The sequence below is a fragment of the Rhamphochromis longiceps genome, linkage group LG15 (genome assembly GCF_057381845.1).
Source record: "Rhamphochromis longiceps isolate RC_006_pf linkage group LG15, R_longiceps_female_GT1.1, whole genome shotgun sequence".
Lineage (NCBI taxonomy): Eukaryota > Metazoa > Chordata > Actinopteri > Cichliformes > Cichlidae > Rhamphochromis > Rhamphochromis longiceps.
The window spans coordinates 3,678,260-3,807,915 of NC_140571.1; the positions used below are offsets into that span (position 1 = coordinate 3,678,260).

The window sequence follows — 129,656 nt, forward strand, 5'->3', positions numbered from 1 at the left end:
TAACATCTCTGCCCTATTTCACGTTTCAGCATTAGTATATTATTCAAGGAAACTGCTGAGGGGTTTAAAGCAGCAATACATTTTAATATAACTATTTCCAACGCAGCGTTTTATTATTTATGTGACACATTTAAACGTTCTCTTTTTTGCTCTTAAAACGAGACAAACTTAACCCCTCTGACACCCAGATGTCTATTTATAAAGCTGGATCACCCTCCCACCCATCACTCTTACCGGTCCGGCATTACGTCATTGGGACACACAGTTTGTGTGCACACTGGGAAATTTGAGGCGAATCATGCGTCTGCAGGAAACACCGGTCAGACTGCCTTTTGTCTGTATATGATCCGCTTTTGGTTTATAGCCTCTAAACACATAAAAGCAGCAGAGGGGCAAAAACACACAGCAGGCTGATAGGCGGGACTTCCTCCTGGCATAACTCAGCTAGTCGGGCTGTTTATCTCGTCGTGCAGCGCAGGGATCGAGCCAGTGCAGGATCTGATAACAAGGTAAGCCCGTTGACAGCAGCGGGGTTTGGCGTGTTTCTCAGTTTGTGCATGTAGTCTGCCTCGTTGTCGCTCCATCCGCTGCACTCGTGTAAATTGCACTCGTTGCTGTGCGTGGTTATTGTTGCAATCAGAACTGCGCGTTTTTTTTTAGCTGTTAGCAATGCAGCACAAAGGCTAAAACACGGGATCTGTTATAATGTAGCGGACTGTCGGGAGGTTCACTTTAATTCGTCTGGATGTGAGTGTCTCTCTGATGTGTCGCCGTTGTGATATCCTCAGCTCGCCACATTTCCAATGACATCTTTGCTGTCATGAACTGAAATATCTAAATGTCGTTTTTATTATTATTTTATCATTTACGTTGTTATTTAAATCAATTTTCTCAATTAATTTCTGCATTGTTTTCATAACCAGCTTAGTGTAATGTATACATATATTTTTTATAATTTGTTTAATTAAGCCATTAGTTTTATTATTATTAATTAGTGATGCAAGTTCCAAGGAGGCATTTTCAGCTGTTTGTTTGATTCGGCCAAAAGTTCAAAACCCAGAGATCTGTTATTATGTAGAACAGCCCTCACATGTGCAAATGTGTGTTTCTTTTGCGTGATTGATTTCCTAACTTTACTCTACTAATATTTTAATATATAAATCTGGGTAATCAGTAAATGTTGCCTTTGCATTCGTAAACTTTACGGGGCTCAGCCCCTTAAGGGTTAGGGTAATTATCATAATGTCATGCATAGAGTGCGTTGCAGTTAATATTAATGTCACCGTTCAACCCATGTTCATTGACATGAATCCTGTTAAATGCTGATATTTATATCAATTAATATGTTCTATTTAGAATGTGAAATTGTGGACAAAGCAGAAGTTACCTCAGCTTTGTAACTTTTCTTGACTTGCCTTCATGTCCACTCTAACCTGTTTTATTTTGCTCTCTGCTGTCTTCATCCAACGCTTTCTCCTTCTCACCTTCCCCATCCACCTCTCAGTCTTTGTGTTGTCACCAAAAAGTAAATGGAACAGTGAAGCTGAATTTATCATCCAATAAAAAGCTGATTTACGTCACGTTACAACAATATTCTAATTAAATACTTGCTGCCACTGGCTGTTGACAGTCAACACTCTTCTGACGAGCTCTCTGGAGCTCTGCTGTACTGTAAACAAACAATGAGACTCAATTCAACCAGAACAGGAAACTAATAAAGCAGATCAGCTACGTGGTTGGCAAATAGCGGCTTATTGCTTAGAAAGCTGAAATTAGTTAATAAATCAGGTGGTCTAGCCTCCAGTAGCTAATGTTTTTGATGCTGTTTAGAGAAGAAATATGCATAGGCAAACAATTTTCACATCACAGCAGTGACCCTTCATTACTGGAACAATTTGAACTTTCCCTTGTTAATGTTTCATTTGCATATGAAATTACATCTTTGCCTTCTTTCAGCTGCAGCAACGCAAAATCTTAATTGTTAACAAAAAGCGACGCTGCAGCACCTCTGTGTGCGAACACTGGGCATTTAAACTGTTTTTAATGGTCACCTGTACTGTCTCCAATAGACAAGTTGAGAGGAAAAAATAAAATGCATACAGTCATTAAGGAAGGTAAAATGATGCCCTCAATGTTTTTGAACATTTTCACAAACTAGCTCACAGCTTCTTGTAAAAAAACAAATGTCTGTGTAGGCTTGTATCAGAAAACCTATAATGGAATATGGATGTGTCTGTGATTGGTTAGTATCCAATCTAATCTGTCAGGCTTTAGTTGAAACCACACGTAGTTCCTCCAAAACTAGATTAGCAGACGGTACTTTTATATTGATGAGGAAGTGCACTAGATGAATAAAACAGTAAGTGCAGCTGATCAGATAATGTTGGAAGTTGGGTCTGCATTATCATACGATTTTCTAACTTTGTATGGATTAAATAATTTATCTATGATTTCAGTAAAAACCATAGATAATCATAGATTAATAACAGGTTATAGACTTAGAGGGGTTAAATGCTGGCTGTAGTCATTAATGTGTTGTTTTTTCGTAGGCTGTTTCGTCAGACTGCACACTATGCTCTGCTACTTGTTGCGAAGAGGCCACAGTCCTCTGCTCTGCCTCTGGGCCCTGCTTCTGCCTCTGGCATCCCTCGATCGCCCAAGCCACCGTGGAAGTAGGGACTACCTTGTAACGGAGCGGCCCAAGCTGCTGCTCGTGTCCTTTGACGGCTTCCGTTGGGACTACATTGACCGTGTTCCAACGCCTAACTTCCGCAGCATCATGGACACAGGGGTGAAAGTGGAGTTTGTGGAGAATGCTTACATCACCAAAACCTTCACTAATCATTACAGCTTAGTGACGGGGCTTTATGCCGAGACGCATGGCATTGTGGCTAATGAGATGTACGACCCTGTTCTGAACCGGTCCTTCTCCATGGAGACGGACAGTGTTTATGATTCACGGTGGTGGGAGGAGGCTGTGCCCATCTGGGTGACCATCCAGAAAGCTGGAGGACGGAGCGGGGCAGCGATGTGGCCCGGGTCTGATGTCAAAATCCACAACATGTACCCTACTCAGTACCTCCCCTACAACGCCTCAGTCTCCTTTGAAACCAGAGTGGAACGGATTATTGAGTGGTTCTCTGCACCAGAAGCTGAGGCGGTGGACTTTGGAGTTCTGTACTGGGAGGAGCCTGACGAGAGCGGGCACAACCTTGGACCTCAGAGTTCCTTAATGGACGTAGTCATCGCGTGGATTGATGAGAAGCTCGGCTTCCTTATAAACAAGCTAAAGGAGGCAGGGTTGTATGACAGAGTGAACCTCATAGTGACCAGTGACCATGGGATGGCTCAGCTTTCTCCTGAGAAGATCATAGAACTGGATGAGTACGTGAGCAGAGACCTGTACACCTGGGTGGATAAGAGTCCAGTGGTGGGAATCCTGCCCAACGAAGGTATAAACCGTAATGTTTTTGGAAATTCATTCACTTTCCTCTTCACCACCATCATGCTTGTATATTAAATATGAAGCTGCAGCTGTAAATGAACTTTATCTGGCCAAAAAAGGGAAAGTGGATGTGCAGGACTGACCTAAACATTATCAGTTTAGTTAACAGTTCATACCACAGACAATCCTCCATGATGACCAAGGTTTACATCACAAACTTAATTTTTATTAAATTTGATCCAAAACCAGTGACTGAGCCATTTTCCCCCATAGACTTCTACAGGACCGGAAGTGATCGCCATCTGGTGGCCTTCATATAGAATGGAGGCTTAAGGCATTTCTGCACTTGCTCAATTTTTCTGACCTAGAAACTATAGTCATCTTATATTCATCCTGTCTGTAACTGTAGGGTATGTCCATCTTTTATATACAGTTGCTGCTTTTCAGTTAATCTCTAAAGTATTGAACTTTTGTTCCTCATGAGCCGCCGTTCATAAATCAGAATTTGCAGCCTCTATAAAGATTTTCTGCTACCGCTCGTTATGTGTCCTTCAGGGAAACTCGACGAGGTGTATAATCTGCTGGTGGATGCAAACCCGAACATGGTGGTGTACAAGAAGGAGGAGATTCCCCAGCACTACCATTATCAGCACAACACAAGGATCATGCCCATCGTCATAGAGGCCAAAGAAGGCTGGACCATCATGCAGAACAGGACCGGACCCTTCATGCGTACGTTTTCGCACATCACAAAGCTCTGCTGAGTCGTTACTGTGCACATTAAACAGGTTTTGTCAGTTTGTTTTAGCAGCAGCCTTTTTTCTGCTCTAATAATAGCTTCACAGAAGGTTTATTTCAGTCACTGAACCAGCGCTTGGTTTAGAGCAGCTGTAATTAACAAAGAAAGCTGGATATGCTTTCCCTTAGGACCAGCAAGAGTGTGTTTGAGTTAAAAAGTGTGTGTGTGTGTGTGTGTATGGATGGGTTTGGAGGCTTTTATTGCATTAACTCTAAGTGCAATCATTTTTTCCTAATACAAAACCTACTGAGCATCACCTCCTCAGATTAGAGCGTTCAGACCCATGTGTCATGGAGGCAGAGTGTCTTTTCACCAGCTAATGTCACTGCTTAATTCCTCCTCGCTGCTTGAAGGCTTGTTAATGAGTGAAATGACCAGGTGGAGCCTGCGGCTGGAAAGAAAACTAGCAGACTTTCAGTCTTCAGGGACAAAGCGATGTGAGACTGCTTAGATACACATGTGTGTATTATGATGCTTTCCTGCTATAACAAAGTTTTTGAGAGGGAGCGATATGCATTCATGACTAAAACATGTCTCTTCCCGTGCAGCAGTGGCCCCTTCTGTTTCTCAGTGCATCACAGAGCGCTGCGGAGTAATGCAATACAAATAACACTGCAGCTCCACAAACCCAGTCATTCTTCTTTGTTTACATCAATTGAAAGAAAATGTGCTCTGCGTTTCTTGGTATTCCATTATATGTCTGTCTCTATTTATTTGGCATTTGCCTTTATTAGATACTGCAGCGGGAGACATTTTATACATCCATATTTAGTTGCTAGCAGCATTCCGCCGGCTGATTGCTGCACTTCTGTGCTCATTCCTTGCGACATCGATCAGTGGAATGGGATTACAGCACTGGTAGAATTGCTAATGTTCTTGCATGCGCGCGCACGTGTGTGTAGTTGTGCATGTTTACAAAACAAAAATATAGAGGAAAGAAATGTCGACCAGGCAACGTTGGGGATCGGAAATCTCCGCGGGGTATCTTTAAGGTAAGATTTATGGCAGACCCTGGACCTGCTCGAATGGCCGTTAAACCCTCTGAAGCTGCCGTCGCAGCAGCGCTGATAGAGTGTATTGATTTTTACTCACAGCGCGCTGAGAGAATCACGTCAGATCTTCTGGATGTAATAGCACTGATAAATTTGAGGAGCGGCTGTTAGCCTGTCTAAGCTTTCATGTAAGGTCTTTGTGTTTTGTGATTTCATTTTCAGTTTTTGTTTGGGCTGCGCTGTGATTGATTTAGCCTTATCCCGTCTGCTGAGGCAAGTCGTTTTGGCAGTAAATCATCAGGTAGAGCTGCGGCGCCAGGTCCCATAAATCTGGAAACAAAACGAGCGGTCTGTGATTTATGGGATGTGAAAACCAGATATAGATGTATAAAAGGTCTATTAGCAACAGAATAATAATTTACATCAAAGATTTCCACCTTCTTATGCAAATGTTTTTGTCTTTTTTTTCATCTCCAGTGGGAAACCATGGCTATAACAACAGCTTACGTAGCATGCAGCCTGTGTTCGTGGCTCGTGGGCCGGCCTTTCGTGAGAATTACGTCAAATCCTCCATGCGCTCCGTTGACCTTTACCCTCTCATGTGCCACATCCTGTCCATCCGCCCTATGCCGAACAACGGCTCCCTCTCGAATGTTCAGGACCTCCTGTCCATAGAGCCCACTGTGACCACGCCGGTCCCGCCTCACCCTCCCGTTCCCCCTCCGGGCACCGGGTACTCCTGCGCCCCCATCGTGGGCTCGTTCCTCGGTGTGGTTTTGGTGCTGGGCTTCCTAGTGGTCTACGTCATACTAGTGACACTCAAACAGCGGCCCTCGAGAAAACACAGGAGCTGGGAGATGTCGCAGCCTTTACTGCAAGAGGATTTGCACCTGTAGCTTGAGAGTGGAAAGAGAGGCAGACGTAAAAGAAGAGGAGGTATTCCTCCTCCCAAGGTACTCCCACATCCAGAAGCATCCCCTGAATGCCTCCCTTACATCACTAAATGCCGTTGTGCTGCTCTTGTTATTCACTGAAGATCAAGGAAATGTACCCTCCCACTCGTGCGTAGGGGTACGTCTGGTGTAAGGGAAACGTCCCGGGCGTGCTTCTGGTTTGGGTTTATTCAGAATAATTGGTTTCTTAGTGGCTTTGCTTTGATTGTGAATTCTACCTAATAGCGTCTAACATTTTCATTGTCACTTTATGAGTAAAGATGCAAAAGTATACGTGAAGTTTGAGCCTGTGATTGTAAAAGGGTGAGCTTTTGGTGGCCAAGCCTGTGACACGGATGATATCGAGGTATCAGTATGCTCAAATCCCACTAAAGCTGTTCTTTTCCAAGGTGGGGTGTAAAAATCTTGTAATGGTGCGTACCTTCAGACAATCTTACCTTGTTGGAATTTATAATGTAACACTCATTAGCTTGTTGGGAAGCTGTGCCATGAGCACAGAAGGTCAAACGAGTAACTTTTTGGAAAGCCTACTGACACCTTTCTCATCCTGACAGTGAGAGTCGTCTTCAGTCCGTTTGCTTTGACATTTTCAAATCTATGCAAAACAGATTTGTATGTCATAAAGTGAAAAAGGGATCTGGTGAGATTTTTTTTTTTTTTTTTTTTTTCCGTCACCACCTGTTCTTCTTGTGGTCTGAGCACTGAATAAGATGTTACTTTGAACTACAAATGCTGTGATTAATCTAAAGTATTCCAAACTGTTCGTTTTAAGCACTTGACTGTGGTCAGTGTTACTTCTGAATGTTAACTGGAACCACTAAAGTCTCACTCTTCGTGCCAAGCTACTGCTCATACGTGTAGGTCATTCCATGAGCTAATCACTTCAGTAGTCAGTTACCATTTGCCTTTGAACTTAACCGAGAACATCTCTCGAACGTGTGCAGTTGTTTGTGCGTCTGTCCTTTTTTTGTGTGTGTCAGGAGGGCTTTTTTTTTCTTCCAGTGTAAGATGATTGTGTAGTGCCCTTCCATTCATATGTCTGCTGTCATTACCATGGTCATTTGTTGGTGAAATGTGAAGTGCAATTGCTATTGGTCAGTATTTGTGTTAGGAGTTTTAAGGGTTCTGTTTGGTTGAGAAGACTATTTCGAGCATGACTTGCGAGAGCTGTTCCCATAATTTGCACTACAGGATTGAAATGAAACTGAATGAAGGGGCAGTAGCTGGAAGCTTCTAGGTCATGTATAATTTGCACTTCTAGTTTGTAGTTGCTGTTTGAAATGACGAAAAAAGATAGGTGCCTCTTGCTTAAAAGCTTTTTAAGTAGCATAATCGGAGAGAGAGGTAGAAGACTAGAATTATAATCTGCAGATTAAATACTATCATTTTTTTCCAGCGTCTTTTAAGAAAGAATTGGTTCAATTTCAATTTTCTCCTTTTTGCTTTTCGACGCACTGACTTTACCCGTGCCCGAAAATGACAGACATCACTGTGATATATACTTTTTACAAAATTTAAATTCATAAATTGAGAGCATTTATATGAAATTGTTAATTTTCTGAGAATTGTGTTGTTTTATGACGGAAAAGTGTTGTCTGATAATTTTCCCCTAACTTGTTGACAGAGAAGTGAAATGTATCCTTGCTATATTCCAAAAACGATTTATTTGAAGTTTTTAAGAAAAGAAAGAATATTAGATGAAGCTGATCTCAGTTTGTTACTACCTTGGATTAAAATCGTGGATATTTAATATCATTTACAAATTAACTATCTTTGCCATATTGAAGCAAATAATGAGTCTTCTGGAAATAAAGGGACTAATGTGAAAATAACTGTGTTTGTTGATTATTATTATTATTATTATTATTATTATTATTATTATTATTATTATTATTATTATTTTTAACCCTTGTGTTCGAGGCCCAGATCTTTACATTTTTTCTCTTAGTCCACAAAAATTTAAATTTTGTAGTAATCTGTCATTCTTCAGAAATGCAGCTAAATATTGTAAAGTGTGATGCATTTAAGGAACAAAAAAATAAATAAGAGCAGCACGGTGGTTAGCACTGTTGCCGCACAGCAAGAGTTCAATTCCACCATCAGGCCGGGGTCTTTCTGTGTGGAGTTTGCATGTTCTCCCCGTGTTTGCGTGGGTTCCTTCCGGGTATTCTGGCTTCCTCCCACCGTCCAAAGACATGCAGCTTGTGGGGACAGGTTAATTGATTAATCCAAATTGCCCATAGGTGTGAATGTGAGCGTGAATGGTTGTCTGTCCCTGCGACAGACTGGCGACCTGTCCAGGGTGTACCCCGCCTCTCACCCTATGACAGCTGGGATCGGCTCCAGCGCCCCCTGCAACCCTGAAAAGGATAAGAGGAAGCGAATGGATTGGAAAATAAATGGGAAAAAAAAAAAAATCAGTCACTTAGTTGAACCATAAGATTCCCCTTTTTCAGACTGGAGTATAACTGTGCATGCAATCATGCCTACCTTTTCCATTTCTTTGAAAAAAATAGTGATGAGGACGGTTTTGTAATTTTAATAATTTGGAATTAAAAAAATATTCTCACCCTGCAAAGAACATCCACCAAAGGAAGCTCAGCAGTATCGTGATACCATCTTTTAACCTTTTAAAGTTGGGTTTTATTGTTCATCAATAACACAGATTCACCTCAGTAAGTAACACAGACTCTTTGCCTTAACAAAACTTCCTTCCTGTATTTTCCAATGGGTGAAGATAACATCTAATAGATGTCAAACTCATTTTATATCAAGGGGCACATACAGCACACTTTAATCCTAAGTGGGTAACCGGTGGAACTCCCCTTTCTGTCAGTATAAAGAGGTTTAATTACACATTTAATCCCTGAATGTAATAAAAAGACGACAGTATGTCTCAGTCATTCCACATGACAAAGAAATGCTGGTGCAGTAAATGAAAGACACGTGTCAGCATCACCGTTTGAGCTGAAACTGCAAGAAATAAATACAGAAAAACTGGAAAACTCATTAAAATACATTTGACTGTCTGAAATTTTAAGCCCTCTTTTCTGCACCCATCCAGTGGATGTGTGTTTCTAAGTTACTGGCCACAAACAAAGCTTGCACCTCTGTCATCTTATAATCATTACAGTACCCACTATCCCCCTCTTTTCTATCTTACTGTCAGCCGCAGGGTGGAGGAAACCTGGCAAGGTGCATTTACACAGATTTTACGTAAGCAAGTCTAGAAAATGCACAAGGGCTCTACAGCTTATCAACCTTGCAAAGGTCCCAGAAGATTAAGTCATCGTGTTCTGATTTAAAGTTCTGAAAGGTTTTCGGTGTTTATGTGCTGCTCTCTGTCCTTGCAAGCCATCACATTTAAAACCGGAATATCCGTGAAGGGGCACAGTCCTCCGCTTTTACGCTATCCACTCGTTAACTTGCAGGATCAAAGGTCTTTTATAAGTTATCACTGGAATTTGCTCAGTGCGCTCAGTCAGTGAGTCAGAGGCAGGCACACGGTGTGAAAACACTGACCACTCCAGCACTACTCCTCCACTTTCAACTTCAAGGTCTGCTGCCAGACATGGACAACATCTACGAAACACTAGATCACGAAGATGTGCCCGCAGGACGCGATCGCGTCGAGCCCAAATATGAGAACTCGGGTGAGGCGAGGGAGCAGCTGTACAGCGAGGTGCTGGTCCACAGGCCGTCTCAGGAGGAAGACCGCAGCTCCCCGGATTACATGGAGATCAGGGAAGGGGGCAAACACAGCGACTCCTCTTCTTCATCCAGCGACGACGAGGACGCTAAAGCGAGAAAGGAAAAAGTGGAGCCCCAGCCTGCGGTGGAAGTGGAGGCACAGGTGCAGGAGGTGAGCGGTGAGGCGCACAACGGATCCAGGCGCTCATCCTCCTCCTCAGATTCATCCGCCTCACCCGGAGATCCTTGCGACGACCCGCCGTTTCAGAGGAAGATCCAGGAAGAGGATAACGCCGAGGATGGGATGATGATGGCCTACAGCCGCCCTAAAACTGACCCCGAGCCGCAGGAGTCTGTCGACTACACGCTTAAAACTCTGGAAAGTGTCTCTTTGGATGAAAGCAGCTCTGCGCCAGCTGATCCCAACCAGCCTAACATCGCCCTGTACATTAAGGTGAGACATATGTTATACTATATAAAAAGAGCTCTGCAGGGTTGATCCAGGCATCAACAATACACAGCCTCAGGGTTCAGCATGAGCCTTCAGGCGCGTGGAATTTCACTTCCTTGCACAAAAGAAGGCTCTGAGGCCAAGTAGAGCATCCTTTTGAAGAGACTCTCATCATTTGCTCCTGTGCATATTATATTATATTATATTAAATTATAGAAATGATAATTCACCTCATTAGACGTCCATGTGGTTACTAGTTAAGTCTAAATAGTTATATTTAAATATAAGTGTTACTAAGCTGTGTATATTTAGAACAATGCATGTTTAAAAGAATAGTGCATAAGCAGTGATTTCTTTGTATCCAAATCTTTGTGTGTGACTTTAATCACTCTGCTGTAATAATTAACTTGTTCGCGTTAAGGTCACAGGAACCAGGGGTGAACTCTACGCTTGAGCAAATCCGTCTGTGTGTTTTGTTGCTTTTTGGTGATACCTGCTCTGGTGAGTGTACTATCAGTTAATGCAGGGGTCACTTTGCTGATTAGGCTGCTGGCATCAAGTCAGTGAAAGTCATGAAATGGGTAATGGCAACAGGCTGTTTTGTTTTTTTATTTTATTTTAAAATTGCCTTGTCTCCCTGTAGCGTGAAGCATTGTTGGGTGAGACGGTGAATGAGTTTGATTCCAGCTGTGTTACATGTCATAATCTTCCTCGCCCACACGTTTCCTGTTTCCCTGTTTACTCCACCATAAAACCAAAAAGGTGATTATGACAAGGAGAATAGAAAACACCAGACAGCTTTTCAAGAATAATAATGTTTTGTCTTTAAAAAAAAAAACACATTTCAAGAACCCTACAAAAAAAATTGCATCTAGTTCAGAGTGCACAGTTTTTGTCTGAGCTGCTCCTTCTTCCTCGGTGAGCTGGAACGACATTGGCAGGATCTGAAAGCTCATCGCAGTCTACACACTTAACACACTCAGTGTACAAAACTACATTATATCACAATTATGATAAATATGCAGGATAGTTCACCCCCGAAGACCGTAGGAGACGACAGACGTGATAACATCCTCAGCCCCTTCAAGAAAAACACCCCACCCTCTATCCTTTATGTGTCTTTCCGTGGGTGCGTTTCCCAACAGTTTAATCATCAACAATGGCCATAAACTTAACACGAGCTCCATCATAAAAGTAGGAAGGTGAGTTATGAGGTCACGTCTCTGAGGGGAAAATTTAAAATGAAACCTCCACAGTCAGATAAAGTGGGCTGTCCTAGGCTATCAACAGTATCGCTAACATGCACTTTTACTGGCTCTGTCACTGTTTTTGTGCGATAAGACCTTTTCACATAACTGCAACTGTCCAAGACTCTTCAGCAGTTCTGGCTCGTGCGTATACGCTGTTCACACACTCCCTGTCACCTCAGTTCCGGAAAGAGACAATTCTCTGTAGCCGTTTGATGTTTATGGTGAATGATTAGCCCAGCGAGTCACTGATTTGAACTTCCCTTTGTTTCAAAGGGATCGAAACGCCAAGGCCATATCTTAGAAACCACTAATGGTCCCATTATTATTGATTTAAATTACTGATTTAGAAATCCATGACAAGAAAAGAAGACATTCTGGTCGATACTTTTACTCGAGTTAGATTAAAAACTGTACAGTTTCTGTGACTGCACACTAAATGTAAGGCTGGAAAAAAGGGGAAACCGTTAGTGTGATTCAGCACTAACCTCCTTTGTCCATGTTTAAGTCCATTTGTTGAAAGAATTACAAGCTACAGGTGATAAGAGTCTTGGTGGTGGAAATTTGAAAAAATCTTCTCATCTAGACTTTATTATTATTATTATTCTTTTTTAAAATGAATATAAATCCAGTTGTGACATATTTTTGGTATCCTCAGCTCGTTATTATGGATAGTCCTCCCTCATTTTGGTGCTGTTCACTCAGTAACTTTGCAAATAAACTAACTAAGACCTAAAATAACACATTCAGACACTGTTCAAGATTTTCCATCCTGAACTCTGATAATGAGCACCTTCTTCCTCTGCAGCTCCCTTTTAATTGGTTTGTGCTGCAAGTTGGTACACCAGCCAGGAGAGGGAGCTGCTCTATAAATAGAAACAGTTAAAACGTTTCTCTCCAGCTGAGCCATCTGTCTCCTCTTTGCTGTTTTCATCAAACTTTCTTTCTCGGATCTATCTCTCATAAGCCACACACACACACAAACACACACACTACTCAGTTTCCATGTGTCAAATGTACCTGCTTTTTTTAAAATTATTTTTGTGGCCTCTTTCTGCAAACAAATGCAAATTTTTGCCTTAAAACCGCAGCCGTGCATCAATAATTTAGAGAGGAATCTTCTCTAGTCTGCTGCTGGTGATCAAATATAACCTGCCAGAGTCAAACACATGTGAACATGAATTAAATATAAATGCTGCTGCACAACTACTCGGTAAGTGATGGACTGACAGCCTCAGAAACTCAAAGTGACGCAAATAGTGTCCCATTTTTGGCAATGTTGTCAGATGGGGAGAATATATTATTGATGGTTTGGGTGTTCAGGAAGTGTTTCATCAGTTTGGCAAAAAATAATACAATAAAACATTTAATAGTGGAAAATATTGAAAAATAAGAATGTGTCAGCTGTGGGGCAGAGAGATAAGGGAGTAAGTGCTGCCTGTGATGCGATTTTGATGTCAGGTTTGGTTGCAGTGGTGGGAAGAGAGACACGGGGCTCCACCCCCTCTGCTATAGACTGACACCTGTTTTCCACTTTGTGTCAGTGACATCTAATGCTGCCCTCCATCTGTGTCTAAATCAGAGCACAGGGCTGTGACTATCACCTGGACCGACTTTCAGCCTCACCCAGGAGACACAAACGGAGCAGAAAACTGCCTTTACAGCTGCAAACGGTGGTGAAGGTGAAGGGAACAGAACTTCCTTAGGTGTGAGAGAGGATAACCTCAGAGAAGATAAAAGTTTCTCCTCCTTTTTTTTTTGTCTTTCCAGAAGATGTAGAGCTCCAAGGATAAAAAAAGGACACATAGTTTAAAAAAAGTAAAAGAAAAAGGAATCATGTCTGATGAAGACAGAGACCCTGATATTGAACTTTTTGTAAAGGTAAGATAGACACAAAACTATGGCTGCAGTGAAGGTTTTGATAACATTTGAGGGACCAAGTATTGCCTGAATTTCTCAAATGAGCATCGCTGCGTGTTATGGAGCAGTTGCGTAACCCAATAGCGGAGGTAGAGTTACAGCAGCACCAGCAAGCACCCCGACCCAGGATGGTTGTGACAGTGATACCGAAGCTGCTTGTTGATGGTGAGAAGCTCACATCAGGCCATGCAGTGGTACTGTTACTTCAGTCCACACTTTTTCAGGGAGGACTGTGCTATGCAATCAGTCTCAAGAATCTGTCTAATGTCTCAGATGTAAAACAGACATTGCATTCCTGAGTTGAAATCTGCAGTATTCAGCAGCAGCAAAGATGTTGGTAGAAACATGACTTCCAGGGGATGAACAACTTTTATGATCTTTGTTTTTTGGGGGCAAACTTTTAAAGTACCTTATAATGCTATACCTGAAGTTTCTATGTTCCAGTAACAAATGAAAATGAACGTTAATGCAGACAACTACCCAAATACATCTCTGGAAGAATTTCAAGTGGTGAGGCTTGCTTGTTCAAGGACCTTTCAAAAAGATGTTTTATATAAGATAGCATGTAGGGTGGAAACTTTGAAACAGGTAATAATAAAGTGGAAAAAAAATGACAACAGTTTGAAGGTGGTACCATCAGTGGACACAGCAGTGGTGTTTTGTTCTCTATAAAAAGCTTTACTTCAGGTCCGCTGAGGAATCACACAGGCAGATGGATACACCTGAGGCAGGTGGAAAAGCTAACGTGCTGCCTGGATGCACAGTTCTAATTAGCTGGTGAGAAGTCTGACTTTCTGCAGGCACTTCGGAGGTCAACTAATTAACTTTTAGGCCTTTATCTTTGATTTAGTTTCTAAACTGTCATTTTCTTCCAATAAATCCTAATTAAACACAAACTGTATTAATATATATAGAGAGTGACTACAATCCTAATATAATAATTTATTCATCGTGCTACGATCTACATGGATCTGATGGCTGGAGAACTATCATGCTCCACCCCACATACAGGAATTAGCCTATAAACGGTGACTATCGGGGGTTATAGGAGTCTTACGTGCACCAGAGGGATCAATCTTAGCAGTTTTAATCTTCGTATGCCTTTTAGAAATTACAGTATTATTCTGTGAATGACTGTAGTATCAATGTTTTCAGTTAATATGTCAGAACCCCATTTATGAATTCTTTGTTAAAAAGCAGGCTTAGGCAAACTAAGGACGCCAAAACCCAGTTATAGTTATAGCATAACACAGCATGTGATGGATCGTATGACGTGAGAGCCCCCAACAGTCATCATCTGATCACTCAGCAGCTCCATGCTCTCACGTTCCTCGGGCCTAGTGGTCTAGCTGTGTGTGGCAGCTTTTGTGCTCTGTGTTCTAGATGTTGATTGGCGATTATTTGAGGCCAGTGTATTGTGTTACCACCATGCGACTGAGCCTGGCCATAACAATACACAGACAGCACTGAGAGCATCAATGGCTGGCGTCCATACAGTTGGCTCAGCTACTTTGAGCCTGACGGCCCTTTTATTTCTGGTCTTTGCTAGGAGCTGTTTACTGATGATGGACGTCTGTGGTGAATGTCAAAATATTTTTTAACGTCGTTGCAGTAACTTCTTTTTTTGAAGGGATTGTTTGTGTGTCCAATTATTTGTTATACTGGCCATTCAAAGGTTTTAGTGACATAAATAGTGAAATAGCATGCAATGAAGTTCATCTGCCGTTCTAATAACTTTAATGTGGTCAATGGTCACACTTGTCATGTAATGACCGGGACGTCATTGCACTCACATATTTGTTATGTGTTGTGGGCTTGTGTGCGTCTGCAGGTCTGCAGGTCGAACGCTGCTCTCTGTGCCCCAGGGGCCAATGAACCTGCTTATCAGAATCACCATGTATAATTCAGAAGGTTCACTGGATCAGATGTCACCGTTTGTGCTCCTCTGAGTATCCGTGCATGCCGACACATAATATCAGTGCATGTACACAAGCATATGATAGGAAGGAAGTGATTCTGTGTAGCTTTGTCTTCATCAGAAAATAAATAAATAAAAATACAACGTTTAAAGAGAAAAGCAGTGAACAGGTGAATCAAATCAAACCCGTTACCTGATTTAAATGTGGCCTAGCTCATGTTCGACAGCACATTCTCTCCCATATCAGGACAATGTGCCCTGCTACTTTTTAGATCTTTCGGTGGATGTCCTCTTGCATTCGTGTCTCTACTATGCACGTTGTGGTGGTGCGTTAGGACCACATAAACCTCCTGCATTTCTCTGTACGGGTAGATGATGGAACCCTGGCACATTATGCCCATTTTAACTCGTTCATTCAGTATCATCTTCTCATACACATCTGTGCTGCTGCAATCTGCATGGCTGCTATTTCTAGATTACTATGCAGAAGTTTTCGTCAGGCTCCACTTGCACTTGTGCCTCAGCAGTGCACATTGAATCTCCTCTAGTGTGTCGAAACAGTGATTATTCAGCTTGATCTTTATTTACAGGAAGTGAGCAAAGCGGTAGGTATCTCAGTCTAGTGTGTCGTCCAGGTAGTGAAGAAAATTGTGTTGGAGCAGACAGAAAATTTCCTGTGCTGTCTGTGCACTCTGAGCAGGCATGAGACAACTTGCTGACAAGCACCGCAGTTCATCCTCCAAACATGTTTTGCGCCAGTTTGAGACAGAAGTTGATTTGAGGTCTGTGGTGAAACTGCAGAGCACACAGTTTAAGTGGTCAGAAGGGGACTTCCAGGGAGCAAACTAAAAATAGCACACGTGGCTGAGAACATGACCTTGAACGTGAGAATGGCCAAGAGTAAATCAGGCCAGGTTTTTAACTTTTAAGGACCTTCTCTCAGAGCTTTTTGATCAAAGCACAAACGTACTGTCAAAAATCAACAACCTTGGGCACTGTTGATACACTGCTCACAGGCACTCGTATGGTCAGCATCTGCAAAATAACAGCTACTTTAAATTCATCCAGTTCATTCAATTAATTTGTCATGAATAGTGGCCATCTCAAGACCCTATCATTAAAAATATTAGGGTGTGAAACAGCAATCCCCTGTGAGCAAACACCCACTGACAGTGGGGAGGAAGAAACCTCTGACTTAACCAGACTGAAGGAGGTGCCTGGAGCCACGCGGCACGAGTGGGTGGGTTACGGTTGGGAACAACACAACAGACAATCCAGAGAGAAATACTAAGTGCAAAAGTGCAGCTTCAGAAAACAGAGACGTGTGCAGAAAGGTACAGGGAGACAAAAACATAGACGACAGCACAGAGAAGACACGGTGTTAATGGCCTGTAATAAATGCATATACAGGAAGAGAGGAAAGGAGATCCAGTAAGTGTATACTGCACTGACTGTGTAAATACTGACGTTATCGAACCTACTGTAAAAGTTTAAGTATTGTTACTTAAACTTAAGTGCACTGGTAATAATTAGCCAGTCATGTCTTACATAATTATTGAAATTATCACTGGTTATTTTTCTTCTAAGTGTTCAAAGTGGTTATATCTGATAGCTGTTATGTATTAATATAATAAAAAAGAAACAGGATGTTTCCTTCACCGTGCTCGTCCACTTGGGAAAGTAAATATGTTGGGCATTTTTTTGGCCTTCAGACAATAATTCTGATTGCTACAAGTATGCAGTTCACATCAGATAATAACACGTGCACAGACGGTAGGTTTAGTTTGACTCTGTCCTTATCACGAATCTGTCACAATGACCTATTTATGTGTGCTTATGTAATGTTATATGTTACTTATTGGAACAACTATATCAGGTAAAGAGTGAGTTAACACTTATCGCTTAAGATAACAGGAGACTTATCCCTGTTAGTAGCAAGGTTGTTACATTGTTACCAAAGGGTCATGTACTTGCTTCCCACAGCTGAATTAGAGAAACAAGATGTAAGTCTTTTCATCCTTTGTCTGCTTCCAGGCGGGCAGCGATGGAGAAAGCATCGGCAACTGTCCCTTCTCTCAGCGCCTCTTCATGATCCTCTGGCTCAAAGGAGTCATGTTCAACGTCACGACCGTCGACCTCAAGAGGTGAGGTTACAAAAAGCCAAGTTTGCAAACATGAAAACAAAACGTGCTAACGTCGCCCCTCACGACATTCTGCTTTCTCCGCGTGTGTCTTCTGCAGGAAGCCGGCAGATCTGCACAACCTGGCTCCAGGGACGCACCCTCCTTTCCTGACCTTCGAAGGAGAGGTCAAGACAGACGTCAACAAGATTGAAGAGTTTCTTGAGGAGACACTCTGTCCTCCAAAGTAATTCAACTAGAGGGTTTTTCATAACAGAGTATCAGATTATACCACCAACTACACACATCCTGGTTTGGCTGGATTTATTTCACTTCAGCAGCATTGCTGAAAGAACAGGAAACTCTTTAGTCCAGTAAAAGAGTGCTGGATCTGATGAAGGCTGACGTTAACAGAGATTACTGTTTATAGCTGCTGCAAATCTATTTTGAGTTGATATACAGTATAATGTAAGTGTCCCAGGTATGTGTTTTTGCACTTTTAATTCCTAAATGCAAAATCTTTAACACTCTACATCCAAAGCTTTATTGACAAAATCTGATTGGGGTAATTTTAGTAAAAGAGCCTAAGAGGGTTCTTGTTGTTGTTATTCCAGTAAAAATGACCAGAGTCAGCGTGTGAGCGTTTGCAGAGAAAAATGTCAGATTAACTAAATCTTTATTTTATTGCCTGTAAAGTTTTTTACATTATAAACCGACCTCAGTGTGAGAAGCTCAAGGGGCGAGTAGCCAGCTTGGTGAGAGTGTGTAACATGTTTGGAGTGTGAGCTGAGTTTCAGCCCAGGTGTTAATGCTATCCAGATGGTTTGGTCTGACTGGGTCTCTGCCTCTCCTGCCCCTGTCCCCCCATCCACTCAGGTATCCCAGACTGGCTGCCAAGCACAGAGAGTCCAATACAGCTGGAAACGACATCTTTGCCAAGTTCTCAGCCTACATCAAGAACACCAAACCAGAAGCCAACGCTGGTGGGCTGCTTATTTCATGCCATTTACATTCACACATGTACATGTGCAACGGAACAAGATGAAATCATGCGGGAGTGATTCATCAAATCCTCCACTAGGTGGTAGCAGAGTCCACTTTTTAGGCATGAGCTCATGCCGTTTGCTTTGCTGCCACCTAGTGAGGTTAGCGCCACACGTGTTCCGTCACCTTTTAAAGGTGTTGTATCTGTGCGTTTTAGCTCTAGAGAAAGGTTTAACCAAAGCCCTGAAGAAGCTGGATGACTACCTTAACAACCCATTGCCAGATGAGATCGATGCAAACAGCATGGAGGAGGAGAAGGGCTCCAACCGATGCTTCCTGGATGGGAACGAGTTCACTCTGGCAGACTGCAACCTCCTGCCCAAACTCTACATAGTGAAGGTAAAGAAATATGGCATGAGAGGAAAATTATTGAGGGGCAGTAATTAGTGGTGGTGATTCTACAGCTGCGTTGCCCTTCAACAATCATTCTCTACCGGCCCCTTATTATTCTCAGATGAGATTTTCATATCGGTACTTTGAGCAATCCAGATCCTATTATCTGTTAAAGTTAGACGTGTGTTTTTCCAAGTAACCTTTAAAGCACACACCAGTTTATCCAAGTTCAAACCACCTTATGAGGTCGGTTTCTGCAATATTGGACTTTGTTAAAAAGTTTCATACATTTTCACGGGCTAAACAAGTTTTCCAGTCTACAGTAAGGTTCACAGAAGTTGTCATATCAAGCTGTTCCTCTATTAAAGCCGGTGATAAATAAACACTTTGATATATCAAAACCAGATTTAGTACATGGATTTTGAACTCCATTTTGATAATGAATTCAGTGTTTTGCTGCATTTGAGTAATAAAGGCTGTGGTAATAAACCTAATATGTGCTTGATGATGATGATGATGATGTGTTTGCCTTAAATTGGTGTCTGGTAACACCCGGGGAGGTCCCAAGCAGTATTACAGTTAACTAAAACGAAATGTCAACGTACATTATAGTTTAAGTTATAACAGAAACTAGAGACTATAAATAAATGAAAATTAACTGAAACAATGTGTATTTAAAAAGAAAGAAAGAATTGAAGTCAAATAAAACTATGCAGTCAAAAATCATCAACAATATGGTCAAATCTGTCAACAGCCTGCCTGAGGGTGTCTACATGACTGCGAGCCAACTCCCTCCACAAATGTTGCATTTGTATTCAATTTTGTGCCACAGGAATACATGAATGATTTAAAAAAAAGACTAAAACTAACACTGGAACTAATAAAAACTAAACTAAAACAAGTAAATCTATTCTGGAAACCAGCAGGATCTGAAAAGAAAGTAAAAAGGAAAAAAGGAAAAGACTGAAAATGTCAAGCAACTCTGCCCCCAAGGTGTGTTTAAGTTAGGTTTGCTCTTGACTTTGTCTTCCACAGCCACAATTTTTAAAAATTAGATTTTTAGATTTAAAAAAATAGTTTTCTATTTTCTTAATTAAGGGGAAAAAAACTATCTTGAATTTGTTATTTGGGGCATTTAGTATCCATATGTCAAATTATTAGTAGCTAAAGGTTATACTGCTAAATCCCATTTTTAGTCCAGGAGGACACAACAAAATGTAAGAACACAAATTCCCTTTAAAAGTTTTTTGTTTTAAACTAAAACTACAATTTTTAACAAGAGCAGGTCCTTTCTACGGTGGGTTAATATATCAGGCAGATAAGCATTCACCACTGGAAGAAAGTATCTAATGAATCTAACCGGCATGTCCTGCTCCTGCAGAGCTGACTTACTTAATGCTTCATTGGTTTTGCAGTGGAAGTGGTTCTGACTTACCTTTTGGATGCAGAGCACAGACGATATACAGAGTATTGCTGAAAGGCATTAATTCTTACATTCACGAGCTAAAAAAAAAGCATAAATGTTATTAGTTTTGTTTCAAAATGGCAAACTGGAACACCTCATCCAAAAAACATACCTCCTGGAAGGTGCTGAAGATATCAGCTCGAGTCTGAATGAACGGGGTAGTTTAGTTATCGCCTTGCATTCTCTCCTAGGTTGTTGCTAAGAAATACCGCAACTACGACATCCCAGCGGAAATGTCGGGGGTGTGGCGCTACCTGAACAACGCCTCCACGCGTGACGAGTTCACCAACACCTGTGCTGCTGACACTGAGATCGAGACCGCCTACAAAGACGTGGCGAGGAGACTGGCCAAGTAGCCTGACCTGAGCGCAAGGAAAAATAAACCGGCAACACACATCATAAAGAAAACATCCCCCATGAACGTAACACGCGACTGTCCTTTGTGAGATCCTCGTCTGTCATAATAAACAAGTCCGATGTCTTTGTTTCAGCTCCAGATGTGGATGGACTTTAGCTACTCGGTGCACAGTGTGTATGGTATTTCAATCACCTCGGCAGAGACACGGCAAAGCAGAAGTGGAGCAGAAGATAAATCAAACACATTTAACGTGATTCGCATTTCAAAGCCAGGTTCCAACGTTGCTGCTGTGAGACTTCTGACATAACTCTTTTCGCTCAAATGTGATTGTGTCTGTCTGTATTTATTCCTCATAACACAAAGCTCCCTTTCATACCTACTCTACCGCACGGCCAAACATTTTACTAGCTGCTGATGTCGAGGTCGTTCACTTTATTTATTCCCGAGCCCACATAAGTCTAGTCTGACTCCAGTGTTTATTATCGGGCTCTGGCTCCTGGGGAGACACCTTGATTCATCTATGATTGATGATTGATGCTAATTGTTTGCTGAATATGACTGTTCCACTCTGCAGTTTCATTTTCAGTTCATTACTGTGGGTGTTGCTGTAGTTTCTTTTTCTTTTCTAATGCTTCTGAAAATTTGATGTAAAGGCAAAAAAAAAATATATTATTCAAATATATGCTCGACAAAAAGAACAAATGTACCTAATATGGGCATTAAAAGTTTAGAACGAGGCTTGTTTCTGAACTGCTTGCATGCGTGAATGTCTTTCAAACCAATTCGGAGCCTTCGGAAATATGAAAACTCCACAGATACGTGGCTTTATTTGGAAGTATGAGAAATCCATGCCAATGTCACTGATGGATTCATTCTGAAAAATGTATTGCAGCCAGAGCTGGGACGTTTGTTTTGCCTCAAGCTATTAGTGTTCAGTCTCGAGTATTGATTTTGTCTTAAGTTACGCATGATATTATAAATGGAGAGAGTATTTATTTAGCAGCCCCAATCAGGCCTGATTAGCCAGAGCCATTAGTGCTGCGATGAAAAGCGTCTTCCAGGCCAGGTCCGCGATGGTCAGGAGCCCTGCCCTCCAGCCCTTCATCAGAAAGACATTTCCTCCTCTCTGAGGACTTCATCAACATCCGCAGCCTAAAAGTTAAAGTTCAAAAGTTTCATTGTCTAGCAGAGAACAGAGAAATTTGTCTCGGGGCTTATCGTCTTTGGCTTGCTGTCGGGCTTGCAACTATAGCGCGACTTCCTTGAAGAACCATAAGGCTCTTGTGTGGTTTGGACAAACACATGATATGAAACTGGAGCATGATGACTGAAAGGCTTTCTCATTGCAAAGCTCTACAAATAAAATAATATTTTCACAGATCTGCTTCTGCCTTTTCTTTTCTTTTCCAGCTAAGGTAATCAATCAACATCCACGCTCGCAGGTTGTCAGGAAGGGGAAGGCTGAGCAAGTCTCTCTGGGTGATAGTGAAGGTGCTGGAGGGGAGACTGGATCCTGGTTCTGAAAAAGGGTTAAAGTGTGCAGTACTGAGTTGATCAAATCCAGTGGTGCAGGTCTGTTTCTCTATCCATAACAGAGAAAGAAAGAAGGGGGGAGAGAGAGTGATGACCGTTGACAGGCTTAAATAGAGGCTTCCATGCCAGGGATCAAACGCCATCCCTCTTCTCCACTCTCTCATTAAGACGGAAAACCCGAGCGCCGCCATCCGATCTGTCTCCATTTTTCCTCAAAGGAGTCTAACTTGAAAGATCTGCGCCTGTCGGATTTACAATGGTGGGCGAGTGGTGTTTACTGAGACGCGGCCTTGCCAGAAACAACAGTCAAAGAAAATAAATGGAGCCTGCCTAGTGTTTCCACAGGAGTAAGGAAATATGGAGCGAGACTTGTGCCTTGCTGTTTGGTAATTAGTACCTAAACATCCCTGTCCTTGGATCCCATCGCTCACATCCAACATTTCTGCAAGCTGGATAATATACAGTGGAGCATTAGCGTCAAACACGTCTGGTCATGGGGCCTGGCACGCCACATTAATCTGTTATTACATTCCCAGTGGATCTACCAGTCGCTGGCCTTGGCTTGGCCACCATAGCGCAGGGAGACCATATAGGCTGACAGGGGACTCACACAGTGCACTTTTATAGCCAGGTTTAGTAAACCTTTTCAGCTCAGGCATAAATTTTGTAAATTGAGTCTTGCTTTGAGACCTGAGCTGATTAAAACAAACGGGTGTGCTTGACGTGTGAGGACCTACCAGAAACAGACCTGTGATCCAATTAAGGGCCAGACCCATAGTTTAAGAAATACTGCCATATAGGCCCCTGTGCAAGAACACGTCAAATTTAGCTGCTGCTAAAGACATTGCACCTGGGAGACAGACATATATGTTTCAGGCTGAGGTTAAGTTTAGTTTTTCCTTCTCCTGTCCTGTTTTTGTTATAATACATTTGTTGCTGCTGTGTTATCTTCAACAATTTTGCTTCTTCTTATTTTTTTTTAAGTTTTATATTTCCAAATTTGGTGGAATTGGTCAACTGCCATGTTATTGTTTGTTTTTTGAGACAAAAGTGGCATATTTCGGCAAGAGTGCGCAATATCTTAAGTAACATTAGCTGGTTTCATTAGCAAGTTTGCTAATTAATGCTAAGTGACATGAAAATAAAATACCAGAATTTCACTCACCAAAACTGGCACGCAGGCTTCTGGAATGGTCTGTTAGAACAATCACAGTGCACCGAGTAATATTCACTGTCAGATAAATGTTTTAAAAATGCTACAAAAGGGAAAATGCTCCAGCAGAGGTCCAGTTCAGAGACTGGATATTAGCACAAGTGAAGAGGAAACGCTAGCTAGCAACCACAGGCTGTATCCGCCACAGGCATTACAAAAGATAGACGTCGCCCATTTGTTTCTGAAATTCAGTTTTTAAGCCTCAAGATGAGTGTTGCAGTCATCTTGGCTACCCCCCTCTCCAAAAAACCAAAACATGATAATGAACATGCTAATAGTAATAGGCAGCTCGATAGCTAATTTCTTACCGGAGACAATATACGACTTTGAAACGTGGCATGACCAAGATTTACAAAATAGACTTAGTTTTTAAAATTCAGTTTAACCCAAAACGAGTAACTGAGTCCATAAATTAAGAAGGAAGGTATTTAGATAGGTCAGTGATTAAAGCAACCAAACCTTTAACAGCTGAGTCTATTTTTAAGCCTAAACGTTTTTATTTTTGTTAAGTTGGGGATTTTAACCTGGGAGCCTGTGAGGATTGACTCATATTTGGAGCCTGCTGTAAGTAACTGTTTGAGTATGGAAGAAATATAGTATCATCAGAATTCAAGTATTTTTAGACATTGAATTTATGACACTGAATTTTTATCCTCCAAATTTCCCTGCAAAAATATTCACCTGCAAAAATTCACCTGCAAAAAATTCACCTGCAAAAATTCACCTGAAAAAAATTCACCTGCAAAAAATTCACCTGCAAAAATTCACCTGAAAAAAATTCACCTGCAAAAAATTCACCTGCAAAAATTCAACTGCAAAAGTGATGAACTTTAATGACCCAAGCCAGAGCAATCAGCACCAGATCGAGTCGAGTGGCTCTCAGCCAATTAAATTACGCTGTTTGATCACATGACACCGTTAGCCAGCAGTTTGTCTCCTAAAAGAGAGCTATTTAGAGGTGAGTGATTAAGTTTTTCTCCTAAATAGAGATCATTACAGAACGCCTAGTCCTACTTAAAATCCCATTTATTTTTATTTTATCATCTACTCGAACTAAGGAAAACGTTTGACTAACTCAAAGACAATTTCCACGCCTCCCCTGCCTGACTGCAGAGGCAGTTTTGAATTTAGGAGCAGCAAGATGGAAGCGGCAAACCCTGGCGATTCTCCGGTAAGTATATTGTTTTTTATCTTCAAGTTTGTCTTTTGAAACGTTAATTTTATTTAAATCCGTTGCTCACGTATAAAGTACACAGACGGGGTCTTTGCTCAACTCGTCTGAGGCGTGTCTCACTAAGCGCTACATGCTAGCATCCTGCTAACCGAGCTACCCTTTACATGCTGTGCTTTAGAAAATAGGATAATCGTTAAAAAATACTCCGCAGATATTGATAGATAGACGAACACTGCAAATATAATGTTGTAAACGAAAACGGCCTTTGGTGAAGTGGTAAAATACACCATGAATAAAGCCATAGATTGAATGGCTGCCATGGTTGCAGAACGGCCTGATTTAATGACAAGAATGGGGAAGAGTGAGGCGAAGTGAACCAAAGCCACAAAACACGGTCAGACAAGGCGGCAAAAGGGCAGTGATCTGTCCGTCAGTATGAAGTTGGTGTGTGCTTTGGTGAACAAAAACTCGAGACCGGTAGCAGGAAGATGGGAGACTCGTGTTTCACTGGAATAGTGGTGAATTAAAACATCCTTTGTTGGGGACATTTCGGTGTAAATGCATCCATACAGGCAAGACAGAGGCAGACCAGACAGTGAAGAAAACAAGGCAAACATTAGAAATATTAAAACGGAAATATAGGATTAATATAACATACAATTGGGGAAAATGTAAGGAACACAATGTAAATGATATTGTAAAGTCATTAAAACAGCATACTCTGATTAAAAGAAACAGATAATTGGGTAGGATGATGATGATAATAATAATAATGTTAAAGAACATGTACAAGATGGGTATGTATACTTGTAGCCAGAACTTAACTACAAAGTTGTAGCATGCCAGACCATCTTGATTGAATGTAACTTCGCTCCACACAAGTTTTATGGTAGACATATTCATATTGGTATCTAATAAATGATTAATTCTTAGATTTTATCAAACGTTAATTTATAAATTGTTTCTGTCTTTATGTGTTTGTTTCAGATTATGCAAGATGTAATTATTCAGTCAGCAAGACACTTGCTGCAGTTACTGACATCATCCAACTGAACTGCTGCTGTGATGAATCAGAATACAAGGTTTACTTTAGCAAGACCTATGAGTTAATGCTACATTTAACTAAATTGTTATATATTTTGTGTCCAATATTGTCTCCATATGATTTTGTTTTTTGCAACATCTTGCAGAGAACAGAGTCAAGGTACCAGCTTGGTCAACCCTAAAAGACCATCTGTTCATCAAGAAATGACCAGGTGAAAAAGTCATAAAATAAACACTCTGCATGAATTTAGGATGCAACTTTATATCTTACCTGCTCTACACTCAGGGCTTGAATTACAACAACAGTCAATCACATAAAAAAAAAAAATATACTTTTGGTAGTTCTGTGTCTCTCTCTCTCCTCCAAACCCAGATGGCTGCTGGTACTGAACCGGGTTCTGGTTCTGCTGGAGGTTTCTTCTTGTTAAAGGGGAGTTTTTCCTCTGCACTGTCACTTCATGCTGCTCAGTGTGAGGGATTGTTGAGGTTGAGTCCATATGTCCTGCGAACAACTGCTGGGCAATGACACCATGCAATCTTCTGGGATTCCTTGGATAGAAAACCTGTGAGCTGCACTTGTCCTTGGTCTTCACAGCTCACCTTTTTACTGTTTATTGAATCAAAATTCTCCAGTGACATGGATTCTACATTGTAACTGATGTGATGTTCTATAAAGTGGTTTTAATAAAAAAAAGGCAAAAATTAGTTTGTTTCTTTATTCAATTTTTGAACAGTGATACTCATTCAGTAAATGCAAATTATTTACACGGCAGTGCACTATAGGCATAAATCTAGACCCCTAGATAAAACATGATGGCATTATAGCAGTGACAACTCCTCCACAGTAGCAGGTGGGATTTTTCTTTTTTGAGGACGGCTCCTTTTACCTGTCACTACAGATGGTCTGTTTGTTCTGATCAAGAACCTTTTTTTGGGCAGCTGAAGAGGAGAAGTCTATCTTATGGCCAACCTCTGGCTGTATCTTGGTCATATTACCCAGCAAAACCCAGTATGCAGGTTCATCTGTAACAGTCCTTGTGCCACAGATCACTGTTGCTTCTACATTAAACAGAAGAGCAGTGACGTGGGTGCAGGTCTCCGTGACTCCGGCCTTACAGCTGCAGTGGGCGGCTTCAACCTTCCCTGTGATGCTCACAGTGACCCATGGCTGCAATGCTGGTTCATTCAGTCTTTGAGAGTGCAGGACCTGAAACACACACAAAGTTCTTGTCTTTAAATGAACTATGAGCCAAGGCTGACATAAATGTTTTATCTACTTAATCATTAATGTAACAGTGTTTAGAAAGTTAGCACATACATGTAATTTTTCATTTCTTTATGTGTCCATCTATAGAACGCTGCATGTTATAGTGTAAATCTGCCTGTTCTCTGTCAGAAACCTGCCTGCAGAAAATGAACCTAAAGGATGTAATGCAAGGATGTCATCACTTTCAAGATGGAGAAAGCATAAAGTGACAATTATGAATCACTTAATATGATAAGGAGATTCTGCAGGTCATTAATCAATGTATAAAATTAAATAAAATTATTTTTAGTGACACAAGATACAAATATGGAAGGAAGATGTATAATCGCTCAGTTTGGGGAAATTGTGGGTAGCCTGCAAGGGCCTCAACTTCTCCATACCCACAATGTGCAACAAATGGGCACAGCTGATCTTCAACAGTGGAACATCGGCCAGTTACTTCCAACTTTAACGCAGCTTGTAGTCTTGGAGAGCAGCACACCACAACTTCTGCTAACAGTGGAAACAGATTAAGAAATCCATGCAAACAGATTCATAAACCGAAAGAATATTATTTTACAGGATTAATGATCATATCAGCCGCTGGCTGATCACAAACCCTGAGGGTGTATACGAGAAGCAGAAGAAGCAGAGGGGATATCCAGTTTAAGTTTAGATAGTATTTGTAAAGATATTGACCATATCCTTTTCTGAAAGTGTGGATATAATGGATGGGGTAAGGTACTGACATGCTACAACTTTATAGTTGTTAAGTTCTGGCTACAAGTATACATACCCATCTTGTACATTTTTTTATTTTATTATTATTATTATTATTATTATTATTATTATTATTATTATTATCATTATTATTATTATCATCATCATCATCATCCTCCTACCCAATTATCTGTTTCTTTTAATCAGAGTATGCTGTTTTAATGACTTTACAATATCATTTACATTGTGTTCCTTACATTTTCCCCAATTGTATGTTATATTAATCCTATATTTCCGTTTTAATATTTCTAATGTTTGCCTTGTTTTCTTCACTGTCTAGTCTGCCTCTGTCTCACCTGTATGGATGCATTTACACCTAAATGTCCCCAACAAAGGATGTTTTAATTCACCACTATTCCAGTGAAACACGAGTCTCGCACCTTCCTGCTACCAGTCTGGAGTTTTTGTTCACCAAAGCACACACCAACTTCATACTGACGGACAGATCACTGCCCTTTTGCCGCCTTGTCTGACCGTGTTTTGTGGCTTTGGTTCACTTCGCCTCACTCTTCCCCATTCTTGTCATTAAATCAGGCTGTTCTGCAACCATGGCAGCCATTCAATCTATGGCTTTATTCATGGTGTATTTTACCACTTCACCAAAGGCCGTTTTCGTTTACAACATTATATTTGCAGTGTTCGTCTATCTATCAATATCTGCGGAGTATTTTTTAACGATTATCCTATTTTCTAAAGCACAGCATGTAAAGGGTAGCTCGGTTAGCAGGATGCTAGCATGTAGCGCTTAGTGAGACACGCCTCAGACGAGTTGAGCAAAGACCCCGTCTGTGTACTTTATACGTGAGCAACGGATTTAAATAAAATTAACGTTTCAAAAGACAAACTTGAAGATAAAAAACAATATACTTACCGGAGAATCGCCAGGGTTTGCCGCTTCCATCTTGCTGCTCCTAAATTCAAAACTGCCTCTGCAGTCAGGCAGGGGAGGCGTGGAAATTGTCTTTGAGTTAGTCAAACGTTTTCCTTAGTTCGAGTAGATGATAAAATAAAAATAAATGGGATTTTAAGTAGGACTAGGCGTTCTGTAATGATCTCTATTTAGGAGAAAAACTTAATCACTCACCTCTAAACAGCTCTCTTTTAGGAGACAAACTGCTGGCTAACGGTGTCATGTGATCAAACAGCATAATTTAATTGGCCGAGAGCCACTCGACTCGATCTGGTGCTGATTGCTCTGGCTTGGGTCATTAAAGTTCATCACTTTTGCAGTTGAATTTTTGCAGGTGAATTTTTGCAGGTGAATTTTTTGCAGGTGAATTTTTTTCAGGTGAATTTTTTGCAGGTGAATTTTTTTCAGGTGAATTTTTTGCAGGTGAATTTTTGGCAGGTGAATTTTTTGCAGGTGAATTTTTTTCAGGTGAATTTTTTTCAGGTGAATTTTTTGCAGGTGAATTTTTGCAGGTGAATATTTTTGCAGGGAAATTTGGAGGATAACAATTCAGTGTCATAAATTCAATGTCTAAAAATACTTGAATTCTGATGATACTATATTTCTTCCATATTTGAGGAACTGCTGTTTTTAAAAAAATTATTTTATATTTGGCTCATGGCACTATGGTTTGTTATTAACTTCAAGCCACAGGGCTAAGCGTCCATGTTTCTGAAAAGTAAATATGTAAAACTTGAAATAAAGCCACAAACCAAAGTTTGTCCAACATGTATATATGTATATATATATATATATATATATATATATATATATATATATATATATTAATTATATGAACTGTTTTAATATACACACACACACACACACACACACACACACATATATATATATATATATATACACATACATATACACACACACACATACACATATATATATATATATATATGTATATATATATATATATATATATATATGTATATGTATGTATGTATATATATATGTATATGTATGTATATATATATATATATATATATATATATATATATGTATATGTGAACTGTTTTAAAATTGAACCCTTGACTTGTGGTTGTGCCTTCAGACCAGAGTAGTAAGTTTTGTTAAATGTCTTTCGGATATTTATTTTTGAGGGATACAGATGCTGAGCTCTGTGATTGGAGTGATGACACAGAAAGGCATGAATTAGACAGTCTGTTTTTTCATAGCTAATTTTGCGAGGAGCAGAATCAATGTTTTTTTGTTCGTTTTTTCCACCTTTGTTTTCTTACATTAAGTCGAATCGTAAAGGTCTGAAGTATGACGTCTGCATCAGCCCGTTTAGAAGGTGAGGGCTGAGAAGGAAGTTTCTAATCAGAGCGCAGGAACAAGTCATAACAGGAGATCCTGTTTTAAAAAAGAAAGAAAAAAAAAAGAGCAACATGGCTGCTGAAAACGACTCATCGCTTCCATCCACTCTGAGACAGGGAGCATCTTAGAGAGTATCAAATTCTCAGCAGGTCCCCCAAACCTCCTCTCCTGGCCTGCCCTCAGAGCTTTGACTGACTTGTGGTGAAGGTTGATGGGGATTATTGATCTGCCTGGCGCGCGCCTGTGGTTACGGCACAAGACTGACGACCTCACCAGAGGGATTTTTTGGCGTTCACGGGCTCCTGTCTTACATCAGTTGCTGGGACAAGGCTGCCATGGCTTCCACTGTGGACTGTTTGAGCTTGGAGCCAGGTGATCAAGACATTTTTCTATGTATTTAAATAATCAGACCCAAATTTAGGCAGAAGATAACAATAAACATATCTGATTGGCTTTTTGGAGAGGAGCCGTCGAAGTGAGTAACCATGTCTGCAGACAGCAGAGCCTGGGGGTATTTATGATCTTGGTTAAATTCTCTGGTTAGGGTTTCTGTTCCAGTTGCGAACCACATGAAATAATCCTTGGTTACTGGAGGAGAAGGATGTGGACACTGTGCTAATTATGTGAGATGATGATGTCAGGTAGTGATACCTACTACTGAGACACAACTTTTCCCTCTGCGCTGTGTTCCAACGTATATAACCACACTGCGGTGACCACACTCGCAATACGACCACACTCGCATCCACATGTCGGACATGTCTGGATCCTCAGCAGCCCTCACACATCCACACACTGTCAGACGGGCGCTCACTTTATCATTCATACTTATAAATCATCACTTCGCCTGCAGGAAGCGCGGGGCATTTTATTTTCCAGTCATAAACCATAAAACCCGCCTCTAACACGAGTTATGATCCTTGGAGACAGAGAGGATGAATGTCTAAAGCAGAACCAGACACGATGGCGGGCATCCTTCGTCCCCCACTTTTCCCCTGGCACGCCTCACGCGGCCATGGTCGTACGGAAGATTTTCCGTTAAAAAAAAAAAAAAAAGGCCTCCGCATGATCTAAATGTCACCAGGGCTGTATGTCATTCAGCAGCGAGCTGGATTACCGTGACTGCTCCGAATTACCAGTCCATTAGCTCTCAATTAACACTTGCCTGATAAAGTTTTAACAACCCTTCATCTGACACGAAGAACGCACAGGGCTCCTTCATGCTTGGTTTCAGGCAATAGATGGGGCCCGGGCCCAAATTTTTAAAATTTTATTGCCTGGCTGAAACCTATGGAAAAACGCCTGTTTTACATGAATATTTGGCACAGAGTTTATCCTGTCTTATGTTCTGTGCATTCGGTTGTGCTGCACCAGTTTGCCATTTTTCTGACAGTCGAGATGGTGTATAATTTGAAACACTGACATGAAGCAAAGGCATGGGACAAAGAGGGCTTTTGTTTGCATGTTTGGTCGCTCTCCATGGTACTGACACTCACATTTTCACAGTAATTCCCGCTTCTTCTTCTTTCTTTTTTTTCAGGCAGTGTGGCCAGTATCAAATTGCATAATCTGAACTAGCAGTGCTCATTAAATGTAGGCATTTTAGGTTTCATAAGTGCACTCTCTTTGAGCTTCACTTAGCAGCAAATGGTTTCATGGAATCAAATGTTTCCAAAGCAAGCTAAAGACACAGGCATGCTTTAATCTAGTGATGAATGGATTCTGGTGCAGGATGTCAAGGCTGCCTTACAACCCTACCATGTCTGTGAGGTTCTGGGCTGCTGCCTGGATGCGGCTCGCCTGCCAGCTGATCATTTCTTTTATTACAGGTCAGAAGACAAGTTGTCTTTTACGGTCCCCTCTCTGTGAGGGTGAACAGCTTTTCAGATCTGGCATTCATTTATGGAGGAAAAGCTCTTGTGCAGGCTCGACTCCACAGAGGCAAGATGTGGGGTGTTTGGAGGCTGTGCAATAGTTCCACTAACATAATAAGTGCTAGTTTGGCTATATGGAACGCTGTATAGGTGGGCCCCCTCCCTGCGGTCCCCATGGTTAAATTAAGGAGCCACTAGAGTGCGCCAAAGTACACAGTTATGGTTGTCACAGTTTGAAAATCTCAAGGATCAAGCAGTGGGTGGGTGTCGGTGGAGAGGTGTCAGTTACCATCACATCAAATTACTGACAGTTTTTATATATTTTATGGTGGGAGTGGGCTGAAGTCGGAGAAGGTGGTCATCCTCTGAGACGTGACGGTGGTCGCTCCAAAACACTGAAGCCCAGATGACATCAGGTAACAGCGGTTCAGGGAGGTCAAAGGCTTCACGCTGGTTCTACAGCCCACACTGGAGAGCCCGTCAGCCTCAGTTTATCTTGGGACTAAATGAGAAATCAAGATGCACGCACACACACACACACACGCACACACATACAAACACACTCAACCCACAGCTCTGTTAGTGGAGACGGAAACATAGGAAGATATATACAGCTCTGAGTGGTATGAGGCCCTTGAGGATCACTTCCCGCCTGAGCTGCTCCTCTGAAACGTTTGTAGAGGTCACGTAAACAGTTTGTATTGGGCTGTCAGTTGTGTGTGTGTGTGTGTATATCTGTGTGTGCACAGTCCTTTGAGTGGAGTGGTTTTGTCTCCTCATAAACTCTTGTTTGTATTCCTGTCAGTTGATTGCATAATATAAGGAAGAAAATACAGTCTGAGCTGTGCTACTGCAAAACTACTTACAACCTGGTATAAAAATCAAGCGCACATCATCGCTGGCATCATGTTCAACCACCAAAATTTAACAGGGACAAAAAGCTCTATTCCAACCCCTCTTTAAACGAGTCTGCCTCGGCGCTGCTGTCTCTCCCGTGCATGGAGGACATTATGCTAATTTCCCTGGGTGTCTGGGTCCCGCTGCTCCTCCAGAGTTCATTATGATAATTGCTAGACATGGATGAGAACGCTGAGAATGTGAACCTGAAACCAGCAGGAGCTTTTTCCACGCAATCTATATTCAGGGAAATCCCGAGAATGTTCCCCAATCTGGATCATAAAAAAAACACATGGGGATGCTGTAGATCTCCGTCTCTGTTTCTTGTGTACGTGCACGCTTGGATTGGCTCTATTATGTCTTGGAATAATATAAAACAGCTTCCCCTGGTTCTCCCTGTCTCCATCTCTTGGGGTTTTCGCTTCACCTTTGAAATGCAGCCATGTCAGTTGTGCGCCGGCTGAGCGTGCAGTTAGGGACGGAGGTTCGACACCGCCTCAGGCCCGCGTCCAAAGACAATGTTGGTGCAGACGGAGCGGCAGACAAGAGATGACACGACCAACACGCTGCAGAGATCAGCGTGTTTCAGGGAGAGATCGAACCAGCAATGACTGCTAAGTGTGCACAGGCGATTAAGAGTAGACAGAGTGATGGCTTTTATTTTGAAATAGGTAGAGGAAACTGAATCTTAACTTAAAGATCCTGTATAAGGAAATGCAATTACCTGGCTATGTTTTCTCACTCCAAGTTTCCTCATCACACGGCTGTAATTTTGTAACAGCAGTGGTTTCTAAAGTAAATGTGTGTATCTCAGAATCAGATAAGCACAGGGAAGTCTTCTGGGGTCCCCATTGCACATAAACTGCATTATTATTATTACTATTAAGGTGAAAGAAAAACTGATTTTGGTGGAGAAACAAGATTCTGATGGGTGGGGGGGGGAAGTAAGTTACAAAATTCCTATTTTATTCTTAAAATAAACAAAAATGTACAATCACAATGCCAATTTCACTCACTGTTGTCAGGTCTGTGTTTCCCTTAAAAAACAAAACAAAACAAACAATCGAAAAAAAATTATGATCTTTATGAAACGTACCAGCAAAGTCTAACAGTCTCCATTAGATTGAGTTTCCTGACAAGTGTTCATGAGAAGGAGCATAACAATAGAAATAACAAGTAAACTTTACATAAGAGCAGGTACAATTCCTGGATATCATACATGTTGATCAATGAATAATACAAGTTTTTTTTTTTAATGACAGTTTGTACGCAACATTAAAATTTTTTTTTAAAAAAAAATGAACCTTTGTATTTTGAGGAACAGCAAAAAAACCCAAACAGAAGCAGATGAGGACAGGTTAGGGTGTCAGTGCTGCGTTTAGGTGTAAACAGTTTTTAAAAGATTTGTGAAGCAGATTAAATAAATTCCAACAGATGTGCATAGTATTTGGGAAAATGCTATAAAATCACAGCAATCTAAAAGGTTTTTGAATTTGTTTATTTATGTTATGCTCTAACAGCAAAAGTACTTTTCGTGCTGGGCTGAAGCTGCTGGAGAAATGTGTGTGTGTGTGTGTGTGTGTGTGTGAGTTGAGAAGATCCTCTGCAGAGTGTGCGTGCAAATCTTAAATGAAAAGCTTGAAGTCTGATCCTTGGACAGGGCCATGTTTTTCTCAGCTTTTAAAAATTGGGTTATTATATTACCTTCATGCACTCAGTATCATACTGTATGAAAGCAAGAAAAGAAATGCTTTTTTTATTTTAAACAAATGCCAACTGCCTTGTGAAATCAGATTAAACTCCAATATAAATGGCTTGTTTGGCCAAGTGTTATCCATTCTGTGTGTGTGTGTGAGACTCCAGTGGCGTTACATCTCGACTGAGGACCAAAACCACGAGCCCTGCTGGCAGCCCGCCGCAAGTGCTGCTAGAAATAAAACAAGAAATAAGTGCTTTATGAAACAAACATACACAAGTCTCCCATATTTTTTGGTTACCAGTTTGCTGCCAGCAGCTGAATCCAATCACCACTTTGTTGTTTTGTGTTTTTTGGTTGTTGTTTTGCACTTTTTCCCCTTAAACTTTAACACATTTTAAAATCTCGCACGGTAATTTTTAAACCCAGACCTCCCCTCATATCGAGCCCACAGAGAGATTTTAGATTTAGACCCTTATTGTTGACATTAGCCAATAAAGAGGGTAAAAATCAATTCGGTAAACCCAGAGTAAAAATTGGAAAATAAATAAAAGCCGAAAGGATCACCAGAGTCTCTTTTGTTTCTCTGCGATTTCCTTTTTAACCCAAAAGACAGAAAGCAAGAAAAAAAAAATACAAACCTGTGTGTGTGTGTGTGTGTGTGTGTCACACACTAAGACAGACTTTTTCAAAGCTATCTTTTACATAGGATATGAAAGCTATAATAGACTTGGCATGTCAGAGCTATAATCTTGACCGTGCTTTCAGCCAGGCTGGGTATGAAAAAAAAGAAATGCAGATATAGCAAATCTGTGGGATCAACCAAGGATTCTTCCAGTCCTGAGGAGTTCATGTATCACAAAATAAGTGATCCTTAAAGTCTGACCTGCCTCTTTTAAAGTGGGCCATTAGGCACAGTACCCACTGCAATCATCTTTGGGCTGGACGTCAATTCGTGTCTAAATGCACCATTTCTTATTTGGAAGAGAAAATGCATAAGTATCTGTGTGCATGTCAGACTAGACAGAGCAAAGAAATCAAGCAGAATTTCCCCAAACGGATAATTATTTTCCCCCATTGAAACTCTCTTTAATGGTATGTTGCCAAGAGGCACAATACGAGTTATTGCTCAATAAATACCAAAGGTTTAATTCCGAGCCAAATGTGTGTCAACGCCTCGCAAGGATGTGGGGCTCTGGATGTGTAGAGCAGTTAAACTGAAAGTTACACCAGAAAAAAAAAATGTTGCAATACTCTTTGGAAATTACATTTCATATTCAACACGATTTTAAATCTTTGGGTGCTACCAGAAAAACAAAAACAAAACGTACTTTCTTAAATTACCTATCAAAAAAAAAAAAAAAAAAAATCATTTTAACTTAGTCATATAGATGCATCAAAAATATTCAGATTACCTTTCTTTGACTCAAGTTTCAAATACAATACATAATTTATGGCTTTATAAGTTAAAACGAAGAAAACGCCTCAATCTACATCGTTTCACCCACAATATACAAGTTAAATTAATCGGTTTAAAGCAAAATTTACTGTCCACACCACTTAAAGTAACATATGCGTTACTCTTATTACTTGCTACTCAGTGCTTAACTTGCATCTTGATATTGTCGTAGTACAAAAAAAAAAAACAACACAAAAAAACATGCTCTGCAAAAAAAGCCTTAAAGAAATACAAACACTGTACAAAAGAGGCAGTCTTTAACAAATATCGTCGAAGCATCCCTTTAGCTTTGTGGAATAGAATAAAACTGAAATAATGTCTCATCCACTTGGGCCTAGTAAACCAAAACTGTCTTTTTCATTATTGCTTTGAAACTGACTCCCTTTGTAGCGCCACGGTCTAAACACATTCCAGGAGGACAAGTCCACACACGTTTGGTCTCTCTTGCTCTCTCCCTCTTTTTTAATCTCAACCTTAATTTCCAAAGGTAGAGACAGCTGATGTAAGCTCAAAAATCCCCTTTTTATTTAAAAAAAGAAAGAAAGAAAAGGTTTTGTGCTTTCAAACCATGACATCAGTTGACTTCTTATCTCTCTGCCTTCTTCAATATGGCCTCCAGACTGCTTCATCCATGCGGCCTCCGGGGTTGAGTACAGTTGGGGAGTTACTGTGGCTTCCGTCGCCGTCCACCCCTCCCTCTGTCTGGCTGGGCAGGTTAGGGTTCACCAGGGATGTGCCCGTGGAGGCGCTAGTGCAAGGCGGGATCATCCGGGACGGCGAGCGGTCCCCGCCGGGAACCATGGAGAACTGGTACGTGTTGGAGGACGTCCCGTAGTACAGATAGGGCGTGCTGCTGGTCTGGAAGGGTCCGCTCTGACTCTGGGTGGAGCCCGGGTACGGAGGGGGAAGGTAGGTGTGGTAGTGGGCGCTGCCCAGCGACATGGCTGAGGTGACGGGCGGGGTGTAGGTGAAGGTTGCCGGGTAGTGCATCCGAGGGCTGGAGAAACGGCTCTCTGTGAGGGAGGAGAGGCTCGGGAACTGGCGCTCGAACTGACCGGGGAATGGGCTCAGGTCAGAGGAACCTGAAAGGTGAAAACACAAAACGCACAAACACGTGAATTTCGTCTGTGTTTTATGACGTCGACAGGAAGGATTTATTACGGAACCTAAATAATCACACATCAGCTTGTCAGTTGTGATTGCGCTGAATGTGGTTTGGACTATTAAACCATTTAGCACTTTGTCTTGTAGAGTAATTGAATTTAACGAATACGTCTCTTGAGAAATTAAACAGCAGTAAACTGAATTGTCTATGAACCAATCTGAAGAAGCTAATAGATTTTGCGGGCACTGCTGCGGAGCAGCCTTCATCTATCAATATTAATAATGATATATCGATGAACTTCAGTCAGATTTTTTTCCAGCTGCTGCTATTCGGTTTCCATGAAGTTACCAAACGCACATCAGCAAAGTCGCGTGCAAGCATGTTTACACCTTTGCATATTTATGTTCCTGTGAGTGTGTTGGTGCATGTTTATGTGCATCTGTGCAACTGTTTATGCATGCAAATATATCTGTGCGTGCATGTGGGGGTGGTGGGGGGAGCTGTATGTGTGTGAATACTGTATGCACATAAAAAAAAGAAGCAGTTGGGATGAATCAGGAGCTGCACATGTGGAAACACTTTGAGCAGAAACAGTTTCCATGAGATCCATAATGAGGCAGGGCTGAGCTCTGATGTGGCTCCTCTCCTCGCCTCCCATCGGCTCCAGCCTGTGTGTGTATGTATCCGTGTGAGTGTGCGTCCGTGCAAGCGCGCGCGGGAGGAGTGTGTGTGTGTGTGTGAGGAGGGGGGGATGAGAAGGAGCTGCTCCATCTCACCCTTCGTTCCTCTTTTCGCTTCATCCCTTTAAAAAATACCCAAAAAACCACTAACTGGCTGCGGCGAGCTTTGCGCTGGGCGAAGAGTTTAAGGAGAATAGGAGGTCCTCCCCTCCCCTCTCTCCCCGTCTCCCTCTCAGCGGTTTAGTCCAGCCATGGCGCTCTTATCATAAATCACCAGGCGTCTTCTGTGTCACCATGTCTGCTGCGAGAGGACAGGGGGTGGTGGGGAAGAGGAGGGGAGGTGGGCGCAGTGTTTATGTGCAGGGAGGGATTGCGAAGCCGGGTTTGTCGCTGCAGCGTCAGATAGCATATGCTGCTAATTAAGGCCTTTAAACTTCCTCTTTCCCCCCCGAGATCCGTTTGATTCTAATAGAAATAGTAGGCGATTGTCTCTCTGTTGCAGAGGGGCAGTGTGATCTCAGACGTGACCGGCGCTGTTCAATAAAACCCCTGCTTTTAACTTCAGGACCTATTTTTGTGCTCAAAGAGGCCCTGTGATGATGGGCCAGATCGAACTTTATCAGCCTAAATAAAACCAGAGTGTAAACGTCTGAATGTTTGGAAGGATGTTACAAAACTCGGGGGCGTTGCTTCCGAATGAGGTGTTTGACTTGACTGATGAACTTTTTTTGCGATCGCTTCTGAGCAAATGTAACATTTTGACACACGAGCCGGACCGCTTAAGGGAGGGCGGAACCCCGATACAGCATCCATATCAGCTTCTGCTCGTGCTCGTCGGTATGTTCTGCGGCTGGATACGGTTACACAGCCGCCTGGCGAGGTGTCAACATGATCTCTGGAGATCTGAGAGCCTTAGTCACATCGCTTAGGAGGCATTAAGCGCTTGAGGTGTGCGACTGGGTAAAAGTGGGGAGGCGAGTTTTTGCCCCCGTGTTGGTGCTCGCGCTTTGAGAACAAAGACCAACGCTCGCTAGATGAAAGCTGAAGTGAGCGACCAAACTAATCAAAGTTGACAGGGCAGCTGGCGGGATTTTAAACCCTTTCTAATGCAGAGTCACATGGCTGCATCGCTTAATCACTCACCCTCGCTCGGGGCACACACACACACACACATGCACACAGAGGAGGGTGTAGTATGTTAGCACAAGGAAACAGAAACAAAAAGTAGTGTAGAAAAAAACTGGTGGCAGTGAGTCAAACAGGTGTACAGGGCAGAAACTCGTCTGGCGGCGTGCAGGGATTTTAAAGGAGCTCTTACATTGGGGGAAAAACGGGGACAAATTGGAACACAGATGCTGCCGTTACTGCAAACAGACTGGCTAATGCAATTACCCAGAATGCCTTGAGAGAGTGGCACATCGCTGTAAAGACACTTTATTTGTCAGTCACGAGCCTGTTATTATCCCTGGGCCTGTTATTACCCATGCTCCTCTGGGATCAAAGGCTCTGAGCTTGGAAAAAAAAGAAAAAAGGAAACAATAGTTGTTTTTTTCCCTCGACTGTTTGAAAAACATCAAGCAAAGCGCTCTCTGGAGAGATGGTTGGACAATATGGCCTCATTCCTCACGTTCGCCTGAGAATGAGCTTGCTTTGCTGAATTATTCTCTCTTAAATAGTAGCTCATAGTTTTTTCTCCCCTCTTTGTATACGTTTCTGCTTTTCACAGTGTGAAAGTGCGTGTGTGCCTGTCTCTCCACCCCTACCCCCTCTTTCTCGCTGTAAGAAAAATGCTGCAAACTTGTTGTAAAATGTTGTAAACTAAATTACTTGTAGCAGATTAAATGACCCTGACAGTACCTGGCAATCGTCTAGGCACGTCACTGATGGCAGGCAGACCTGTGGCTCGGCTGGAGGAGAGGGGGGTGGTGGAGTGGACCGAGGGGGACGCCATGGGACTCAGGTAGGACGGATACGTCTGTTCGTACGACCAGGGAGGAGAGGACTGGGACTGACGAGGGTCTGAAGGGGAGAAACGGAGGGAGAGAGGACAGAAATGGAAGTGGGAAAGAGGGGGGGAAGATTACAGAAAGACGTATAAAGAAAACACAAGACAGGAAAAGAAAGGAAGAACGAAAGAATTACCACTGGCCCACAAGCTTGTTCAAATATTCAGATTTCTTTTGGAAGGGGGGGGGCAGGAAGGTTGGCAACAATAACACAACGAGCTGTGGACTTGATCCGTCGCTATGCTTCTCCGCGCCTGTGTTTAGGGTTAAATATCACTCGGGCATGTTATGCAACATTTTTTAATAATAAGACTTCTAATGTTTACCTTTTAGAGAGAAGATCTTCCTGTTTGCCTTGTAAAACTGTGTGCTCGCAGCTGAGGCACAGAGAGCCTCGCTGGCACTCAGCCACGGTGTAAACACACCGGCAGACAACCACAACACTTTATCATTGTGTCTGTGCGGCAACAAGGACTCAGAATGGAAGCTGATTGAGACAGAAAGTATATGTGTGCGCGTGTTTATGTGTGCATGACAAAACTAAACTATTTGATTGTTCACTTTCAAGTGATTTCTTTCACTGTTTTTGTCAGATCACAGAAGGTGAGGAGGCATGCCAAAAAACCCAAAGAAACCAAACAATCTTATCAATCAAGCAGCACCTGTTTGGCAGTTAGCTCACGTGGTACTTTCAGTCCAGTGTACAATTGTCACCCCCGCACTGCTTTGCTGCGAAACCGTGCCCTCAACGATCCATCGAGTCGCAACACAAAACCGTGACAGAGATTAACTAAGAGCTAAATGACGACGTGTGACGTGCCTCCAGAGATTTGGGTGATCGGGTAGCAGCCATCCCAAACCGTGAGAGATTTTGTTACCTTCTAAGATTGATAGAGTGATGGAGCAGAGAAAGACAGATGATCTCAGAGGCACCGTGCTTGGTGTTTTGTGGCTCAGGATGTGTCTGAGGCTCCAATTGGGGTTTAATATTTCACCTTACATACAGTAAACGGTGCTCGGTTTGTGACTCAGCCCACCTGTCCAGAAAAAGCATGGCACGTGTTGGACACGCGCCTATTCCATGCGTCAACTTGGTTATACTTTCTTGGAAGGGAAGCGATGTGAAAAACGTCAAATTTTAAAAATAAAAATGCCCGCTAACTCCTTTAAAACCTTCCTTTCCTTGTGTGCATCCACAGTTCAAAGCATGTATGTCTGTGTGAGGATTTCTTCCCACGTGAAAATAAGAAGACTCGTTTTTAAAATACAATATGGAATTTTGGCAACTCAATTTTGCAGGATGACAGCAGAGTATGATCATATCATGTTCAGCACAAGGAGGCTTTTGGTATCCTAGATGACACATACACACACAAAGCTTGGGCAACAGCAAAATATTTGTATTTGAAACTTATAACAAGGAACTATAAAATCGCAGAGGTTTAAGATCAGATACGGAACAGCATGCTAAGAGATTCTGTGCATGCACACTTCCTGGACGCTTCCAGCACCTGGATTCTCCATCAACACCAGGAGGTTTGTATAAGCTGTCCTTGGCGGCTCACCTGTTATCTGCGTCTGTCCCTGTGGGTTGAAGGAGTTGGCCGCCGTGTTGAGAGCTGGCCGGGGAGCTTGTGTCGGAACCGCGACCCTCACCCTCATCCTCTCTAGCTCGCTGAGGCGGTCGGAGAACAGACCAGTTTTGGGAGGATCCTCGAGCTTCTGACGATGCCCTGCAGACACAGAAAAACAAAACAAAGCACTGTTATATTGACGGGACGCAGGCAGTAGCGAAACACCCATTTAAACACTGACTGTAAGTGCTCCGATGTTGCCAGCAAAGAATATTTTTATCACTGTGAAAGAAAAGTTCTGGGCAACGTTCAACTCTTAGGTTGTTTGCTGCTCCTGAACCTTAGAGGCTCACTTCCCGATAAACACAGTTTGTACCCCAAACGAGGAGGAGGTGCAGGCGCATCTGGGAATGGTGTCCCAGACCCTGATAAGTAACAAAGTCATGGGAATAAAAAGAGATGTTCTGATGTATGTTAATTTTTAACCTGAGGCTTCTTCCACTAGTAAACACAAGCTCTCACGCCATTGCCCCATTATCCCCACAGGAGTCATAACCTATGCCAAATATATTATGCATTTTCTCTTCCTGCATTCCTTTACCAATAATTTTACACCCTTTATATCCCCGATTCTATTCCACTCTCTCAGCCTGGTAACTCTACACTCCTCCAACATACAAACACATATCCACGCAAGATGATGTCTGAGCCTGTCTTAGCAGTCCGTTTGGCCTTGTAGTGGGAACCAGTGCAAAACCTGCCCAGGGCCCACAGGTGTAGATTATAGTTTAGTAAAGGTGGGGTAGAAAGAGAGGCCTGGACGCACGCACGCACGCACGCACACACACACACAGAGTTCTCTTTAACACCGACACAGTCCTGTGTCAGTGTGTCTGTCTGGTCTTGCACTAGTTCTCCTGTAAAGGCGGTAAAGTAAATATCAAACAGAGTAGAAACTCCTGCTGTGCTTGGCAGGGCTCCAGCTGGCTCAGGCAGAAACAGCGCGCTACTTCAGAATCCTGCCTAACCTGACTGCTGCCTGAGCTGGGAACAAAGGCCTGCCAATACTCTTATAACACCGGGTGGGTGCACAGGAGAGGGCGAACAAAAAAGAGCTTTAAAAAGAATCATCACTAAGGCATCATTAGAGAGATCAAAGAAAAATTCCAGCCTAACTATGTGTACCGATGACATCCCAGCTGAGGGGCTCCGCTGCATGTCGTATCCATCTTTCCTGTTTGTGCTGATTATCTAAGTTTGTCGTTTTGTATTTATTCAACTAAGACAGAAATTCTTTTAGAAACCGCCCATAACAGTCGAACATTTTTCCACTACTGCAACAAAGCATTATTTCAGCCTCAGTTATGCTGCTACAAACCATGTGACTCTCTCACAACAAATTAATTTACTCTGGAACAACTGCTTGGAACTTTAATACCAAACAGTGGTGCAATGAAATTGAGACTCGAGAATGGCGGCAGAGAAAAAAAGAAGGCAGCCAGTGACAGTCAGACAGACCATGATTTTTATTACAATGACGTTACCGGACTGGCATCATCCAGCTCAAAATAAATAGACAATCTCATCATCGGTCTCCTCTAGCTGCTCTGGAAAGGAGAATAATAGCGGCTACTAAAGACCTCAGCTTATTGAAGACTTTATAATATAATTCAAGCCCATATTTCATTAATAATATTTCCCCATCGTTCCTGCAGATAATTTGTGCCTCTCGCTGGCATTCCTCGTCTCTCTGTGCAAGCTGCGCCCAGTCAATCATAGCGTTTCCATTTTCAACAGACCCAGTTTCTATTCTAAAAAAGCCTCGGGACACAGAGCAGGCTTTGTGCACAGCCTGTTTCCTAGTGATGGGAATAAATAGCAATGGGAGACCATAGGGGGATGATGGGAGACAGAGGGGGACAGGCGCGAGCAGGGAGGCAACGCCGGTGAGGGAGAGACCCTGATGACCAGTAAATTAAGAGCTCTGGGCTGGTTAGGCGACGCAGGTTCTGTGAGGAGTGCTGAATGGTGAAACAGTTAGGGAGACTTTAGGATTTCAACATATTTGTCGACGATCCTAAAATATAGACAGATGTTTAAGAAGATAAAAATTATACTGACACGACATACAACAAGCTAACTTCACTTCTGTTACAGTTTCATTCAGCTTCCATCCTCAGCCACCGTAAATGTCAACAAATCTATGGATGACACTCCGTTTTAAAGGAAGCCTTTGTATTTTTTCCTCCTATAGGAATGCTGCATGTCAACCACCACATTAAGGTCCAATTTACACTCCAACCAGCCAGACCTCAAGTCCATTAGTTTAGCAGGCCTTGACAGTAAATACAGTTTTTCATGAGTTAATTACACCTTTTAGAGGACAACTGTTGCCAAACACAAGATGTCTCAGCTGTTTTATCGGAACCCTAGCAGGGCGGAGGAATGAGCCGGGGGTATTTAAAGGAGCGGGAAAGGCGGATGATTTCACTGCCGTAGGGAAAGTCCCTGAGATTCCCATCATCCCTGTGAAAACAGCGGAGATTTTCGATAGCGCCTGCCACTTCCCTGCCCAGCCAGCGCCCGGAAACATGGACAGATTCAGACCAGATGTGAACAACTCGCACACACACGGAAACACCAGAAACGCAGAAAAAACAAAAGGATGTATGGATACACACTCCTACTGCATGCGCAATCATGCGTGTTTGCACTCAGCCACTACACACTTAGTCACACACACAAACTAAGATTTAGAATGATTAGATAACACCTCTATAGATAGTATCTCAACTCGCACGGTTGCACGCTGATCCTAGGATAGTATTATTTCAGCCGTTCCAGAGAAATAAGTCTGGATCCAGCTCACCCCTGCTGATCTGATAACAGTTAGTAAGAGCAAGTAGGCAAACACAATATAAGTCTTCCATAATTAATGGCAGCATTAGATTGAATCTGAGCCTGAGCACAGAGATCTTTGACTAATGGTTGGCTGTTATGTCCTGGCTGGGAATATCCCTCAAATACCGTATACATTTCTTTTAGCCGGATAGTGGTTTGTGTAGGGATTTTGCATCGTGTGGTGTATCAATGTCCTTTTAAAAAAGCTTCAGGAGCTTCAATAGTTAAAATATTAGAAATGTTTGAAGAATTTTGTGCCTTTTTTATGAATTTTTATAGCAAATGTATGTACACATGAAATTACAGGCAGACAACAAAGCTTATCAAACACAGGACACTGGTGAAACAGCTATGCTAGGCTAAGCTAAGCTAAGCTAGGCTGCGTGCAGTGTTAACGAATTTTGTACGGATTAAAAAACAAGATATAATATAATAATTAGTGCATGCAGGAGGTGGTGACAGTCACAGGTCTTTATGCTTATCTTAGATAATGTCTCCAAGCTAGAGACAGATTTTATTGATGTGCCAGTTCAGTCTCTGCTAATTAGCGCACCCCAGCTCTTCTCATATCTGGCTGGCGTTATGGCCGGGTTGCTATTAGACAGCCCTCGATATGATTCAGCTACTCTTCATCGCATCCTCAGATGTGGGTGGCTCCGTCTGACAGGATGACAGGAGGCCCAATCTAAACAGAACCAGCAGATCTGCTCTGCTGCAATGGTAAACTCACCGACGCAGCAAAGCAGAACAAAGACTACCTACAGTAGCTGCAGTCTAAACAGGGGACCTGGTGTTTTCCCCCCCATAAATTAAAACATTTGACAGCAAAGAATCTTAACTAAATCTAATTCCATGGTGTAATCTGTAAAAAAAAATAAGTGTGGGAGATGTTATTGTTTTCCCCCCCATAAAAACAATCTAGTAACCATTGTGGTCCTATATACTTTAAAGCCTGTTAGAGCAGGCTGGTTATTGAGTTATTGCTTTCACTGTAATGTTTGCAGAATAATTATAAACCTTAGCCAAACAAGTTCAGAGCTTAGACATATTACCACAGCATTAACAAGAATACTGTAACAGATTACTGTTATGAACTTTTGGATTTGAGAGTTAATAAAAATGTGAAAATGACTTGACTAGAGCTTCAGGTTCTAACCTGTGAATGATGCAATCAATGACGGCCAGGTTAGGACCCCTGCTGAATAGTTAGTAGGCCACAACCGCTACACCAAAGCCATCAAATTGTGCGCTTAACATAACTGTCGCAGACAGCAGCTCAAGTACAATTCAACAAGTCAAAAGAAGAAGCTGCAGGACACACCTTTGTAGGGAATTCAGATGTCAGCAATCAGGCAAATATTTGACACGTAGTAGGAGTATTTCAAGGATGTTTCTGCGAGTCACCGGACTCTCTGAATCAAGTTCACTTCTCTTTTGTTTAGATAATTGTAGTTTTCACTCTGGAAACAGTGGTGGTTTCTGGCTTTATGAAAAGTAGAAACTGAACTGACCTGGGTCATCCTTCAACAATCATATCTGGATAAAATTCTTTCCCTAGCAGCGGCAGGGTCATATAGACCAGAGGGGGGAGGATCCTCCCATCCTCCCAGCTTAAATCTGTTGGAAACACTGAGAATAGTTGGAAAATAAGAGTCTACAAGTGAGTCAGGTGTGAGTCTGCAATGAGTTGATATTATTGCGTAATGCACAGCTGTCTGAAAAACTTGCTAGCACCGTTTGAAGTAATTGATAAGCAAAGAGGCATGCAATTTCAATGGACTGGACATTTTGAACTGATCCCAGATTACCATCATTACTCCTGGCTATAGCCTACGCCCGAGGCTGGAATCGACTGTCATTGCCTATCAAGAAGTGTATTTTTAGAACGCTGATCTGTTCATTTAAAGCTCCTCCTCCTCCTCGAACTTATCAAGTTTCAAGTGTCACCACAGAAACATCAGTGGGAAATTCTCCTACCTCAAGCCTGACTAAGTAAAATCTGAGGAAAATGCAGAGCAACAGAAAATCCTGAATAAATGGAATAATTTATATATTTGGTGTCACATCGTGCCCTCTAAGCCCTTCAGTCTGGTTTATGATCACCAGGAGAGCCTGGATGAATGTATCACTGGGGCTGATTCAGACCCCCCACCTCTCCCCCAATACTCATGGAGCCTGGGTTGAATCAGCCCGTCTGTGTTTGTGTGTGTCAGTCATCTCACGGTGGAACAGTAAACTGGATGAATGAATACGCTGGTTCCATATTTCACTTTTTTATTTGGAGCTTTCACAGTGGCCATGTTGTTTTTGTGAGTGGTCAGAAACAATGAATTATTTCACGTTGCAATCTGAAGCTGGCAAAGCGTGGCTTAGTGGGTGACAGCCAAACGCACGTCTACCATGGGGGTCTGGTATAAAGGGAGACGAGGTGGGGAGAAGAGAAAAAGAAGAGAGCAGAGAATAAAAACAGAACTGAAGGGGGGAAAAGAGGGAAACGATGATGAGGTGAAAAAAGAGAGGAGAGAGGAGGTGTAGGAGACGAGGCAGCGAGCAAAGGAGTGAAGGAGAAAGAGGGAAAGGGGGAGCCAGGCTGTCGTGGAGCGCTGCCAGCCGTCTGTGTGGTCCATGCGTTCCAGCCCGGAGGAAGCTAGCCAGGCAAGGGAAGGGCACACACACACACGCGCACACACAAAATTCCCAAAGGCGATACATTTATTGAATGCAAACACACTTTATACACATTTGTACAATACTGTACAAAGTTTAAAGAGCACCAGCGCGCACACACACGCCACCCACCAAACGCACACACACACACACAGAGTTTAGCTCATGTGTGGCTTTCAGACAGGCTCCTTCTGCACCTCTCTGCTCGCATTAACGTCTTTTGATTCAGAACAGGGGAGAACAAATCCATCTGAGATGTTTTTGTCGCATCTCGGGGCCAAACAAACCCAGACTCTGTCTCGTTATCTTTATATCTCCTTATGATTCACTTCTGCCTCCCTTTCTCGCTCTCCATTCTTCTGTTGTCTTCTTTGTCTCTCCCTCCCACTGGATTATTTTGTTCTTTAGACGCCTTGGCACGTCTTCAAGGGACTTCATAAGACATTCAAGTGACTGGCCGCCTCTAGAAAAGCCTGAAGTATTTCTTTTCTTTTTTCCCTCTGCCCTTTTCCCCACCTTCCTACTCTGTTCATCGTTCATTTCATTGCCTTTTTTTCCCTCCTGATGTTTGGATGACTTTTATTTGTTCAGCTACCATTGTAAAAGCTGTTTCAAGTGTGGCTGTAGCCGATAGGTGAATCTTCTGAAATCCTCTTTAATTACTTGGATGATGAACAAAAGAACACTGCTTCAGTTACTGCTTAAGGCAGTAACTGAAAGGGTACAATAATCCAGACACGTAGAGGGCTTCATTCCTGAACATAATTCAAGGATATTAAATGGTATCTGTCTGACATCATTTGAATTTAACGGTTTAATGCAAATGGCACTTTAGCACTTACTGTACAAGCCCCTGCAATGGCATTTGTAGGTGTGTAATATATAAATGTTTGGAGGCATTTTTTTGTATCATTATATCCAACAGTAGGCACTACATTTTGCGTATTAACCCAGCTGAGAGTGTGCCAGACAAGAACCAATCACAGAGAAGCTCACAACACAGCAATATTGACACAAGCTGCCCACAGGAATCACAATAAGGTGATAAAGAAAAGAAACCACTAAAAATGAAAGAGCAGCAAATCTGTGTCAGAGTGTGTCTGCGATCGCTTTATTTTCAGTTTTAATAAAGTGTCAGTTCATTTTATTACAAAATAGCAACTCTTTTGTTGGCTGTTATTTTCTCCGTGTTCTTTACTGTAAATTAAGTATCACTCATTCAGTTTAAACTCATTAATTTAATAAGCTCCACAACAAAATCTCACCAAGTAGTAACACTGCAAATTAAGTGACATGTTTTTGTCATCTTGGAAATGTCTGTGGAATCAGTGCAGGCTTCAAAATGTCTGTTCTAGAACACCATCTAGGTGCTCGGGGCTGTCCACTGCAGGTATTTGTGGGTGATAAAAAAGTGTTTCTACATACTAATAAACATCATGGCTTCTTTATTTTGCATGCAAATTTCAAACACTTTGCTTGTACTGTTACATTCGGTCTGTGAGATAACATACATTTCTCCCCTGTAACATCCCATAATATCCTAACAGAGATAACAGGCAGTCTGGTCAGTAATCGGATTAATGAAGCAATCTGGCAATCAGTATTAATTAACCAAATGAGCCTATCAATCATGCACCACTCCTAATGCCAAAGTCCTGAGTCATCTTTTTCCAGCTAAACTGAAACGTACGAGGTTTTAATGAAGATTATCTTGTCCAAGAGAAATAATCAAATTATATATATTAGAGTAAGCAGCTTTTTATTCTGGATATTCCTAATCCAGATTTGTGAAAACAATGATGGAACTTTTGCCGTGAGGACTCCCCAGCTTTGGAATTCCTGGTTAGGAAAGCCAGCGTTGATTTTCCTGTTTTGGGGGTATATTTATAAAAATGTTTTTTAAAATCATTTATTTCATAATATTATTGAAAATATGCACACACTCTTGTCTTCAGTTTTACTCTGCAAAGCACCAAGTAGCTGCAAGTTAAGTTATTATCATCAAGTACATAGAGAAGCATAACTCCATATGGAAGTATTGTGCATCTAAGTGTGTGTGAGAGTGTGTGTGTGTTGCACGAGTTTGGCTTGGCAGACAGGTCTCCTGAACCACTAATATTGTCTGCAGGCTTGTAAGTACCATGGCTTCTTCACCAGACTTGTTAACACCCTGACCAAACCTGAACCAAAACACGACCCCGTCCCCATGCCCAGAACCCCCGAGACCATACGGCTTCAAACCCCATAGTGCAGAGACGGGCCTGACCGCTAACCTCCACTGCTGACACACAACATTCGCGCACACACACCAAGTTATGAGAAATAACCACCGTGTTACGCCACAGCAAGACACAGTATGTGTAATGCCACAATGGTTTTTGTCACCCTCTGTGCTTGTCTGTCATCAATTAACTATAATGAGAATAGTGGGTTTGGACAGAAAGGCTTGTATATTGCGTTAATACGGCTCGGCTATTATCACTCAGGAAGTTTGTCTCAGCTGGCCACAGCCACCGTCAGGAGCAGCTGAAAGGAGACAGAACCACCTATAAAAGCATATTGGTTTAAACAACCACTCCCTGTCTATTAGCTCAAAATGACATTTAATGAGACCTATTAGCTCTGCTCCAAATCAGCACTGTGGCTACACTAGACTAATGACACCAATAACACACATTCTGCAAACCATGTCATGTGGGGGCACACCAGCAGACACAGGCGCTGCGAGAAACGCACGTGAGCAAACGGATACGCACATCTGCATGTGAGAGCACACACGGGCGCATGTATACACACAGTCGATGAGTCGTCTGTGCGGTGGCAAACCACAGGTTAACCAAGAGCTGTCAAGCGATTAAGCACAATACGAGCCACAAAAACCAAGTTAGCCTCCCGCTAATGACACAGTGGCCAGAGGGACCTGACTAACCACTTACCATACACACACACACACACACACACACACACACACACACACACACACACACACACACACACACACACACACACTGTAAACCTCTGAGGAAAATTATACCACAGATCTTTATACTTGGGCCTCGCTGATTTTCGTCACCGACCACGCAATTAATTAACTAAGGCTCGGGTCCACAGTTCAGAGATGTGTGCCTTACTGAGTCACAGGGGTGGTCCTACTGATATTAGACAAGGGAGCGCTGGGAAAATGACATCCCTCAGGAACACTCATATGGCTACCATAAGGAGCATCAAACAAGTTAACACAAAATCTACTTCCTGAATGAGACACCCACAACCAGGCAAGCAATTATACGGTTAGAAAAAAAGTTAACAGAAGCATAAAGAATATTTGGACATTTGAACTTTTATGTCAGGAACCGGCTGAAATCTTCTGCTATTGTCAACTTATTTTCCAGGAGGAAAACAAACAAACAAAAAATGCCCCACAGTGTTTTCAAAGAGGAGGGCCACAAAGGGCTAGTGTATGTCAACTTTAAGATAGCCTACTGTTCCATCTCTGAGTGCAACCCTCCCTGGTGGGGCCTGGCTATACCACAGGCCTCCTAATTATCCACTCGTTTAACACAAAATAGAGCCGTAATGGCCAACAAAGCCCCCCCATACCCCCTCCCAGCGTCTCAATGAAGCGTTCACAGATAGAATCACAGTTTTGGAGACAGTCACTGCTCTCAGCTCAGAGTCTCTGCGCTGAAAACCTGGAGGAGGGGGAGGCTCTGTGGAGAGGGCACATGTGTGTTTTGCCACCCTCCGACCTCGACTTAATGACCCCTGAGAGGGAGACGTGTTCTGGCTGTAGTTTCTGGGTAAATTACACCACCACTGTAATTCTGACCACTTAGCAGCAAAGGAAAGAAGTTCAGGGGTTATGCATGATGACATAGTCTTTATTGCTTAAATTACTGTCCTGAGACTGAAGTTGGAACATGCAAACTCTAGCTTTATGTTTTTTTACTCAGGCTAAATAGAAGAAAAAACAATGCCTGTGAGAGTGAAGTCTTGTGCCAGTGTACCCTCACCTGATCAGGTCTCTAGCTTAAAGACTCGCTTCTCGTGTGTTCAGGCTTCTGGACACAAATCTAAGACGGCAGCTCTGCTGAGGCCGCACCGAGCTTTTCTAAACAAATTCACTTCCGACTCCCATCTGCTCGCCACCAAATAACAGGACTTGTTTGAAAGTCATCTGGGGGGGTGGGACAGCAGATGCACAGGAAATGCTTTTGATCAAACAAGATGGCTCGAGAGCGAGAACGGATGGTGGGGAAAAGTGGGAGTGAGCGTGAGTACATGTGCGTTTGAGGACAAGCATATGCCTTTGTTTCAGGGCGCATGTTGATGAGCGCTGAATGTCGAGTGTGTGAGGCATTTTTTGGCACCACAGGCAGGTTTCCTACAACGAGAGACTGATGGTGGTACTAATCCTAGTGTCTCCTGGCTCCTCTGTGTCTCTGTGTGTCCTGGTGCCATATGTGACAGGACAGGCGGGGTGAGTTGTTTGCGATGTGATATTGTTCATTGAGACGCCATGAGATGAGAATATGCTTTTTTTTTTATGAATAGGGAGGAGGGTTGTGGAAACAGCTGCATGCCAGACCAGTTGGCACTGTTGGCTATAGTAAAGTTTTTTTTTCCCTCCTCAGTTGTTTTTATATGGCCCATTAAAATGAGCTGATGCTAGCACTCTGCTACCCCGCGTACCCTCTGAGGAATACGTTGCCTCACATTTTATTTCTCTTCTGTCTCTCAAAGTGTCACATGGGAGGCTAGACTGCTTTGTGAGAAGTCTTTAAGTGATTGCTAATTAACACAATTTAGAACCTTTTCCTGTAAACCTTTTCTTTTTTGTTAATTTCCTCGTTTTATTAGTGTCATCATTTAAGCCGGACGTTCGACTCTGTTTGCTGGCTGGACACATAGCTCAGTTAAAGGGCACTCCACTGAGTTTGCATATCAAGAATAGGTGAAGAACTATGTAAAAGTTGAGAAGTATTTTCCACAGTTAGCTCCCTGATATTATCATCATCACATATATGAGCTAGAATCTGATCCCACATAACACGATGGGATTCTACTTATTCTAATGAAAAAGTAGAATCCCATATTTGAAAGCTTGCAAATTGGCAAATTGAAAGAAGACTTAGGATGCTTCCTTGTGTGTGTGCACTTATTTTCATACTGTACTGCTTGTGCGTGCATTGGTACTCACTCCTGGGCTCACGAGGTCCGTCCACGGTGACCTTTATGGCTCGGTGGTAAGTGGCCACTTGTGGCGGGTTGGTGAATACTGTGATTGTCAGAGTGAAGCTCTTGCCTGTAGTGACATCAAGCAACATCAAATGACAATTGAGACAATGGCTAGTATTCATCTCTACAACATCCCCAAGTCACAAGTGTGGTTGTGATCACATAATAGCCAATACAAACTGGGGAAGAAACGACTTCGAGAGGATTAACAACAGACAACATTGGCTGTTTGAGAGGGTCTATTTAGGTCCTTTGGCAGAGTCTAAATGGAAGACTGACTGCAGGAGCCAGTATCGTGTTATCCAGAATTTCTAATGCTTTGTGAGTGGGCGAGAGGCATTTTAATAGTCACTTCCTTTCTCGATAATCCCCAGCAGTTGCTGCCTTGGGGTTGAGTGTTTGTCTGTGCAAGTGTATGCGTCCCTATGTGCATGGATGAGGAATGCTATGAATCAGAGTCCAACAGCCAAGTCAGCAGGAACAGTAATATCTGAGGTATGCAGATGCAATGAGTAACCATGGCTACACGTTGGAAACAGGAAGCGGGGGTAGCAACTCATCCGAGCCCCTGTCTATTCATCCATACACCTGTGTGTGCCATCCCCTCTTCCATTCTGAGCCCCAGCTAAGTGTAAACATGCTTTTCAAAGATCAGATAGCAGTCAGACAGAGGAGATGCAACAGGCGTCCCTCATACCCGTTTCAAGGTGCATGTGGGTGTTCCCGACCAAGAACCCCAGAGGGTTACTTCAACGATATCAGGTGTGGTATTTGGAAAGATTAGCTCTATGATTGCAATCAATTAATGACTTAAGTGGTTGTGAACAGTTTCAACATAAAAATTGACCACAATTCATGGATAAACTGTAGAAAATAGCAACTAAAAGGAATTTCTAAATAACTGGAACACATAAACTAATGCTAGCTAGGGTTAAGAGTTGAAATTATTAGCTGACAGTAAGGATAAACAAATGATATCACTAGCTCAACACAGTGGATACTAAGGATGCACCGGTACATCACCAAAATACTGGTACGGACCTTTGACTTTGTTGATATATTGTTACATATTATAAATAAAGTGACACATACTGATGATCTATGATACAGTGGGGCATCTTGTGCATTGTGTTCCTGCTTCACTGCTGTTAAAGCTGCTGTCATCTCTTAATTGTGATCCTGTTTGTGCTTCCTGTCAAGGTAAGGTTGTACGCTATGACGCTATTAATTTTAATGATGTTATCAGCGATATCTGAGACCTCTGAACTAGCCGTCCTGTGCATCTGTGCTATCATCATACAGAGGCACCACGTCAGCCCTGTAACCATCAATCCTTGTGCATCTTTGTTCTCTCTCTCTTATTCTCCCGTGCATGACTTTCAGCTATCTAACATCCTATCAGTTCACTTCGCTTGTACTTATCTGTCATTGCAGGGTATTCATTTCAGACACCTCGTAGTCTGATCTCCCCTGGCTCCTATGTCACTTCCTGTTACTAGATTCTTTGTTACAGCAAAGGGACGCACGCAAGGTCTCTGTGGCAACAGGTCAAACCCAAATGCCTCGTTGTCTCCTCTTAAAACTCTGTCACTCCTCGGCCCTCCTGACTGCTCTGCTTCCTCCCCTTTTTGACAGCTACAACAGAGAAGGAAACCGGGAGGAAAAGTTGCTGGTGGAGCTGCTGACAGCACTTATCACCATCAACTTACGACAGGCGACTTTTTTTCTGTGAGATTTGTACAAAAAATAAAATAGTTACAGAAAGCACGGCGAGTGCAAGAGCACATCAGGAGACCCAAACGTACATGATTTACCGACATGACAGTAAATGATGCAAATAGTCACTTTCGTGATGCCAAACATTTGAAGAATGCCATTGGACTTAATAGGCGCGCTTCTCTGCCTGACAGCGTGAAGATATGCGCAGAGAGTGATCAGCCGTAGAGCTGCAGCACCACCCAACATGTTTATGAGCCTGAACTGAGCTGGGTCATATCAGGTGAAAAGGAAGAAAAAAAAAAAAGCCTGTGAGTTTGATAAGTATTTCTTGTTATCAGATTCTCGCTTTTTAATGTGGCTGACACTGGAGAGCTGCGCATTTCTATCTTTGCACAGTTTGTTTCTCAATCTAAAAATCACAAGTACGAAAAAGCAACTCGTCTGGATTAAAGGATAGAAAAACATATCGAGAAGTATCGTTTCAAGGGAAAGAAAGGGGGGAGCAACACGCTTCACCACTCGGGCTCTGCGAGATGGGTGGTGGGATTTGAGTCTGGAGTCAGAGAGATCATTATGTGGTTGCCACGTAGTGAATGTGGCCACTAATCCACACCACTGAACCTAATAGCTACTACTGTGTTGTAGTGAAAGGAGCACAGAGAAAGTTCCAGGCCTCACCTCTGCCGCTGCGGCCCACAAAACGGAGGTCATTGAAACGTGCTACTTGGTTCTTCATCACACCTGAGGCGTTCCGCAGCTCAGCGGAGTAGTTCTCATCGTTGCCCGCCATTACGGTGACAACGGTCCCATCAGGTATATCTCCCAGGGCTACCACCTGTTAGAAGCACAAAAGTTCTCCTTTCAAAATTTCAATCTGACGTAAGCTACATTATATTCCACTGCTCCTGTGGGGGGAAAGATTTTACTTTAAATATCAGAAGCTGTGGGAAAACAAAAACATTATCGTCTTCTCAGTTTTGACTATTCAAAGCTTGTCTAGACTCATCATTTTACATCCTGCCATCCTCCTACAAATTAGGTTGATAAATGGATTTAATTTTAATGCCTCGAAGCAGCCTGATATCATGATGAATGTCCTCAGTTGAATCATGTAAAATGCAGTCTTTCAAAACAAAAGCGCCAAGGCCTCGTGTTATCATTTAGATTCTTGGATGCAGATGAAAGAGGATAAGTAAGGCCACAGAAGTGGAATAATTACAGAGCTGTAGTTATAAGAACGGTTAAATAACACTTATATTTAAAAAGTGTCACATTTGATTTGGCTGTAGCTACAAATTTCCACTTGAGAGTGTCTTTGATCTGCCGTTTAAATAATACCTGTCAAGTAATTAACAGAGGCTTTTCTTTGCAATATCATGCAAGCCAAAAACAAAGAGAAAAAAAGGAACAAAAATAGGCCAAATACACAAAAGCATTATTCTTTGGAGCATTAGAAATATATTTTTCTGATTCGGAGTATTAAAAGCTTGAGGAAAATGAAAATGTACAGACTAACTAAATGTAGACAACATGCTGTAATGTTTATTAAATAATTTTCACATTTGATGCAAATTGTCAAAAAAGAGAAATATCCAATACAATGAAGTCTTTGTTGCTTATTTCACTGGATGGGAAGTTGCTTTAAAAGGCTTGTATATTGTATTAAACTAATTCACAACATTTTCTGATTCTCGGAAATAAATATTATAATGATTTATTTTAAACGCAAGATGAAAACAATATGCACATGTGGCTCCTTTCTTCCAGACGCTGACTCATTTTCCTACAATTAAAACCGTCAGACTAATGCCCTTAAACTTCAATAATATTATTTTTTTATGCATTTCCTGACTATAATTTATTTTTAATGTCACAGTAATAACTTCCGGATTCTGCATGTTTACATTAATAGCCATTAAGGCTTGGAAACTCAAAGAAAAAGCTTAAGAGATAAAGAGGTAAATAATCGAGTGAGAGAAGGTTTTTAAAAATCTGAACTTCTCCTCATCTAACGTTGTTAAAATGTCTTCAGAGAAAGATGACGCGTTTATTGTTGTTCAAAATCAGCTTTGGGCTTCATTTGGTAGTTTTTTTTCTAGCAGTGAGCCATGATAGCCATCAAAAGTCGCTTTATTCGTTCAGCAGCGCAGCGCTGAGTCGGGACTCACCTTAAAAGCGACGGGTAGAGTCTTGTTGCACCGCCAGTGGGAGGGCAGGACCGAGCAGAGAAAGTTGGGGCTGTCGGTCCTCACTAGCTCGGCCGGGTGGTCCGCGATGATCTCGGCCATACTGCGGTTTTCGTGGGGGCGCAGTCTTGGCACCGCCGCCGCTGCGTCCGGCTGCCCGGCTGGAGAGCTCACATCGTTCATCTTTCCTGGGACCGGCTGGAGGCTACTGGACGGCGGACTGAACCTCCGACTGGCGCTGGGATCTACGGGAATTCGCATCACAACAGCGTGGATTATCAGAAAAGGCACCAAAGGCTCTCCGGCTGCTCTCTTTCTTTCTCTCTCTCACACAGGGAGAAACTCAGGAGCGTGCGCCGCTGCTCGCTGAACCTCAGCGCGCCTGCCAATGGAAAATGGGACTCGAGTGAGCGCACACCGCGTTTCAAAACCCTCTCCACTACAAACTTTAGTGGTCGCCTTCAAACGACATAAAATAGACTTCTCCAGCAAGAAAAACAACCCTTAAAAAAGTTGATGATGCTTTAAATGACAAGTTCTTTTTTTTCTTTCTTTCTTTTTCAAACTCCTCGGTGGAAGAGTCCATGTGCCATAACGCTGGCGTAGTTGCTCATGTGCGGATATAAATAACATCAAATAAATGTCCGAGCTCGTAATAGGCTATACAATTACAAAAAAAGCACGTCTAAAATGGAACAGCAGACCCAGATGCTCAAAAAACGAAAAGTTTTTTGTCTGTCTCCCTTTAGTGAAAAGTCAAAGCGCAGCTCCAGGTGCGTCATTGAAGTCTTTGTGCCAAACTGAAAGGCTTTCTGAAAGTCCGCAGGCTATGTACACACAAAAAAACCTTTCAAAGTCAAAGGGATAAGCTTTAACAATACTTTACAGGGTTATTTACAATCCCGCGACGCCTGCAAATTCAACATATTTTTCTGTTAAGTCTTCCGGCCGTGCCGCTGATTTTGTGTAGGGTTTAAAAAAAAAGGTTTAAAGACGTTTGAAGAGAAAAAAAACTATCGCCGGTGAGATGAAGGAGGCGGAAAAACGAATCCCGGTTTTGTAGCCGTAAATGCGGTTAGTGTTTGGAGGCCGGGGTTTCCCGTGCTCAGGCTTTTTGTGGTTTATATAGCTCGAGCGCCCAGCAATTATTGCGCTGATGCGACTCCAACACGTGGTGTCTGGAGTCAGATGCATTCCCTCCGCCATAATCTATCACGCCTATATAGACTGCCGGACAGATCTCCCTGTAAATGGCCATAACTTCATGAAAGACACGTGGAGCTGCGTTTCACGCCTGTCTCTTACCTACATTTCAAAGTTTGCTCACAGCCTATACCGTACGTACCGACATGTTACCGCTCCCCTGGACCATCAGCGCGCTCCTAACAGCGGAGGTGCTCATTTTCAGTCAGCAACGCGCACATCAGTCCATCAGACCGTGTAGTGTTACCGCCGTGTCCTGACCGTAAACGGCTCACAGACGCGTTCAGAGAGAGCCGAGCCGCGGCGAGAAGCGAGTTACACTCCATAAGGTATAGGAGTGAGTGAGTCACCGGAGAGCGGTGAGTCAGGTAGAGGCGCAGGGGTAGAGTTTCACTCGGTCACAGGGGAGAGCTGTTGTGCAGGTGTACAGGTATTCTACTTTACAGGGGCTTTAATTTATGTTTATCCATCCACGTGGCCGCCCTGTGAACCGACTGCGCGTTTGGGAAAGGCATTTATGGAAAATCCAACTTCAACAGTTTCTGTGCCTCATACAACTTGTTAAATCTATTACACGGTCGTTTTATTACACATAGACCGAAAATAAACGATCTATCTATATAAGCAGCACCAAAATGAGACTCCTTGCGTAATTACGCACAACTTAAAATGTATTTGCATATTTCAAAACGAGATCACATACCGAGTAGTCCATTTGACGCAGCTTTTATTTCCTACTTTGACACACTTATTGTACTTTACTACAACACTACATTATTTAACCCGTTTTCTTATTTAATTGCAGAATGTGTGAGACACAAAAACGCCGAACGGCTGTAAATTTAGCCAACAGTGTATCAAATTGTAAAAACCAGCTCAATGTCAGCCAACAGCAAAACACTGCTTACACATGTATGCATCCTTAAAGATAACCCGGTAATTTACAACAGAGGAACTCTCACAGGAGCCACTTTTCAGCTTTAGAAATGCTGAAACCTTCAGTTGATTTTTCGGCACTTGCGGTTTTTATTTCCGCAGCTGCTGTTTTTTGAAACTCAGAAAATGAATGAAAATAATTCTCAAGAATATTTAACACAACAAAAATAGTAGATCTGCAACTCATGACATAAAAATCATGCATTTTTTAAAAGCCTTATTTTTTTTAAAAAACAAAACAAAAAGTGCTACATACATCCTTACATCATAACAAAACAGAACAAATAAATTAAAATAAATAAAAATCACACTTTAACTTTTATGGCTGACATACTCTTTATGCCTGCTGCACTGAAAACAGTGAGAGGGCCTACTTAGCTTGTCCCTCTTGTGTCTACTGTAGAGGGCATCATTTACCCTCTGTGAGCCTCTATATCTCAGCCGGCACTCATCACCCACCCCACCCTCAGCCCTGATTACCCATCGGTCTCCCAATGAGACTTTTCTGGATGCCACATCACACATCAGCATGTGTACTGCCACTCTGTGTTCCATTTCCATTGCTCCCAAACAGGCTTTTATTGCAGTGAGTCTTTAAGACAAAGAGCTTTGATACTCCAGGCCTGTTTCAAAATAAATGGGACAAGTGGGAGGCACAGCTGTTGGGTTATTTGGATCCAGTCAGAGCCTTTGTAGCTTGTTTTTATGTTGTAAAGTTAGATGCAGTTTTATATACTTTGCTAAAGATTGCAGTGTTGTAAGAGAAATAATGTAATTCACCGTACACTACAGCCCGAGCGCTTGAAATAAGTCAAGTTCTTAAGTTTCACAAGCAAGTATGTGTGCACATATACATGTCTATTAAGTTGTGTGTGAGTGTGAGGATGTGGGAGGAATATATATATATAATGTCTGAAAGCACTGACACGCATCTGGCACCTCGTCATGTGGACGGAGGAGGGGGGGGCGAGTGATTGAGTTACGCTTCCCTTCTGTGTGCCCCAAACACCAGAAATATGGTTCACATTGTCCAACATTCTCAAAGATCATGTAACAATTCATGGATGGATAAATGTGAATAGTAGTAATTAAATCTGTAATAGTGATAAACATGGACTTGCAGGAACCATGGAGCCGGTTATCCCAACAGAGTTAAGTTTCAGCTCTGATAATATCGCTTTTTTATCGTTGAGTAAATGTAGAGTAATGTGGAAAACACCCTTAATGTTGTAGTGGAATCTAGTTTAGGAAATTTAAAGGAGGGGGGCCAATTTCATGCCATCAGCCAAATCAGCCTTATTACTTTAAATCCTGACTTAAATTTGAAGTGGAACTGTCAATGTGCACGTTCTATGAATAACAGACCCTTTAATGAGAACATTACACAAACTCACCAACTTTTCTAAGTCAAACTAATCATGCCTAAATTTAGATTTGCTGCACTCTGTTATTGTCCCATCAGAGGCAACGTAATTTTCCCGGCCCAACCCCAGGGCCCCAAACAGCCCCCCCCCTCCCTACCTAGCCGTGCTTTAAACTCTGACAAGCTCAGCTCATCAAAGAGTGTTTGTCCCATCTGACTCCGCTTTGCTTCTCCGCTGCACATCCAGCATCTGTCTTCCAGCTCCCTACAGGATACGGTCCACACTCATACAGCGCGAGGGCTTTTTACCGTCTGGCTCTCTGTCATTCAGAGGTATTGGGCAAAATCTGCACAAGTTCAAAACGTTTGATGTTCCAGAGATGTGACGGAAAGATGGCGTTAATGTGCCAGAATAATCCGTTCAATAAAAAAAGAACATACCATGCCTACCAAAATAACATTTTAGGAACCCGACAACTTTTGATTAAATGCGAATGCTGGAAGGTTTCGGGCAGAATTGGCCTTTTAAGGATACTCCGCTGATCCTCCTCAGCATAAACTGATTTCATATGATGTAGTAATGAATCTAGCATAAAGCCGTTTAGCTTTTCAGTGGTTCTGCTGCTTGCCTGGTGCACAGCTGGATCGTCTCTCTCAGCTCTGGTATTATTCATCTACTGTGTTACACTGGCTTGGAGTCACTGCACAGTAGGAGAAGTCACTAACAGTGAGGAACCACAGTATAGCACATCGAGCAGGATGTGCGTTTTATGATTTATGGTAATATTGTATTTCGGCAGCTCAGTTTCAATTATTTGTTTTCAATAAAAATCAAACTTAGCTGACATTCTCTTGACTAATTTTCCTGTCGAGATATCAAGCGAGTAATAAAAGTTTCTGTTCTCGTTCCCACTTGGAATGACAAAGAGTGTGTGAACCGCTAATATGTGCACACATCCACCGCCTATAATGTTGTCAGCAAACGAACTGCGCAAAAGCTTCTCCCGGCGCGTCTGTGACCTTCACATCTCCCTCGCTGTTTGACATTCAAAGGGACGCATTCAGACACGTACTTACGAGGCGCGCGTATCCTCGCTGTGAACAACACCTCATTAAGGAAGATGACAAGACACAGGGCTCAGTGTTTCAGCTAGAAATGTGTGTAAACTTTCCAGTTTAAGCAGGAAACAACCAACTATGAAAATACGCTCACTTTTAGCTTTCTTAGAAAAATAATTTGTAACATTACGGTCATATAGCCTCACTCTTTCGCTTCTTCATAAGCATATACTGTACTCTCATCCAAGAGGAAAAGCACAGCCACTTAAGACTCGGGATTAAGACTCCATTTCACAGTGCTGCATTTTTCAAGACACTTAATTATAGCCTTCTAGAGGAGCGCAGTGACGAGGCCCAGGCTTTTTCAGCTCTAACGGGATGTTTCCATGTTTGGCAGGCCACCAGCCAAATGGCCTGCCAGCAAGCCAATCAGAGAGCCCACCAGGCTCTGCAACAAAGCAGCCAGAGATCCAGCACACGATCCAATCGACCAAACCGACCCGGAGAACAGGCATGTAGCTGCAGAACCAACTAAACTAGTGGGCCGGTTAGTTAGCCAGCAGAGGAGGATGACGACGGACAGAAACTTTGTTCCTTGTGACCTCATCGACACAACCTCAGCGACTCACATCCCAGCGCTGATCCCAGATCATAGCTAAGCCCTTAATGACTGTTTGTGATCGAGGCCGTGACATCACTGTAAACTGTTAGGACGAGGACAGCACGTTCTGTGGTGTGTGAGTGTGTGTTTGTGCGTGTCTCTATGCAACTGCCTTCACAGAGAGCAAACCCAAAATACATTAAACTCTGAGAAAGCCGGACCGGCGATTGCGCCCTCGAAGTCTTACATATGTATACATGCGCTTCGCTGAGGGGTACAGAAAGTTGTCTGATATTTTTGCTCAGTTTTTGAAATGGCACGGAGCAGCGTGGAAAGAGATGGAGACACGGAGGGGGCGGCTGCTCACTGCTTGTGGCAGGAGGGTAAAGAGGGAGGGAGGGTGGGAGGGGTATAAAGACAATTTCCTCTCTGCTCTTATTGCTCTGACTGTCTGCCGCCTACTGCCTTCACGGAGGTCCCTAATTGAGATCACTTGTACTTAAAAATAGGAACAAAAAAGGAACTTCTGTGGGCTGGAAGATGGAGAGGAGAAAATAAAGCAGCAATATGTGACGAAGGCTGCCATTAAAGAGTCCCAATGATAGATCTGAGTGGGGCGCAGAGCTGAGAACTCTTTCTGCGTCTGCCAGGGAACCTTCAGATGTTGACGTGTCACACACCACCTGCTGTCACTTCGCTTAAACCGTGCATGTGGAAGAGTGTATTTGTAGGTTTTCTGTATGTGCGTGTGTGTGGGTGGGTGTTTGGCTCTTTGATGGGGTAGGGTGACAGTGCCTGTGGCTGAAGCCAAAAACATGCCAAAAAGGGGTACTTCAGTTTTTCCACTTTTACATGCAAGTGTTTGTAGGCATTTCACAGTTTGTCTTTACATTGCTTGCAAAAGAACACTCTCAAAGCCATCAAGCATATCTGGGCAACCCCTCGCCATGCAGCTTGTGTATCATTAGCTATGCTATTATTAGTCTTTCACTTTAATTCAGCCGTTTCACCAATCAAACTCTAGCTGGAGCAGCTTTTCCCAGACTTGGTCCCAGAATGTCCTTAAAGCTGTGCTGGTTTCCCCTTTAAACCGTCTATCACTCAATCAGGTCTGATCCTGCTATTAATCAAACAATGAGCCCCTCTCCTTGGAGACCAGTTTGACAGATTGGCTTGAAGGCAACGCAGCGTATCCAGGAGTGGTACTGGACCACTGCTGGGAACAGGAACCCTGTAAAGAGCGTTTTTCTTGGACCGGGACCTTCTGTAGGTGCTAAAGACAATACAGACACTCGGGCTAGGCCAACATTCCACTTTACACTTTTCCCTTCCTCTGTGTATTTCACTGGTCTACTTCCCCTCTGCAAACTAGCCGGCTAGTATCAAAATATTTATAGTACATCTGCAAGACATGCTGTTCTCATGTATCCAGGCCGTTTAGCCCTGTGTTCATTATGCGAGGTAAAACTAATACCAGATTTACAGGGGGAGATTTCTCTCTGTTCTCCCCGTCTGTGTAGCACGATTGAGGATGATTTATGTGAGGTATGGACGCACAGGCGAGATAGATAGAGTGACTTCATGGCAAGAGGCAAACAGCCTGCAGCCCAGACTAGCACTCGCAGGGGGGGTATTGGCTATCACTTGCCCATTTCCACCCTTTCAGCTGAGTGTAGAGGAAGGTAAGGATGGAAAGGCAGTGGCTGGAAACAGGGGAGGAAAAGGAAGGAGACAGGAGGATGTATGCATGTATGTATATACACAGAGGTGGGGTGGAGGAATGTCCAAGGGAACTGGGTCCAAATTGAGGTACGGGGGTGTAGAAGAGGTCCAGATGGAGGGGGGAAAATTCTGTCATGGATGCTCAATTGCACACAGACATAAACATCTAGCCATAGATCGAGTAAGCCCACGCCTGGATATGTCCCATATACATTTCTTGTTTGGGAGCTTTAGAATTTGTATTAAATATACCGTTTATTTTGCTTGGCTGTCATGGATGGACTTTTAAAGCTCGTGTAGAAAAGCTTAGGACGAAGTTCTGGCATCAATTCGCTTCCTCCTTTTTGGGAGATAATCGACATCAAAACTGTCAGTCAAGTGAATATGTCCAGTGCCAAGACAATAGCCAATCAGATAAAGAGAAAATGAAAACAACAGTAATGGGCAGGCAGCGCGAGCAAGCCACTGCAGTCGGTGTGCGTCGAGAGTGTTTGGATCTCGCTTTTTTTTCCTGATCTCTTCCTGATCGCAGTCCAGCTCGGAGCAGCTCCAAAACACTGAGTCTGAACTCCACAACCTGGAGCAGTACACACCAGTTTAAATTCCAAACCATTCAGATGTCAAAATGGCCCCGGGACGCCTTGGCTTTTGACGTGTAGGATGAGATGTTGCTAAATGACTTAAAGAGTTAAGTTGAATCTGTCACGGCTGATGCAGCTCACTCAGAGATTGGCTTTTGCCTAAAACCTTAGCCTATAATTACACCGAGACTATTAGGCTACTGGTCAGAAATGAGTCACAGAGAGGTGGGGGTGCGGAGAAAAAGAGCCGGGTGGATGGAGTTCACTTTCATAGCTTCCAGCCTGAGATGTCCTTAGACAAAATCAATTCCAGTCATCTTCGGAAAAAAGGGTTCAGCGAAAGAAAGCATCATCAAAGCAAAGGGAAATTTACCAGAAGATAAACGACTATTGTCTGATTATTCGACCTGTGACCCTGTATTTTCCACATACACTCAGAAACGTTGCCTGTTATTCCAGGACGAGGACTTCTCTTCCCCAAGCTGAGACTCTGATGACGCCAGCCTTATAGCGCCTAACTCGAGTCCTAAACAGAGTCTCATCAACTGCTGGGTCCCACAGGGAGCATCAATCACATTGTGAAACACTGTCCTTCAAACACAATCTATTCTGCGGTGTTGCATTATGGCAAAGCTGAGAATGTGAACGTCACACACTTATAAAAAAAATCTCTCTCTGGCAACGGGGCTGCTGGGATGTGGTTTCGAACTGACAATTAAATTGTCCGCTCGGAATACGCTGTCACTCTGGAAACACGAGATTTACGGCGAATAATTTTGAGAGAACTGATCAGCTTAAATATTTGAACCGGATTTTATGGCACCATAGATCACCCTGATACACTCTTGCATCCTCAAGAGGCTTAAAACTGTCCCCAGTAGTTGCAGAACTCATTTACAGGCAATTAAAGAAGCTCCTCTCACTCAGATACGTTTTATGGAAGCCTATCACAAATGAAACCCTGTTTTTGCACTGCTCCTACTAAGAAGGCAAACGTATACATTCACATCGAATATCTACAAAACACAGGGCCTTATCATAAGGCTCCTCGAAGCATACTTCAGGTTACACAAACCAACTTGCAGAAGGAAAGAAAACCTTAGAATCATAAAAGTGATACACAGGGTTAGAAGCTGTAAACATTAAGCCTGTGTTTACATTGCAAGGGATTCTTTTTCATCAGTAATAGCCTCACACTGTGAGCCTGATGATTGGGTAATATTTATTATGAGCCCTTAGGGTGTGCTTCCCTTTCAGCCTCTCTTATGTCTATAAAACCTTTTACCCTTAGCTCAACTGTAGCACAGACAAGCTCCCATTAGAACCTGATTGTATATGGGCTTTAAAGTGTGCTTCTATAATGCCTTTAGTGTGCATAGGTCATGTGCACATGTGCTCATGTGCATGTGTGTGTACCTTATGCGTGCATGTGTGTAGCAGTAAACGGGCTGGCTCGGAGACTCTGGTTAACCAGACTATAATTTGGAGGCCCAGTGAAGACTCCCAGCAGCCTCTCACTGTTTGTTTACCAGAGAGACCAACTCTACTGTTTCTGCTGCATCTGCAGGGTCCTGCAGGAAAAGGGCGTATCTGTCTGGTGGTGTGTGCATAAAAAAAGTGTGGAGGTGTAATTCTGTGCGTAATGAAGAATTCATGTGAAAGTGACAAGAATAGGTCCGTGAACAGGTCGTGTGTGAGCGTTATAAATGCTATGTGAATGATCAGTTTCCTCAAAATTCCCACTGTGCTTATTTTTCAAAGAACCAGGGCCCCGACTAAGCTGAAGAACTTTCAACAACCCTCCCTGTCCTTTCTTCCTCGTGCATCTTAAAGCTACAGTAAATCAATGCAAGAATATACATTCACTACTCCTTCTATTCTGAAATGGCAGCTTTGTCATAAATAAGAAAACAAAAAAAGAGCCAAACTTTGCTAAAAAAGCACCCTTGCATTAAAAAGGGTTTGTCAGCAAAAAATGACTGCTATTTTTGTTTGTGCTGAGGGTAATTCTCCTGAGACTAAACTGCTCGCTTTGTGTCCCATTTGGGCTTTTTTCACCCCCACCAACCCTCCTCCAAAGCAGGAACAAAAAGAAAACAATGCAATTCAAAAGACCAGAGCTCCCAGCCTGTCATTTAGCTGTAACTTTGAATTGTCTTTGCTCCCTGTGTGAGCTGTTTTCTTTCACACGCATGCACACACACACACACACACACACTCTAATATCACTCTAATAAAATATTCCAGCTCCTCTGGGATCCTCCTTTGCTCGTTCAGCATCAGGAGAAGTGAAGTGGAAAAGGCCTGTTATTGGTCTGTTTCCTTTGGGGAAAGACACCAAACGGGCTGAACAGAGCAACAGCTGAAGGAAAACTTTTAACTGCGACAACAAAATGAACTACAGACGACTGTAAGGGAGCAGCTGTCTGGGTGAGTGACAGGATTCGAGCCTGCTCCGGTGAGGATCAGACACCATGTATGTATATAGACTTTGATCAGACGCCGCTGCTTGTCGGAGCGCCGTGATCGGATTGAATGTGTGTAAACTGGAACAGCTCAGGGATCAACGTAAACACAGCAGCTATGTTCTCAAAAAGATGTCACAGGAAAGTCCTTTGAAACAACCTGAAATGTAACGTAGGGGATTTCTGCACTGCTGTTCCAGCAGAAATTGTTCGAAACTTTCCCACCTTTGCTTTTTTTCCACAAGCAAGAGTCACGCAGACTTTAGAAAGTCTGAGAAACTATAAGACAGAAAACCTGAGTAATTCCACTTTATCATTTTTAGCATTTATGAGACAAAGATTAAAATGTAATAAGTGATCATACACTTATGATATATGATTATGAGATCTTGCACTTAGTAATAAATATCATTAGACAGAGACTTGGATCTGAGACTTAATTTATTTCTCTTATCTCTTACTTCTAAATACAACTTACAAACTCTGTGAATTGCTGAATGCCCAGCTGAAATGTAGTAATTATACATGATTTTGGTTTGGACCTTTAAATCATTTAATTATTTATAAATCAAATATATACACACCGCGTACTTCTACACAGGTCATCGCTGTTCCAAGGGGAAAACTGGTAATTGTGGAAAAAAAAAAAAGTCACTTTTTGTCACTTGTAACCAGAACAAAAATTAAACAATTTGCAATCTCGATCTCATGCACAAAACAAGCGACGCCAGTGAGTTTCTAGCAACAGCCACCTGGTAACATCGATTTCGAACGCCACGCTCGCTGCTCCTTGTGCAAGTTCGTGTACTGATGTAACTAAACGCTGTGGAAACTCTTTGAAAACTGGTTCGTTTAACGGAGGTGGAACCCGTGGGTTTTAACTTGGTAATCAGCATATATTAGCAGAATGCGGAAAAAAAATATTGGCAAAATTCAGTATTGTAACGTCTTAATCAGGCATTAAACTGACTTTAAATGTAAATGTATTTATAAAAACTTTAATCCAATTGGAGCTTTTTGGTTTAAAAGCAGGTGTATATATATTTTGGCTTCATTTGTTCTAGTCAGTTGAGGACACTCTCGCGAGCGCCCTCTAACTACGGTCAGTTTCTGCATAATGGCGCTGACGCTCCATGAGTACTGAAAGCAGTCGGTTGCGATGCGGCGACCAAAGAATCGAACGTGAAGCGACTTTGGGCGAAAAACCCCCCACAGGTGCTGGAAGGTGGGCAGGACCCAAGCTAAACTTTTCTCAACTTCCAGGTGACTACCAGTAAAAGTGAAGAATACCATTGAATAACATATACATATACATTAAACGGTCACCTAGGCAACTGCCGCCTGCAATGTCCACGAGCGACCAGTCATCAGTTTCAAAGCGATGTGTGACGAGCAAATAGCTTCCAACGTGCACGCAGATTAACAGGAAGTGAACAGGTACTTCATAGGTTGCCTTAGGCGTAAGTATATTATCTATACTACACTCCTAATAAATCCTAGCAGTGGGGGTGGGGGAGCTGAGGAGTATTTTTTTTCCTCTCTTTCTCTCTGGAGGCCACTTTACAAATGAGAGCTACCTTTTTCTAGCTTCCCTCGTCTCCCCCCGGGGACTTGTCAATATCAGCTACACACACTACTCGAAGTTCAAAGGCTTGCAGCCCACTGCACACACCTACACACACTCTCCGGGCCTCCTTTTGTGTCTCGGGGGGATATTTAATTTCAGTGTCTCTGCACACATCTGAATAAGTCTCCATGCCAGCTTGTGTGTGCCACAGGTGGTACGGTGCTGGTGACTCTGATTACTGTGGTGACCAAAGCATCGCCGCCCATCACGTTTGTCATCAACCTTTTCCTGAAAGCGTGGGTGGGAGGGGAAGGATAAAGGGACGACTTAAGGAGAAGCAGAAGGAGGAAGGGATGAAGGTAAATGAGGGTAAATAGCCGCCCCCACAGTGCCATATGGGAGGTGGTTTGTACGAGTCAATTTTGTACTTGCCTCTTGAGTGCAAACTGATCCTTCCTTTTGTATCATATCCCAGTCTCATTTACTCTTTTTCTTCCTCCGAATGTCTTCTTCTTTCTCTCTAATTTTCTCACTTTTTACTCCCTTCTGAAACGTGAAAGAGTAAACATTTGACCCTTCTCTTCCACGCACAGGCACCGAGAGTTGTCAGGCCACCTTAAAAGCCTCGCGTGGGCGTCGCTGAGTGGGTGGGCTCTCTGATTTTCAGGTGTATTTGATCTGTTGTATTCACACCTCAGCACTGGCAGAGGGGGCCCACTGTGTGGGCAGGTAATTTGAGCAAATTAGGAGATGGGGCCTGTGCACTATTAATGACACCCTTATACCCTCCAATGCACGTCCGTCTATTGTTCCCTCCTCTGCACACCTTTCTTTTCTTCCGCTCCAAGTCCCCCGGTCCCATCTGCGCCTCCAGCTCAACGCCCACCCTCAGTCCCTCTAAAGTCCCACTGTGTGGAATGCACACACACGGTGCACATGGGGGCGGCAGAAGGGGGGGATTGGTTCCAGGTGCCAGTTTGAGCGAGAGCATTAATCAAGCAGACAGATCCTCCTGTCACACACACACCTTTAATGTGCACGCACAATAGAAACTACAAAACCCACCTGCCATTATTCAGCGACTTTGCTACATGCCAAACGTCTGTTTAAGTTACCAAATTTGTCCCTAAATGTTTTTTATAAGAGTGCTATGCGATAAAAGGAAAATACTTGAGAGAAAGTCAGCGCTGATACTGATGTCTGGACACGTTGTAACAAGGTGCTCCACTGATGTCAGCTCAGCCCTCTTTGATGCTCCTTTGCTCATCTTCTTCACCTTCTCCTCAAAAACTGAGCACAATCCCGACTGTCTGTGTTGACACTCCTACGCGTTAGAGGTTACACCAACTAAATAATCAGAATTGCTTCAGTGCATTAGTGCTGGAAAGTAAGGTTATATATTTAGGAGTCTGGCCTGAGTCGGAGGGGATACCGCATTCCTTTAAGATTAAACTAACAAGCCAAAAAACCTGCCCTTTTCTCCGGCACGGGGAAGAACAGGTAAGGCCTTGTGTAGATGCTGTGGCCACGCTCTCACTCACATCGTTACACGCTGAACCCAAACATCCAGGAGGCTCAACACTCCATATTTCCCCGTTATAGAAACACGGGAGTGTGGAAGCAAGGCCGCCTCGGCCTATTTGAAAGGGGGGCAACGGGGGAAACGCTGCTATTCAAGCCTTTCCTGTGGTTTGCCATATCAGCTCCGCTTTAAGTCATCTTCTGACTTAAACAACTAAAATAAAACATAAATGCCAAGAAGAAAAAAAATGGAGGATGTGAAAAGAAAGAGCAGACTGCTTTATAATACTGGTGTTATGTTTCATTAGGGTGAAGCCGTTCCAAGATAGACCAAATTTTCAAAGTGTTAGGTAGTTACTTCCTCTCTGAGGGCTTATATCGGATAACGGTAATTCACCCAGCTTGATGCTATTGAAATGGATGAGTGGCTGCAGGATCTTGTTAAGTGTGAAAATAGCACAGCGACGCTTTAAAAGCTTCACTGGTTAACGCAATGGCATTAAGCTACCCAGTAATTATGGTGCATTTAAAAATCATAGCTATGTGCAGAATGAGTTTGCAACGCTATCCAAAAATACGCACCAATTTGGCTCTCATCTCGCCAAAACGCCAACGGGATATTGAACATTTGCACTGATTTATAGCAAGCGAGGCGTTAGCACTTTTTTTAAGCAAGCGTTCAAATGTTTATTGGCCCTTTAAGGAGATTGTTTTTGAGTCTAATGTCAATGCTTTGAATAGGCAGAACCCTACGATAAGCACTCAGCTGGCAGGTTACCTTATCATAATAGTGTAATTAGCCCCAGAGCGACTGAATATTAGGACAGAACAAGAGATAATATACAGTGCACTGTGAGTATTTACACTGAGTTCTACATTTGTTGTTGCAGTCTGCATATTACAGAGATGAGAGTAATCTCCCTCATTTCACTGCTTTATTTTGAAAGTAGTGAAGCAGACATTGTACCACATCGAGATCACAAAGCACAGCGATTCACAGCAAAGACACCGCATTTATAATTTCAGAAAGCAGCAGAGGCTTTCTCAACGTTCGTTCCCCTTTAGTAAAGTATATCAACCCTTTATTATTTTTTAAAATGACAGAAAACTCTCCACAACTTTCACATCACACTCGATTTTCAGACCGTAAAAATCACAGCTTACGTTATTCCCACGACGCTTTCATTTAGACTTTAATAACAGCCTAAAGTCTATTTTTGGGCACAATCAGCCTCACATTCACAGTACATTTGAGAGAATTACACACCAATTAATCTATCTTTGATTAAACCCCGATCACATTAACACTCCCTGATTACCCCGAGGAATCATGTAGGCTAATGTAAACCATCAGCACTAATAATAGCTGGCGCAGCTCGCAAACACAAACAGCGCTATTTTACTCCATCAATATGACCCTGCTGGGATTAAATAGCATGTTTGCCTCAGAGGTACAATTAAGCGATGCTAAATAGAGTTCCTTTGAGCCTGGAGTTAAGGGAAGAGTCTCCGCTGCACAGTAGCAGCCAGTGAAGCCCTCACATCGTCCTCCCCCCACTCCCCCGACCCATCCCCCGGCATTTTCAAATTACCTATTGATGAGTGGGCTTCACGTCTCTCCACGGGTGGATGAGGGGGTGGGAGGGGTGAGGCGAACGGGTGGGAGGTGGTGGTGGTGGTGCGGTGGGATGTCTGGTTCACTTTTAAGACGTCTCCAAGAAGCAGGCCTGTGGTTAGATCTAAGGCAACACTTATGCAACAGAAGCTCCCTTTCTCAAATACATATATACGGTTTCCCTGCAAATTATCTGAGATTTTCTTCGGGGGGGAAAGTTTTCCGCCTGGAGTTTTCAGATATTTACCCACATCGTCCCCGCTTTCTTTCTTTTGATGTTGTTGATTCGGGTCCGTCTGTGTGTAAGCACTCCTTTTTCCCCCCCCTCTCGACTGCGACTGCACGGCTTTGCCGAACGATAATTGCTCCCATGACTTAATTGTCTATATGTAATTAAGTTTGTAATAGAGAAAAGAGGCACTTAAATGTTCCCCGGAGAGGCACGGTGGCTGAGTGGGTGCCACACATGTTGAAGATTATTCTGCCCTCTCCATCTGATCTGCCAGTATGAGGAGTTATAAAAAAAATGTATTCAAAGCAATTAAATTAAAATTGCCTCATGTAAATGCCAAGACAAATTTTAATGAGCCCCCTCTACTTTAATTTGGAATATTTGCCCGTTCCCTCAAGTCAGCTCAATTTATCGCTGCACGGGAATGTAGGCTCGACTCTAAATTAAAAATGTCCTTAATGAACACAAATATACAGACGGATGGAGTAATGTGGCTTTCTAACTACAAAAACAGTATTTTGTGCTCTCGGCAAACCGGCTGACGCTGGGCAAAATGATCCAGGAGAAACACGGGAGCGGGGGGACTTGAAGAAAATATGTAAAATCAACAAAAGTCAACGCTCCAGCTCTCTTTATATCCACTTCATGCATTTTAAGTTCACAGGAACTGATAAGGATGCTTACAGATGTAAATATTTATGCCACAAAATCCACGTTTTACGTTCTTATGCAAGTCAAATGAGTTCAACGTTACTTTTTCCCCTTCCTTTTTTTGTTTGGCTAAAGCAAAAAAATATCCAGGGTGCCATTCCTAATTTTTTGCCAGTTCAGATGCAGCACAGTACACTACATTTATTTATTCAGAATTATAAATACAACAGAAAGAACTGGTGGTCTTGCAAAATCACACCGTGCCGTCAGGGGGGCTTTTTGTGGTTGCACTGACAGATTTACTACCCAGATGTTCATAAACAGGGGCAAAGTCAATGAGGCGTGGCACGGCATCAATCAGCAAACCTTGATGTCTGAGAACTGATCAGGGATTATCATCCTTATGGGGTGTCTTCTCTACCTGAGCATCTGCACACATCTGCTCTTCTCTCTTCACCGTCTGCCTCTCCCACGGCGTGCTTTCAATTTCCTGCACTGCTGCTCCTCTCCTCTCCTTCTCCTGCGCTCCGACCCCCTCCACCGCCCTCCCCCCCCGAGACACGGCGAAAGGTCAGGAGGTTAACATGGTAATAGGTGGTGGTGATTGGTAGAAGACGCTCACTCTCTCCCAGCTTTCAGAGTGTATTAGGAGCCACCCTGCTTCTGTGCGGAGCGGGAGCCCAGAAGAACAGCTGTGTCTGACCACCGAGCGACTTCTTAAAAACATCTTTTAAACATTTGATTTGGACAAGATGAGCGGGAGGCTATGGACCGGAGCAGGAGGCAGGAGGGCGGCGGGTTGGGGGGGGGGAGAGGAGGAGGTCGTCTATTAAGCTGAGCCTGTCTATTTCTTGTGTCGCAAGGGAAGGAAAATGTTTGTTTAAATTTGAAAATTCATCTTGTAAACCATTTATTTTGCTGATTGAATTAGACTGTGTAAAGAAGCTGTCACAGTACAATGGAGCAAACCCAAAACACAGGCTGCAGCCTGGAGAACGCAAGCTGGCCTTCACAGGTAGTTGAAAATCATTAGGTTGTCACTGCTACCGTTCACAGGTTTTTGGATTTGTTTTGCTTCTACTTCCATATAGATCCACTTCAGGAAGGAGGCACAATCTTGTATTTATTTGGAAGATATGATATTAAGAATATATATTATTAGATATTAGATCATCACATTAAGAATAACGTAATTATTTCTTTGGTTGTAAAAGTGCAAATTAAGAGCTTCTTACACACACGAAAGACATTTCATCTTTTTATCCGTTTGTGTAGAAGTAAATAAAGTCAAACACAATCACTGTGATACGTTTACATTAATCATTACAGACTTAAGCACCGAATTCATAGAAAGGAAGTCAGCATGGATCAACTTCGTGTTCAATCTGGATTTATGTCTGTCGAGTAAATGCTCCCTGGAGCCTGCAGAAATCGACACCGATTAATTAACGACAGCAGCGCAACTAAACAATTTCAGGAAGCGATTACAGATCTTTCTTGGCAAACTAATCAATACTTCTTCTCTATGCGCAAGCACAGGCGCCCAACACACACAGCCCAGTAATCCCCCCACATCTTGTTCCAATGCTCCACTGTAAACTCCCTTGTGCAGCGTCTGTTTACGTCTGTCAAAAATATCACCCGTGCCTTTGTTTTTGGTTCCGCAATGGCATCGCTTTGTAAATCTAAGGGTATGTTGCACAAACATATCATCTCCCTCTTTGGAAAATATTTATAAACATCACATAGAATAAATACTGGAATCTCTATGGGCAGATTTTCTTTTCTTGTTGGTTTTTTTTTGGGTGCACAAAGAAAAAAGAGAAAAAGCCTTGATGATAGTTGGGTGTTTTGTCCGCCACAAAAGCTTGGACCTTGACAGCGGGGTCCTCCATGACCTCAGCTGATCCCCTCCACTCGTCTGGACCCAAAACATCAGACCAGTTCCAACATCTTCGCCCGCTTTCCTCGAACCCCATTAATTCCACCACCCAAGCCTCACCACCTGACCCCAAGTCCTTCCTGTGACCCGAGCCCCCCAACCCAATCCAGACACAACAGGGAGCAGGAAAGTGGTACTCACCCCAGAAGAAGTTTTGCTGACATGGTGTCACTGTGCTGAAAAGGCTGTTAGATGCCATAGCTGCCTCTGGTTGCAGCAAGCCCCACTTTTGTTCTTCTGTGGTTTCCTTGACCCTTGACACGTCCTAAACCAAGAGCACGCAGCATGTCATGAAGAAAAAAAAATGGAAAAGCCATCCACAAGACATGCTTTTACGTATCAACTATTTGGATGACCACAAGTAACAACCAGGTCTGGTTTTATAGAGGAAAAAAAAAATTGCAGAGACAAATATCGCCTTTGCGGATAGATCAGATGGTGTCGGACTTGCTTGCTTGGCGAGTGTGGTTGGAACGTACTTACTCGCTTAGCGCCGTCCTTGTGACTGGTGCTGGCCCGCGACGATTAACCATTTACACTCCAGGTTGCCCTCAAACACCAACCCCGAGCCGCACGTCTGTGGTTCTGTGGTTGTTTGGGAGGCGAGCAGAGCCCTCACACAACCCAAAAGGCACCAGCTTTAAAACTCGTCTCTTTCCTGCCCTCCATGTGCCGTCACTGGAGAGCCTGGGTCACATGCCCTCTGACGTCATCACGGCACAGCAGTTGAGTTGGGACAGCCTACCGTTGTGGCTTTCTTCCCTCTCCTCTCCTTGGACTTTTTTTTCCTCTACTCTCTGGCTCCCCTCCTCTCTTGCGCGTGGTTCGGCAGCATTTCCAGGCTCTCTGGGGATCGGGGTCTGACGCTCCCATGAGTCAGGAGGCTTCAGTGGGGGCAGCTTGTTCAACCGCCCATGCCTCCTCAGCATATGGGGAGCAGTGCTCTCTCTTGGGTTGGTCTCCCTTCACTCTTTCATCCCCCTCCCTCCTCACTCTCTCTCCTCAAACTCTCTCTCTCCCTGACACTGCTGCTCCTTCCCTCAACTCCTTTAGCAGGCTGCCGTGCTGCTCCTGTCTGCCTCTGAGCAGGGAGAGCTCAGCTTGGTAAGATTTGAGGGTGTGAGTGAGGAGTGAATGGCTGGCTGGCTGGTGGTGGTGTGAGACTGGGTGTGTACGCGCGTGTGTTTGTCTGCAACAGAAAGAATTGGGGAAGAGAGGAAAAAGCTGGACGAGCGCATGTGTGTGAAGGGAAAGCGGAGGTGGTGTGACGCTCTGCTTATTTACCGAGGAGCGTTTCTGAAGAGTCGTCTCGGTGCAGCCTGAATTTGTTCTTTCTCACTCCTTGCACGTTGCTGTGTCACAAACAGTAGTTATGTCACCGCGTTATTACCGTAATAGCCGTGTTTGTGCATGTGCATGTATGCATCCAAGCTTATACTGAGCTTTCATTGGCTCTCACTGAAGCAGCAGTCAGGGGGGCGATTCCCGTAAGAGGCCATAGATCATGGCCACCTGTCTTTTCTGTAAAAGAGATGTCTTCTAACAGGAGACACACACATACTATCACCCTGCCAAGAACGGCCTGCCAACCTGTAGCGCAGAGCAGGCAGGTCTCGACAATTAACAGTGAATCATCACACGCTCCCCACACACACACACACACACACACACACCGATTCCCACACCCTCGCACATCTCAGCACGGTTTGTCTTTTGATCCCTGATCACAGGTGTTTGTTACAACACATCACAAAAACGCAGACGGGGTGTTAGAGGAGAAGCAGAGGAATGTGTGGAATGAAGCTGGCAGTTCAGTCAGGTTGAAAGTGTTAACAGTATCTTAATCATTCTTTCATTTGCCAGCAGGCATGTGTGACTAAGCAGCAAAGAGTCGAGCAGCTCCTCAGCCTTTTGTCTTTCTGTCTTAGGAGTTGTTTTTGCCAGTTGAAACGTTCTCCCTTTAATTAGCCGTTAGAATAAACCTATCAAATGCTTATAATTTATGAGATGATAGCCATTCATGTAGGTAATTTTGCTTTTATGTGACAGTTTCTTTTAATATTCTACCTAGGCATTGTTACCTGTGCCAATACACACTGGAGAACAGTCAACTTTTATTTATGTGGCTCACCACATTCATTCATTAAACCTACAAAGAAACAAAAAGAAGCAATAAACATATTAAGAGATACTACGTCCAGCTACTATGGAAAATACTCTTGTTGTGAGTGAAGATTATTGGGGGTGTTTCTTAATAGAAATGATACAAAGAAGCTCCAATGATCCAATGACACTGGGTTCTGTGGGTTGTTCATGCTACTTGTGATTTAAGAAAAATAATATATAATTCAGGCCCTGCTAATAATGTATGTGTCGATTGTAATGTATCCATACTGCTCCTGGTTTGGCAGGAGAAAATCACTCTCTATACACACAGATACACATTTTAGAAACAAATTAGAATAAGTGTTTTTTTTATTTAACAGTCTGCTTTTAAATACTATATTAAAAATAGACAGCACATTAAAATTTGGGTGTTTTTAAAAAAACATAAAATAGCATTTAAATACCATGCTTAAGCAACAGTCATGAAAAATTTAGATCAAAGCCAAAGTCCACAATAAACAAATGTATCACTGTATCTCAAAAAAAGACCTAAACACACAGTCAACAAATCAATTAACACTACTGTGTAAAAACTAAGCATACTGTCATATTCTAGCAATTGAGTCTGAGCCCTTTTTGTTTCAAATACTACTACTAATATGTCAAACATAAATTATAACACCACTCCCCCTCCCCGAGAGGCACAACAGCATTTCCACAAGTCTTTGCCACCGACCTTATTTTCGTACAGCGAAACATTTTCCTTGGCGCGGTGCTTTGTAAATATTTGCTGTCTAAAACAAGAACATGCCTCTTGAGTTGCAGCGCATGTTACAGTATCCTTAGGGAAGGGCCATTCAGATCCTGCAAACACACCGACTATCACAGACAGTACCTGTTTCCGTGGCGAGATTTAATCGATCGTGTCATCCGTGCAGTTTACATTCACTCGAAATAGAAAATATTTAAAACCCCCAGAAGCAGCCTTCTGCAGTTGTTAGACGTTCTAAGTTTCAGATCACAGCAGTGCAGCAGCAAAGACAGACGCTTGCAGATCTGGATCAGTTTAGTGCTCGATACTTTAAGTATTTCAAGAATAATATTTAAGGTTATGTATAAACATTTTTAGGGTTACTGCTAATGGATGCTTTTCCGTCAGAAGTATTAAACTTTAGGACAGAGTCCAGCACCACCGAGTGCTGCTGAGCCACAGTAAATTGCATGCAGTTTGATGGGGATATAATTTGCACATCGTGATTGAATCTAAAACATGGAACGAAAAGTAAAGCATAAATGTCAAGCCCCACTCACATGGCAGGAAACATAACTTCTTGGGTGGCACGGCATGTGATAAACAACCTTGATGGCGAAAATCTGAACTGTGATGATGCTGTAGTGTCAGATATCTTGCATGAATTCTGTCCGGGCTGCACAGATTTCAACTTTGCAGATGCCCGCCTCCCCCCCGATACAGCAGCAAAGATTCGTTGAAGTCGGCCCATCTCGCTGTCAGGTCAGAGGTTCACACACCTTATGAAAAACCACTGTGCACTTTTCCAGCACTGAAACTGCTGGTCTTCAAATCTGAAGATTTAACTCCCTCTAGATCAAATCCAGAAGACATCCAAATGAAAGGTTCTGACTTTGTTGGTATAAGAATTGTTTTTGGAACTTTGTGCAGTTCAGCAAAGCTCACTTGAAAAGCTATTCTTCAGATTTAAGTCGGCTTGATTGGAAGAATTTTTCTTTGGAAATTATGTTGACGAGAGAAGAGCCAAACACGGCAAAACCCATCCATGCTGGTATTTAGAGCTCATAAAAACACTGTTTTTATATATATATTTATATATTTTGCACATCCAGGCCTATGTATAAATGTATAAATGCAGTAAAAGGAAATACTTAACTATACCTCGTCGCTTGGGGGTGTGCTAACAGTTTGAAGCTTTATTCTGTAACATTCGTACATCTTGCTGTCAAAAAAAAAAAAAGAGAGAGATTTTATGTGCAGGTAATAATGTTAAAGGCTGAAATATAATGTGGAATATAATATTTCATTCATTACTGGTTCTCCACTGGTGGCCGTACACTAAGCTTGCTATACTTGTGTGCGGCGCTGAAGAGCTTGGCCATACTCTGAGCTCTGGCCAAGGTCTGCCCTGAGGACTGTGGTTGATGGCCCACCCTGCCAGACACTTTCCCTCTTCTACCACTCAGGACCACACACCTTCAAATGGACTCGCTTTGTTATCACAAGCTCTCGCAGACACATAATAGAGGTATCGTGTGTTGGAGCGCGCTTAAAAAACGACACATGCTATTAACGCAGCATGTGTGTAATGCAGTGCTGCTGTTTCCTCGCTCTGTCACAGCAGATGACCTTCGCAGATGACTGTTTTCAAAGAAAATTATTTCTGAAAAATATTGGGGGATAATGATACCTAAGATGGGTTAAAATGAACTCCGGCAGAGGCTGTCTGTATTCGTCTCGTCGCGAAAGCTAAAAATGACGTGACATAATTAGCCCGGAGCGAGACATTACACACACGGACGGATTACAGTATTAGAAAAGGAAGGGCTTATTAATAGCCCCGTTGGCTCGTGTTGTGTACTCTCTCTGGCGAGGCATCAGAACGGCCCGGTCGGGCAAACAGGCAGGTACAGTGATTCACTTTAACAGGCGACATCTGTAAAACGCCAAGGTAGTTTACACTGCGGCCGGGCCCGAATTAACGTGCTTTCGTTGGAAACAAACACCACTTGCAATCAGCTTCTGTTGGCCACCGCGCCACTGGTGTGAACGTAAATATCCCCTTACGCTGCTGCTGAGGCAGAACGGTGACCTGAAGCAACAGAATAAAGCGAGCGCCACGCAGAGGTTCGCTTCACGGGATCCAAAACTCATGGAAGTGAAAAACTTAATCTATCACGCCGTTTCGCCAAGAGGATGTTGATGTTCTTTGTGAATTGTTTGGTGAAGTACGGTATGGTATAATCTTAATGAAAAGTAGATATTTTTCTTTTGGAGTCCAGCAGCGGTATCTACATCTTCCAGTGACTTAAGGACCTTTCTTGTGGTGTCTGGACAGCTGTTTTTGGAGTCACAGCTATGAGGGAAAATAAAGTCGGCCTTTAAGTAATAAGGGGAAATGTTTAATATCGAATGGCGCGCGCACAACCTAAACACACATTAAAAATAGCTCTTGGAGTTGTGATTACATAAAATTGCAAAAAAGGAGAAAGTCAGATCACTGGTGGAGGCTGCGATGAGGAGGCTGTGGCTGACCACCGAGAGACTGAGCCATTTCTTCTTTTTTTCCCCCCTTCTTCCATTCCTCATTTTAATCAAGGGCCAGTCCAGGATAAACAGTGCCTACCTACACTGCAGTTCAAACAGCGAGGCCCGCTGAGACCCAAGCGATGATTTCTAAATGTTCACTGACAAGTTGGTTTAATTTGTGTGCTAAGTAGATGGAGTTTGACTTATATATATCTTCCTTACTCTGGCGTGCATACCAGTCTCCCGCTATTTCTCCACCTCTGTGAAACTTCATGGTGCTTTTTGTATGAAAAGCATACTGGTCCTCCACAAATCCTGCTGTCTGGTTTATATATGCCATGCTGTGTTAAAGGTGAGGACAGGTCCTGCTGCTGAGGCCTGAAATGAAACTTACAGCAGCTTCTTCAGACCAAAGACCATGACTGAGGACCTTGGTGATGCTCCTGCTTCTACTCTATTCAGATTTTCTCTACAGTCCGCGTCCACTGAGACCGGTACAGTATAGTTGCGGCCGCCTGAAACCCTGTCATTGTGTGGTCAGTTGTCAACAGCTGAGAGATTTTACTATTGCTGCTAAGGCCAAGGTTGACAGAGTTCAAGTGGCTGAACTGCTAAGTCAGCATTATAATTACAATGCACCGATGATACAACTGTACGGCAACAAGGCCCGGGAGTCACATGACGCCCCCGGTCACATGATGTCGTCACTCCAGGCAAATGTCAATAACAGAAATGACTGTGTGTCATTCATCTCGTGCGCTAGGAAGAATAAATTAACTCTGCGCTGGCCGTGACTCAAATCTGGGGGTGACAACAGCCAATCCCAACCTGAATGAGCTTTCAGATGAGCTGCCGATTATGACTCTCACAAACTCAGTTTACTTGTTGAGGAGAACAAAGTGTGCCTGATAAAGGCAGACAGTGCTCTAGAGAAACAAGCTATTATGAGGAGGAGTTCGGTGCTGTGTCACTGACAATGCAGCAAACAAAAGGCTCTGTTGTCTTCTCCAGCCGGTGGGTTATTTTTTTCTTTTTTCTTTTTGTGGGGCTTTTGTGATGGATAATTGCCCTCATCACATGATTTCATAACGCTGTGACTCGTCTTTCAGTCCCCGTGTAAGACAATAACAAGATAAAAAAAAACGAAAAAAAAAACGGGGGGAGGCGTAGGGAGGTCTAAATCTGAATTTTTGACATTGTTAGAAGTGGCCGCTTTTCTTCCTTGTGGTGTATAATTTTAGAAAGATGTACGAGCAGGACGCTGACTTGAACCAGTCATAATACAGCCTGGAGCACAGGCACACAGGCCAGCTCCCAGAGTTCACTGGCGGCATTGTCTTAGGATAATCACACAACTGTACCATAGTTTATGGCCTTACATCTTATTTATATCAGAATATCAAATTCAAATCATATGGGGCTACTCCAAAGCCACGCTAACCTAGATTTATAACGACAAAAAGAACGCTGTCATGGTGTTTAGGATTGTACACATTTTCCTATTTTATTAACAATAAAACAGTAGAACAATGAGCACTGTTTCGGTTTCGGGATTTAAAAGGTGATATTTATCACCTGCATCTCTTGTAAGATTAATGTTTCCGTCTTGCTGACAGTATTATGCTAAAGTCTGCTGAAACCCAGTACAAATGAGTGTCTGTGTTTCTACCCCAAGGACTGGGCTGAACTGTAAACATTGTTCTCCACACAAAGCCGACTGTACGTGCACAGCGGTAACCCCCGGGGCATTGTCTATTAGATGTTTGGTAGGTATGCAATCCTCCTTCTGAGTCAGCAGAGATCAATCCAGGACAAGCCAACTGAGGAATGTATTTACTCCTAGTGGAGAAAACACTTCACTTCAAACAGAAAGCACCTATCATGTTATGATTATAATACATGTAGGAATTTCGCTTATTTAAGAGCGTAGTGGAATACACAGGAATGCATATATTACAGTATAGACAGCACGAAACACGTTCCAATATGCTTTGTTGTAACTCAAAGCAGGTTTTAAGCGACAGCAAGAAAGTTAGAAAGAGTCCATGCAACAAAGTGTGCGACAGGAAATCTTTATATTATATGTAAACAAATAAGATTTGCAAGTTAAATTATGTAGCAGTGTACCAAGAGTAAATACAGTTAAAAAGTTACCACTAGGATGTCTTGTTTTTCATGTTTGAAACAAATTTGCTACTATTAACACTACCTTATAAGGTCATTAGTAATTCAGTGGCGTCAATCTAAAAATATACTGATATGGTTTGTCCAAATCTAGGATTAAAAACCCAAAGTAAACATCTGCACGTGTTCAAACACAAACACACAAAGCGTGACATGCAGTGCATGTTTTTGATGTTGATAGTTGGTGCCATCTGTGAATGGAGCCTTGTGGTAGCAACATATTTGCATGCAGCATGAAAAATCATTCATGAGATCTAAACTGGCAAAAAGAGCCTAATGCAGTTTCATTTTCCTCGTACGTTTCTGCCTGCTGTAAGAGCGCCGTCTTTATTTCCAAACGATGCACAAAGCTACAAACCCTTTTTATCCCCGCAGCCTTAAACTGATCCAAACTTTTGAAGGGTACAGCCACAGTTAAATGAAGTTTCTAATATGTGTGCTTTGAACTCGACACTCACATAATGTTGCCTCTACAGCCCTATTTTGCAGTTGGTGGTTTTGGGATGTGTAGCTGTGAATTACAATGACTCCCTTTTCTTACTCTCAAAACATTCCTGCAGCCTGTGAGATGAAATGCTGGAATCCGAGGCATGATGCTAATTTGAAGACAGAATAAATCTATAAATCTGACTTAGTCTCTTGCCTGGGGATATACCGCCATGATAATTACAGGTTGACTTTACAGACATGCAGACATCTCTCATCTGTGTTGCTAATAGTATAACCAGCAGGCTGCTACGTGCTCACTCAATGTCTAGCAGTAGGGGTGAGCGGAGGTAAGCTGTAACAATGATATCATTATAAGTAGAAATTGGTCGGCTCAAATTGCATGTTGTGATGGCAAAGATTTACGGCAGTTTAAAGAGAATTATCTGTTTGTCGTTACACCGTGTGTCGTTAATGAATAATTCTGGAATAACCAATTAAAAAGAAACACATTCACCAAATCCAGATGTTACGTTTACGGTCGGGCATTAACTGGCAGCCAGAATTAAAACATATTGGGGAATATGCTGCAGTGCTTCGATAGTCCCTGGCAAACAAACACATGTCCCCTTCAACTGGCAGTGTGGCTATCTGAGGAAGATCTGACACAAAGCATAACAGATGATATGGGAGGACATTGCTGCATCTGGTTGCAGTTAAATCCTTGTTTTGCTGTGTCCTTCAGACTTGGTGCCATAGGCCCAACAGCTCAAGCGAGTAGAGTTCATATGAACACAAAACCAACATGTGGTGCCTGGAAGACTCCCCACAAAGGTCAGCTCCAGGACTCACCGGCCCAGGAGACAATGGATCAGGACAGGGTGGATTGGATCTGTAGTGCAGGCCGTGGAAGAAAAAACACTATAAAGGCTTAAGGCATTAAAGGAGACCATTGGCCACTTGGGGAGGTTTACTGAGCTAGAATTTTAGAGACGAGGCAAAAAGTAGACGCGCTCAGATTTAATCTACCCTTCTAAAAAAAGAATAAAAATGAAAAAAAAAAAGTATGCTTTTCCTGTTTCTCTTTTTCTGTGAAGATGAGGGTTTTCTCAGCTGACTGGGTGGGCTGGATGAGCTCCACATTGGTGACCAATCAGGACAGGTAAGCCTTTCGTCAAACCCATCAGACTCTCTGATTCTCTAATATGTGACGAATTTGTATGTGCAGCGCTAACATGCTCTGACAACAGTTCCACCCAGGGTCGGTCAGCCTTTCTGCCTCTCCCCCTGTATTTGTAGGAGTTCATCAGAGGCACTTATATTGTTTTTGCATGGTCAGACTTTTCCGGGTATTTTTGCGGCCTCTTGTTTGCACACCTGGCGGAATTGTGAAAGTTTGTCTTGGGTCATGTGTGTTTACACACCCCAGGCCCCAGAGGTGACCCCATCACGCCACCGTCAGGGAGGCCAGCACTTGCGTGTGGCGATTTCCAAAGTGGCCAGGCTTGGAGAAGTGCCACACTGCCTGTGCTGCCTTTCAGCAAACTGGCCCCGCTCTGGCTGCGCCGGGAATGGGAAGGGGGCGTGAGGGGGGGTTACTTGTTGGCAGGGCTCTGCAATGTTTTCAGAAGCACAGATTTCTGGCAGCATCGCTCAATATGATGGAGAAAAATGCCTGCTGCTAATGAAAGCCAGCAGTGTCTCTCCAATTGGACCTCAACCCAAAAGGCATTATGTAACTGAGATACCGTAAACATTTCAAAATTATCTCTCAACAAATTATCAGTGTTTATTTTTTCCACATTATATGTGATGTATTTGAAATAGTTTGTAATTGAAGGAAAAGCTCTGAATGTAGGCAACGTTTCTTTGGAGACCAAGGACATTTAGTCTGCAATTATTTTTCTTTTTCATTAGCAAACAGTGCTTCGGCCAGCAGATTTCAAGAAGGCAAACACCAGGAATATTTTCTAGATGTTATTTGTAAGGACCTAATTTGTATCAATAAGCAGTCAAAATACAAAGACCGACTTCATGGCTTTAGGTCAGTGCTGGCTGTTTTGTTCAGGAGGTAATTAGAGTTCTGCCACTCTAATAAAATCAATATCCTGCCTTATCGGAGACACAGCACCTGCAATAATCAGCGACTTGTGAATGCTTCTCTTTCACTCATGTTTTGACAGTGGTGTTTTTGGCCCGAGCCCAGAGCTACACCTACAGTATATATTGGTCAAATATTTATCTTGTTCCAAAATACGTGGCTATATTGAGATGGGAATAGGGTTAGATGATTTAATGGGCACACCATAGGACTTTCTTGGGTGCCAAAGTTTTGCACTTTTGGTGGTCTTTTCAGACACCACGAGATGCCATGATTCAAGACCCACTGAGGGGACATGAAAGTGTGCAAAAGATGGAAGGGTCTGCACAGCAATTACTGCTCATCAAGGCAAATTTCAAAGGGTGACTAAACTGTTGAATGTCTTGCATATGAGAGATTTACAGTTTTTCCCCTTGCTGTCTTCCCTAAAGAGTCGGGGTGGGGAAGAAACATTTTTATGTCTGCACAGACATCACTGCCTCACAATTAACTATAAGCTTTTCTTTACTGGAGGAGATCTTTTAAGATTGTGAAGTTCACCAAAACCTACATTTGAAGAGGCATTCCAGCCTATCCAATGTACATATTTGCTGTAATGTTTACCGACTCCTGCTCTAGTGAAATATTACCATTTGATCCCACTGAAATAACAGAAATGAGACATTAAAGACAAAATCCACCTCAGTCTTTATTTGGAATTCTAAAGCTTCCTCTCTTTGACTTTTATGCTGCGGACCAGCATAGAAAATGTGATTTTCCAGCATATTAAATGAACCAACTTGCACTCAAAATAGATTGAAGGAACACTTCATCCTTAAAGCTGTTTCCTCTGGAAGACTCCTTGCTCTATTTGAGAACCGAAGAAGTTTCTAACTCACACATCGCACTTCATATATCACAGTTACTGTCAACTGTCATAACCTTAAAAATAATATTTGTCTTGTTGTATTTTTCTCCATGTCATGAAATTTGATGAAATGATCTAAAGTGTCTTTTTGTGTTGTCTCTTGGATAACCAACCACAGGAATAGACATTTCCACGAGGCACGACTAAAGTTACAGCATGAGGAGAATGAATTAATATATATGAGTTCTGCTTTTTCACTCTAAAATGTGGTACTCTTACCTACCACGTCAGGCTTGGTTTAAAAAGCATTAAAGCTAGTTTTTATTTTCAGGTGTTGATACGAGACAATCTGTGGGGGCCAAATAAATGCACTTCTAAAAAGGGTTTTAACACATTCACACATTGGCTTAGTGTAATTTCTCCATTAAGACGAACATTATGCAAAAGTATTAAAACAAGTATTAATACATGTGTTCAGTGCTAGAAAATAGTCCCTGTTCATTTAATTAGATTTACCTGTTCATTTTTAATATAATAAAATAAAACAAACCTATTTATTTAAACCATGCACACACAACAATTAACACAACAATTAACACACAAATACCCCCCTCCTCCTCCCCCACTATACTGCATTGTTTGCTACACTTTGCGCCATACTGTACTATACTGAACCACTTTAATCTCATATGAAATTTCATATGCTGTTTTCACGACACTCAATAAGGCATTTTAAATTCTGTTATTGCTAAGCTGATTTAGAAATGTTTTAAATTGTCATCAATATCTTTAATATTTTTATTCATGTTTATTCTATTTATTTATTCTTTTATTCAGGTCAGGTGTCACTGGAAAAAAACATGAGATGTAGCCTGAACAGGCATTTAACAGTTACATCAAGATGAAATTACCAATTCATTATTCTCAAATAGTCATTGATATAAAAATCAGCATCATATTAAATGAGCTGTACGATACCATATAGTCCAGAATGGCACTGGTATAAAATCTATGTGATTCATCAAAAAGTGTCGTACCATCATATCAGTGTTATAGCAACGTGATGTTCGCTAACACAAAATAACAGAAGACCAAACATGTCTGAGAACGAGAGCGTCCTTTTTAGTGCCCAAAAAGGGAGTTACTTTATTATTATGGAAGTGCTTTGATTTAGCTTTAATAGTAGCTCACTGAAAAAGAGGGATGGAAAATGCCATTTGCTCTAATACACACTGGTGTCTGCAAGCTGCAAATAATGTTCACTGTTTTCTATTTTTATCTATATAAAAAAAAAAAAACCCAAATACTGGTCCTAATCCTATATTGGTTAGACTCTACCAGACAAAGCACTTTTTTGTTTTTGTGGCAAAGTCATGTTTCAGTTTAAAAGACACACCATCACCACCCCAGTTGTTGGTAATGCATTCCCTTTTTAAATTCTGCGACCATACCTCCACTCTTACCATTTCTGTGTGTGTAAAATGGAGAAAAGCACTGTGGGATTCTGATAATCCTCTGTGAACCTTCCTAAATGTTTCATAACATGCAGAAACTTGGGTGGCCATGAAAAATGACATTTGACATTCAGAACTGTTTGCATTCATAACATTTATTACATTAGAGTTCAGTAATGGTGGTTCTTATTTTAATGGGCAGGATTATATGGAAGGCCGTGACGTTTATATTGAATCTGTTGCACCCAATTAGAGAGGAATGGTGGACACAAGGGTCTGCTCATTCACACGAGCCCACCGCCCCATTCACAAATATCCATTGCTCTAATACAACTGCAATGTCTTTGTGTTGTTTCAGGCGCCGTATCACTACGTTTCATTTATTTTGGGGAAAACTCAAAATGAATGATATATGTCATATCGTTAGCTTCATAGCATAAGTGCCTAAGTCATTGACTTAGTCAAATGACTTAGGCAATTATGCTATGAAGCTAACGATATGTTGTATTATTTAAGCATAAAACCTAATTCAGCAAAACATGATCTTGCACATTACTGCAAGGCTGCAGAGAGTTCAGGTTTCATAGTGTCAGGGCTCTAAAATTGACATTATCTTTTGGTGCGAGTACAAAAATGCCACGGGGGAGTCATCCGAGGCTAAGTGTGAACCGCTATTATAAAGTCTCGAAAGCAGCAGCAGGTATCTTCTCTGACCGGCTCTTATAACCAGGGCCAGGTTTCCCTAAAGCATCTCTGTGCAACAGTAAGTTCATCTAGGTTTCACTGTAAGCTGATGTGCAAACATGATCTCAGTGTTGAGAAACTTAACAGGGCCCTTAAGTCACTGGAGCAATTACTTCAAACAAGAGTAATTTTTTCAACACAGAAAATGTATAAACCATAAACTAGAGCCTTCACCAGATAGCTCAGTGAAAAAAAACAGGCCTCCAGGGAATAAGGATGTCCCACCCAGGCTCATTCTCAGCTGGAGGAGAGAAAGATGGACTACAGCAGATGCTCATTGTGTGTCACATAACTGCATGAATGTGCCTGTATGATATACAAGTGACTCATCTCTTTCTAACAAACGCCTTCATTTTAATTTCAATTTACTGTCATGACAGCTGCAAGATAAAATATCACCAGTGGAGATACAGAGCCGAGTCAGAAAGCACGATGACTACCCACCTATTGAAGGCATGACTGAATATCAGGGCTGCTGCCAAGGGAGGGAGATCCCCTGCTAAACAATATGATATCACTTAATCCTGCTCCTATTCCCTGAGCAGTCAAGCTCACATAGGCTTTCCACTCAGTAGTGATGACTGGGCTCGCTGCTGATGAAAGCGAGCAGAGCCCCATTAAGCCTTAGGACTCATCGGTTCATCTGAGTAATTTGGAACAGGCACAGAATTAGGCGAGTGAGTGAGGGAGACAGACGATAGAGAGAGACAAACAACTGACTAACATATGTAGGATTTCTTCACTTTTGGTGGCATGTATGTTAAGGAAACAATGTGCAGTACACAGAGGGGTATTTGGTTTGATCTTTGGACATACATACATACAAGTCACTGTTGGAAACTGTGCTTTGTGAAAAGAGCCAAGACCAAGTAATAAATTTAAATTATTTAGAGTACAAACAAAGGAGAACAAGTTCCACAGACAAACAGTGTGGATTAATGACTAGTTACTGGGCACACACATTCACAGCACATATAATTAAGTCCATTTGTTTTTGGACAATGACACACTTTTTCTTATTTTCAATCAATCAATCAATCAATCAATCAATCTTTATTTATAAAGCACTTTTCATACAGAAAAAATGTAGCACAAAGTGCTTTACATAGTTAAAAGCAGCCCACCCCACCCTCCAACTCACTCCCCACACTCTCAATACACATATATCCCCCCACCCCCACCCACACACACATACACACACGCGCACACTTAAAGAGTAAAAATTGGGCTGGGCTCGCATGAGCCAAGTGAGGAAACGTTATAACAGAGAGCCGTCTGCACCGGGAGCCGGTCACAGACCGCAGCCTCCGGGCTGGGCACACAGCAGGAGGGAGGCCAAGGAGCCCCCCAACCAGGCTGAGAGGACCCCAGAGACCCAGCAGCCACGGTCAATAACAGCCCCGGTGCAGAGAGCGCCCTCCGAGGAAACACTGGAGATATGACGCAATACAATATATACAGGGTAAAATGATAAAATAAATAAGAACAGGATACAATATAAATATAAATAGAGTAAGAAGATTAAAAAATGAATAAGAATAAAATCTAAAAATATTAGGTAAATCCTAAATTAATAATAGAATGACAGGATAGAATAAATAAGCATAAAAAATAAATAAACGCTAAGTAAAAGCTAAATTAAAAAGGTGGGTCTTGAGCCTGTTCTTAAAAACATGTATGTTCTCTGCGGCCCTGAGCTCCTCCGGCAGGCTGTTCCACAGACGAGGACCATACCACTGAAAAGCTGCCTCTCCGTGAGTATGTGTCCTGACTTTAGGGACAATCAAAAGGCCAGTACCAGAGGACCTCAGGGTCCGCGAGGGTTCGTATGGTAAAAGCAGATCTGAGAGATAAGAAGGCCCAAGACCATTAAGACATTTAAAAACCAATAAAAGAACTTTAAAATCGATCCTGAAACACACGGGGAGCCAATGCAGCGATTCTAAAACCGGTGTAATGTGGGCCCGCCCTCTGGTCTTCGTCAGCACACGAGCTGCCGAGTTTTGCAAGAGTTGTAAAGTTGAAATATTCTTCTTAGGAAGACCAGAGAGCAGGGCATTACAGTAATCAATGCGACTGGTAATAAAAGCATGCATCAGCATCTCCGTGTTGGCCCGAGAGAGAATAGGGCGGACTCTGGCTATATTTTTTAGATGATAAAATCCAATTTTGGTTACATGTTTAACATGTGGGATAAAACCAAGCTCAGAGTCAAAAATAACACCCAGGTTTTTCACTTGTAGCGAAGGACATAGTGAAAATGCCTCTAATTTAGACAAGAGTTTCTCTCTCTGAGCCTCAGGACCGACGATTAAAACTTCAGTCTTGTCCTGGTTAAGCTGTAAAAAGTTTTCTGCCATCCAAGATCTTATATCCAAGATACAGTTAAAAAGGGCATCCATTGGTCTGGTGTCATCAGGAGACACGGAGATGTACAGCTGCGTGTCATCAGCGTAACTGTGAAAGTTCACTCCATGCCTCCTGATGACACTGCCGAGAGGGAGCATATACAAATTAAAAAGTACAGGGCCTAGAACCGACCCTTGAGGCACACCACATGTCATTTTATGGATCTTAGAGGAGCATGTATCCATACTCACCATAAAAGATCTGTCAGAGAGATAGGAAGTGAACCAGTTGTGTACAGCACCAGAGAGGCCCACCATGTGTTTTAGTCTGTTTAAAAGAATAGCGTGGTCTACTGTATCAAAGGCTGCGCTTAGATCCAGTAGCACCAGGACTGAGAGCTTTTGGGCGTCCCAGTTACATCTAAGATCATTTAAAACCTTTAGGAGAGCAGTCTCTGTGCTGTGGTTCACCCTAAATCCAGACTGGAATATCTCCAGGATCTGTCTATCATTGAGAAAATCAGTAATCTGAGTAAAAACAAGTTTTTCTAAGACTTTACTTAAAAATGGTAAGTTGGATACAGGTCTGTAGTTATTAAAATCATTACAATCCAAATTGCTCTTCTTCAGAAGGGGCCTCACCACCGCCGTTTTAAAGGCAGCAGGGAAGACACCCAACTGAAGAGAGCAATTCATCATGTATAAAAGCTCAGCCTCAAAAAATCCATAAAGTGTTTTAAAGAGTGAAGAAGGGATTGGATCTAAAAGACATGTGGTGGGTCTCACTGTGGAGAAAACCTTCTGAAAGTTCTCAGCATTAACCAGGACAAAGCTGTCCAGTGTCTCCTCAGGTACAATCGAGCCCTCAGATGTGTTTACAATCATATCGCGATTAGATAAAATATCAGATCTGATGGCGCTGATCTTTCCCCTGAAGTGGTCTGCAAACTGCTCACAGAGCGAGTCTGTGGGGGTTCTTTGGGAGCTGTTAAAATCAGGGTTAAATAAATGATCTATGGTGGAAAAGAGGACCTTGGGATTATTTTTGTTAATACTGATTATTTTGGCGAAGTATGAATTTCTTGACTTCCTTAATGTATTATTGTACATTTTAAGTTGCTCGGAAAATATTTGATGGTTGATATTATTTTTATTTTTCCTCCATCTCCTTTCTGCTGCCCTGCAATTTCTTTTGAGTTTTTTGACTTCTTCGTTTCTCCAGGGTGATGCATGTTTTACGTTAATCTTTTTGGTGGTGAGTGGAGCAACGGAGTCAAGGCTTTTCTTCAGTTTGCTGTTAAAATAACTAAAAATCAAATCGCAGGGTGCAGGTAGAATCACAGGGGGGCATTTGACTAAAACCCTGGTAAAATTTGCAGCCACTTCAGAGGTTAGATAGCGCCTCCTCACAGTTCGCACTGAGGTCTTCCGCTGAATAAAACCGGTGATGTTAAAAAACACACAGTAGTGGTCAGAGACAGCCAAGTCAACAACAGAGGACACGCTGGTGGACAGCCCATGGGTGATGACCAGGTCCAGAGTGTGTCCTTTTGTACACAACCACAGTGGATTTTAGAAAAAACAATCATGATGTGATTGAAGGACAAGCTTTCAAAGGGTTTGACAAAATAACAGAATTAACTGGTTGGCAATTACAGCCATGCATACACTGAAGCTCCATTTTCAGAGGCTCAAAAGTAATTAGACAACTGACTGACAAGCAGTATCATGGCCAGGTGAGGTCTTTTCTTTTGCTAATCCATGACAAATTAGGCAGACAAAAGATCTGGAGTTGATTCCAAGAGCTGAACCTGAATTTGGTAGCAGTTCACTATAAATCCCAACATGAGGTATGTCGATACAGGTGGTCAGAAAGATTACAAAAAAGCCTAAGGAGCATTCAAATCAAAATCATCTAACCAAGTCAAGAACACTTTCCAGGAGGTAGGTATGAATTGTGAAGGTCTACAATCAATAGTCGCCTTCATGAATGTAAATGTAGGGGGTTTTACAACAAGGTGCAAACCACCGGTTACACTCCTGGTCAGGAAGGCCAGATTAGACTTTGCCAGAAAAAAACAACAAAAAAAAACAAAAAAAAAACTTTGTAAATTAATAAAAAAAATCTTCAGTCACATGAAACCAAGATTAACTTGTGCCAAAATGATGGGAGGAGAAAAGTATGGAGAACGAAAGGAACGGCTCACGATCTAAAGCATACCGAATTATCTTTCAACCATTGTGGAGGCAGTGTTATTGTATGGACATGTACGGTTGCCAGTGGAACCGGGCCACTAGCGTTTATTGATGATGTGACTGTTGATAGAAGTAGCAGGATGAAGTGTGCAGGGATACTCTCCCTGCTCAGACTCAGCCACATGCTGCATAACTGGACAGTACTCACAGAGTAAATGGATAATGCTTAAAAGCATACTTGAAATGCAACCCAAGAGTTTGTCAAGGCAAATAAATCGGATATTCTTCAATGGTTAAATCAGTCACCTGATCCCAGTTCAATAAAGCAGACTTTTCAGTTATCAAATACAAAACTGAATGCAGAAAGACCCACAAACAAGCAGCAACTGGAGGTGGCTGCAGAAAATGATTGACAGAGCATTCGGTGAGGTCCACGAGTTCTGGACTTCAGGACTATACAGTGGGGCAAAAAAGTATTTAGTCAGCCACCGATTGTGCAAGTTCCCCCACCTAAAATGATGACAGAGGTCAGTAATTTGCACCAGAGGTACACTTCAACTGTGAGAGACAGAATGTGAAAAAAAAATCCATGAATCCACATGGTAGGATTTGTAAAGAATTTATTCGTAAATCAGGGTGGAAAATAAGTATTTGGTCAATAACAAAAATACAACTCAATACTTTGTAACATAACCTTTGTTGGCAATAACAGAGGTCAAACGTTTACTATAGGTCTTTACCAGGTTTGCACACACAGTAGCTGGTATTTTGGCCCATTCCTCCATGCAGATCTTCTCGAGAGCAGTGATGTTTTGGGGCTGTCGCCGAGCAACACGGACTTTCAACTCCCACCACAGATTTTCTATGGGGTTGAGGTCTGGAGACTGGCTAGGCCACTCGAGGACTTTCAAATGCTTCTTACGGAGCCACTCCTTTGTTGCCCGGGCGGTGTGTTTTGGATCATTGTCATGTTGGAAGACCCAGCCTCGTTTCATCTTCAAAGTTCTCACTGATGGAAGGAGGTTTTGGCTCAAAATCTCCCGATACATGGCCCCATTCATTCTGTCCTTAACACGGATCAGTCGTCCTGTCCCCTTGGCAGAAAAACAGCCCCATAGCATGATGTTTCCACCCCCATGCTTCACAGTAGGTATGGTGTTCTTGGGATGCAACTCAGTATTCTTCTTCCTCCAAACACGACGAGTTGAGTTTATACCAAAAAGTTCTACTTTGGTTTCATCTGACCACATGACATTCTCCCAATCCTCTGCTGTATCATCCATGTGCTCTCTGGCAAACTTCAGACGGGCCTGGACATGCACTGGCTTCAGCAGCGGAACACGTCTGGCACTGCGGGATTTGATTCCCTGCCGTTGTAGTGTGTTACTGATGGTGACCTTTGTTACTTTGGTCCCAGCTCTCTGCAGGTCATTCACCAGGTCCCCCCGTGTGGTTCTGGGATCTTTGCTCACCGTTCTCATGATCATTTTGACCCCACGCGATGAGATCTTGCGTGGAGCCCCAGATCGAGGGAGATTATCAGTGGTCTTGTATGTCTTCCATTTTCTGATGATTGCTCCCACAGTTGATTTTTTCACACCAAGCTGCTTGCCTATTGTAGATTCACTCTTCCCAGTCTGGTGCAGGTCTACAATACTTTTCCTGGTGTCCTTCGAAAGCTCTTTGGTCTTGGCCATGGCGGAGTTTGGAGTCTGACTGTTTGAGGCTGTGGACAGGTGTCTTTTATACAGATGATGAGTTCAAACAGGTGCCATTCATACAGGTAACGAGTGGGGGACAGAAAAGCTTCTTACAGAAGACGTTACAGGTCTGTGAGAGCCAGAGATTTTCCTTGTTTGAGGTGACCAAATACTTATTTTCCACCCTAATTTACGAATAAATTCTTTACAAATCCTACCATGTGGATTCATGGATTTTTTTTTCACATTCTGTCTCTCACAGTTGAAGTGTACCTCTGGTGCAAATTACTGACCTCTGTCATCATTTTAAGTGGGGGAACTTGCACAATCGGTGGCTGACTAAATACTTTTTTGCCCCACTGTATGTATACAAAGAGGTGCAATCTTTATAGTTCATGCCATGTTTTTTAAAGTCTTGGAATTACAGCTGAAATCACATCTTGATTCTGTGATGTAAAATCTACTGTGAAAAAATAAATGATTAAGGACCTGACTGTGCATGTTCGGTTAGGGATTAGCTGGTTGAACGTACTGCTGCCTCCTCCTCTGTGAACATAGTCAGGGACACTGGTGAAAGCTAACTTAATATTCATTATGAATCTAATGGAATGTCTTCAAGCAAGAGACGCGAGATGAAATCACTGGATTCGTTGCTGGATAAAACTTTTGAAAACAAGCCAGTGAGTCTCAAAGTCAATAAACTGAGTAAGAATATACTGATTAGCTGTAACTTAAGGGGAAATTATGGTTCAGAGGTGGTCAGGGTTCTGGCAGTCTGTTGGCAGCTAGGGATTGCCCTACAAAGCGCTGAAGTGAAACTGGGTGTTAAAAGCAATGGAAAGTGTTCACTTCAGCCACTGTCTGTATTTTTATGCTGTATTCATGTTTTTTTGTTGATTTGTTTGTTTGTTTTTCACACTTCTCCCATTTCTGGTGAACTCAGCTGTTGATCCCTTCCCTGTTTCGCCCCATTTTTCAACCAATCAGCATTAGATCAACACGCAATGTCATTCGCATTGAGAAACATGGGTTTTTGGAGGACTCTACAGGAGTGCGTTTTTGTTAGTTAAAATCTCATCTCCGCAGTATTGTACATTAAGCATTAGATAATTGTGTTTCTGAGCCATTCCTGTTACCTTTGATTCTCAAACTGTGCCCCCCTGGTGGGGCTGCAGTCGAAAACAGAAATGACATCATTATGTACAGTTACATAGTTATTTAAAAGTATTTAAGGGGAATTAAAATGAGGTGGTTGATTTATTGGTTAGTGATATTACTTTTATTCTGACCTAAATGTACTGTTCTTGGGTCACGTATTGATCTTGGCAATTTATAGATAACTTGTAGCCAACAACCTGCGCTGTTTATGCTTTTTCGAATAAAAATTTCAAGAAACTACATCACTCCCTCTTGTATTTTGATTAGACTGAACATTTAAGACTAGGTGGGCTTTGTTTTTAAGTGGGCCGCAGCAGTCTTGACTTTGGGAATGCCTGATTTAGAATCTTTCCAGGTTGAACCACTGTAAGTGCTGGGAAGGTTATTTCATTAAGGAGATTGAAAAAAAAAAAGATTTTAGAAACAAAATAAAGTTGAAATTTCATCACTTAAACCACTTTTGTGCAACAACATAGCAACCATACACAGCCTGGTAATAAGAGTTTGAGAAATCAACACAAGAAAGTCCATAAAAATTGAACAACTGATAGGGCTGTTCGATATAACGATATATATCGGATGACGATATAAAAACGTCTATCGTCTCATTTTACGCTATCGTTTGTTTCGTGGTGTCGCAAAATAAACTCTTTACAGCAATATTTGTTCATGGTTCTGATGGTCACTGTAGTGGCTATATTCATTTCTTAAAGTTCTCTCTTTCTCTTATATTTAATATAACCACACTACGGACGGACAAGCGCCTGTTTTTATGCGTTGTGTTTAGCAACAACGATGATAACAGCATTGCGTGTCCACTTGTTTATGTTCCACATAAACCTTTCACAATAAAGCTCAAGATCCTGTTGAGACTTTTCAAAATAAACTGAATCACGTGAAAGATGCAGATTTTTACGGATGAGAATTAAGAAAGAGCCGCCAGGTGCTAAAAAATAAACCTTAGACTCAAACGTTAGAGCAGGCTTTTCCCCGCAGCAAGCTGTGTAATAAATACTCACAAAGAAAAGGGCGACCTTTACAACTTATGTCTAAAAATGTATCGTTTCATGCATCGGTTAAAACACTCGACTCCAGGTCCACGACGCCCAGCTGGAAACACTTCCCGCAAGTCGAGCTGCCCGAGATTCACAGAATTTACAGGAAATGTTAAATTCTTGTGATTTATATCGTTATCGGACGATAGAGGTCTTATATCGGGATATGAGATTTTGGTCATATCGCACAGCCCTAACAACTGACCACAACCTGGAAAAAACAAACCAAAAAATAAACGCCAAAACCCATCTCCCTGATGATGTTGCACTCAGTTTAACAGTTTAATGACTCACATTGTCCTAATGTTCTGTAAAATAAAAGATGCAAATGATCAAATGTTACATAAAAGCTTTTTTATTGGAAAAATATTCAAGGCCAATCTCTTCAAAACTGCTGGTCTTAATTTTCTTTTTCTGCAAATGCAGCTGATTAAACTTTGTCACTGTCTGACCACAACCCTGTCTGTGAATATCTCCACAATCTGTCTGAACTGATACACTAATAACTCCTAAATCCCAAATTTTAAAGAGTAGGATGAACACAACACTGAAAATGGGACCATTCACTCTCTTTTTCAGGCTGTACCATCTCCAGTTAGTTGTGTACTATAAATAACTCCCCTTACACGCTTGTCGCTCAACCACTTTTTCCATGTATATGCCTGTTAACAGTCTAAACCTCATTTTGAAATAAAAGAATATAAAGTGTGGCGCCCTGGAAGTAAATTTTCCTCTCTGGCCTAGGGGCTCGCTTCTGGGCCATGAACTACATCTGGCTGGGACCTTTGTTTCATATACTTTCCCCTCCTTCATTTCCTGTGTTCTGTCTTCTTCTGCATGAAATAAAGGCAGAAAATGGCAGAAAATAAATTGCTGCAGAATACTTTCACTTAAAACTTTTAAGGATTATGAGAAGTTACATTTCAGTATAGTTTTAAATGAAATGTTAAACTAGTTAATAAATTGGTGACTCTACCCCCTTAAAATAGCTTAAGAAATTAATCTGCTTCTCTGTTCGGTTGTATCAGCTTTATTAAAATTCCAAATGTGCAGTACAGAGCACATCCACTGTGACTCATTTAAAAGTTGAAAGACTTGTTTGAGCCCTGCAGTTTCTCTAACTTCCGGACTATATAGGTCAGGGAAACCTGCCAAAAGCCTTCCTGCATATTGGGCACATGTGTTATGCCACACATCAATGACTGACATTTGATGTTTTCTACCTCTCCACTTCCTCATCGCTCCCCCGTCTCTTCTGGCTCCTCTCACCTCTCTGTTCTGCTTTCCTCTCCTTCCCCTTTCCCTCCATCTCTTGTTCTTTTCTCTTGTCTTCGTCTCCTCCTCCCTTGGGTAGTGATTGTGATGGAGAGGTTAATCCGGCCGGCATATGGTTGCCATCGGCGGCAGATCTACCCATAATGGTGGATGGACAGTGTAGGCTAATCACGATCTTTGATCCTTCGCGAAACCCTCAGCTCGCGTGGCTCTGATTTCCCCGCATCGCTGCCACACTGAAATGAGGAGGCCCTGCTGCTCTGGAAGTCATTTTGGGCTTATTACTTAAGCCTCAGCGTATCCCCATTGTCTTTGCAAGCATTGGAAATGACTAGAGGCTGTGCTTCTGTGCAGTCAGTGGTGTGGGTATTTCCTCCAACTGTGCTTCTTTGGCCAACTTTGTGCCTTCTCGCCCTCTTTCCACGGGAGCCAACTTTTGATGGGAGCTTTAATTTGATGTTGTTAAGGTTGTATGGTTTCAACTTTGCCATTTTTTTGGCTTATAGTAGTCGGGCTTTTTTTTTTTTTTTGCTTTTTTCCCATGTGAACTCAAAGCCGAACGTCCTAAAATGGCCTCCAGATTTATTGGTGAGCTTTTTCGCGATCCGAGCCAAAGCAAGAACATTACTCAGCAGCAATTACTACGGCAGTTGACAGGATTGCTGTTTGCCACAACCTACGCACATCCAAACTTCAAGGTGTGCAGTGACTGAGAAGCGCAGTGTTTTTGAAGCCTGCACAATTACAGCTTACGGACTTGGGTTTTGTGACAATGTCATCATGGCGGGGCTGTAACAACACAGCAGCCAAGCTCGGGATTGTCACTGGGGCAATCGCAAACACCTCACAGTAATTAGACTAAGACTCAGAGAAGGCATCAGTCATGCCCGTGTTCTAGTGACTCATGACCCTCTCAGCAGAGCTGGAGCATACACAACCACATAGACACACGAGTCAGTGCCGCCTGCATACACGTGGAACCAGTCAGCGGACACGCAGAGCCTGGGCTGGTCTTAAGTAAAACGTAGAAGCTTTGAATAGATGATCTGTTTACAGGGAGAAGAAAAGCAGGCTATCAGGTTGCCAGATCTGGAATACATTGATGTTGATGCTACTCCCATTGTCAGATGAATCTGTGGATCTAGCTGAAAGACAACAGATGATTCACAGGATATATACAAATACGCCGACAGGGCACGGGGAGATTCGGATCTGTGTAATGTGAGCACAAGATTGCATCTCTTCCACTCAGTGACTGCATCCAAATGCTTGATTTCATTGCTTCTGCTTCTGTTTATTTCAGGCTGGTACGGTAATTAAAAGACCAATTTCAAGTCAATATTTAGACCATAAATTCTCTCACAAATAAGAGCCTGAGCATGAGATGAAGTTTTCCATCAAGACTAAATTAAAACGTTTGACAGCTTTGGTCCAAGTCACTGCTCCTTTTTGTTGCCCAAAGAGTCAACAAGTACTGCCAGATACACTCACCCATGAGAACTGGAAAGAGCAGGGATATCTGACACAGCTAGAGTGATGGCGTGTGTCAGCCTTTTTTTTTTCAGCCCAGTTTCAGACACACCTTTGTGTGTTGCTGTGAAGTAAGTGGATATTTTCTTCAAGGATACCTCACAGCAGAGTTTGTGTGTTCACCAGGAGCTTTCAGTGCGTGGTTGGAAGACAGACTACGCTGCAGACAGATCTCTGGTTTAGCTCTGGGTTTTGCCTTCTCCCCCTGCTGCAGGCCAAAACTATGCAGATGAAAGTTTGGAGTGTAACAAAGTGATTAACAGCGGTAGCATGAACGGCTGAGGTTTGCCATATTTCTCCTGCTGGGTGGTAAGCTAATGGCCATATTAACATTAATTCAATTTTCTCCCGTCCTGTCTTTTCAGAGAGCTGCTTCATTATAGCAGCGACATTCCTGATTTTTACAACACAAGAGTTTTTCCCACTCTGGTGTTAGAGTGGAGAAGACTTTTAAAAGGCTTCAGCGACACGCCAAAGTTTCCGAGAAAAAAAGAAAGAAAGGCAGCTGCTTTGCGACTCTTTCCTTTTTTTGTTTTGTTTTTTAAAATCAAACAGAAGCTGTGTTTTAGTTTAAAGGGCTGTTTGTGCACATTTTCAAAATGAGAAATGCGGACCATATCCTGTTATTGAAAGCCCGGGTATCTTTATGGTGGCCGTGAGGCACATGTCAGCGTCCCTCTCTGCGTATCAGGGGTAGCTGGGTGAAGGGGCAGCATGTTTAGTCATACATTAGGGCGAAGGACACTTAAGTGCTACCTGATGTTAGCGGGAGTGCATGTGGACACAGTGGGGTTTTTTAGGCGTGCCTCAGAAAGTATGCACAATAATTTTGCCATTTACTGCGGTCTTGTGATGGTGCAGTGCCGCTGTTATATTGGTTAGGAATGTACTATTCTATTTTTGACTGAGCCCACTCAGTGGGTTGTGGGCCACTACGGCCACTGGCCCACTCTTGACTTTTAAAGCAAAGACTGATGATTGGGTCTAAACCAGCCTACGAAGCTGCAAGTTTTGACGCAGGACATTTTTGAGGTGATTGTGTCAACATTTCTACAGCGCAACATCCTTTATAAAGAAATATGACAGAGAGCGGACATTGAATTTCACCACAGTGTTTTCCCAAATTCTATCCAACAAATTGCCCTCCTGGGAATTCCAAGGTTTCTAGTTTAAATCCTCGAAAAGCAAGCAGAGACTGATACAAATAAGATGACTAATATAATGAGGAAAATTATCCGTCCCACCCCCCCTCTGATTGCAATTTGACCACAATTTGTTATAGATCTTAGGAACGAGAAGCCTCTCAAGAACAATCCTCATTCTGTGGCTGGCTGCCCCAATCAGCCTGTGTGAATGGAGCTTGTAATTACAGAGCACAGCAGTTGTGTTTAAATGGCAATCCGCTTTGCAGTTTTTCACATAAACTGTCAGAAGCTTGAATCTGAAATGAAGCAAAATAAGCAATATTTCTGTGGAGAGTCCCTGCCAATAGTCCGAACAAAATAACACTTCCCCATCCAGGCCAACTGCTGTGGCTGGCCTGTTTATTTTTCCGAACATAGTTCATCGATGGAATTTCAGAATTAACTGACAGGCTTAAAAATATTTATTGAAAGGGCACCGTGGCAAAATGAACATCAGAAAAAGGGGAATCAAAAAGCATCCATCATCACTGTTAGGGGAGTATGTGAGCGCGGTGCAGCTGTCACTTCATTTCCACTCGCGCTAGATTAAATAAAGATCGAGCTGCAAAAAGTCCCTCTGTACTCTGAAGTCTGCAGGCCTCTGGCGCTCCGTTTGACTGACCACTTGTCAAACTGAGAGTGGAAAAAAAGGTACAGCGTAATCACGGCTCACCACAAGATGGAGTAGTTATTAATTAAAATAAAATATATTAGCCCACATTAGAGCTTAGATGACTGGAAGGTAGTTATTTTGGAAACACAAAGACAGTGTTAATGTTAGAGGTATTAGTTGCTGTAGGATGACTGTCCCTATAGCTCCGTAGAGCTGGACACATGTATGTGTATTGATCCATCATGCCGTGCCGGTAATAGTAGCTGCAGTAGTTGCACTCGCAGTATAGTTAAGCTTTAAACCTCAAAAGCATTTCATATGTGAGCTGGCTTTGATTTGGAGCTTGAATGGGGGAATAATAGGGAGCAGACAAGCAGCCACACAAAGGCCCTGTGCCTCTCTAAGGGGTCTGGCTGCCTGGCTGCTGCAGGGCCCTGGGCTGAGGTTGAGTCTGAGGCTGGGGCTATAAGGGTGGGGTTTTGCAGAAGATGAAGCTGCATGGGGATTAGTAATGAAAGGCATGGATGGATGAGGAGAGTCAGAGGCGTGTCATCCTCTCCTGCAGCCTGACCCTCGCCTCTGAGATTATTTTATCACAGAGAAGCATCAGCAGAGCTTCGGGAGTGCAGGGGAGGAGGGTGGGCAGGTTGAAGAGCAGGAGGACTTAGGTACTCTGGGGTAAGATGGGACACGGGCAGGGTGCGGTTACTTGGGCTGTGGCGGCCCCTTTCTAAACAGTGCTCCTTAAAATAGATCCTTCCACTATTTCAATGCTCAGTGACGGGTATGAAAGAGCTTTCTTTTTTAATCAACTCAAGCATAACATATCTTTAACCGGAGATTAAAGTTTGGTGAATGTATAAAGAAGAATCAAGGGGTGTACCTTTTTGGGTGTCTGTGTAGCCAAACAGGAGCCGTAACAAAGAAATAAAAGAATATCTACAGAGATGACGCAGCCTAATACAGCTGCAATAAAGTTAGAACATCAACTATGGCTGATTTATTTGAAGTGGAAGGGAAGTGTTTAATATGAGACACATGGTTTCAATAGATAGCTGAAGTTCCACGCTACAAATTGCAGAAAGATGTAAAACGGGCTCTAAAGGAATTGGTCAGTGATAAATACATGATATAAGACAGACACAGAGTGATGCCATATGAGTCCATTCACTTTCATTTTAGTAGAGCAGTGCTGTATTTATAGCGAGGTTTTAAAGCAATTCAGATTACACTCAGGAAAAGTAAAACTTTTCCTACTGTGACAAACTCTGGAAAAACACCCAGCTCTGGTCCCTGTCCCTCTCTACACAGACAGACAGGTGCAAACAAATTTATCCCACAATGTGCTTCAGGGCCTCTGCAAATATGCCACGTCCCAGTCTGAATCTCCTTGCATTGTCTTTGTTTTGAGTCTTGCACTGAAAAAATAAACACAGTCAATCAAGACAGGAGGACACATTCAAAATAGTTTCTGTCACTGAGCACAGGGGCATCAATGCCACTGTCCAAAAGAGCTGAGAAAAGAAACAGTCTTGAGTACAGAGCAATACCGTAGCTGTGGGTATCTGGAAAGTACTGAACTACTGAACAGATACTGAATTATTAATCAGATTAATTCCTAAATTAGTAATCTGTATTCCTCACTCTGAGGAAGATAATGGGAATCATTTTTTTAAATTTTAAGACAAAAATCAGGCTCAAATTAAACACCTTTCCTCATTTTGTAGCGTAAAATGCAAGAATTAGACACATCCAAGAATATGAATTTACTGAATTTTTGGTACTTATCGGTCAACTAATCCAGTGGTTCCCCTTTTTTGCTAGGCCCCCCTTTGTTTTACAAGAAAAATGTTCGCGCCCCCCCCCCTTCTCGCGCACGCACATGCACAACCACATCCTCCAACCACACACACCCATATTTTGCTCCATTGCAGTTTATTTCGCACCTCAAACATTTAGTAAACAATTAAGCAAATACAAGTAATCTGCAATAAATTACAGGTAGTAAGGAAATAAACTACTAACTCTTTTACGCTACGTCCGCACCTGCACGGGTATTTTTGAAAACGCAGCTGTTTCGTCCACACGTAAACGGCGTTTCGAATCCCCGAAAACTGAGATTTTTTTTAAAACTCTTTTTTTTTGCGTTTATGTGTGGACGAGGAATACAGAGTTCGTCACGCAACGTCAAAGTTATGTGCCTTTTTTCACGTCACGCTGTGCGCCACGTTATTGTTTACATGAGATGAATTGCAGAATGGCAGATAGAGACAAAATACTGTTAATCTGACTATCTGCAGGTTTTACACACTTACATATACACAGGCAGTTACTGTCCCTCCATTTAGAAAGGCAGAGGCGTCACGGTGTGATTATTTTACTGTATGTGTAATAATATTCAACATTGCTATCAATGCATTTTTCAAAAAATGCCTCTCTGTGTAAAATGGTTTTGGTTTAAAAACATAAACAGCTGTAGGATCCTGTTTGTCCGTGATTTGGAGAGCCCAGCGCTGCTCCAGACGCAGGGAAAACCAATTCTGCAGGGAGACCTACCTCGGCACTTGTGCAGGTGAAACCAAAGGGAAGATTTGCTTCGCATTTCTGTGGGCGCCCCGTGCTAGCAGTGTCCAAGCGTTTTATTTTTTCTTCCCCCCCTTTTCATCCTGCAATGGTTCCGCGCCCCCCCTGGGGGGCGGGCCCCACACTTTGGGAAGGTCTGGCACACAACATAAAAATATTAAAATTTGCTGGTGTCATTTATCTAATTTATGTGGACCAGTTCCATGTCAGTTCAAACTGCTGTAATTTACAGTCACAGTAGTTTCTCCCTTTTCCTCCTCACACACAGGTGTAGAGCTAACAGGAGACAGCTGAGGTCAAATAATAGTTAATAGTGTTCACAACAGCACTTTACAATACTGTGCAAAAGTCTTGAGGTATCTCTCATTTATTCATATTTTGTTACCAAGGAGCCAGCCTTTCTTGTAATTTTTAAAAGTGGTCTCCAGCAAGAGTTTCCCAAGGTTTCTGAAGGTCTTTCAAAGTTTTTCTTTGGACATGGGCTCCTTTTCACTCATTTTCAGGCCAGTCCTTGTACCTGACCATTTTCAGAGGAATGTTTTTTGTTTGGTAAGCTACTGAACGCTGACCCATGAATCATTTAAGCAGAAAAAAAGACACCTAACTCAAAGGATGAATCAGTGCTGTGTCCACACATAACAAACAACTTAGCCAAGAACCAATTTTAAAATGTATCTTTAGGCACTTTGTTACTGGAAGCCTCTTGGAAAAAAAAGAACACACATAATTTGTCCCCATTTCTTTAGCTGAATGTATGAAAAACGCCAACAATCTGCTGTTCATTGAAGCATCATCAGAAATGTGGAAGTGCGGCTGTCAAGAAGCCATTTTTAAAGAAGGAGAAAAGACACAATAACTGGGAGTGAAGTAAAGTGATGAATCTAAATTTGACATTTTTGGTTGAAATTATTGTCAGTGTGTACAGAGGAGGTCAGGAAAGAGGTACAACAGAGAGTACCTATACTCATCTGTGAAACACAGTGGAGGCCCCATCATGGTCTGGGGATAAGGCAGCAACAAAATCCCCCATAGACAACAAAGCAGTCATTAATTTCAGCAGGTGCATATTACAAAGTGGCTTGCAGAACTGCAAATGGGCTAACACAGATTAGATAGCGCCAACAGTGCTAACAATTTACCATGTGGATGCGTACAAAAGGCGAAGACTAAGCCATCAGCTGATGATGACTGGTACTGGGAACTCCACTACCTGATCTGACACTTCGCTTGATTTATTCTTGGCATAGAAAAGCTACCACTGACTCCATATTGTTTATCATAGTCACAGGTGCTGTTCTCATTACATAAGCTTTTTTTCTTTTTTTACACCTTTGTTCTTGAACACTGTATTTTTGCAGCTACCTGAGCTCAAGCTGCATTACTGCTCGTTTGCCAAAAAACACTAATCACAGTCTAGGTTATGGTTCAGATAGACAGCTAAAACTCTGGACAACATTAAATCCAAACTTTTAATTTAGAAAACATCTGGGGAAAGATTTACAAGCTTGACAGTTGACAGCTGCTGCTTTTAACGTAACAACTAAAGCAGCTACATCAGCTGCTTGAGATATTTCTGGGTAGCGGTGGACACTGTTTTACCAATCATGGCTACATAATTGTACAAGCAGGCTTTTCAGTGAGATGTCGTGTTAAAGTATATTTTATGTTCCATCGGATCATATTAGCTGTTAACTGGTTAATCTGCACCGCCGGCCATCATCGACATTATAATTAGCGTTTATTAGCTAGCGCACCTTCTGTTCCGTTTTCCTTCATTGTCGCCGTTGACGGACTTTGTCTAATTTTTGAAAATCAACGCGCCACACGTGCGCTTTTCAGCAGCAGTTTCTCATTTATACAGTTACACACATTCACACCTAGAAGCTGCAAAAATATCCAAAGTCATCAACTGCTGGCCACAAAGCAGCTCTGCTGGATTGGTTGAGGGTTAAACACAAGGTACGAGACAGCCCGACAGCCATTCCAGCCTTTCAGCAACTTTCTGGTCACAAATCAGCTTTTCTAACCTTTAGGCTACAGCCACCAGTTTCCTGCTATACTGTCTGCATGCATAACTGCTAAATCAAACATGTCTTTCTTGCTGCTTAGCATATGTTGTGGTTTAATTTCACAGACTTTTTAGTGGATGTTTCTTTTCCAGCTTGTTTATGGGCATGTGTGAGTATTTTTTGAGAGTTGAGAGAGAAGAATCCAAGAAGGAAGGAGCCACAGAAAGATGGAGAGTTGAGAGAAAAAGAGAAAGAGTGGGAGTCCTGAGATGAAATGCTGACATACAGTTTCCTCATGATGCAGAAATGGCCCGTGAGTTTGGAGGCGTTGTTGAGACTACAGAGAAACGTTTGCCTCGTTCTTGCTCCGGAGGAACTGACTGATCACCGGCCAGTCTGCTCGCTTTCGAAAGACAGTTGTCTCTGATCTTGACCAAAGCCCTTTGTGACTAAACAAATGGAATAAATTACCCAACTGGAGTGAATTATAGATTTTCCCCCTAGAAGTTGCTGGCATTTATTATATTACAAATGCCTTTATGTTAGGAGCAGAAATTAAATGGGGAAGTCGTAAAAGTGCACTCCCAGACTTATGGCAACAGCCTCCATTATACTGTTAAAAAGAAACGCTCCTCTGGAAGGGTCAAGCATTTATACTTCTGTATATGTTTATATCATTTTGAAGATCCCAGTTATTAGTTCAACCTGGTGACCCAGCAGTCTCTTTTCCTTCTGTCAGAGACAACATTTCCTACAGCGTCAAATAGGCTCCAGGCGTGAGCCTTTGAGCTTGGCTGCTACATCTGCTCTACATATTCATCCCGGGGCCTCTTTAATTTCAGCCCCGCGCCCACACACACACTCTCTCACACAAACATACACATCTAACAACACATAGATGCACATTCACAGCTTTTTGCACATGCAAAGGGCTGAGCATACATATAAGCATGTACACCAATTAAGGAAGGAAAAATATCAATCACGTTACTTCGGAAGTGTCATTTCATGCAGACATGAAGCTGTTCAACAACTGAACTTAAACATAAGCTGCATATACAAATAAAACAGACTAAAACTCTTCAAAAATGTTTGTGAAAAGTCGGGGCTTCTTTATTCAAGGACATGTTGAGTTCTAGGCTACTGATGATGAATTAATCCATATAAAACACAGTCAGTTCCCCCAGGACATGCTGTTTAAATAAACTGGAACTCGCTTTTATGACTTGATGCCACTCTCACTTAGACTTTAAGATTGTTGGACTTGCTGTGTGGCAGATTTTTTATTTGTCAAACAATCTTGATTTGACAAAAGCAGTTAACTCAAGAGCTGAATAATAATGATTTGACCTGAATGATTTAGCTTTACCAGAATTACCAGACAAGAGTTACAATATTTAAAAAAGAAGATTTTAAAAACTCATCGTACCCATGGAGGCTGATCAACAGTGTTGAGGTTGTTAATCTAAAAACAGAATGCATTACACATTATATGTTACAGTAATTTGGAGAAACACCACTCATTACATTACTTTTGCATTACTCTGTAACGTGGCCTGAAATACACTGTCACATTTCAGTGTAGCAATATAAACCTTTACGTTTGAACACGAAGCCGACAGTATGAAGCTGAAAACCAGCCCATGAGACTTCAAAGTGATCGCCACTGATTCTACTGTAAACAAAACAAAAACAGGTGAAGGTAGAATTGGAGGCTACAAGCCTGACTGCTCATCAATGACTTTGCTACCTGTCGAAAATCAGGCCTCGTCTGCTCAGCCGTGGCTCAGCTTTAATGTCACTCTAGGATCCTGATTAGTTTTCCGTTAGCATTTTTCATTGCAGATGCTTGCAAAGTGCTGATTTTGTGTAACTAGAATAAAGCAGTTGTTTCTTTCCTTTCAGTTTGCACTTTACCATCACGCTCTTGTTCTTTTGTGCAATAAAAATAAAAGTAATGTCCAAATCCACACTCGTCAAATGTCGTCGACTGCTCCAGCATTGTCCTCCTCCCTGCACACGAACTGAAGCTAACTGCAGCACAAGTGGGCAGAACGAAAAGGTTTTGAACCACAAGTAATGACATAATTGTAACTGTAATGTGATTACTGAATTTAGTACAATTGTGCATTTAAGTACTCTTTCACAGAATGCAATGTGTTTATCAAACAATATAAACACTCAACACCCTTGAGAATTTTACAACTCTAGCAATTCATATTTTATCTTCTACTTACTTGGAGCAGCTGCCAGATAAAACGTACAAATGTTCACACAATGCACGACTGCAAAACTGCATTGAAGAATACAAAATCTTTTAAATATATTTTAAAATATCCACATTCAACCTCCAGTATCTGTCTGTTTTTCCTTTATGCTGCTTCAAAGGAGAACAGAAACCTTTTACCGAGGGCTGAAATCCTGATATTACCTTCATTTTCCAACTTTCCAGTTTATGATCAATTTTAGTGACGAAATGCTGACTTGTGTTTAGCAGAGCACAGCGAGCCCATGTTTCTGTTGAATCCCTACCTAACTTATGAAGTCAGCTATCCAGCAGATAATTATTAACTTATGCATGTGAAATCTGCAAAACCTCATGGCTTGGAAGAGACACTTTCATCTCGTGTTGCTTCATGTCGCGTTGATACGCAGCAGATGACATCAGCGTGGGGATACAAGCTTTAGGTTGGCAGCGGGTGAGTACAGCTGAGTATACTGGCGCAAAAGTGCACAGTAAACTGAAACGGGAGCTAGGCAGTTTAGATTAAACAACAGGCTGGAGAATAGTGCAGAGATCTGTCAAATAAATCCATTATTTTGTATTTAAATACTATCAAATGCGTGATCGAAATTTAGATGCAACAATTAGATCAGCAGCAGAACAATGACATAGCTGGCACCTTACACATACTGACAAGCACATAAACAACACCACAAGACAGCAAAGACATTTACTCATAACATGTATGCTAGCTAATGAGGAAACAATACAATACAAGGTAGAGGCCAAGGGCTGATTCGACTAGCTGGGCCACCGAATATCAAGGAGCACAGCAAAAATATCATTACACAAGCTGTGCTGTGAGCAAGCGGTCAAATTATGTCATTGGACTGTGCTGTCTGATTGTGCTGCCAGTCTGAACTACTTTGCATCCTTCAATTTGATAAAAACAACAAAAAACAACAACAACATTTAAACTGCAGCATTAGTATAGGCTGGTTGCCCTGAGAGGTCAATTGGACTGCAACTTTAGAAAAAAAAAAAAAAAACAGCAAATAGAAAAATGCTGCAAAAGAACACAAAAAACACACAACGCAACAGAAATGGGGAAAAGAACACCAGAAACAGAACAAAATAAAAGAAATTTTAAAAAATCCCAGAAAACAGGCGTGTTTTTGGTGAGACGACAACACAATGGAATGATTGCGGAAGTGACAAGCTAACAGTAAACAGCTAATAGCTAACATGAATCACCAGCATTATATGAAACTGCAATCAAAACGCACATTAATTAATTATTTTTCTCCCTCACAACACGGATGACTACGCTGCTTCTTTTGAGCTCAGCACAATCCTTTGCATGACTTTGTTTCTGTCAGTTTTTTGACTGTTTTCTACAGTCATTGGTTCCGTAGCTGGTCCCTCAACTTATCCGGTCTTTATGTGATGACGTGACAAATTCTGCTTCCGGGCCCAAAGTAGTCTGTTGTGTTTTTAACATGTTTTAATGCTTTGTATCTTGTTCTATTTAATCTCAACAAGCCCCTAGTGATCACTGTCGGCTTCTCTCGGTTTTTATTACCGCTAATAATTTTAAAGTTCAGTTTTTAAACCCTTTACGATGTAACCGTTTTCTGTTTTCATGGATGCCTGGACGTTGACGTTGACTTAGAGACCTGCAGCGGAGTTTGGGCCCAGACATGGTCAATGACGTCAGACTTAAAGACCGGATTGTGTCGCCAGAAACACTTACATTTTGCTTTGTGATTTTTTCCCCCCATTTCCGTCGTGTTTTATTCAACTTCTATTGCGTTTTGTGTGCTGTTGCAGCATTTTTCAACTTGCTGGGGTTTTTTAAGTTGCAGTAAATTTGATCTCTCATGGCCGCTGCAGCATAGGCTTAAAAAAAAGAAAAAAAAAAGAAAAGAAAAAGTGCCCTTCAAAGATTTCACTGGGGTGAATTAGCTTCTTAAATGACAAAAAAAATCTCTTCATTTCATTATCAATGTGATGAGGGGCATTGCTTGCAAAGTTGATGTAAATTTATGTAGTTTAACACACAAAATTGTGTCATTGACAAACTGAAGATATTAACCAAGTTCCCAGACTGGCAAGAATCTTCCAGAACTACCTATTTCAAGAGAAAAGTACACAGTCTGAATAATAATAACATCAAAGCATTTGGCCAGAAAGTTATGGCTATATGTCAGCATGGTAAACGCACCTTGATTGCACATTAAACACCACAGCTCCAAATTGCAGAATACATCAGCCCATGTTACTGTGTTTGGGTTAAAGATATAAATCTTTGTCCTGTAGCAGAGTACAAATCCATCTACAGTGTACATTTTGACCTACTCATGTTTTTTAAAGCACATAAACATTGTGTGCTTGTGTGTGTGTCTGTCAGAGCCAGAAGTCAGCTTTTTCCTTTTTACAGGTTATGAAAATTAACATGGGTCATGTGCCGTGTTTCTTCAGACGAATGCTGCTTGGCCCTGAGCTACTGTTTGCCTTTGAGATGTAGAGATAGACTGCTGCTTGTTGTGGTTTGTTGACTACCTACATGCAAATATATAGGCCAGGGTCACGCCACATGGTTTTGTTATTCTTTGTTTTTTACTAGTTTTATATGAGAGGCAATAACTCACTCAACAGAGAGAGCCTGCTGGTTTAAATCCCCCACAATGCAATGTCTGGGTCGAAGAAAAATCAGCAAACTGCAGGACAAATTGCTCCTGAGGAATAATGAAAAAAACCCCAACTTTACTTGAGTAATTTAGTTAGACAATAAAACTTGATAAAATCCCACGTGCATTCAAACCAAGTCTCTTCCTCTCTCGTGTGTCGACCAATCTTGTTCTCTCGTCTGCAAATCTAGTCCCTGTAACACCCTACGTTCCCACTGAGTCATATTATTTCCATATTTATGTCGGCAGCAGCCCCTCTCTTTGATCTGCTGCCTTGTTCAGAGGCTGATCCTGTTATGGCTTGTTCCTGTAAATACTTTGAAGTGCTCCGGGATTAGAAGATTGCGGACCCAATGAAAAAACAAACAGCTCTTTACACACATTCATTTATAAGGCCCCTTAAAACACACACAAAAATCATTTGGTAACAGTAGATGGAAGTTTACTCTGTAATTGTTGGTAATTGTGGAGGCTCTGTTTGTGGGTTCTGACAGAGTGAGATTCTGAGAGACTGAACTCGGGTGTATTTAGCCTTTGAAACTTGACAGCAGTTGGGATTTTCTCACAGGAACCATCTTTCTGCTGACCATTTCCTTGATGTGGGAAATTTAAGTGAACACTAAGCATGCACAGTTGTCTGAATTTGACAACTGCATGATGGAACATACTGAATCACATCCTATATACAAAACATACAAACAAGACTCAGTTTGTGCTCAAGCAGTCTAAAATATTACATCCACTTTTCCTAAACAGTTTCCCTGCCCTGACTTTTGTGACTATGGACGCTGGTATGAGGTCTCAGAAAGATGTAAGGACGGATTTATAAAGATTTCGTAAGGATTTCCGTAGCAACCACTGGTTATCAGAGGGTCACTGGTGCCTGTGGCGTTAATCATTATCATTATCTCTTTTTCATTTAGAAGAGTGGTCAAATGCTAAAGCACACGAGAACAGAAATAGCAAAGCAGGGATCCTCTGAACTAAACGTCATCGTGTTGACACTGACAATGTTGGTAGTACAGTGTTTACCATCTTCATGATATCAGTTTAGGCTGAGGGGTATAATGATGCCACTAGAGTGACAAATGGTGCCGGGAACGAAATTTAAATTCCACTCAAATTCCCTCACAGACTAATCCAATAGTGGTCACAATACTACAATTCTGATACGCTGACTAACTTTCAGTGTGCAGACTCTGAAAGTCACAACCATGTGATAAAGACTGTATAAAGACGAATGTGGACACCATCACATCAGCCACTGATTTGTGGACAGCTGTTTGGAGGCCTTAGGCTCACCATTTGACCATCTTAGCTCTTTTCAAACCAAACATGATGAGCAAGGGGCAAGGAGTGGATCTGCCAGAGACATTAAAAACACTACACAACGCGATCCCCTGTTTTGTCACTTATTTTACTCTAAATGTGACCACAAATTATCAAATAAAAATGATCCAATAAGAATAACTAATCAAAGCCATAAACAGATTGCCATCTGTAAATATTTTGCTAAACATTTTTCTCATAGTCCTTTCAAAATTAACGTGTTAACGCAAATTAATCCGCTATCACGGTCAACGCAATTAAAATTTTTAATGCAATTAACGCGTCTGGAGTGCAGAAAAATCCCTGAAATGTTTATGTCAACGCATTTCGGGCAGTTTCTCCAAGTAGAGTTACCTTCGCACATGCGCAAATGGGCAGTTGATCTGGTAGTGACGGGCAGCCGAACCGATCAACTCAATATGGAGGATGATAAACGCACATTGGCCCTCTCGATGGGAAATTTGGTTCCTCGTTTCAAGGACTTGAAGTGCCTCCCCAAGAGTGACAGAGAGAGAGTGGATAAATAATTACAGAGTTTTTTTTCTTAGTATGAATGTTCAAGATGTTCAATAAACATGTTAAGTGCATATATTTTGCCTTTTTTCTTAAGTCTGTTTGGGACTAATGTAGGATAAAAATGAATGATATTTAATCGTGATTAATCAAAATTAATCCACAGTAACAATGAATCTGATTACATTTTTTAAATGCTTGAAAGCACTAACATATATATATTAGTGTATACTTACCTATTATTAAAATGTTTTTTAAAAAGTTGTATTTCACAGGGGAGAACCTGTGCTAAAAGACTGAAGAAAACTATTCAAATTCTCTTTGAATTTAAGCATTTAACATTCTTTGTGTTTATTCTGCATTTACTTCATTATATTGCATAAATGTCTGTTACAAGCTTAAATATAAAGTTGAAAAAATATAATTGCAACCAGGCTATTGATCAAGTAATTGTGATTAATCGCGATTAACTAATTAATCTCACAATTTTCTGTAATAAATCTTTTTAATCTATTGACAGCACTATTTCCCCTGTATTTTCCTCACAGACCTCTACCCAGTTCAGCTTACTCTGGCAAGTCGCACGCCTTTGGACACACTGCATACTGCAGGTCAGAGTCATTCGTCAGGGACAACAATCATTAGTACCAAATCTATTGTTAATCTGTTCTTAAACAATCTGCTGATCTCTCTCCCCAACCGTCACGGCAGATGGCCCCGCCCCTCCCTGAGCCTGGTTCTGCCGGAGGGTTCTTCCTGTTAAAAGAGAGTTTTTCCTTCCCACTGTCGCCAAAGTGCTTGCTCATAGGGGGTCATATGATTGTTGGGTTTTTCTCTATCCTCCTAAGACCTGGCGTCCACATATGTGGACATCACATTTTGGGGTATTTAGACCAAAACACTAAATTTTGCTCTACAAGGGCCTGATATCCACTTACGATTATACTGCTACTGTTCTATCAAAATTTTAAACGAATATCCTCATATGTGGCTCTCATTTTTCTTAGAAACAAAAATCAGGTTTAAAAAAAAAATCTGGTAATTCTTTGTTTTTACATTCATCAGGTCCCAATGAGCCCAAATATCAAAGAGAAATTAAAAATGCATGCCATGAAAGAGTTCAGGTCTTAGGAGGTTAAATGTGTTATTGTAGGGTTTACCTTACAATCTAAACCGCCAAATCACTGTTGTGATTTGGCGCTGTTGTGATTTGGCGTTGTGATTTGGCAATAAATAAAACTGAATTGAAGTGAAGTGAATTGAATCCGGTCCTTAAGTGATGACGTGATGAATCCTGCTTACGGGCCCAAAGTAGTCTGCATTTAATAAGGCTGTTGTGTTTTTAATGTTTTAATGCTTTGTATCTTGTTCTGTTTAATCTCAACAAACCCCTAAAAAACAGTCAGTGTTCAGTGTCAGCTTCTCTCGGTTTTTATTACCGCTAATCATTTTAAAGCTCAGTTTTTAAACCCTTACGATGTAACTACAGCCCAGCCCATGCAGCAGTACATTAATGACTAACCTCGTATTCTAGATGGATTATCTCGGTGGTTCTCCTGACTGACGTTTGGTCCGTTTACAGCATCCTGCCATGCGATTGCATTTGCCCCTAACCATTGGGAACCCTCACGTTAACTTTTATCGAGTGGAGAAAAAAAAAGTCCTCCGTCCGGTAGCCTTCGTCCTCCGGCTTCACTGTTTGTATTATACTAACATAGCTGTGTCGCTAGCGATCGTGCAGCACATCATTATATACCAGCTAGCCCAACTGCAGTAACCCTACAAACGTCGCTGCGGTTTCCTGTCTTCATTTATGTTGGAAGTGATAGCAGAGCTGTACGCTTTTAATTAGTTTCATAAATCCCTCAGTCAGAATATGGTATATTATATTTAGCAGGAAGCTAGTGCTAACTCCCTGCTAACTGCCACACCGATCATTTTATTACAGATGAAAGAATTTACACAGTTTTTCAACTCTCAGTAATGCTGCAGTGATCATTTGACTTAGAGACCTGCAGCGGAGTTTGGGCCCAGACATGGCTAATGACGTCAGATTTAAACACCGGATAGAAAATGTCAACGATTCCTAATCCGAGACCAGTAAATCTATAATGTATGAACCAAAATTCATCTAATAATTGTTGAGATATTACTATCTAGACTAAAGAGGTGACAGACTAACATTGCCATCCGTAAAGCCATACTACTATAAAAGCACACACACCAACTGCATTCATGAGGGGTGTGGATCCAGAGAGCAGACTTGAGTGAGCACAGGTGTACTCTGATCCTCTCCATCAGCCCTTTGAATCAACCGATCTGCCTCGTCTTACAGTGAAAGAAAAAACTTCCATTACATCAAACTACAGCTTTCCTCACTATTCTGAGAACAAAGACACCATCATCCTTTTAAGTGACAGAAAGACAAATATAAAAACAGAGAGTCAACAAAAAGAGGAATGTGCGGTGGTTCCAGCTCTGCATCCACTTGTACTTGTCAAGATATGCGACGATTTCTTCTCTTCTCTTTTATAAAAGCCTGTTAACTGTCGCACAAATAGTGACCGCAGCTGTTTCGTGACATTCTTTCTCTTGTCGTTTCATTCCCATCGTTCTTTAATTGGCTTCTGTTTGTGTCCCCCTCTCATGTGGTCTCTCTGCACTCAGCTTAAATGAATGTACATGCAGGCTCGCTCAGAGAGGAGGAAGAAAAAAAAAAAAAGTCAAGCCTTGTATGAGTTTTTCAGTGGTGGCGGTTTAAATGTTATAGGTCAAAGAAATTATTATCTTTAATTCTGAGGCTGTTGGTCTCTTGATTTTCAGTTGCTGTGTGTGGGTGACCTCATCCACTTTACTGCACATTTCATCGCATATTTCCTGTTCTTTTGCCACTTGATCTGTGGTCTATCACCCTTCATCGTGTGGTCTCCTTCTGACCAAATCACCAAGCTGTGTAAATTGCACACTCGGGTAGACAAAAGAGAAGGGTATCATTTTGACTACTGTATGCTAGGCACAGTACTAAATGAATGAAATGCTTCTAGTGAATGAAATGTATTTAACTGTAGTAAACCAGATGCACTCTCCCTTTTTTAAATTTTTTAAATTAAAATAAAGAAGTTTTTTGATATTCTAGAGTAAATAAATATATAAATGTATAAAGACAACCATAACCAAGAGGAAATTCCCTCCTTTTGGACAGCTTACGAAATGTTTTATCCTACATTCAAGTTTATCATGAACTTGAATATAAGCATCCTAGTAAAAAGAACCCTAAACAAATATTGAAGTTAGCAACAAAACAAGAATAAGAATAAAAAGTGTCCAATTGTAAAAGAACTTGACGTGGTAACGGGCAAAAGCAGAAACACACATTGTAGCCATTTACCGCAACAGAGCCACAGAAGCAAACCATTTTTATTATGTGAATAAGCCAAATAAATGGATACTGCATAGCAAAGAGATTGTGCACAGGAAGTGTAACCAGTAAGGCCTTATTGTGTTTTTTGGACATGTGTCACTTTACATTCCAACTCACAAACCAAGGGCTTGTAAAGATAGTATAACGACAAACACAGACAGCAACCGGAATAAAAACAAGTCTCCTTAAGGCACAGGCAAACACACAAACACATAGACGTTTACTGGAAGAGTGACAGAGGATTGCGATGAGAAAAAAAAAAAAAAAAAAAAACACAGAGAAAAACAAGTGGGCAAAAACCACTTTGGGAAAAAACACCCTATATTATCAGGGGTGGAGATCTGCCACAAGCACATTCCTGATTCAATACTCACTTCATCCCAAGCTATTTCAATATTGGTAAATACTGCAGTGTATTCAGGGACTAGGGATTGCGCTATACCCGGCAGACATAACACCTTACTGAGAGAGACATAATATTGCGGTTGTAGTGTAAAACAGGAGATGTTAATAAAAAAATGGAAGAAAAAAAAAACCCCCCAAAAGAATAAAACAGAAAACAAGTCATATACCCATATATGTATGTATGACCATATCAGGAATTTAAGTTATACCTCATATTCACTTAAATAAGCTGTAAACAAGCTGGGTCAGGCAGTTTCTATGAACTATAAGTCTGAGAAAAACAAAACATTACGCATAACTGATGAAGTGTGCGTCCAAATGTTGTGCCTTTGCGATTGTTCTGTGGAAATGCACACAGTAATTTTGTCAGGCTGTAGAATGCAGTTTGGAAGTCTGCCTGGCCAAAATAGAAGCTCAATACATTTTCATTACTCAGAAAAAGAAAAAAAACACAAGACTTTAGAAAGTGAAAATATCAGTACCGAACGTCTCTGGGTGTGTGCTCCTTCCCACTGAATAAGACTGACTCTAATAGACGGCTTGCTTTACGCACACCTTCATAAACATACTTTGGCACGCTGCTTCTTCACTAATTTCCTAATCCTGAATGAATGAACCCCTCCACTGTCTTAAACTGCAGCTGCAGCTGATGATGAAAGTCCTCTGCGGCTTGGGTGAGTCCAAACAAACTAGTTCTCCACCTGATGCAGTTTCTGGTTAGCGTCCAACACTGGCAGTGAAGAACAACAGCCAGGGTGGATTCTGGAGCTTATCTGACTGCGGGACAGGAGAGTCTCTTGGGAAGCAGCGGAATGACAGAGGTGTGCCACAACAGCAGCTGAGGATTGTCCACGAGTAAAGAGACTGTGTCGTTCTCTCATACAGACGAAGAAATAAAAATAAGATGTGAAACACAGTTGTGCAGCCGTTAATATACGAGGACGCACCACCCAAAATAAAATGTATAAGAAAGACTGATGAGTTTGTGTGCGCGTTTTGGGGGGATAAATAAAGAGGAAGCGTGAAAAAAAGTGTCAGACTGACACGTTCAGGTGGTGAAAGGTCACAACAAGCTGAACCTTTCACTTTCCACTCGAGGTCGCCACTAGGAGGGCTGGAAAGGAAGTACTTTATTGTTCTGGGCTGTGAGCTCTTTGCCAGCACTGTTAGGAGCTCTAAATCTCTCTCTCTCCCTCACACACACACACACACTGTGGGTCATTCAGGGCTGCCTGAGCCAGATACTGCATGCATGGCCTGAACAGATTTTTCCCCTGGTAAAGTCTTTATCCTAGACGCCTCACCAGTCTATTCCTAGAGGCTGCTGAAATGGAAAAGACGAGGTGGGTTTTATTTCAGACCATTTTATGATGCAAACTAATGTATATGAAAAGACATCACCTCATAAACCAATAGAGTTCCCTTGTTCATGCACCTACTTAGTGCACCACACAAGACATTTCACATGAAACATGAGAGCTGCAAAATCCATTGAGATAATGACAATGACCTGTGAATACCGAACAGTGAAGGTGTGATTACATTATTGGAGCAGAATCAATTAGTCGAATAACCGGTTATGCTGACAAAAATCGTATTAAAAAATAAAATCAAATATAACAGTTATATCGAATATATATTTATTAGGTTTTGGTTTGGTTGTCATAAAACCAGCATTTTGTATAATTTAAAAAAATAACCAGGGGGATCAGCTGTTTTACATTACATACTGCAACTTTCAGCTGCTCCCTTCTCACAAGTGGTCACTTCATATATTTATATCATTTTATTTTATTTTATTTTATTTACACTGGATGCCCTTCCTGGACCGACCCCAAGAGATCTGTGTCCGCTCCTGGGACTGAACCACAGATCTTTGGCTTGTAAGTCTTACAATTAAACTCCTATAAGACATGTAACACATTTTAACTCTTCCAACAATAGTACTGTACTATACAACTCTGAGGCACCTGCATTTTGTTCAAGCATTTTTACACTATTCTACTCTTAATTTGTAACTTCGTTGTTCTCATGACAATGACAATAAAGTTTCTGATTCTGATTCTGATTCTAACTACTTTATTGATCAGATATTGGTATTTTTCTGATTTTGTAAAACAACTAAAATTACAATATAAAGCACCATCAGGGGACTACTTACTTTTATTTTTCTTTCTTTATTCTATTCTTAAACTTTTTTGAGTAACAGTTTTAACTGTTTTCAACTTTGGATATTAAATAAAAACTCGTAAAAACAGTAGATGATCAAATCTACTCCACCACAATCAGCTACAGAAGAAAATGTAATGAAAGCGTTGTATCAGAACCGGCTGTCTGTCAAAGCAGTTATCAACAATTATTGTGGAGTTTTTACCTTAAGTCTAAATCTCCATGAAAGGACTGTTGATGTGATTTGGAGCAAATTCTCTAACACGTCTTATATATATTTGAGCTTACTTGCTTTTACTTATTTTTATGTTACTTTATTTTGAATGTGAAACTATTACTGATTCTACTGTAACAGTTTAAAAAAAAATTGATACTAAATAAAAATCAGAGCCAAAAGTAAAACGGTGGATGATCAAATCAGCTTTGTCACAATCAAAGGAAAATTCTGCCCCAGCTCACATGTAAATCTTCAGTACTTCTAAACAACCCTCTTGAACTTTCAATAAACTTTGCAACGCATGTGTGTCTAATTCAAACCTTTAAAACCAGATTCAAATCTTATTTGACCACAATCTAGACCTGAACAGTAGGTGTTCCTCATTGATTCAATATAAACTCTGGTAAGTGTCAGTGTGAGAGGTAGCAGAGAGGAGTGTGATGATGATAACCTCAAATGAATTCTCCTCTCTCCACCCTCCTCCACAGTTTATTAGTTTAGGCCAGAGGCCACTTGTAGCCTTGCAGAGTAGACGGTAATTGTGTGCGTGCTCCTTAAGCATCGACCGCAGCAATAATAGACTGAATTATACAATAAATTCCCTCCAGATGTGCTCCCTCCACTCCCACCCACCCACTCCAATTTGACAGTTCGCACACCCACAATCTGCACAAGGAGGCCTCCATCCACACACACGTGCACTCACTCACCCATACACACACACACACACACTTACAAATGTGCATACACACATGCAGCGGCTTAGTTGCAGTGTTTGCATTGTCAGATTGTTTCCATACTGGTGTTAGCTTGCTGTGTTTCCTCACTGCTGGTGTAATTACGAGTCGTATTAGCTGATAGTGTTTTGCTAACCCTCCTAATAAATGTCCTCCTGCCTCGGAAACCTCACAGAGAGTCCATTCAATAATAAGCAGCCTTTCTAATGCCCAACACTATCAGATCCTGACATATATACAGCCTGGTGTTTGTAAGTATTCACATATCACTGACGTCTGCTGTTGAAAAGAAATGAAACTTTTTCCTGAAAATTTTTCACTAGCATTATGAATGTAGCACTTGGAAGAAAATTATAGTGAAAGTACATCTTGCAGAAAAAACAGAGCCACCCTGCATGGGAATCTGCCCATCTATTTCTGTCTTACAGAGGAGGCAGGAAATGAGGAGGATAAGGACAAGAAGAAGAAAGAGAAGGAAAAGAGTGGTCAGAATAATTATTATGTACACTGCAGCTGAAATGTGAGTCAAGTGTGTGTGTGTGTGTGTGTGTGTGTGTGTGTGTGTGTGTGTGTGTGTGTGTGTGTGTGTGTTGGGGGGGGTAACTCAGCCTACATAGAAACTGGGTTTCATATTTTCTTATGGCTAAATATTGCCCAGCTCTCAGCCAGCGTTGTGCTGATGCAGGAGGATGGTGAGAGAGAGGACCACCAGCTAAACTGGCTGCAGTTACACTTTCTCTCCCGCTTTGCTGCTGTGAAAATCCCAGTGCCAGCCTGCACAGTGCCACCCAGTGTTCACATGGGTAAGTAATCATGGTCAAACTGCTGGTGAAATGTGAATATTTACTGGAATAAAAGTAGAGAAACCTTACTATAAAAAGATAGTTATTATGCAGAAGTATAAATATAAAAACGTATGAAATACTAAAATATGTAAGGTGGCTTTTAATCTTGGAGCTGATTAAGTTGGCTGTTACTTTTCAGATGGTTTTGTATACTTTTATACTATTTTAACCTTTTCGCTTAAGGGCTTTATAATGTGTTAATTCTTTATGTATGTGCTATTAATTAATAATAATAATAATAATAATAACCTAGTATGGGAGGAAATGTAGTTGAGTAGAACTATACATTACAATTACAATGTATATATGTATGCTATACACTGAATTTATATTGTGTATATGAAGTGAATACATCACAACATATTTGCTTTTCCCACTGTTTTTCAAAGCAGAGGCACAAGGACCCTGAAATAAAACTTTTTGTGATAACTAATTTTGTTTATCGCAAAAAAACAAAAACCAAACCTATCACAGCTTAAAAACTGATTTATAGCTTTAAATGCACATCAGTTATTCTTATTATGTAATTAATGCCTTTTTAATTTTAATATTTAATGTTATTAACTATTAAAATCTTTTTTTTCTTGCAAAGTTAGGGTCAGCTGAGAATTACATCCACTGCAGATTGTTTTAATCATTTAAACACTTGAAGGCAATGATGTACAGAACAGAACATATACAGGGTTTAGCCCTTACATATTTACATTTTGATGGTTTTCATCAGATTCTGTACAAACGGCAATTTTTTCTTTGTGTCTGCATTTTTTTAAACATCCATTTTTATGAACGCCACCACCGCTAATAAATGTAATAAAAATGAAACTTCTAACACTAAAACAATGAAATAATAATAATAATAAAATGTCACAGAAAGCCACCACTCTTCCCAGATCTTAGCCGACGGTGTTAGCGTTGCTGCGCTGTCACATGGTGATATTGTGTTTGCCAGGTGAGAGCCTGGCCGGACTAATCAGTAAAGGCAGAGTAATTTGCCCGCAGACATGTTCCAGAGCAGAACTCCCCAGTGCTTTGCTCAACCTGCTGTCCCAGGTGGCTTTAATGCCTGAATGGCCCCTTTACCTGCTCCGAACTACAAGGAATTCAAAAAAACAGAGACGTCATAACAGGAAACAGGAACAGCAAAGAGACTTGGCGCACTCTGAGGAGGCCAGGTGCAGAGTTTGGCTCAACTCTCAGCTGCTCTCTGGCTTGTGCAGGCAAGAGGGCGGCTGCTGGTAGCGGAGGTCTTTTCATCGCCAAGGTTCTTTATCAAACCCCTGGGTCTAGTTTGCTCTCCTGTTGCTCCTGCTTGGTGGGTTGCCGTTATAAATTAGGCTGCAGGAGATGTTGGGAGCTCCCTCGCGGATCCTTTCCCGATTACTGCGCACGCAGAGTGTCAAATGAAATATCAGCTACACGGTGCACCATTTTTTTTAATTACCAGGAGGCAGCTCGTAAAAGCAGCATCGTGAGCAAGGGTGGTACGCTTTCCTTTTTCTGGTGTGTTTAAAGCTACATCTCGCTGCTCGCTTTCTTTCCTGAGCCGCATCGCTCGAGGATATTTAACCACTATGTTGAAGGAAAAAGATGGCCTACATAACAGCTACTTCAATTTATTTGAGTCACTCACTAATGATCGCTTGTAAGATAGATTTCCTTCATCCTTTCCGAGCTTACTCTTGGAAATTTACTACCCCAGTTCACTGTCTGTACAGCGAAGGGAACAAATTAATTTACAGCCGTGCTGACCGGTTTAGAACATGATGACGTTGGGAGGAAAGAATTACTTTTAGCTTGCCCTTAAAAGCCACACCGTAAAAACGTGTGAAAGAGACTGTTTCCTCGCGGCTGCGTGCAGCGGGGCTAGGGGAGGGTCTGTGCTGACGGACGTGGGTTACTGACCTGGTAGCCTGGCTGGCCCTGGGTGGGTCCGGGATGGGCGTGAGGTTCTGGGGGCGCTCCGTCTCTGGGCTGGGACCCGGACTGGGCCTCGGGGGCTTGGGTCCTGGTTGGTGTGTTGCCGGGGTTGTGGGCGGGTGGGTGCATGGGGGCCCAGCCCTGGAGCAGGGTGCCGCCGGTGCGTCGAGCCACCTGGGGGGCTCTTCAACTGGTGGGGGAGATTGTCACATCTTGCAGGAGCTTTCCTCTCCTCAGGAGCTCCCTCTGCAGGAGGGGGAGATACAGGAGAGGTGGAGGAAGATCTCAGCCTGGGTGTTTATTGTCTTATGTAGTCTGGAAGATGAGTGGATGGTGGGGTGGGTGCAGTTTTCTCTGTGGTGGGGTTGGGTGGACTGTCCCGGGCTCTGTGGGGCCGGGCGGCGCTGCTGCACTGGGCCCGGTCTGGATGGGCCTGGGCCCCCTTTCCCTGGCGGGTCGCGGAGTATGGGGGTGCCTACTGGGGTCAGCGGGGGAGCTGGCCCCAGGGAGGGGTCACTTGCCCCTCCCTTCCTTCCCTCCCCATCTCCAGCTGCCTCCCTCTTCCCGCTCCACCACAACCACCCACACATGCAGGGCCTTGGAGTAGGGGTATGTCACCAGGGTGCAGAGGAGGCTACCCCCCCCTCTGTCCCCTTCTGGCTGCCTCTGCCTCAATTTTATCCCACAACTTAGACATTCACATTACTCACACTCTCATTACACATACATATAGGATCTTGGGGGTGGGCACGATACACGGAGTCCAAAGTACCATCAGGGTGTACACCCCACCCCTGGCATCGTTGCCCACCTCTCAATTTTAAATACACGTAGACATTGAGGGCTAGCAGGAGGGACCATGCGCTTACCTGCTGCTCTCTGGCAGGTAGCTCCATGCCCTCCTGGGTTTTAAATGCACCTTAGAACACACATGCATCAACATTACAATGAGCGGGTGGAGGGAGGTTTGGAGTCTTCTCTCACCCCCGTTCTCTGCGACCTGCTGGAGCAGGGGGGCTAGGACTAGGAGGAGGAGTTGGCCGTCCGACTGCGGTCTGGAGTGTGGAGCCTTCCTGCTGCTGCGGAGTCGGGGCGGTCTGCCTCCCCCCACCGCAGGGAAAAGGGAAACACCACCTGGGTCTGGGTGCAGTTCCCCCCTCCAGGGGCGAGGGCACCTAGACCCGGTTTGTAGAGTACGCTTGGGGAGTGTGATCGTGTGTACAACGTCTCTTTATGTCTGTCTCCACGTTGGTTGAGTGTGGAGTAAGTGTATATGAGAGCATGAGGGTGGGAATGGATGTTTGTATCTGTGTGTGCCTGTATGTCTGTGTCTATATGTCAGGTTGGGTGTCAGGCGCCACCTCTCTGGGGACATCTCAGGCCCTCCAAGGTTTGGAGGCCTATCTCCCCCTACCACCACTTCCCCTGCCAGTGGCGGACCCCCTCAGACATCGGTGCGTTGGTGGTTCTTTGTGTCCGGGGATGGGCGTCCAGGTACACACCGGCTCACTCCTTGGCGGCCGCTTATCGGGGCCTGGAGCCTGGGGCTCGCTCGGGCCACTTCGGAGGTGGGGTGCCCCCGGCCTCTCGGCCTGGGGCTCGGTCACTCAGGCGCAGCTGGCTGCCGGCGGAGCTCACGGGCGCGTCACTGCAACTCCCCCTGGCTTCTGCTCCGCGGCTGCTGAGTGAGCCCTCATCTGGGACTCTCCTCAGCTCTTTCCGGGACAGTGGCGCAGCTGCCCCTCTGTTGGTCTTCCTTGGTCTCTTGTGTTCTGGGGGCCTCTGGATGTCTGGAGTTTTGATCTCCTCCATACCTGCTTCATGCCCTGGAGGACGGGGCTGTGGCCCCCCCACACCCTCTAGCAGATTATTACATGAAGGAACCTTTTAAAAAAACAAAAAACAAGCGCGCCCATGCTCACAGGTGTACACACGGGTGATCACACCCACAAACTACACCCTTTTTGGCTCCTACCTCAAAGCACACTGTGTTCTGTTGATCTTATGTGCTGCACAATAATGTTTAACATTTAGTATTTACTGTCATATTCTCATATATCATTGTGATGTTGTTTATTCTATTACTCTTGTTCTCTTCTGCTTGCTTTCTTTTTTCTTTCTCAGCAGGTGATCCAGGTGATCGATAGATGCATTTTTTTTCTCTGCCCGTTCTGTTGGTTTTTGTCTTTTGCCCTTCTCCCCCGTCCCTCTTCTCAGCTGTTTCTCTTTCCCTCTTTCTTTCTCCCCTTCTTTCCCCCAGTCAAGTCTGTCCCGTATTCAGTAAGTGAAAATAAAATAAACAATAAAAGGTGAATCAAATGGACCATTATGGCAAGGCTGGGATGGTCAGTTTGGTAAAGTAAATCCGTTGGGCATCTTTCTTTGCCTTTAGACAACAATTCTGATGGCAAAAGAGCCAAACGGGACAGGCCAAAAAAAAGAAAAAAAAAAGAAAAAGAAAAAAAAAGAATTACTTTTAGCTTGCCCTTAAAAGCCACACCGTAAAAACGTGTGAAAGAGACGAAATCAGACACTAATATTGCAATTTTCTAAATTGCCAAGATTTACAGCCCAGACATCTTTTTCCACCTGAAGATGCATACAGTGACAATATTAACTCTACAACATATGCACAATTAATTATTTGAAAGCCCACTAAGTTGGGGTTGTATTTATTTTTGAGTGGTTGTCAGCTAAGTTCGTCATTGTGGCCGCCTGGGTGGCCGCGGCCTCTGCCAAAGATGCCCTCGCTATGTTTAATCTTTGACATTTATTTGTTTGTTTTGTGAATGAATATGCAAGCTGGAAAGACCTATTAGTTCCAGTGTATCCTCATTACAGGGGGCCGTTCATCCTGCTAGACTGTGGTTGGTCGAGCAGTCGTTCCTACAGACCAATGTCCAGACATCGCCTGGCAACCCTCGCTTTAGCCCACGACCATTCACTGCTCTCTGCCAACCAGAATCCAGATCTGGCACAATGAGGCTCAACTCGAAGCCACGCTGGTATCGCAGCCGCAAGCTGGGCCTAGAAGAGTTCACGTTTGTATCAATATTTTGAAAAATCAAAAAACTCAAACTCTCAGTGAACCACCTAAATAGGGAGGGCGTCGTGATGGTTTTAAATATTGACTTTTTTATTTGCACATTTGTTGTTGTCTCTCATAACAGTTCCAAGGGCTATGAGCTTGTTTGTATATGCATGTGTGTGCGCGCGTGTGGTTTATTGGTTCCTTCTCTGTAGCATCCACGAGGCCTCTAAGAACTGGCCTCACCTCATCTGGCAGCCATTACCTGCACACATGCTCCTGTCTGAAGGTTGATCTGCTGGGTTAAACAAATCCAGGCAGTGCAGTGTGGCTCGCCAGGAGTCAGCTCCATACATCAGCTGTGGAACAGCCAACATGACAGGGTTAGAGCAGGCTACCGTTAGCCGCGTGCTATCACTGATCATCCTTTGCCAAATACGCTCCAAAATGACAAGCTCGCTTTAGTTCAGGCGCTGATTTCGGCCATCAAACTCACTGAAATGTGTGACTTCTGCTTACGGTTTTGGAGGAGGGAAACGGGCTCCCGAGTTTCCCACTGCAAAGATGTGACACAAATCATTTCTCATGTATGAAGTTCCAAACTAAACAGTAACAGGCATATAGTCTTGGTATTGAATGTGGAATTCAGTAATTATCTGCAGCAATATGCTTTATCCAGCGTTTTGCTGCGAGACGGGGAATAAACGCAGCGCTCTCTCAGCGGGGACGGCACGGAATTGACAATTCGACCAAGTTTGTGGCGTCTGATTCGATTCCGCTCCCAATCAAAAGCGTGTGAGATTCCATTTATGTTTATTCCATTTCCTGTTTCTCACTTCATCACGTTGGAATTGAAACTGACAGGGTAATTATCATTTCACCCTAAATTGATCCCAATCCATGTGGGCTGGCTCCAAACACGGAGACACGAGAGGGGGAAAAAAGCGAGAAAAAAGAAGCAGCATTCTGGGAGAATTTGGCGATGGTTCAGTCATCTGTAATACGTATCGCTTGAAGGGTGGGGAGAGATGGAAGGAGAGAAGCAGGGAGGGGAAAAGGAAGGGGAGACGTTTGGAGATTGCGTTGCGGGTGTTCCCTTGATGTCCCCATGACAGGAACCAGATTGGGAGCCGCGCGGCGTCGGCGCTTTGGCTTTTTATTCGTCTGGCTCCGCCGGGTTTTTCCTGGCCTGAGCAGGCCCGGTTCTGAGACGCTGCGGCCCACTCGTGGAGCCAGCCTGTAGTTTAAGTGAGAATAACAAATGCTAGAAAAAATAATAGGCCTACAAAGAGAAAAAGAGACGAGCAGCACAATCCTACTATTGTTCGCGGTAGCTAGGCAGAAAGCACAGTCGAGCCACGTCTTTGGGACATTTTACTGGCTCTAATAAAGAGTGTGTGGTCCCTGTTTTGGAGAGGTCTGCCAGACTGACAGATATGCTCCACAGTAGTATTGGATGGTTCCGTATCATGTATTTTGACTTGTGTTACTTGGCACAGCTCAGGCGAGACCTGTCATTCATCATGCTTTTTCCGAGCCGAAAGTAGTGGGCCGAGTTGCTTATGATGGCATAGTGTGCAACACGTTGAATAAGTAATGGTAAAGGTGCTCCGTGGATAGTGGCGGACTCAGAGAGCCGTCACTCCAAAGAACTCGCACATAAAGTGACACAGTCGTCCAATCTGACACACGTTTAAATGTACGAGTGATGGTGTGTGTGATTTTATTAACAAGAAAATATTTATCCATGTCGGGGAGCAATAAATCTGTACATTACTTACTATAGGCTGACTGAATGTATTCTGAATCAGATGTTGCAGTTACACACATGTAGTTTAGCAGCAGGAGGTATGTTGCTTTACAGTGAGCATCTTTGTGCGGTCGTAAGGTTACGGACTTTTAAAAAATGCACAAGGATTAAACTTTCGGCCTGTGCTGAGGCAGCTCGTGTGAAGATTCAAACGCATTTTCTTCAATAAAATGCAAAAAAAAAACAGAGGAGGTGAGACACGATTCTTCCCTCAAAAATTATTCAGTGTTATTTGCCGGATTTGTAGCAGACTCACATTCGCGTCCCTGGCTTCTACTGTGTGTGGGGTACAGAAACACAGTTTGGTCTGTGCTTAATCAGCTCTGTTTTTAAGTGTTCGCTCCTCAGTTTTCCAGCACAGCCCCGTGAAAGAAAAACGTCTGGTTGTGGGTGGCTTAGCTGGGTCACTGAGCCCACAGAGTAGAGCATTTCATAAGAAAGAGCCCACTTAATTCTGAACCATACATCGCATTAGCTGATTTACATGTGGACAGCTATCATTTTGTGAAGGCTTTGACATTGATAAATGAGGTGTTTTACCTAATAGCTAATAAAAACAAATTACAGGTCTTAAGAGAAAGGATGTTCTTCATTTGGCTCTGTTTTCTGTCTCTTTGAGGGCAAGAGCCAGATTGTTTCCATATGATTGTACCCTTCATTTGTTAAGAATACAGACAGAGATTAATAACAGGATTTTCTGATGACCGATCCATACTTTGCCTCTGAGTTAATTAAAGAAAAATGGTGGAAACTACTGGACATTAAGGACAAACGACTGCTTCATCTGCAGGCTTAGACATTTGTAATCTACACAACTTTTATTATTATTAATAAGTATAATATATAATATGCAGTATTACAATATAATTATATATTAAATCATTTGACTCTTTAGTGTTTTTTCTCTCCCTCCGATTCTCAGCATTTCCACTGTTTTCACACATTAAACTTCATTTATTACAGGAAACTAAAATCTCTCCACTATGAAAACATGACAAACACATAACTGATATTTATATCCTCCTAGCCGTACGCTAAGAGCAATAAACTTTTGTCAAAATTAGCAATACACAAATAATCTCATGGTTACTGTGAAACCTTGATGGTTTTCACAGCAAGACTGTTAATTATGCAGGGTATAAATGCCTCAGTGCTATTATTATGTGGCTGCTGCCCTTGTCCGCGATCCATCAAATACGCTAAAATCAAATTAGCGAAACTATAAACAATCTACTTATGGTCTGGGGGGATTTGCGTGGTTTTCTCAGAGGGTGCATTTTTGACACACAATGTTAAATGACAAATGGCAGGTCAGAGACAGAAACAAATCAGCGCTCTGACCAGAGGTTTTTTTTCCCAAAGAAAAAATATTAGCCCAAACACTACTTAGTAGGTGAGGGTGTGTTATTCTTAACTGGTTCGAATCACTACTGGACTCTGCAGGTCCCACAGAGCTCATATATAAGCTCTCTCAGGTTTCTTCAGTAAGGCGTGAAAAGGCTTCCCTTTTTGTGTCTGACTTAAGACAAGTCTCCCTCTATCCTCTGTTAAACATGCTGTAGCCCAAAAGAGTAAGGCGGCCACATCCACAGCCCCACAGGCCATCATTTTCCACAAACTAAAGCAACTTTACATGTACACTGTGAAAGCTGTGCAGTCAGGTGTGATTTCATACTTCACTGTACAGCTACAGGTGGTAGTAAATTAGCACGCTGCACTGAGGGAGCTGCAGTTAAATAAACTGAAATGTACATCTTTCCCTTCGCTCAGGTACATCAGGTAGGACACTTGCCAGAAATGCAGAAAATGAAAAGTCCTTCTGTGAATGTTTCATTTGAGAGATTAGAGACGTCACTTTTTAACCCTGAAATTAGAGAATTATGTTTTGTCAGAATCCTGCAATCATCTCATAGAGAAACAAAAGCGATACTTTTCCTGCAAATTTAATTTCGCTGCTCCATCCTTGCTTGTAAATGATGCAGGCATACATAATGACTGTGTAGTCGGGCCCGAGGTAATTTCAAGTGCCACATCCAATCAGCAATGCATCACAGCTTGGAGCGTAGGCACTCTTTCTGCACGGCCTTCAGCTGAGGTGATGCTCAACCGCTGAAACACAGTAAAAGTTACCAAGAAGAAAGAGTGAGGAAAGAGGAGGGGGCAGGGGGATTTCTGGGTAGAAGGTGCGGGGGGGTGAAAGAGCCTTGGATCCTGTGGTAAGTGCCAGAGGGACACGTTTTGTTGGAACACGGGTTGTGCTGAGTGATGGGAGAACGGCTACAGCAGTGTTTAGAAACACCAGTCGGCCAGTCTATTGCCTAGGAGCCTGGGTGTCTGCACAAAGCCCCCCCCCCCCTCCGCACACTGCTCTAAGTAGAATGTACATGCAGCCTCACTGCATACCACTCCTGCACGCCGCTAAAATTAGCCCCCCTGGAACCAGATGGAATTCTAAACAGAATAAACTTTTCTTGACTTGATTATATTGAGCCTTTCCAAGCTCCGACATTAAAAAGAAAGAGAGAAGGAAAAGAACGAGGGGGAACCTTAGAAGCTAATTGCTTTGGGTCTGGCGTGCACATTGGGCATTGTGTTGAGTTGAGACGCTGCAGTAATGCCGGAGCCGTTCCTCAGGCCGTGTCTCCCAACTGTCACATCTTCCATGCGTTTGCGGTGGGCTTGCAGCTCCACATGGAGTGCATGTGAAGCCACTAATTAAAAGCAAGCGATCCGTAACTGTCTGGCTCACCAGCCCATGCTCATCCATGTGGTCCCCATCGACTCTTGTAGACCCCCAGCCCTTCACAGGCCTCCGTTAGGCCTCTGCATGGGAGTGATTTGAAGAAAAAAATTAAATGACTCTCTTATAAAGAAAACACTGAGGGGGTAATTATGATTTTTAATTACAATTAATTTTTATTTGCCGACTTTGACACCGTCAGGGTGGAAAAATAATTAAACAAATTATTTTAATCATCGTATGAAATACTGTAATGGAAGTATAGTGTGACTATCTCTCATAAGCAATTTTAACCGTGTATGACAAAATCTGTATTACTTGTAATTAGGGTTGCCAACTCCCTGAAAAATAAATAAGGGACACCTCGTGGCCAGGGCCGGGCAACCCAGTTGTCTTCACCCTTCCCAGTGTGGTAGCTCTTTTTTTGTGTGTGAAATTATTTTTAACCATTTGACTTGAATTTGATTTAAGCAGATGCATATTCTTTGTGATATGACCATATGGGAAACAAATGATCATTTAGCCATTTATTTTTAGCTCAAAATGACAACATTAACACAGTAAAACAGGTCTCTTTCTTAAACAGAAGCCTGTCATGCTTAACTTTTGAGAATATAAGTAAATCTTTCTTTAAAAGAACTCTGTCCTGCTTAACTTAAAATTATATAAATTAATAGAAAGCAATAGAACGAAAAATATTCTTGTAACAGTGCACATATAGTGCATTTAGTACAATTGGCTTCAGTTGAGGTATTATTTCAGCTTTTCTAATGCTAATCAGCTGCTCCTGTTTGTAAACCCGCTTGTTCCCATGATTACGCACCTTAACTCATCATCATTATTCATCTATGTATTACTTTTATGTATTATTCATCTATTTGTTGTAATCATCCATCCTTGCAGTTGTTTATTACACAAAATAAATGATATTATCACACTTCTGGCCACATAGCGCTGATATTCACTGCACATGCCCATATTAACCTTAACCAGAGGGTTTAAACAACAAACCAGTGTTTACATACCATATCTGCTTCTGCCGTGGCCTGGTGGACAAAAAATTGGTTAAGGGTTCCCCGAGCTTTCACGCCCCTCATGTTCTTCTTGTGCCCACCACTAGAAGCATGCCTATGGAAAAAGTGCGCCGGCACACAGTGCAGTGCGCTTTATAGGTGTTATCGTGCACTTTCCCAGCCAGGTGTTTTCCTTTTCCCAGTCCTCCCTGTACTTTTGCAGCCTTTTTTGTTTTCTTTCTCTGAGGGGAACAAACATTGCTGCTCTAACGCTGGGCTTACACTGTGCGATTTTTGGCCCATTTTGAGCCGATTTTTGAGTCGTGCGACCGATTTGGTGAT

At 42.3% G+C, this 129,656-nt stretch overlaps 3 protein-coding genes and 2 long non-coding RNA genes across 12 annotated transcripts; 3 read left to right on the plus strand and 2 right to left on the minus strand.

The window, feature by feature from the left end:
* The first annotated feature begins 286 nt into the window (after window positions 1-286).
* On the plus strand, window positions 287-8,001 carry enpp5 (ectonucleotide pyrophosphatase/phosphodiesterase 5). 2 transcript variants are annotated; one of them, XM_085382946.1, is made up of 4 exons: window positions 287-509; window positions 2,550-3,452; window positions 4,001-4,177; window positions 5,714-8,001. In XM_085382946.1, the coding sequence occupies exons 2-4, from the start codon at window positions 2,573-2,575 to the stop codon at window positions 6,130-6,132; spliced, it is 1,476 nt and encodes a 491-aa protein (XP_085239072.1). In that variant the 5' UTR covers window positions 287-509; window positions 2,550-2,572; the 3' UTR covers window positions 6,133-8,001. The 2 variants fall into 2 exon arrangements, with proteins under 2 accessions (XP_085239072.1, XP_085239073.1); XM_085382947.1 differs by lacking the exon at window positions 287-509 and adding an exon at window positions 564-747.
* Window positions 8,002-9,645: 1,644 nt separating this feature from the next.
* clic5b (CLIC family member 5b) lies at window positions 9,646-21,437 on the plus strand. Of its 2 annotated transcripts, none has more exons than XM_085381929.1 (6): window positions 9,646-10,333; window positions 17,450-17,559; window positions 17,657-17,782; window positions 18,412-18,518; window positions 18,737-18,918; window positions 20,569-21,437. In XM_085381929.1, the coding sequence occupies exons 1-6, from the start codon at window positions 9,761-9,763 to the stop codon at window positions 20,731-20,733; spliced, it is 1,263 nt and encodes a 420-aa protein (XP_085238055.1). In that variant the 5' UTR covers window positions 9,646-9,760; the 3' UTR covers window positions 20,734-21,437. The 2 variants fall into 2 exon arrangements, with proteins under 2 accessions (XP_085238055.1, XP_085238056.1); XM_085381930.1 differs by lacking the exon at window positions 9,646-10,333 and adding an exon at window positions 12,264-13,458.
* A 2,948-nt stretch (window positions 21,438-24,385) lies between these two features.
* LOC146651820 (uncharacterized) lies at window positions 24,386-26,404 on the plus strand. Of its 2 annotated transcripts, XR_014907702.1 has the most exons (5): window positions 24,386-24,439; window positions 24,540-24,652; window positions 25,643-25,737; window positions 25,846-25,911; window positions 26,073-26,404. It is a non-coding gene; the product is annotated as an uncharacterized LOC146651820 (long non-coding RNA). The 2 variants fall into 2 exon arrangements; XR_014907701.1 differs by lacking the exon at window positions 24,386-24,439 and having other exon boundaries at window positions 24,447-24,652.
* On the minus strand, window positions 26,402-28,803 carry LOC146651821 (uncharacterized). Its single transcript, XR_014907703.1, has 2 exons — window positions 28,597-28,803; window positions 26,402-26,906 (listed from the first exon to the last, which is right to left on the minus strand). It is a non-coding gene; the product is annotated as an uncharacterized LOC146651821 (long non-coding RNA).
* Window positions 28,804-33,786: 4,983 nt separating this feature from the next.
* runx2b (RUNX family transcription factor 2b) lies at window positions 33,787-74,937 on the minus strand. 5 transcript variants are annotated; one of them, XM_085382170.1, is made up of 8 exons: window positions 73,947-74,937; window positions 73,605-73,728; window positions 55,988-56,250; window positions 54,498-54,654; window positions 52,063-52,167; window positions 41,286-41,453; window positions 39,572-39,733; window positions 33,788-37,011 (listed from the first exon to the last, which is right to left on the minus strand). In XM_085382170.1, the coding sequence occupies exons 2-8, from the start codon at window positions 73,660-73,662 to the stop codon at window positions 36,533-36,535; spliced, it is 1,392 nt and encodes a 463-aa protein (XP_085238296.1). In that variant the 5' UTR covers window positions 73,663-73,728; window positions 73,947-74,937; the 3' UTR covers window positions 33,788-36,532. The 5 variants fall into 5 exon arrangements, with proteins under 5 accessions (XP_085238297.1, XP_085238300.1, XP_085238296.1 ...); XM_085382171.1 differs by lacking the exon at window positions 52,063-52,167 and having other exon boundaries at window positions 33,787-37,011; XM_085382173.1 differs by lacking the exon at window positions 39,572-39,733.
* Between the last annotated feature and the right edge of the window lie 54,719 nt (window positions 74,938-129,656).

Excerpts from the sequence above, each read along its gene's own strand:
- clic5b (XM_085381929.1), top strand. The coding sequence starts at position 9,761 with ATGGACAACATCTACGAAACACTAGATCACGAAGATGTGCCCGCAGGA. Across the intron at positions 17,560-17,656 it reads ACGACCGTCGACCTCAAGAG|GAAGCCGGCAGATCTGCACA; the intron begins GTGAGGTTACAA and ends TGTCTTCTGCAG. Across the intron at positions 17,783-18,411 it reads GAGACACTCTGTCCTCCAAA|GTATCCCAGACTGGCTGCCA; the intron begins GTAATTCAACTA and ends CCATCCACTCAG.
- enpp5 (XM_085382946.1), top strand. The coding sequence starts at position 2,573 with ATGCTCTGCTACTTGTTGCGAAGAGGCCACAGTCCTCTGCTCTGCCTC. Across the intron at positions 3,453-4,000 it reads GGGAATCCTGCCCAACGAAG|GGAAACTCGACGAGGTGTAT; the intron begins GTATAAACCGTA and ends TGTGTCCTTCAG. Across the intron at positions 4,178-5,713 it reads CAGGACCGGACCCTTCATGC|TGGGAAACCATGGCTATAAC; the intron begins GTACGTTTTCGC and ends TTTCATCTCCAG.
- runx2b (XM_085382170.1), bottom strand. The coding sequence starts at position 73,662 with ATGGCATCTAACAGCCTTTTCAGCACAGTGACACCATGTCAGCAAAAC. Across the intron at positions 41,454-52,062 it reads CGGACCTCGTGAGCCCAGGA|GGCATCGTCAGAAGCTCGAG; the intron begins GTGAGTACCAAT and ends CTGTGTCTGCAG. Across the intron at positions 37,012-39,571 it reads CGTGCCTAGACGATTGCCAG|GTTCCTCTGACCTGAGCCCA; the intron begins GTACTGTCAGGG and ends TTCACCTTTCAG.